Here is a 144,179-nt window from a genome sequence, read left to right as displayed (position 1 = left end):
TTATTAAATTTTCATAAAACATAATCACTACAAAATTTGTAATCAGAAACGCACATACATATTTAAAAGAAATAAAAAACAACAACCTAATCTTATAAATACAGAAACAAAGAAAATAACTATATACAAGAGTGTCCATCAACCTTAGTCATTCCTGTTGTAACATGTCTGTTCAATTCCAGAATGTTTTTTTTTTCAGTTTTGCTTGTCAAGCAGTTCTTTAAATTTTGTCCATACATTGAGGCAAGAGGTAATTTTGTTCATTCTCAGTCTGACTGTAATAATTTCTAGATGAGTTACTTTGGTTGCTAAACTTATAAATTCTTTAAATGAGGGAGTAAATTCATTTTTCCAGTTTTGTGTGATCACTTTTCTGGAGATGGTCAATACAGTCTACAATATCTTATATTTGTTTAACACAAGTGGGAATATGGGGTATTAAAAAGAATTAATGATTTAAATAAAATAAATATATCTCCAAAAATGCCTGTAAAAAGAATTCATATTATTCCAAAAGGAATAAAGACAGTGCAATCATAGAACATGTGTTGCCAATCTGCTTTAAGATCTTTCTTGCATCTCCAACAAAGTTGTTTTTCTTGTACATCATTTCAATTTTATGAGAGATGAAGAAGAACCTATGTAAAAATATTCATGTAAACCAATGCCATCTAAGAGATGAAGTAGTATCTTTATATGATAATAGATTTTTTTGTCTTCTTCATTTCTATTATTGATTTGGGTGAAATAGTTCCAATATGTATCATTACATGTTTTAGTTTTCCTCTTTACCACTTTTGAACAATTTGGACACGACACCATGTCCCAAGGAATTTTGTTGCAATAAAAATATCATACATTCAAACAATTATGGGACATGATCCCTTAACCTTGGTTGCATTGACTTAATTTTCCTTTCTATATATAGCCTGCAAGATTGTATATTTAACTACATATCTTTATCCAAATAATATTTATTCCTAATGCAATTTACTGAGTACAACTTTTTATCTTTCATTAACTGAAATCAATACAACAGGTTCTTCTCTTTAAAAGCAACCGTTATTTCCAAATTTAAAGTAGGAATATTACTTTGAGTATACACTATGGGAAACATAAGGGAAATCTATTCTTTATAAGCCAGATTTCTATATATTAAATTTCTAAAAGTTTTTAATATAGTCAAAATGAAGTAAGAATCACTTGTTTGGTGACTTTTTCCTATTATGTAATGCTTTAATAACCAAAATAAACTGTTATTTAATATAAGATAATTATTAGTATATCTATAACAGAATGCATAACAAGGTTTCCTAAGAATTCTTTCCATCTAGCTGCATAAGTGTTGATCCAAAGATGTATTGTTTTCATAACTGATGATAATAAGTATAATTCTATGTCTGGTAGTCCTATTTCCCCTTCTTCCCAGTCTCTTATATGATGATGTTACGCAATTCTTGACTTATCAGGGAACCAAAGAAATTTCAAAATTAAAGCGTTAAATTCTTTAATGCAGGTTTTCATAGGAGGTAATGTTAATGACTGAATAATAAATAGGATTTTTGGCAAGATTATCTTGATGATAAAGAGTCTTTCTTCCATTGTAAAGACAATTTTATTCCATTTGTCCATTAGAGTCTTTATCTTATTTATACAATCAGTATAATTACCTTTTACTATATCTTTAATATTATCATTTGCAGTTATTCCCAAGTAATTTGTTTTATTTTCTTTAACAATATATTTAAGGAACTTATTTGGGATTTCATTCTTATTTATGTTTATCAGTAAAATTTTTGCTTTGTTATCATTAAATGTTAAACCACATTTTATTTGAAATAGTTCCATTGCTAAAAGAGTTGCAGGTATAGATTTATTATAATCACTCAATGTCAATAAGATGTCATCTGCAAACAACTGAATTTTAGAACTTGAATTCCCTGTTATTTTAATGCATTTTATATCTGTATTTGATCTAATAAAATCAACAAAAAGTTCCATAACTAGGATAAAAAGCAGAGGTGAAATAGGACACTCTTGTTTAGTTCATTTTAATACTTGTATAGAATCAGATGTGAAAGTACCTATTTTGACATATGCAAAGCAATCTATATAGAGAAGACTAAGATGTGCAAACTTAAAAGAAGACTTGTATTATTTTAGAACTAGCAAAAGATATTTCCAGTTGACCAAGTCAAAAGCACTGTTTATATCAAGAATCATTAATGTTAAGTTTTCATTTGTGTTATTTGCATAGTCAATTATTGTAATTATTCTTATAATATTATCATAGGTGTTTCTATTTAAAATAAAACCAGTTTGATCTTCATCAGTCATAGAAGGTAGAATGTGTTTTAGTCTATTAGCATGAATTGCCATGAATAGTTTATAATCTACATTTAGAAGTGAAATGGGTCTGTATGAAGAGCAATGAGTAGGATCCTTTTTGGTTTTTAAATTGGAGAGATAAGTGTATATTTCCAAGAAGGAGAAACTTTAGTTAAGTCCTTAACTATAGAAAAATATGTAATATGTGTAGGGCTTCTTTAGGTAACAGCTTGTAAAGTTCAGATATAATTATATCATTACCTTTTGCTTTATTAAACTTCAACTTAGAAATTTGGGTTGACGTTCAGACATAGAAATCAGTTTATCAACTAATTCATTTGGTCATTTGATAGTCTAGTTTTTTATATTTTTCTAATAAATGTTTTGGTTGCTTTCTCTGGATCTATTATATATTACTTTTATTAATTTAATTGTAATGATCTCTGAATTTCTTTAGAATATTTTCTCTTTCTGTTAATTTTCTTTTCTTTCTATGTGAATAGATTTATTTTATGTGGCTGGATTTACTGAGTAATTTTGTTTTGTAGGTTAGATTGCACATACATTTTGGGTTGATAGAAAAGTTAATTAACTTAAACTTCTTAAGACTGATTTTGATTGTATGATTTAAAATTTCAAAGTATTTGTCATTTAGTTTACTGATCTCTTTTATGTTATTATTCTTATTCTTTTGGTTTTCTAACTTAAACTTACCAAGTTTTCCCTGTATTTCATGTAATTCTTGGTCCCATTGTTTTTTTTTTATTTTATAGCCAATTAGTGATTCTACCAAACAGATATGCTTTTAGAGCGCCCCATATATAGAGTTCTGAAGTATCCACTGCATTGTTAATTTTTATAAAAGAGGAAATTTCTTTATGAAAATAGTCCTTAAAGTCTTGTAAAGCTGTTATATATGCTGGTATTCTTCTTATATTAACATTATTATTAGAGTTCAAAGACAACGAAAAAATGATTGCATAATGATTTGAAAATGGTCAAGTTACAGTCTTAACTTTACCCAGCTTATCTAGAGTTCCTTAGAGATATAAACTCTGTTTATTCTGGCTTGTGTTCTATGACTATGAGAATAATGTGTACAGATGAATTAATTTGGTTCTAATTCAGTAAATGCCATTAACTTTTTTGCAGACAGCTGTATTTTCATTTTACTATTTGTATTAGTATCACTTGGTGATAATATACAGCTAAAGTCTCCTGCCAAAATGCTACTGCCTTTTGCATATTGAACTACTTGCTCTAAATGTTGACCAACTGTCTTGACTCCTATTCCTGGAATCCAGTACACATTAACAAGAATTAATATCTTCTTCTTGTATTTTATAGTAGCAGTACAATACATACCTTTATCATCTTGATATGTTACTATAACTTCAGGCATAAGTAAAGAATTCTTCAATAAAATAACTACTCCCCTTTTTTCTGATTATGTTGTGAACTAGTTAGTATAGTGTAACTCTTAGTATTAAGCCTGTTTATATCGCCTGCTAATAAGTGTGTTTCTGGTAGAAAGATAATGTGACAATTAAGCAGCTTCAGATATCTATTCAAGTCACCTCTCTTGCTTCTATTGTTTAATCCATTAACATTTATAGAAATACAGTCAATAAATGTCATTTGTTCTATTGATCTGAAGCATATACCTATTTCTCATAGATAATGACACTCTATTTATAAAGAACTGCTTAGTAATGCTCATACAAATAGTAAATTCTGAGAATAGATCTAGGAACAAAATCATTACATTTGCGGACACTCATAAAAAGGCAATAAGTAAGGTTGCCATAAAACAATTACTTCTAAAACCCCTCCTACCCCTCATGGAGTCTAACACTACATGCTTGAATAGTCTAACCATCCAAGCAAACCAACTCATTCAATATTCTGACAAAGAGTGAGAAGAAAGGTACACCCCCAAAACACTCTACCACAAATATATATAACTCTAATAACAATTAGCTAAAAGTATATGTCTTTATTAATACAAATAATTACATTTAAAAACAGTTTCATTTTTAGACCTATTTACTAAGAAAAAAAATTCCTAACTGTATATATCAAATAAATTATTAAAGAACAGCATAATCTATGATTTACTATTACAAAGATAAATCCCTAGCATTTCTATTTGTTTGGAATCTTTATGTGTTTTATCAATACTTATATATTTTCCCATAAAAATGCAACTTTAAACATTATATTTATATTCATTTGCATCACGTAATACCTTCGAACAACATACATTTTTTTCTGTTTCAGCTATAAACTTTCTTGCTTCATGTAACATGATATTAACTTTTCTTCTGCTATGCTAGCTTGTAACCAGATCTCCAAGCTTGAACAGTTCTATTCTGTCAGTTTGGGCAGGAATTTCAAGTTATCTCAGGCCTTTTACTTCAAAAGCTTCACATAATCTAATGAAAGAAGAAATCTTGAGCCTGTGAGAAAGGATCTTCAGTTCCAAACTACACTGAAGCTCTTCACAAAAGTACAGTCCTCAAATAACAATAATTTTCATTAGATAACATCGAGCTCTATTTTTCACTCAAGTAGGGAGTTTTAAGGATGTTTAATATACTAATACATCTTTTTAACTAAAGAACGATAAAAGACACTTCTTTAACAACTATATTCACTCCCACCTCACATTTCATTGTGTCTAGCAAAAACAATAGCTTATTATGTAAGACTGTATATTGGCTTTCAAGCAGCCTTAGAATGCAATTATTAGTTTTAACAAAGCTTTCTTTTAAATATTACTCTAGCAAGTGTTTACTTTGGATAATTTCTATTCATTTTATATTAAAGTGATGGTGATGGTATTTTGTATAATACACTGTTTAAGTAACAGATACAAATAAACACTGTTGTTACTTTTCCCATAAGAATCAAGAAAAACAAGAAAGTACTAAGGAAATATGCTGTGTTCAAGCCTATAATAGCAACTATATAAGATAAACAAATCTGAGTTCAACCATGTTTCATGTTGCAGTCTTTTCTATTTTATAAATAACATATGCATTAACTTCTAAACATGTACAGGCAGCCATGGTGGTGTAGCGGTTAGCGTTGCCACCTCACAGCAAAAGGTTCTCTGGTTCGATCCTCGGCTGGGGTGCCTACTGTGCGGAGTCTGCATGTCCTCCCTGTGGTCACATGGATTTCCTCTGGGTGCTCCGGTTTCCTCTCACATTCCCAAAGACATGCTGTAGGTGGATTGGACACTCTAAATCGGCCCTAGATGTGAGTGTGTGCATGTGTGTGCCTCCTGTGGAAGGTTGGGTGCTGGGCTGGCAACTCGACACCGTAACACTCCACTGCCAATCATGAGTGGACAGGTGATCCGCTATGACGACCCCTGACTGGGAAAAGGCTGAAAGAAGAAGATTAACTTCTAAACATGCAATTTCATATAGAAACCTGCAACTTATATATTAATATAAACACTGAATGTTTTTGTTAAAAAATGTATAACTTTTTGTTCCAATGCAAAAAAGATATTGTCAATTAACTGTAAAATAAATCAGTATAATGAAGAAAAAAAAGAGTTAAATTACCTTTCATATGCAATCTACTTGCTTGTAGTCAAGTTTCTATTTATGTTGTAACCGAGTATGTTATGGATTCTTGCTTTATTGTTAAAGGTTTATATATAAACTACAATTGTGCTTGCTTACAAAAAGGAAAAAAAAACAAACATGCTTTAACATCATGTTACTTTCCTTGTAAATAAGGACTGAAGAAAGGAAAAAGGAAAAGTTCTTCATTGTCTCCTTATTTTTTTCTTTTTCTCACTTATCTTGCTTCCATTTGAATCTATATGCCTCTTCAAGAATATATAACTCCAATCTTGTTGTTCAAGAATTGTATTTGTTTGTAGAAATGACAATGCAGTGTCAGGATCTTTGAACAGTTTAACCCCATTTGTAAGGAAAATCTTTAGTCTGTTCGGGAACAATAAATGTACTTTTATTTGCTTCTTTGTAAGTTCTCTAATAAATGGAAGGAATTGTTTTCTTTTTGCCATCACTGTTGTTGATTAGTCATTGTCAAAACATGCAATATTTCCATCATATTTAAGTGGTGAATTAGCCCATGCAGTTTTAAGTGCCAATTCTTTGTCTTGAATTTAAATACACTTCACCACTATAGATCTTTGAAAAGAACCAGGTTTTGCAGCAGGTTTACCTAGGGACCAGTGTGCTCTCTCTCTCTCTCTCTCTCTCTCTCTCTCTCTCTCTCTATCCCAAAAGAGAGAGCTTCAGGGAGATCTAAAGTCGAAGGAAGCCAGGCAGTTAAAAAATAAATCATATTGTTACCTTCAGTACCTATAGGAAGTACAAATATATGAATATTATTCCTCAAAATCTATTTTCAAGGTTACCACTTTAGCTGGCAAGATTTTATTTTGCTGCAATAAAAATCCAATCCAATGTTGTTTTCTCCTTCATTTAGCCTTCCATCCATAATATTAAGGGATTCTTTGATGCCGGAGATCTAATTTTTCTGTACCTGAAGAGCATCATTAATTTGTTCCATTTGTTTTAAACAACATTTTTAAAATCATCATTTTTTTTTCTCCAATCTGTCCATTTTTAATGATAATTCTTGAATATGAGACAAAAGTGACTGAAGATCTTTCTTACATGAAGAATCCTGAAGTGCTGTCTTAGTGTAGGTCATGTTGCTGCCAGATACAGCGAAAAAAATTACTTTTACACAGTTTTTGACTGGAAAGCCATTTGATTTTTGATTTTTTTTTCTTGAAATAATCATTTATAATACCAAGAGTTATCAAAATTCACTAGATTGAACTGTTTAGGGTTATTCAGACAAAAACATTTCCTGTCAGAAATATATCTTTTATAGCAGAGCAGTGAAAAAGTGCTACTATCCTTGTCTCATGCTGGCCATGCCCCTTGACCTGGGGGGGGGCTTATTAAAAGACATTATGTTCTTCTTTGTATATAATGTTTTGGATATATGTCAAGTGACTGACAATAATTGTAGCAAACAAATAAATCAAGAGCCATTTGCCAAAGTTACTTTCAATCACAGTTTTTTTTTTTTTGCAAGGGGCAATCCTGTGCACCCACAATGTGAGGAAACACCACTATAACCCCAAAGCTTATATATACCAACTCTAAGATTACACAACAGTGGAAAAATATGAAAACTCAACTGTCATGAAAGTAGATTCGGCAAATAGCTCTTAATCTATTTACCTTCACTGAAAATACAAGTGACTTAACAGGAACCCAGTGTTTCCTTCAGAGTAGGAACGTGTCAGTATAATACAAAAAAATCTAAAATCTGTCATCTCTAGGAAGAAATCTCTGTAGCTGTCTGTTGACCCTTCACTGAGTTCAGCAACTCTTTGTGCATCGGAGTTCAAAATCTTAGAAAGAATCCGGTGTTACCTTACTAAGAAGATCACTGAAGTTTATGTATTTATTTATCTTTGTTGACCGAGAAAGGCTGACTATAATAGATACCCTTTTTTCAGTGGAGGCCAGGGAGAAAAGCTCCAATATTCACATGCATAGGCAATATACAATATTTTAATTTTCCACATTGTATATAATATTTTCGTCTTGGTTACATATATATATATATATATGCACATATAATTGGGTGTAACAGATGATTAATGCTAACCTTGTATCATGCAATTTGTGACTATAGGAAGAGGAAGAAGAGAACATAGGAGATTACCTGTGCATTTGCATAAGGTTATAGCAGACAGAAATACAAAGAAAAACATGGGGAGACAAAGATTGACATTGGGGTTAAAATTAGTAAGTCATAGTACAGTGAGGGAGAATGAGGATTAAGTAGTAGTAGGCAGTTAAGAAATATAATCAGTTAAATGTTTACAGTAGTAGAAAGAAGGGAAAGTGTAATAATCATACTATGGGGATTTAGTACAAAACAGCTATTGTTTTGTCAGAGAAATTGCAGCTTGTATTTTCTTCAGAATCAGAAATTATCAAAGTGTACAATTAGAGCTATGTCAAGTACCTTGCAGATGCTGTTTTAGCAGACTTTTAAAGCACTTGTTATTTTCTGTAAGCTTTAACTCTAATGGGATGTAGTTCCATGGTTTTGAGACATGGTAAGAATAGAGTGGGTTTCTGGCAGTTTTTGAGTTAGTTCCAGTTAGAAAAGATGTGCTATTAGAGTGTAGTGTTCTGTTGTGGCTGTATGGTACTAATATGCTTTTTAGAGTGGAGCAACTATCTGGTTTGTAGATAATTTTTGTATGCAGTGGTGGTCAAGAGTAGGTTAGCTGATTTGGGACTCCTAGCTAATTTAGCTCCTTTAGGGCTATGCAGTTTTGGGTTTTATTAGATGAATATGATGCAAATTGTGCTATATTATTATAGCATGCATCATGTTTGGGCTTGAGGATATTGTTGAGATTAGGGAAGATAGGTGATTCATACAATAGGGATAGGAGTAGGTATGTTGCTGCTATAGACTTTCTTGTAGATAGCCGTAAGATATTGATTTGCTCTATATAGGGAGCCTAGTTTTTTTGTGTGTATTTTTGAAAGTTTGGAAAATATGTTGGCTGTATTTGAGTTTGTCATTTAGGAGCATTCCAGATAATGTGTCTTCTGTCATGGATTCAGTTTTTGTATTATCAGATGAGACAATATGGAAATTGTGTTTTTGAGTATTAACCTGTTTTATGTTTTTGAGTATTAACCTGCGTGGGTAAAAAAGCATTAGTTTAGTCTTTTGCATTTAGGAGAAGGTCTGCAGTGCCTAGCCAGGATGTGACAGATGAAACAGACTCTTGTGTGATTTCCTGAAGGATTTGTAGTGTTGGGGCAGAGCAGATGAGGGTTGCATCAACTGTACACTGAACTATATATTTTTGTTTTGTTTTGTAGCAGTATGGCATTTGTTTACAAATATATTAAATAGAAGTGGGTCCAGTATTGATCCTTGCAGGACTACAAATGTGATAGAAAAGAAAGAGGAACATTCTTGTTACCATTTTACTGATTGTTGTCTATTTGTGAAATAGCTATGAAACCAGGTGAAAGATGATTTATTTACACATAGGGAGGAGAGAGTTCACTGAGAAGTTTAAAGTAAACTGTGTCAAAGGCCTTTGACAGATCCAAGAAAAGTGCTGATACTTGGTTGTCACTATTTCTATTGTGCTTGATTTGATAAAGCTAATAAGAGCAGCAATTGTGTTATGACTGGAATGGAAACCATATTGGATCATGGGGAGAAGATCATTTTGGGTAAGATATCTAAGGAGCTGGGAGTGGATACATTTTCCTAATATTTTTGATAATATGAGGTAAGAGGTACTCTGCACTGTTAAATGTGGGAAAAGGATGTCAGTAAAGTCTAAATTCTTCTGAGTTTTTGTATATAATTGCTACTCCTCCACTTTGTTTGTTTGCTCTGTCAAGTCTGAAAATGTTATAACCTCAAGGTAGTATTTCATTGTTTTTTTATTGAGGTTTTAGCCAGGTTTCAGTAACTACAGTTATTTCAGGGTTGTAAAATGCGAGGTATGTTTAGAATCCTTGGAGTTTACTTGAAATGTTTTGGAGATTAATATTAAGTAGTATTATGTCAGATTTATTTGTAGCCAGAGGTGTTGATCTTTTGTGGAGGATATTGAAGCTGTTTGTGACACAGTAGGAAGGACTGGATTTGGATGGACATGACTGCTGAGTTTCAGATGAGTGGCTGAGTGATAGAGATGGAAATACAGTTTAGATTTGGATTTGTTTACAAGGAGGTAGTGTAATGTTTTCAAGTTAGTTTTTACATATTTGTAGCAAAAAGAGGTTGTAGGGATTTGGCAGGTGTATTTGTGTTGAAAGGAAAAAAGGGGGTTCTGTTGTGAATGGTGAGTGGGTGTGTGTGTTGCTGAGTGATTTGCTCTTGGAGAGATGCAAGTCTATGGTTAGCCGTGTGTGTAAGTTTGGTGAGGAGTAGTAGAGAGATTATGTGCATTATATCATTGTTGTGTGGTGTATTCTGTGTAGGATTTGTTGGAGGTTTTTTTGAGATACCAGTGAGATGTGAATGACTGATGGATGAAAGTATATGGATGTTATATTTTGTTTTGGTCAGAGAAACATCTAGAAGGTAGTCAAAATCTAATGCTAAATATTTTTATTTTTTGGGTTGTTTTATCAGACTGGTTACAGGGTTGTTGCTTATATGTTTCTATACAGCTTCTTATTTTTAGGGAGAAATAGATTGAAATGCAGTATATGTCTTTATGGTGACAGGGGAGAAAGTTGTAAAGGAAGCTGCTCAACTAAAGACAGGGTAACGTATTACAAGATATAGTAGAAACAGTGGATTTAATGTACTGCTTAGTTGTAAGGTAAGACCAGCTGGGTGTGAGAGAAAACTGGTTCTACTGGCATATCTAATAGCAGTTGGATATAAGCCAGTATTTTCTTGCTCTATTAATGTCCGCTCTTTGTTTAAACTTTTCTAAGAGTGGAATAATTGTGATGGACAAATTTGTCTGAGAGTTAGCTGACAAAGATATTCAGACCCCTATCATTAATGGGAAATGGTTACTTGTGTGTTCAGCAGTTGAATTCCTGGGGGGGGGGCTTTAGATACATGCTATATAAGAGGCACTCTAACCCACCAAAGAACAAACAAAAAAACAGGACTGACCAACTAAAATGACTGAGCGCGTTCATCTTAACATGCATACAAAAACTTCAGCAGAGTAAAGTTCTGCAAAAGTAAATTATAAATAATAAAATCAGTTATATGCATGTTTATAGTTAGAGAGTATCCCAGCCAGCTATTCACAAATGTAAAGTAGGAAGTTTTGAGGCTGCAGAGTGATTGCTTTGCACCCATTCTTAAGATTAAGTTACAGAGTGAGCCAAGTAATGGTGGAAATAGTACTGGGAGAAGCAGGAATGGTGACTCTGAGGTTTCTATGCCTTTTTTTCTGTTCTATTTTATTTATTTATTTATTTATGTACTTTTGTTTCAGGATAGTCCGACTGGGAGGTAACCCATTTTCAACATACCATGAAGTTTAACTGGGACGTGATTTTCTCAGATGAAGTAAAAAGATTACTGGGAACAGCCCATGTTGTTATGTACAGTAAAGGAAGCAATATTAACTCTCTTCTTGAGATAGATGTTGGCAGAAGGAAAGTTATGTTTAAACAGGTTACTATGAGGAAATGTGGGTTTTGCAAGATGTGTATATTTATACATCAAGGACCTTACATTGCAGTTACTGATTCTGAAAGAACTATCCCATGTCCTGGGAGATGTAACTGCAACACTACATGTTGTATACCTTGCTGTGTACATTTCATACATCTATTTTTATGTGGGGAAAATGAACAGGAGGCTAAGAGAAAGAGTTTGTGAACACCTGTACGATATCAGGAAAAAGAAGGCAACAAACTCATTGTTTAGACGTGTTAACGTCCCAATTTTAAGAAATTTGTAATTTTTATTATAGATCATGTAGGGGTTGAAAATGTTAAAGGAGATTTGGAATTACTTTTGGAATACAAAGAATTAACACAGCAGCTGAGGTTGAACTCCTTGGTTGTCCATGGTACTAATGATGCCCTATATTTTGCTTGTCTTTTAAAGAAAAGGGCTCTTACCATGTGATTATGTTAATATTCTTCAAATTCAGTTTTAATCAGGGGTGGCTCATGCTATTGGGCTGCAGGACTGCAGCCCCCCCCCCCAGCTGTAAAACATAACAGAAAAGAAAATTAAAAAGAAAAGAAAAAAAAAGAAAAAATGCGAGTTGTGGAACATTGTGCATGTGCACTCACAGCATTTCCGATATCCAGACTGCTGGTGAACCAGTCTGGAGCATGTGCACAGAATCCAGACTGTCTCACCAGCAGTCTGGATTATAACTGCATAAACTGGAAGGGGCTCAGACTGCAATGTTTACAGGCTGGGTAGCACCCAGCTTGCTTGCTCTCATGGGAAGAACTAGGATGAGTCTCACAGGCTTTTTACAATGGACCTTACTGAATGGATGTTACTGCTCTCAGGTATGGAACTGAACTGGACTGCAAGAGAAGGCTTACTGAATGGATGTTACTGCTCTTAGGTATGGAACTGAGAACTGCAGGAGAAGGCTTATGCATGGATATTACTGCTATCAGGTATGGAACTGAATGAGAAGGGTGTGTGTGTGTGTGTGTCTATGTAAGGAAATATCCCACAGAATGTTCAGTTTAAGAGGCAATTGTAATAAGAGTTTTTCCAAGTAATTACTCTGCTCTTAATATTTGATGAGAAGCCAAAAGTTTCACTGCAGATTTCTGTTATGATTCAGAAGTATTTTTGCAGATTTCAAAGTATTTATTATAATGTGTCTGGATCATGGAATTTGTGAAGTAAATATTACTTCAGTATGTTTTGTGTAATTATTGCATCTGGAGAGTAAACAAGCCATTAATTTTGCTAAACAGAATATCAAAGAGAGCAGAATGAAATGAAATTACATAACAAGTGCAGATATTCATTTCAAAGCTTATGTATTGCTACATAACTTACTCTGCAGCATCTCCACATTCTAAAAATAATGCAAATCAAATGGAAAAGCATAAACTCTGATGAATGTGTTACAAGAAATACGATTATTTTAAAATGAACAAAGAAACAAACAAGGATGGTCTCTGCACTGTCATAGACTTCATATCACAAATAACTGTGCATATTTGTATGTGCGTGGTTTGCTTGCAGGCATGTGTGTGTAATGCCCCAGTTGATTTATACTGGTGGCTATAGAGAGAACTCAGGATACCTGCTGGTGGTGGTTAGAGAATACCTCCGGCTTGAACCCTGTACCCTGGGTGCAGATAACAAGAGCCTGAATTCCCTACCCACCACCATTTGTGAAGTGTTTGCATATTTTTGCCTCATGTTTTGTTCTGTTCTGTTCCTCATAAAATCTGTGGTTTCTAAATTTTTAATTCCTTAACTAGCTGATGGTGCAGTGGTAGCATTGTTGCCTCACAACTAGAGATTCTCTGGTTTGATTCTTGGCTTGGGTGCCTTCTGTGTAGAGTCTGCATGTCCTCCCTGTGTTTGTGTGTGGATTTGCTCTGGTGTCCTCACATGTTGCAAAGACATGTATCTGCAGTACTTCTCCCTGCGCCTCTGCTGAAAATTGGCTTCTGTTCCAAGTCAGACTTTCCTGGTTAACAAATATTAAATAAATAAAATTGACAGGCATTTGAATTTCAGACTTCATATTCTTCATAAAGTACATAGTAACACAAAACCTTTTATTCCAGCAATTTTCTAAGTTTATAAGATGAATATTTGAAATTTGTCCCTATTTTTGGGACTGTATTCCCCCATTATTGGCTCCGTCCAGGTTTTTTGAGCTAAGGTTGAGAGCTATGGTGAGAACTGAATAAACTGAATATGTTTGAGGGCTGTATTCCCCCATTACTGACTTTGTCGAGGTCTTTTGTGCTAAGAGGTTGACAGCTATGGAGAGAACTGAATTCACTAAATGGTAGCCATTTAAGTTTCAGTCTTCCTCTGTTTTATAAAACACCTGATTTGGCATAGTGGTATATTGCTCTGACTGTTTTTCAGAGGGTCCTGGGTTCAAGGCTTAGCAGTAAAATGTATGGTGGTAACACAGCATTTTATATTAGCAAGATTATACAAGCAATGTTTAAAATGTGTCCCTGGTTTTTGGGCTTTTGTTTCCCCCCAATAAATGTTGGCTTTTTCCAGATTTCTTGTGCTGTGAAGTTGAGAGATACAGTTGGCTGTCAAGTAGATTTTACAAGGAGCTGAGAGCTGCAGGGAAAGAGAAGTTTAGTGATGCTTATGCTACCTCTGCTTGTATTGTTAATAGCACAGCAGGTAGTGTACTTGCTTTTGATGCAGAAGGCTGTGGGTTCTACTCCTACAGGGGGTGGATGCTGCCGTACTAAGAATGTCCTCTTTGATGAAGATACAGGCACTTTATTTGTAGATGGAACAATGAAATATAATGTTGTTTGCTAGGAGCAACCTCTTCATTAGTTACAGATCTCTTTAATGTGGAATTATTTAGATGACTTTTACTTCTGCAGAGATTGTGCATAATTACTGATACTGGTGGATTGTAGAAGTTTGAGTAGACTTTTATGATAGAAATGTTCTCAATTGAACAGTTTTGGCATTATTGGTGCATGCATTTTGTTTCATTGTTTACTGGAAAAATGTTCAAAGCAATACATTTAAAATATCCTATAACAACTGTACTGTATTATACAAGTAATAAATTTTAATACCGCAGTGGTGGTGCTGCGGTAGCATTGTCGCCTCACAGTAAGACGCTGTCCGGTTTGATTCTCAGCTAGAGCGTCTTCTGCTTGGAAACATGCGTGAATGGGTGTACCTTCGTTGAAGGTTGTGCATCAGGGCTGGTAACTCAGCACGTAAAAATCAACTACCAATCATTAGCAGACCGGAGTTCTGCTGTGGCAACCCCTAACCGGGAACAGCCGAAAGACACAACAACATATTTTAATACCAATCAGGAAGGTGTATCACACAACACATGTATGTCTTGTGTGCAAGGGACCTATCATTTAAAAACAGCCCAAAGTTAATCTTTACACTAGCCAAATGTATTTTCTTTGAATGTGGATTTCAATGCTGTTTCAATGAATGTGAGTTTCAAGGGCAGAAAAGTTTTAATGCTAAGTCTATTTTCATTGTGAGACTGCATTGCATTGTTTAGCAGATGCCTTAGTGTTTGTGCTGTAAAATGCAAAATAAAACTTTCAAATGAAATCTAAATAATTATAGAAGTAAAGCAGTATGCACATTACAGTGTTTATGGTAAATGGGGTGAAACAGCCAAGTAATGGGACATTGGAATGGCTGCAGGCGGGAGGCTCCATTTGACCATGATTTTGTGAGGGGGGAAGGACGGCAAACTCAAAGACAGCCCCGGCTGAACTATACCTCTCAAATGTCCAGATTTTCACAGAATGAATAGATTTTTGCTTCTTATTTTTGGTTTGTTCCTCATAAAATTTGTGGTTTTCTGGCAAATCATTTAGGAATTAAATCACTAAATAATGATGGACATTGGGTTTCAGACTTCATAACCTTCAGAAAAATGCATGCTAATGCAAGACCTGTTGATTATACAAGAGCAATTTTTAGTACTGTTTTATATGTTCCCCCAATATATTTGGCCTTGTCCAGATTTCCTGCATTAACAGGTTGAGAGGTACATGCAAATTAATTGCTTTATAGAATTAGGCATATCCAAACCTCTCAACTGTCCCTGATTTTGGCTCAGAATGTTGCTCTCTCTCTAATAATCCCTCTGCAAAATGGCAATTTTGGAAGAAAACATGGAGGGTTTACAATTAATAAATAACTGTAATATCAGAGTTATAGATTACTTTTATTTCAAAAATGCATATGAATTTGTTTATTTTGTCAGCTGCTCAAGTTAACAGTACTAATATTAAAGTTTCCCTTCTTTGTTCCCAGCTGTTTTGTGTGGCTATTTTATATTTTTTGCATCACATTTTTGGTCCATTTTTCATAAAATTGTGGTTTTCTGGAAAATTAGTTGCAAATCATTAAAGATTGAAGTTAGAACATAATGACAGACATTTGAGTTTCAGATTTCATACCCTTCAGAAAATTTATACTAATGCAAGACCTACTATTCTATTAGAAAGTTTATAAGAGCAATATTTAAATATTGTCCTTATTTTTGGGCCTTTCCCCACTTCTATGTATGCCTTTGTCCAGATTTCTTGCTCTGAGGTTGAGAGGTATGAGAAATGTGTCAGGGCCATCACAGTCAGCCAGAGATATTTCAAATTGTGACATACTTGTTGCACTCCACTCCCCCGTGTAGTGACTCTGAATGTGTCCAAGCAAGGCAAGGAGCAGTTATGCAGTGTAAGTGTGCAGAGTATCCCCACATCCAAGGTAATCACAAGTACTACAGTGGCTTTTCATCTGTCCTTACTTGATTTTGCAGAATGTTCTGGTTTTCTGTCATATTTTATACTGTTGATTTATGCTCCCTATTACTCAGAAAATGCCTGTTGCTCTGTGTTTAAGTAGCAATGCTTTCATGACCATCAGGTAAGCTTGTCTGAAATTGTAAGATGCAAGTAAGCTTTAATAAGCATATTATTGTTGTTGCCATGTAGAGAATACTTACATAACTAGATAACGTATAAGCCTTGGGTATTGAAATGTATATGACAGTATTTGTAATAAAGAACAGGATTACAGTATTTTAAGAAGCTCATTACCTTTGTTGGAGACTTGCAGTCATCTTTGCAGGCTTTACCCGTAAACTGAACAGAATGCCAATCTATCATGTGTGGTCCATAACCTGTGCAGTAATCCTTTAAGCAATTTATCTTGAGCTTGTTTTTTGTTTGCTGTTCATTTTTTACTTTGATCATGTTTTCCCCATGAAACAAGTAGATAGTTGTTGTCAGGCAGCAGGTCTTTTTTGGATAAGAAACATTTTTACAAGTGAGGGTATCATAGAGATTGTCACTTTCAGCATGTTACGTGGTACCTTTATAAAGCTGAACATAAATTATAATTAGAACTGCAGTACAAGGAGAAGTGGTTTGAGTTGAGTGCTGCTTGTTTTTCTTATACTTGACTTTGACAGGCATTCCAGTAATGTATTTAAAAAGTAATTTATTTTTTCATGCCTCACAACCTTTTTCTTTCCATCTAGATATTAAGTAAGCTGTCATGCAGCCAATGCCTTGAAATCTTTTTTTTCTTCTACACTTCATTTTGTCTTGATTGCACTCATAATGACGGCTTGGCACCCAGGCCAGCATATTTAATTAAAGTTCCAGTTTTTGTGGTTTTGAGCAGAGCTCCTCCCCTTTCTAGTTGTCCACACCCCTTTCCCATTGGCCCCACCCATTCAGCTGTCTCCTGCCACCCCCCCTTTGATCTGAAGTCACCAGCCTCTTTTGGTTTTAAGTATTTATATTTCAATTGCTTCAGCATTTTTTATTCCTGTATACATTTTGTATTTAAATTAGTTTTATGTACTTTTAACTTATACAACGCTAGTTAAATGAAGCCTTATTACTTTAAATTATTGGGTTACATCATCACTCCTTCGATCTGAAGTTTAAGATTGTGATTGGTTGCTCTTATATACTTAAGGACATTTACTTTTGCAGCACTTTACTCTTATGAAGTCTTTGTATGTATGTTAAGATGAAAGCGCTCAGTCATTTTAAAGTTTGGACTTATTAAACATTCAGTTGTCACTTGAGCAGTCCTGGTTTTTACATGCTATATGAGGTTGGATAGTGAGTAATATAGTTTTAAGTAGGTAATACTATTGTGACAGATGATATAGGGTGGATGAATGTGTGGAAATGGTTTTTATATGTAGCTCTGTCTTTAAGCAAATTTGTGATGTCTTTAAAAAGTGGGAGGAGAGCAGTGGGATTAAATGTGTGGCTCGGGGGGGGTGTCTGTGGAACTGAGGCTAGGAAACAGGCCACACCTCCCACTAATGTGGGAGACAATCAGTATGAGCCTTCTCAAACCCAGTGGTTCTGCACGCCCAGCCCAACAAAGGTAAACAAATGACCGGAGGCAGAGTTTTGCTGTGGCAGGTAAAAGGCAGAGACTAAACGTGAAGGCCGACCACTGTAAACTAATGACAGGGCAAACTCCAGAGAATAGGAGCAGTACAACTGCACTGATGTACCACTGGGAGCTCAAGGATACTTCAACATGAAAGCGTCTGACACAGAGGGATATTACATCATTAAAAACACAGATAAGCAATGTATGCCCACTGTGCATGCAGACTTGGCTATGGCAATGTTCTTAATACTGAAGCTGTATGAGAAAAAACAAAAACAGTTTCTTCAGTTACCTAAAGTATTTAGAGCAGTAATGAGGTGGGGTTAACTGCAGATGCCTCTGAATTCTGGTGTGTAACTTTTCTCTTCATGGATGGGACTGTGTCAGACTTTAAAGCAGTTTCACCCCTGTACTTGAATTCTTCCTGTTCTGTAGTATCATGGATGGCACCTATTACAAGAATAGTAAAAGTTTTAACATTTTATTATGCTGGCCTAACAATGAATCCCTGCTCCCAAAATACTGATTCCAGTCCTAACTGTCTAGTGAACAGAGAAAAAGACAAGGAAAGTTAGAAATCTATGTCATATGATGGTCTACAATATTTGGAATTTTACTTCATTTATTGTCATTTCTTCAGGTGGGAATCTAATTAAGTCATTTACAGCTACAGCTTTATCTGCTGTATGTCTGTTTGACCCTCATAGATCCTTCTGGTGTCTTGATATTGATTGCAGTTGTTTTTCTTAACCAAGTGATTATTGTTTAATAAGATCAACATTTGGGAGTACTGGGTGTGAAAAGTAAAATGACACTAGGATTGTTTGAACTGGAATGGAGACATTAACTGCTATCTGTTTCTTGTTATGCATTTTTCATATTAGTGTTTATATTTACATTACTGAGTTTGCAATACGTAACTGAGAGGCATAGAGGAAATGCCATTGTAGGAAACAAAAGAAAAAATAGTAATCCAAATATTCATGTATGATGCACTACACTTGAGATACCACAGGTTGTTTGAAGCCATTATGGAAATATGTATATTTTATGGGTCTGCTTCAGTAGACTGAAATATTACTTGCCTGAAATTCAGATAAACGAGACAAAAAGGCCAAAAGCATGAGAACACCAACATCCTGGAACACCGACTTCCCATTCCAGGTAAATAAACTCTTGTCCATCTTGTTGAACTTTGTCCCTTACCTCCACTGTAGTGTGATCTCAGAGTTGGTATATTTAGTTAGGGGGTGAGAGGGCACAGCCCCCCACATAGTGGGGTGTGGGGGGGCAAATCCCCCACATTGGTTGGGTTGCTTTCCTTTGGTTTCATTGTTTTTTCGGGATGAACAAGTATTTACTCACCTGAAGTGATGAGTCGGTGTTCCGGGACGTCAGTGTTCTCGTGCTGTTGGCATTTTCATCTCGGTTATCTGAATTTCAGGTAAGTAATATTTCGGTATACTGAAGTAGACCCATATTTTATATATACAGTAATATTGCCAAAACCAAGTTATTGCACAGTGTCAGCTGAAAGATTAGATGAAGCTAAAGAAAACTGTCTGGTACTTTTACAGAAACGTGCAGCTTGAGAGAGGGGGAGAGAGATGAATACTATGTCTGTAAGTATGTGAATAGACATATGTTTTTCATATGGATGTCCCAGTTTCTCAAAAATAAACACCCAGAAAGGAATTGTTTGCAGCCATTTGAAAGCTTAAATCTGGCTGAACAAAAGTGATGCTCAAAATGCATCTAGACTCTAAGGTTATCAAGATGTGAAAAGCTGTTTGGGAAAACTTAAAAGAAAAATTATATGTCTGGATATTATGATAAATTACTATATTGATATAAAGAGTTTGAATGTGATAATAATTACCATTGTAAAGAAATGCTTTTGAACAAAACTGCTAAGAAGATATTTATACTTCTTTGACTTATGCTTTTAGTTCATTATTTAGTAAAATGCTCAGGAATCTAAGGACATGTAGATTACTATAGGTGTAACATTTCTGGTACAGGCCAATATTTATACTGATGTTTGAAGAAGTTAGAGTTACAGAAATTCACTATAATGGTAAGCTGTAAACAGGAACCTCAAAACAAAATTTTATTTTTTTCTTTCTGAGCTGATATATATGGTTGCCGCTAGTCATACTTCTCAACCTTGTTGTGTAAGAAATCTGGACAAAGCCAAAAATAATGGGGGGACAAAGGCCCGAAATAGGGCCAGATTTTAAATATTGCTCATATAAACTTAGAAAATTGCAATTGCAGGCTATGCATTAGCATGCATCATCTGAAGTATATGACATCTGAGACTGAAATGTCTGTCATTATTTAGTGACTTTAGCCATCAATGATTTGCCAGAAAACCACAATTTCTTTTGATGAACAACCCAAAAACATGAGTAAATAATTGGGGCATTCTGCAAAAATCTGGTCAGTTGAGAAATGTGCCAGTAGTTAGTGAATTAACACTAGTTAATTAACAATTTGAAAAACGAACTCAACAGTCTAGCTGATAAAGTAAGATTTCAACCTAAAGCACACAGATACAAGGCTGTAGATAACTTCCTTATGAAGTCCAGAGCTTGTGACACAAACATATCGTAACACTATAACATTGTTACAAAGTGTTTATGCAAGCAGTTTCTAACAAAAAGTGTCCATAACACAGAAAGTGTCTTTTCAGACAACATTGATTCATATGGAATAATCTAAGTCAGGCATCATAGCAGAATACTAGGCTAATTTATCAGTGAGCCATTTTAAGCTTAGCCAAGTTCCCTCAAAATAAAATTCAACAGATAATGGATCCAAAGTGTTCTGTGGAGAGTGCATATTCTTAAGCAGGCAAACAATTACATGTTTTAAGAGTATGCAGGACTGCAGATAGGATCATTAAGATCTTAAGAGGACCATCATGTCAACATGAAGAGTCTTAGACATTGGTTTGGTGCAGATAGCAGTTCCCAAGGAAGCAGGGGTGCTGGTGATGATGCATTCTGGAAAACTTGGCATCCAGTGAAACTTTTACCTAAGTCTTCAATGGCCTTATGATTATCAGGCTACCATATGAAACCAATGGCAAGGTTTTTTAAGTTTCTGTGTCCTCAGGTTGTCCCCCTATACATAGTATCTTGCAGTAAGGAAAACAGCCTAGCTAGAATTATCATTCTGTAACCACATACAAACAGCTGTTCTTTCCTAGCACTTGCTAAAAATCTAAGCTACTAAAAAGGCATATGCACACAAAAATAGAGTATTAATTTTTGCAAGGAGGTAGAACCTTCTGTACCCTACATGTGGGAGCTCTGTTTCATTCAAACTTGGCCAGTGACACTGAAGCAAATGTGGGTCTTATTGTATCATTCTGGTGCGTATGCAATAAAACAGCACGGATTCTACAGCACAAAACATTATGTGCCAGCTTAAATGGTAAATATGGATTAAAACCATGCATGGTATTAATCATATATCATCACATGGTAGTCATTTACCACTTCTCTAAGTGTGACCTCAGTCGAGATATATTTTTTGCCCTAAAACAACCACTGTCTTATTTATTTATTCTTTTTACTAAGTTTATCCAACTAGGAAAATCACCTTTTCAGTGGAGTGCTAAGGAGAAAAGCTACTGCAATATATGTAACACTATTATACATGAATAACCATTAAACATAGGAGATGCATTATTAACTGTCTGAACAGATAGACTGAGAAATACAAAACTAGCTAAACTAAGTTAATATAAGTTTACTAGTAAACAAGCACTTCAGAGTATATGTACAGGGTTCCACTAATTTCCATTCAGATTAACTTCCCTGAAGCTTCAGTTGGATGAAATGCACTGATCAATGTTTCACATTGCTGAAACTCACAAAAAATATTTTTACAGGGAGACAAGCCTCTGCACTCTCATGGTGTCTCAGTCATAGAGATAAAGAAAAACGCCCACTCAAAACTGAATTGCTGCTGACAATTAGAAATGGTGCCAATAATATTTTCTTAAGGGAAATACTAATCAAGGAGTCCAAAATCAGAGAGTTGAACTCAGTGAGTTGAAGGCCTGTCCTCTTTATATTTGTCCAGGAGTAGGAAAGCCTATATATAGATACAGATAAAATACAAATCAACCTATATACAGTTCATATATAAATTACTAATAACTAACATCTGGATTTTATTGTAAACTGAAAAAAGAAACTTGCACAAGATATGTAAAGCAAAAGTAAAAACAAAATAATGCAAACTTTATATTACACCACAGACATATTGCAAAGTTTGGCGAAGAAGCTACTTTAATGCATACTTAAATGCATAACTGTTTCAGATTGTTAGAATAAAGACAAGCTTGTTCCATAGCATTCATACATAGTTTAATTAGCATAGAAAGACATACATCTGCATACCTATCTATTTGGCAATATGGACGAGACAGCCAAGATTGGATCATATCACCCACCGATGCTTATGGTAGGTTATTGTGTTGTACAGAGATGGACATTGTGTCTGTAGCTTAGTTTGTGGGAAAATGTTGCCATACTAAGGATAACTAATGTTAAAATTCAAGCCAGTTTAAGCTATGTAATAAAAGCCAATGGTATATTTTTTCCAGAATGGCCTGTATCAAATCAGAAATCCTGCCTTGTTGTAATTGCAGGTCAGTGAGCATGTGTGCTGAATAAAACAGTAAAGGAAGTAAATGCTTTGTTAAACTGGTTTGTCTTGTGCTGAAGGGAAGGAATGATTTGACCTTCTTAAAATAATATAGTTTTTGGTCAAGTCAGGATTCACATGGAGGTCAGACTTGAGCTGGTTATAAATAATTCTGCCTAGCTGTTTGCTTGAGTCTACTATCTAAATTCCTGAACCATTAAAAGAGGAGATAATAAGAGTGTCACTTTAAATGTAACTGAGTAATGGATATCTACAGCATGACATTTGTTAGCAAAGAGTGTAGTCATTGTCATTCTAGAATTAAGGTTCAGTCCCACAACTAACAGCCATGACTGCTAAGAACTGAAGTTGCGTTCTGAATTAACAGTACAATAGTAATGACGGCTGTATCCTCTGTAACTTGCACTAGCTTGGGAGATACAAAGTTGCCATATCATTGACAACCAATGTGAATGAGAGAGGTTTTAACACTGAACTTTCAGTTGAAGAATGCTTAGCATATCTGCAAGCAGAAATGAGAATGTATTTTCAAGTTACTGACTAGTAGCTATTCTTTTATGACCAATAAACAAATTGGAAGCTCTGAGTGACGCAGTATAACTAGACAGATTATTTAATAATGCATTATTGTCAACTATACAAAAGCCTTCACTATGTCTAAAAAGGGTATCCCAACAAGTTTACTGCTGCTTAGCTGAGCAAATATAAAATCAATGACATCTAACAAGGCTGTCTATTTAATGTGCTATTCTGAAGCCATGTTTTGTTTCATGACTAGGTTTATAATGATTTAGTGTTTCAGGAGGTACAGTTCATCCAGTATTTTGGTACAGGAGACGATAAGACAATAAATATGTAGTTGTTTAAGACCACTGCAGCACGGTGAAGCACTAACTTTCTGGAGGGGCATAATCAAAGCCCTTTTCCAGATAGATGGAACAAGACCTCCCACAATAAAATTCCATAATGAAATGGTTGAGCAAAATTGTCGCGTGTAAGCAATAACAGCTCCTGCTAGTTTTAACAACTCTGGAGGAAATGTGTCTGCTGATATTGATCCAGATTTTAATTCAAGACAAAGACTTGTCTAGTAAATAAATTGTGATTGGCGCAGATTGGTCATTCGCTATGAACTGGGATCTTATAGGAATAAAGGTTTACATTTGTTTTAATTTGCTTGGCCAAACCAAGAAAGTGGGAACAAAAGCAGGCAATTTCCTCAATATTAAAGTTAGAGGATGGAGAAAGGACCTCATGATTTCAATAATCAGTTAATATTAGTCACATGACTTCAGTTTCATGTTTTTGAAAAATTTAAACTGGTCTCTACTCAAACTCAGTACTCTTCTAACTGATCTAGGACTTTCTGTAGGCTATCTAGGTGATCTTCATAAGTTTTTCCTGTCACCCGATTATTGCTTGAGAAGTAATGTATATTAGGAATTCCTTGGGGTACATGCTGATTGCCTCTTGTAAAGTGGAAGACACAGTGCTACTCAAAAAATCTGTAAACAGTAGTAAACATACCTCAATGTATGTTAATCGTTACAAATTTCTTATAAGCCTCATCCATTTCCATTTATAAGTATATCCCAGCCAGATGAATTTTGTGACTTACCACACCCATCATGGATGTGAGGGCATATTTGGTTCATGGCAAGGGATATTGTATTGTTCTTAACACAGAGTTAAAGGGGGCTAACAGTGTGTACAAATATTAATACCTCTTGCTTCACCTTTCTTTAGATCTGGCACTATATGTATAGGTCATTCACTCCACTTTGCTTTAGGCAACATTCAGGCAATTTCCAGGTATTGTGGTCCATTTCTCTGTTAGGTCTAACAACATAAGGCACTATCATGGCCTAAAGGAATTTCATATTTAACATTTTGGTTATAGTTCAGGCTTTGTCTTTATATGATTGGTTGTTTTTTTTCCCTTATGAAGACTTTTTCAGTATGTGCCAACAGTCATGAAAACTTTTCATCCAGCAAACTCTCATAGTACTCTTAACTGCTCCTGGAACTTTTTAATAAACTACCAGTTAAGTCTGATTTATTTTTCTATTCTCTACTAAACAATGGTGGACCTCTTAATTTATATACGCATCAGTTTTCAGAAATCTCAAGTAACAAATAAGACAGATCGACTGGTATGTGTGATGCAGAGGATTACGATCAGGTCTCTGGTTATACTAGCTTATGTGTTCAAGACATGAATGCCAAGAAATTTACCTCAAGCCCAAAGCTTGAGAAGTGACACTAGCAGTTAAGGATGCAACGTTAGGTATGATCAGAGACTCAGTCATAATTCTTTGAACTGCATGGGGCTTTATCTGCTTCATGTACTACCAGGTATAGACAAAAAAAGTGCAGGAAGAGGAAGTATTTTATCATGTTTCAAAAACCTTAAAAATCTGATAAAGCACTTAGGCCTGACAGCAGAGAGAAACAAAGTGTCCCTCTGTAGAACTAATAACTTTAAATGCTGTTAGAAGCTTCATTCTGCCACATTTTCTATTTATAAGTATGGAAGAGCAAAGTATCTACCAGCTTTTAAAAGCTCTTTTACGTTCTGCTACCATTCTTTGACTGCCTGCACTGTCCACTGTTAAGCCCTAGCACAAGACTTGATCTTAACACCTCTTAGGTGTCCTTAAGCTTTAGTTAAGCACCCCCTAAGCACTATTAAGATCAGGTGTTGCATTAGTGACATCCTTAACAAGTTTATATTTTTCCTAGTTTCAGTGCTTAATTGTGGAGCTACATGAACTACTGTAATTTCTCATAATCTTGAAAAGAAATTATAGACAAAACAGTTCCCATATCCATTTTCATTTCAAGTAATACAGTGCAGCTCTAATCACAGCATATCATAAAATCTGCTTCCATTTTAACAAACCCATACCACTTTCTGCATATACTATTATCTAGGTGCATATTCATCCATGTTTGCCATATATACTTGCAGACTTTGTAGAGGTCTTTTTGTGAAAAATTCTACAATCTGTTTAAACCAACACATATAAGCTATATGTGACACACAGTGAAATAATATTCCACTAAGAGCTTACTCAAACTCATTCTGTTGCAATTCTAATGTCTTTTTTGCTGATATCTCCATTGATACTGCTATGTATATATATAGAGCTATTGCTACTTTATTGCACAATAAACACATTTAGAAAATATTAAATGATGGATACTTTCCACCACTCCTCAATAGGCTGCAATTTGGAAACCAGTCCTATACTCTCAGAAATAATGATGATATTCAGTTAATAGGGGTCCCATTCTCACTTGGTGAATGTGAAAGAGGTTTCTCAGAAATAGTTCCAACTGTTTGGAACAATCTTCCAGAGAATATTAGGAATATAGACCAACTGCAGATTTTGAAGCAATCACTAAGAGACCATCTATTCATTCACAAGCTGATTCCTAAGCAGTTACCCACTAGCAATACATTAGAATGCAGTTAGCTGTGCACTATACTTATATACAAGTCTGTATTTATAATGAGGTTTACTTTGTGTATATATAAGCATTAAGAATGTATGTTTCTTGCAAATGTTTTTTAATGCTTTACGTATTCACTGTCACACTGGGTATGTATTGTACAGGCAATCTTTGTTACATGCCTTAATGATAGTATTTTTTATATTCCTCAATCCATTTCTTCCTTGTTATTGTCTTTGCCATCATGGCCTGGGTCATGGCCGAAAAGGTTTCCTGGACCACTTCATTTACTTGGTTAACAAAGTGTGTATATATAAATGAATGAATGAATGAATGAATGAATGAATGAATGAATGAATGAATGAATCGTAAGAGGAGACCCAGTGGTCAGGGATTTGGAAATAAATGTGTACAGTAGTCTGGCCTTTGACCATCAGGTGTCTACAGTAGTAAGGAAATCATTCTGTACTGGACAACTTACGAGTAAGGGTATGGCACCTTGGTCCAAGGATGTCATTATTCTGCTATACGTGGGTCTTATCAGACCAATCATTAAGTGCAATGCCCCCTTTAGTATGTACCTGAACAGACATATACACCAAGTGGAGCGTCCACAGAGGATCCTCACAAAAAGAAAACATGTCTTGCGTGGATCACCTCAAAGACCTATCCCTGTACTCAGTCTCCTACAGATTGCTGAGAAGCTATCTACACTTGTCCTACAAAGCATCCTCTAATCCTGATCTGAAGAACCTGTTGCCCATCTGCAAAACAAATGTCATCAGAATGACCTAATCTAAGGACCTAAACTTTGTCTGCAGCATAAACAGGATATGTTGAAGGGACAGGTATGTATCTCAGAGACTACCCCATCTCTGGAACTGGCTTCCCATCCATGTGAAGTTGAGTTGTTCCCTAACTGAATTCAAACACAACTTGGATCAGTGGATGGGGAATCATAAATGTACCCCTGGTCTGGCATGTATGTCTCTAGTAGACAGGGGCAGACTATAAATCCTTGAACACCCATGCCCAAGTCTACATACACCCATACAATAACCCTAGGGAATCAAACCTTGTTGGACAAATTTGGAAGATGCCCTGGGATGATTAGCCAAGTAATCACTTATGAACCAATAAACCCAACAAATAAATTATGCAGTGTCAAGGTTTTTGTCAAAGAGTATTATCTTTTATAGAGTTTCACAATATATATTCTTACAAAAACCTAACTCTTAATATAGCTGTCATCCCTGCTGTAACCTGGCAAAGCTCACTTAGTTTTTGCAGCTTTTCAGTATAGTACAAAATACTTTCATTAGAGCCTTAAAACATTCTACAATTTCCAAAGGGTTCATATTCAAATGCTTCTGCAAAACCTCTGCATTTTTTGGATAATGTTTCAAAAGATTTAGTTCTTGCTACCAAACTGGTCGACATCATTACACTGTGACTCAGATTTGTCATTTGAAATATCATTAGGTGCAGGATGCATTTCAGATAGTGTCCAGTCTTCCATGGTAGCATCAAAAGTGAGCTCACAATGAAATTTCAGGTATGTGGTTTTTCCTGATTAAAATCAATTCAAAATAATGTCTAAATCAATTAATAGCCAAGATGCAAATAAGCATAACTCATAACATTGAAGGAATGCCATCCCTGCTGCAACCTGGCAAAGCTCACTTAGTTTATGCAGCTTTACAGTATACTCCAAAATAATTTAATTAGGGCCTTAACTCGTTATATCTGAGTGATGTCTCCAGGTGCATCAGCAGTTAACTCCTACTGATGCCTCTAGGTGTCAAATATTGTTTGTTCATATCTGTATCAATAATTCCAAAACCGAGCTATATACAAGGTTTTAAAGATTTCATCTTAAAGCTTACACAGTGACAAACTCAACTACATTAATATTTGACTTCTGTCTAGTGCAGATAAATAGATATTAACTGTTGTTTTTATGATATTAATTTATATAAAAGTAATTTTCACATTTTTTTGAATATCTCAACAACCAAGTAACACAGACAGAACTCCTTAGCCTTATGTGAAAGCTATTGGCTAGTCAAATAAAATGTTGCTGACAGTATGTGTGTAACTTGAGTGGTTGCTGAGATATCGTAAGTTGTTTACAAAATATTACAAATGTAATAGTTATTGTGTTTACTGTGACTTATAAGACTTGGCTTAAGACCTAGAAACTAAATAATACTACTACCATAAAAATAGTTTGTGCTGAAGAGTTTGCCCTTTGTACTTCTTTCATAACTCATATGGCTCCAGAGATATGACTATTTGTTTCAAATGTGAAGACATCATTTGGTTCTGTCAAAAGGCTTAGGCTCCGCCCACTGGAAGTTAACAGTGCAAACTTCCTGAGCTCCATTGTGGTGAATGAGTTAAAACATTCTGCAATTTCCAAAGGGTTCATATTCAAATGCTTCTGCAAAACCTTTGCATTTTTGGATAATGTTTCAGAAGATTTAGTTCTTGCTACCAAACTGGTCGACATCATTACACTGTGACTCAGATTTGTCATCAAAACTGAGCTCACAATGAAATATCAGGTATGTGGTTTTTCCTGATTAAAATAAATGCAAAATAATGTCTAAATCAGTTAATAGCCAAGATGCAAATAAGCATAACTCATAACATTGAAAGAATGTAAAAATATATAATTTTACTTACTACACCCCCAATGAAAAGGTTTCATCAAACACTCCTATCTCTAAATATGGTAATTCTGATGATATATAAACTAGGAGTAAAGAGAAAAGTTATTTTACAAATACTCAGTTTGTCTCTTGTCATGAGTCATCTAACCTCAGAGTCAGTACTGACACCAAAAGATCTGCAACTTAAGATGAGCCAGCTAAATAATTAGATGGTAGTAAACAGGTATGACAAAACCATGCACAATACTTCAAGTCTTGACAAAATGTAGATTTAATCAATTCATCCATCAGTCTTTGTGTGCCTATAACTATTCAATTCACAATAAATAAAGCATGTTGTATACAAAGTCAACCCACAAATCAAACCACCAACTACTTAGGTAATCATAATTTAAATGGCTAGTTCTGTAAGGTAGGTGCATCTTAAGACAACTCCAAAGTGAATACAAGGAACAGCACTCAAGATACTGCCATGGTAGTGAAAAATAAATCCCAGACTGCTGGAGTGAAATCTGAATCTGGAAATACCTATCAGCCTTGAGGCATTTAAGAGGAATGTGCAGGATGGGCATTAGAGTATTAGTATGGTACCCAGATCATATATGGCTTTAAACACCACCACAAGAGTTTTAAGAGTGATTTGATACTTAGCAGGGAATCAATGTACAGAATGTAGAATTGAGCTGATACAACTATTATGTTGTCCCTACAAGCAGCCAACCCATTCCAACCAGTCAAATTCAGTTTTAGACATCCTCAGTTGAAGGACAATGAAGTAATCCAGGCAAGAAGTTATCAAAACATGGCAACCAGTGATAGGTCCTTGGAATTAAATGCTTAATATGGGTGATATTCATCAAGTGGTGAAAACATGACTGGACAATGAATGACTCTTGGTTCTAGGCAAAGGCATCCAGATATGGAAAATTTCACAATAAAATGATTAATAGCACAAAGATGTAATGTAGAAAAGACAATTGGTAAAGCAGAAGTTAACGAAATAGAAGTTGAAGTTATGGAGTGCCTACAAAGTGTAGGATTTAATGTAGAAGGTCTAAAACAGACTACATCACAGGATGATGGAGTGAGTCCCCAGAATAAGGAAAAGCAAGAAGATCAGGTGACATGTGAAAAAAATATGGACATGGGAAAGGAAAAGAGATTTAATATGGTGTAATATTTATGCAAAGGCGAAAGCAAAACTAACCAATACAAAAAGAGCAGCACCAAAGATATTTGAAGAAATATATAGGGAAAGGAATCCAGATATGGAAAACTTTATAATACAAAAAATAAGAAGACTAAGAGGAAAAGTAGAAAAAGAGATTAGTAATGGAGAAGTCAAAGAAATAGAAATTGAGGTTATGGAACAGCTGCAAAGAGAAGGATTCAGTGTAGTAAATTGAATACAGAAAGCACCACAACAGGATAGTGCAATGGATATCCAAATTAAGGGGAAACCAGTGAAACAGGAAGCAATTGGTCAGGTTCCATATCAAGATATTTTGGAGCCTTCCACAAGAAACCAGTATAAACATTCATTTGAAGCTAGACAGCAAGGAAAGAACAGGAAACTGGAAACTCTGACGCAGTCAATGCTGAGGACTATTAGGCCAGTGAGTTCCCATATGACAGAACAACAGATGACACGGGATGAAATTGAAGAGAACGTGCCACAGGAAGATGCTATAGAACTTTCTATAGAATGCCCGCAGGAAACAAGGGATGTGTGCCCTCAGTATGGAAGAAAATGAGTTAAGAGAAGAGTTGCTTGATCTAATAGACAAAGACAGATATATCAATATTAATGAGAGAAATAGACTGCAGAGGGTTAATAAAACCCCAAAAGTCAGAAGCTTGATAAGACAAATGAACATAGTAATTAGGACTGTCCATAGAGATCCATGTGATATAACAGAAGTAAGCAGAATATATTACTGTGCTGCTAAATTAATAACTGATAAAGTTCTACCACAGGAACACAGGGTAGTGAGGGAAAAGAGGGGGGCAAAAGCGTATACCATCATGGAAATATCGAATTGAGAAAACTGTAAAGCAGCTAAGACAAGAAGTGTCATTGTTAGAAGATTATAGAAGAGGGAATAGATCAACAAAAATACTAATAAAGGTAGATGTGATAAAAGCAATGCGCAGTATTAGAACAGACCAGGATCTATTATGCACTATTGGAGATAACAAACTAAATATTTCAAAACAGGGGGAAAGACTTAGAAGATACAAATATAAATAATAGGGAAAAGCACAAAATAAGCAATTTATTGATGGCTCAAAAAGTTTTATAGAAAATTGGGAAATAAGGTAAAATGAATTGAAAGACTGCCAAAAAAAGAGGAAGTAGATACATTTTGGAGCAGTATCTATGAAGATCCTGCAGAACATAACAAAGATGCTAAATGGATAGAAGAAGTAAAAGAAAGAATAAGAAGTTTAAAGGTACAGAATATGAAATGGGATGAAATAACAGCCAGAGAGATTGAAACAAAGTTGAGAAAAGCCTCTAACTGGAAAACCCCAGACCCAGATGCAGTACCTAACTTTTGGCTTAAAGTATTAACTTCTTTACACGAGGATTTAGCCATGAGTAAGAACTATTTATATGCACACCTTGAACACATACCGCACTGGTTAATAACAGGAAAACAATGCTCTTACTTAAGAGTGAACCTGAAAGCTACACAAAAAATTATAGACCAATAACTTGTCTTCCAACGACGTATAAATTATGCATGGGAATTGACACTGACAGAGTTTATAGTCATTTAGAAGAAAACTCAATTATGGCAGTAGAACAAAAGGGAAAAGAAAGTCATATGGAACAAAGGATCATTTGTTGTTAAACAAAGTTATAGTGGAGAACTGTAAGAAGGGGAAGAATCTAAGTATGGCATGGATTGACTACAAAAATTTTATAGTATCCCATATTCATGGATAAAAGAATATTTAAAAATGTATATGATATGCCCTACACTGATTGACTACACTACAGTAACCATGAAGCAGTGGCAGATCACTTTGCAATTAAGCCATGATAAAGGACACATTATTATCACAGGGATAAAAATTCAAAGGGGATTTCCAGGGTGACTCTCTGTCACCATTGTTATTCTGCCTTGCCATTAATCCATTAAGCTGTTTACCTAACAGCTTAGGCCATGGCTACAATTTGGCTTCTAGAAAACAACAAAGTCTAATGACTTCTCATCTTCTTTTTTTGTCGAAGATTTAAAACTGTATAGCTCATCAGGTGAGGAACTGAAAGCACAGCTGCAGGTTGTCAAAACTTTTTCAGATGATATTGGAATGTCATTTGGCCTTGATAAATGTGCAAAAGCAACCTTTAAAAAGGAAAACTGCAGCACCAGGAAAATATCAGTTTGGGACAAGAATGTGATATAAAAGAACTTGAGCAAGAGGGAGTGTATAAATACTTGGGAATTGATGAAGGATCAGCAATAAAACATGAACAAATGTGAATAAAGCTCAGTAATGAGTATTTTAAAAGATTTAAATTAATCCTGAAAACAGCATTGACATCTAGGAACAAGATCCAAGCCATAAATCAATTTGCTCTTCCTGTCCTAACTTATAGTTTTGGAGTGATTGACTGGCCCCAAAAAGTGTTGGATAAATTGTATATTAAAAAAAGAAGGATGCTGCATGCTCACCAAATGATTTATAAAAAATCAGTGGATACCAAGATTATATATTCCCTGTTCCAAAGGCGGGATGGGCCTCCTTGAAATTGATTACATGTATAGATCTGCAGTCGTGAGACTCTACACATATCTACTGACCTCACAAGATCCAAATGTAGTGAAAGTTTTGAAACATGAGGAGAATAAATCTAAGATGACATCTCTGCTTAATTTAGCAGAAGCATATCGACGTCAAGCAGGTATGGAAATCAAACCAAAAGTAGATAAAAACCAGGCAGCATCTGAAAGTGCTAAAAACAAAAGAAAGAATATAAGGTGAAAGACCAGATGAGAAGGCAAGAAATGTGGAAAAAACATAAATATAGTTGCAAGTATAGAAAACGTCTGGAAGAGCCTCATGTTGATCAAGAACCAGCGCAGGAATGGTTAAGGAGAGGTGAATTCACATCAAGAAATGAAAGGTTAATATAGGCAGTACAAGACAGTGGGCTACATACACGCTGGTTTACAAAGTCCATTGAACATGTGGGAGAAACAGACATATGTAGGTTTTGTAAAACCAAATTGGAAACAGTCACACACCTTATTGCTGGTTTCAATGTACTAATGGCAGAGAGCCTGTATATTGAAAGGCATAATAATGTGGCAAGACTGTTACCCTGGCGATTGTCCAAATATTATGGTATCGAAGTGGCTGAAAAACACTGGAAACATGAACCACAAAGAATCATAGAAAATGATGAAGTTTATATCACATGGGATCACCCAATACCAACAGTTCAAAAGATAGATGCTAGAAAACCAGATATTGTGGTCCAAGAAAAGAAGACAAAAGTAGCATTGATCATTGAAATTGCCACACCTAGTGACTACAGTGTTTTGCATACAGAGACACAAAGTCATAAAATACCTTGATCTGCAGGCAGAAACAATAGCCATGAGGAAGAAAGATACCCAGACAGTTCCAATAGTAGTAGGAGAAACTGGTCTTATAAAAAAGAATTTACAATCATATTTAGATATGTTACCAATTCATGTAACACCATATGAATTGCAGAAGGAATCATTACTGGGCACATTGCGGGTGCTGCAAAGAGCACTTTTGGCTGATATCAAAGAGTGAAACAATACTTACAGAAGTTATTACACAAATAAATAAGCTTAAATCAAACAAAGCACCGGGTAATGATGGTATTATACCAGAGATATATAAAATCCTTTCTAAAAGTACATATTCATTAATACATAAGGTTTTTATTTTGGCCCAATCTGAGTTAATAACCCCCCCATCTTGGCAATATACATTTATTTCGCCAATTTTGAAACCTAATAAAGATCCAACTAGATGTTCTTCATATCGGCCCATCTCATTACTTAATGTTGATTATAAAATGTTTATGAGTATCTTTGCTGATAGATTGAAGACAATCATTCCTGGCATTATAGATATAGATCAGACAGGCTTCATTGTAAATAGAAATACTTTTGATAATATAAGAAGAACTTTAACATTAATAGATTTTGCAAATAGGAAAAGAAAGATTTAACACTTATTAGTCTTGATATAAGTTCAGCATTTGATTCAGTAAGTTGGGACTATCTGTTTACCTTAATGAAGTGCACAAACTTCTCAGATGCATTTGTAAATCTAATTGAGCATTTATACAAAGGAACGTTGGCTTATATTAAGGTAGGAACATATGTTTCACAAAAATACCCATTCTTAAAGGTACAAAACAAGGATGTCCACTTTCTCCACTATTATTCACTTTAGTAATGGAGCCTTGGGCTAATTTGATCAGAAACAGTACTGACATAGAGGGTTTTGAAATAGATGAAAATACAACATCCAAAATTCAACTTTTTGCAGATGATGTTCTGATTACATCAGCAGGATCTAATTCTTCTATGCAGTCTCTATTTGATAAAATGATGAATTTTAAAAGTATTTCTGGTTTAATATTCAATGAAGAAAAACTAAAATACTACCTATATATACACGAAAAAATATTCTCATTAGTGATTTTACTAAATATGTACCCAATTCAGGTCAGATAACTTATTTAGGTATAATACTATCTAAAGATATTAAATCTATTATATATAATAATTATAATACCTGTTTTCTTAATATACAAAATCTTTTTAATACCTGGAATAATATGTTTTTTACTATGGAGGAGAGACTTACAATTATTAAAATGATAATATTCCCCAAGATTTTATACTTAATACAATCAATAATACTTCCACCTACAAAAATAATTATCAAGAAACTGAATACACTAATGTTAAATTTCCTATGGGCACCTAATAGACCTAGGATTGCATTAAAGAAACATACTAATAGCTAGTCTCAAGAGGGTATTTCATTTCCAGACTTTAATTTATATACTATCTCTTCTATTGTAAAAGTTATTACTTTATTAATAGATCAGTCATATGTCACAAAATGGAAAGATTATTGGGAGCTAATTAGTATGCACTTCATGAAAATCTCCTTAACACATAAAAATATGATTGTAAATAACTCCATGTTATGGTTACTAAAGGAATTTTGTACTTCACCTATTACACCTAAACATATGGTTTGTTACCCATTAAATATTATTATTAGTTATCGTAACTTTATATTCATGCACCCTAAGTATAGGGAATGGAATTTTATTGTATTCCTATAATGTATACTCAGGGTATGCTTTTGTCATCTACTTCTGAAGGAACTCATTTAACTATAGATAATGATCTAAAGTACTGGTATCAGTTGATATCTGATAATAAAGTTAAAAATCTAGATTTCTTAAAACAAGAATTTGATCTAAGAGAAACTTGCTGGTTAGAGGTTCAGACCTTTAGACAACATCTCATTAATAAAATAGATCTAATGTCTATAACAGTTAAAGAATCTATTCCAACACTGATTGATTACTTGATATTAAATTTACAACATAAAGTTTCTGATAAAGGTAAACTTTCATACATACATAAAATTATCAGACAAGAAACTTTTACAGTGTAGATTCATACTGGAATTATTTCACTTCTATTAATGGGGACCCACCAAATCAACTAGATAAACAATATATATTGGAATCTGCTTATAGAACTACGTCTTCCATTGTCTGGAGACTTTATACATGGAAATTTTACATAGATCTTTTATACACCTTTGATGATGAATAAAATAAATAATAAAGATAATTTATGTAAGAGATGTAATGTAGAAATTAATGCTGACTGGGCTCATATGTTTTATGACTGTATAAAATTGAAAGAATACTGGAAGTCAATTAATGAATTTTTGCAGGCTCTTTTACAGATAATTTCATTATTTCTAAATCTCTTATATTATTCAACACACCTGTACCTCAAAGTGTTAAAAGGTTAAGCTTCCCTTGTTATGGTCTATTCTAGCAGTGGCTAGGAAAATAATAACTAGAAATTGGATTTCAGATACACCTCCTTCGTTCAATGAATTTAAAAATGTTATGAATATAGTGTGCCATATGGAAATAAACACAATTAGGACAAGAACAAATAGAAAAACATCTTATTATATTGTATGGGATAATTTACAAAATTTGTTAAAAAAATTTTAATTTCAATAACATGGTATTTTAGTTTAATTAATTGATCTGATTGTAGTGGATGTCTTTGTAAATACTTTAGTTGTTTTGTTGAATATTATAATAATACCTATTTTTAATTACTTGTATAAAATTGTTATGATATTTCTCTTATATGTTAAAACAACAAACCTGTTTAAAAAAAAAAAAGAGTGAAACAATACTAATTTCATGAACTTTAATCGTACTTTGACTTAGGAATAGGGTCCATTCCCGTCATGGTATTAGAAACCCAAAAGACTTGGAGAAATTAAAATCCCTAGAATGTCAGACAGTAACTGATGAGCACTCTGAGACTATATACCTTAGAAACAAACTCTAAAGTGCAAGTAAAATATGATGGACTCGAAATAGAGCACTGTGGAGTCCTGCAGGGAAGAGCATAGACAGAGGATGAGTTAACCCCAGAGACATCTGAGTATGACCTAAGGGATATAATCAAATTAATCAAGAACCTTGCTGAAGACCCCACAGTTGACCTTAAAATGTTACAAAATGATCAGGTGATCAAATAGCTCAAAACATCAATTAGATCAAAGAGGACTATGATACAATGCTATTTGTTTGTTTTGCAGTATTAAAAGACCCTTTTCATCAATGTCCACCCAAATGAAGATTATCTCACTCCTGTGTTGAGTTTGAAATTCAGGATGAAATTAATCCTGAAGTTCATGAGTTTGAACAATAGCACCAATTTACTTATATACCACCTTGTAAATAATCTTTTCCAGCAAATGCAATGTTAGAGATAGGGTTGCAGCTATCCAGAACACCTAGATCCAAGTTAGAATTCCTGAGAGCAGGGTTAATCAAATCCTTCTTTAAAACATTTAGAAATATTCAAGACCTTAGAGGGGATTAGACAATTCTGAAAACTAAAAGGGTCTAAGAACTTCAGGCAAGATATAAGCTTCCCAGAAGGGCTGGAATCCAACCCACCAGTAGTTGGACACAGACTTAGAAAGAACAGGATAAACTCTAAGAAGATAAGGTCATTAAGTTCATCTCAAGTTCATTCTGGCAAGTCTCTGTCAAGGAGAGGTGCATGCCCATGGTTCACTCCCAAAGTTAGCCCCACCAAATTGGGTCTGCTTGTCTGTAAAGACTCAAGAAGCCCAGCTCACAGCTGTATGAATTAAACCCCCTCTTGATGATCATACAGGCTGGACTGCACATCTACTGTGAAATTCATAGCTGGCCAATTACCTACAATGGCAGTCTCCCATGACAAATAAAGTGCTTTATTACAGGCAATCGATGACTGGCATGTCAAACATTACAATTCTAGTGTCAGTTTGTCCTCCAAAAGTTGAGTATACCTCCTCCTGCTCTTCGTTCTTTGTACTGTGCTGCACTTGGACTGGACCTTGGAATCATAGCACTGTTCCCTTATAATAGACAAGAATAGGAGGTGTAGTCAAAGAGTAATTCACTGATCGAGAGCTGCAATGACAAAACGATTGCATCCCATGACCAGAGCACCAAGATCATCTTCAGTGAAGCTCCAGAGGAACTCTTTGAGGACAAAATGCAAAACTGTGCATTAATATTGGCAGGTTGCTGTATTCATCCTGTACCTGACCAAGTGGTGGGCAGATCATCAATTGACTGACTCAACCCCAAGACTTGATGAAAGTACACAAGTTGAAACACCAAGTCCAAGGAATGGTTATGTTAGAGGGTGGCTGAGGTATTAGCCTGAAAAAAATCAAAGTCGCTCACACTGGCTACATCACCCATAAGTCACCAGCTGAAATGAATGAATACAAGTCAAAGGGAAATAAATGAACTCCTGCTAAGAAGGCCTACATACATCTGGATGGATGGTATATGTGAAAGAACCTACAATACATACATGTTCTCATGCCAAATTTAACCAAGTTGATGAATTCATGAGGAATTTGCGTAAGGCCTAGCACAAATTTAAAGCAAATAACTCCTCCCCCAATGTTGTCATATTTTGGGTTATGGATGCCCAAACACCTGGAAGGAACAATGCTACTAGATAAGTTCCAAAGTTGAAATCATTTCAGTTCTCGATCAGAAATGCATGTCCCTATCAAAGGCATTTGTAAGTCCTGTGTGTTCAACTATTTTGAAGCTGAGTCTGTATTCCACCACATGTATTCCTACTTAGTGCTTCAGCTTTCCTGACACACACTAACAAGTTTATAACCACATTTTAATATAGTGCTGTGCAGTAGTTACACTTTTTTATTTGTACCAAAATATACATATAATGCCTATTTTACTTCAAAACATTAATTCCTCTTTTTGTTTATTTAAGCAGCCACAAATAATTTCACATGATTTAACAAGTCTGCACATAAACATTTGTTTTGCTTTTACAAAGTTTGTTAGTTCACAAAAAAATTATTTTGTTTCATTATTCATTCAGTCATAGTCTTAAATGTAATAAATATTAGGCACAATTTCACAAAATGTGATTCACTATAGTTTAATAAATGTAATGCTTTTGTAAGCTACCATGAAATTTTGCATTGTAAATGTAAGTAAAGCATGTCTTTAGCAAAGATGGTCTGTGTTTTTGCCTTATTCCTTTATTTTTTTTTTTTGATAATTTTTTTAGACAAATGCAGACACTATGGGCCAGATTCAGGAAGCCTCCGTGTAAGAGTTATAACTCTTACACGGAGGCTGCAGTTAAACGGTGTGATGTCAGCATGTCATGCATATGCATGGGGTGCATGAGGCATGCTGAATCACACTGTAATTCCTACATGGACCGTGTAAGACAGTAGGGGGCGTGTCCGTTGGCTAAGCCCTGCAAGCGGACACGCCCCCGGAAGTCTATAATGGCTGAAAGTAAACAGCCACGAGAAAGGCCATGGAAATGTGAATAAGCACACTACACAACACATGCCCCCATAGACCAGCAATGTAAAGAGTGAACAGATGTTATAAAATGAAAATAAAAACTGTTTTATTTTTTTTAAACCCCGTAAATGTTTGCTACTGTGTGCGCTGGTGTGCTACTAGCGCAACTGCAGTTAGCAATCAGTGGAAAAGGATATAAGAACTAAATATGCAAAGTAAGCCAAGAAGTAATAACATAGTGGTAGAGTTGTCAGCTTGAGAGCAGGCAGGCAAGGTTCGAGCCCACACAGCAACCTTTTTTTTTTTTTGTAAATACGCACTAAAAAGGCCCCTGACAGTATTGTACAAATGTAAAAGTATTTCCTTTTGTAAAATGGAATGAAATGGAGCATATATTTCCAAGTAATACAATAATAAAAATTGTTAGAAATGTACTGATAGCTAAACTGCAGTGAGACAGAGTGCCCCTAGCTAAGTAGTGTTTCACAAACTGCAAATTGCTTGCCCATAGCTAAGCACTGGTTTAACAGGCTCAAACTGTGTGCAACTAGCTGTGCTTAGTTTAACATGTGTGTTACTAGCCAATTAAGGTGTAACCCAGCGCAAACGAGCGCAGACCTGGTTTTAAGTGCTTAAAAGTGCTTTTGGCATGTTTGATTGACAGGTCCTGAAGTCATTTCTAGACAGTCATAAAAATTAAAATTCAGTGGTCAGATTCGAACCCAGGATACCATGCACTAGAGTCAAGGTACTAAACCACTAAGCCATGACAGCTGTACTTAGAAATGCAGAAATAGCATATATATAGGATGTAATCCAAAATGGAGCATGAGAAAGCAGTTTCTGTGAAGTAGATACAATTCTAAACTGGCCAATCATAGAAATGTGTGGGAAAATCGGCATATATAAGCCCCATAGGCGGGAATACACAGCATAAATGATTGTAGAATAGACCTTCAGGCAGAATGAGTGGAGTAGGGGAGGGACGTTGCTTTCGAGCACAGCGATGGGGCGTTGAGGAGTCCAGATACATGGTCTGGCTCCTAGTTCACCATCATGAGGCCCAACTCATGCAGGGCCAGGTCTCATGGGGAACGTACAGGGCGGAGGCATGGGACCAGTTGGCTCATGATCTTAATAGTGCTACTGGGATTCCATGCACTGGTGAGCAGGTCTGTCACCACCATGCGGACCTGAAGCGACGTAAGCAAGACCAGTTGACCCAATGGATCCAGGAGGCCCGGGATATGCCCAATGCCCCACTACTGAGTAAGTTACATTTTACTTATGTATGTAAGGAATTCAACTAGCTGATACCATGGAGATGTGTATCCCAATATTACTTGTTTTGTATTACAGCTGCAGGTGTCCACTCTATGAATCGACAGGCACATGACCGCAGGCTGGTGCGGCTGCGCCACCATGAAGGTTAGTAACCCCACCTAGTACTTGTAAATAAATATTATAGTGTAGCATGTAGCAGAACACTGCAGTGTATTGATTAAAAGTAATAGAATGTGCAAGCAACAAGTGAAAGTCTGCAGGTATGGCTGCAACAAGTTCATCAGTATGCAAGTGAAACTGGAAATATAAGTGATAGAAATAAATAGTGCTGTAATACAGATGTCCCACCATTAATTAAATGTAGTATAACCTGCAGTAGTCTCAAGAGTACAGCTTCAGAATCTGAGGTAATCACATGTGAGATATATCCCGTTGAAATGCTGAATCATGACAGAAGTGAGGCTGCTGGAATGTGTTGGAATCACCACAGGTCTAATATGTGAACAAAGCCTAGAAGTACCAACCTGAACTGTGAAATTGCAGGATGTGTGAGAGTGACAGAAAGGGTCATGTATCAATGAATAAAGTAGTAATAACTCCTGAATATATAAGCTTCAGTGTGGTTCTACAGAACTAAATGCATGTGGGAATTAAAACTTAACATCCCAAACTGATTTCAGTGTGTCTGACTCTTGAATGTTCAGGTCAAAATCTGTATATGGTGATCACAGTCAGCAATTTGCAGATAGAATGAATGATTGTCTGACATACTAAACATCCATAGTTGTCCCCTGCCCTGTCATCAAAGTGTAGCAGGATGATGTATCTGATCAAATTCAAAATAACTAGGATAGTGATGTATCTGTAACAGGTCTAGCATGACAGTCAAGTAAAAATCATTTGGAAACTATCACCCACAAGTTAATTGTGTTTCTATTACAAATGTATATCAATGTATAATTTATGAATGTGTCATCATTTTCTTTCTCCACCCCACCCTATAATTGCAAATTAAAAAACTCACTAAATATTGGTATGTGAACATTTCATTAACCATGGACATTTGTCCTGTTTCAAAAATATATGCATGTCTGTTGTTGCATGTGCCCTGTTCATACCTGCAAACCTGCAAACCTGATGGCCTGTTGCCATTAATCAACCCTGCATGATGTTTGATTGTGTATTTCCGTTCAAATAATGCATGTGATATTGATATGCCCGTTGTTCAATGGTGTTAATATCTGGGTGTTTGTTTAATGGGAATACCAATGCATGCTGTTACAACTAATTTGAATGGAATAATATGCCACTAACCCAAACTAACATAACATACTCACAAACCTAGAACGCTTGGGAAGGCAGGTCCCAGCGGACCCACCTCTCCCACCTCAGCTGGCAACTGCACCTGGCACTAGTGCCCAGGTTGGACCCTCCTCCTGTGGCCCTGTGCCACCTTCGGGTGGAAGCGCTGCAGGGGATGGGGCCCATCCCCCCTCTGCAAGCGTGGCTGGAGGAGCACGTCCACTCACCCTTCAAGGTGTCCAGTCTGTGGTGCGAAGGGAGATCCAAGACTCTGTTCTTGGGCCCCTACGCCAGCTTGAGGCCCGGGTGGCACAGCTTACGGGCATGCCCGTTGTCCCGCCTGCACAGCCCCCAGCACAGCCCCATCCTGGGCTGTGAAGGAACAGTGGCAACTGCCTATGGGTGGGAATGTCAGTTCCATTGTTGCCATCTGTGGGCTCATGTGCCCTGGATATCCCAACTTCCGTCCCCGTCAATTGTGTAACCCCCCACATGTGTCATACACCGCCCCTGTATGCGTCTTGTCTGTCTTGTCTGTTAACCTACCCAACCTACCTCCCCAGCTATACCGACTACCTCACCTGACATACCACTCTCACCTGATAAAAAAAAAAAAAAAAAAAAGGGCACTCTGTACCCACAAAAAAATTACGACCCATACATAGCTGTCCATGTTGCACACATGTCCGCTGGACATTGAAACTGTTAATTACAATTGGCTGTACAACAGGTATTAATGTTGTCCTGACACCTCTCTCAGGGGTGGAAGGTTCCAAATGCCACACCAAATTGCATACAAATGCACAGCTGTTGCTGAGAAAGACATGGGCAGCTATGGGCCTCACCTACATCCTTCCTGCAAATTCCAAGCTTGTTTCCCTACTGTCTTACCCTCTTTGTGACCCCTTTTTCACCACTTTCCTGTCACCCCTTTTTCTTTTCTTTCAAAGAAAATAGTGCGGGTGTGCGCCGGTGTTAGCGGAGCTCACCGCCAGTGTGCATGCGTGAGCTCCGCGCAAACGAGCGCAGACCTGGTTATAAATGCTTAAAAGTGCCTTTGGCACTTTTGATTGACAGGTCCTGTACTCATTTCAAAAGAAAAATAAATACCCACTGTCAGTCTCGATCCCAGGACCTTGGCAACATTAGTCTGTATAACCTGCCACTAAGCCATGACTCTCATACAAGAGCATAGTGCTAAAATATATATAACATGTAATAGTAGGAATCAATATAAAGGCAATATAGGATGTGTACTACCCAAAGCATGTCAGGTAGATGTTTAATGCCTGAATTACTGGATTCCCATACTAGTTTAGTGTTCACGGAAACAGCCCTGCTAATTGTTAGCTTGTACATAATAATGTAAGGTAATGTACATATATGAAAGTATTATATGTGCACATATATATATATATATATATATATATATATATATATATATAGATAGATAGATATATTAATACATATGAAATATAGTGGCAGGTGTCAGTATTCACACACACTCACTACAGGAAACAGTGAAAATAAATGCAGCAACCACAATCTACAACACAGCCTGACTCCTGTGAGACTTAATAACCCTTTTAACTGCGTAAAGGTGCCTTCAGCACTTTGACTGACAGGTCCTATACTCAGTTTGAAAGAAAAATAAATTCCTACTGTCAGTCTCGAACCCAGGACCCTGGCAAGGCTAGTCCGTATGACCTACCACAAAGCCATGACTCTCATACAAGAACATAGTGGTAAAATAAATATAACATGTAATAGTAGGAATCAATATAAAGGCAATATAGAATGTGTACTACCCAAAGCATGTCAGGTAGATTTTTAATGCCTGAATTACTGGATTCCCATACTAGTTTAGTGTACACGGAAACAGCCCTGCTAATTGTCAGCTTGTACATAATAATGTAAGGTAATGTGCATATATGAAGGTATGTATATGTACACATACACACATATATATATATATATATATATATATATATATATATATTAATACATATGAAATATAGTGGTAGGTGTCAGTATTCATACACACTCACTACAGGAAACAGTGAAGATAAATGCAGCAACCAGAATCTGCAACACAGCCTGACTCCTGTGAGACCTACTAACCCCTTTAACTGCTTAAAGGTGCCTCCAGCACTTTGATTGATAGGCCCTGTACTCAATTTGAAAGCAAAATATAAGCATACTAGTAGGCCCTACCACAAGACCATTGTAACACTAGTCTGTATGACCAACCAGTAAGCCATGACTCTCATACAGGAATATAGTGCTAAAATAAGTAGAACATGTAATAGTAGGAATGAAGATAAAGGCAATATAGGATGTGTACTACCCAAAGCATGTCAGGCAGACTTTTACTGTCCCAATTACTGGATTCCCATACTAGTTTAGTGTTAACAGAAAAAGCCCTGCTAATTGTTAGCTTGTAACCAATAATGTCAGCTAATGTACATATATGAAAGTATGTATATGTACACACATACACATATATATATATATATATATATATATATATATATATATATATATATATATATATATATACCAATACATATGAAATATAGTTGTAGGTGTCAGTATGCATACACACTCACTACAGGGAACAGGTGAGAGAAATGCAGCAACCTGAATTTACAACACAGCATGAAGCATGAGAGACGTACTAACCTTCACACTCACAGAAAACTGTCGACAGCATACCAGCATGGTCCACGACCTTACAATCTGAAAGGGCAATGCCTATCTCACATACCCTTTTATAGCACTGTCCTGAAATCACAGTGAGACATGCAATCAGTACACAACTGGCTGCATGCAATTAGCAAATGCTGCCTTACAATCAGTGCAGAGACCATCACATGGACCTATGCAGATACCTACAAAAGCATGCAGTACTCACACTCCACACATGCAATACATTCATTGCACAAAACCGACAGAGAAAGAGAGAGAGAGACAGAGATAGAAAAAAAAAAGAAATAAAGACAGCCAGCAACAAAATCAGCAGCAGCAGCAGCAAACAGCAGGTAGCACCACTGACACAGCAACAGCTGACACAAACACAGGAAATGCAAAGTAGCAGGTTAATACTGTGTTTACTGTGAAACCTCCAAATGTATCATAGTTCACTATCTATAGGTATGTCCATGAGATAGGTTGTGTGTACATAGTCCTGATATATATACATATGTAATATTGCTGTACATGTCGTCCATACTTAAAACTTCCATAGCTTACAACACAAGGCCAGTTATGCATATGATGCAGTAGTTCCCAGGGCCAGTAGAGGTTCCTCCTCATTGGTGTGGGACCACTGTGTATGTATGGCACTGTTCAGGTACATATCCTGTAGTATGGCCAGGGTTTAATATCAGTCTGTAATGTGGTGCTATGTCCTCTAGAGGTGAACGTATCACACATCCAGGGATACCATTTTGTAACAGTGATGCTGTGTGTTCTGCAATGTTGAGGGTGGCCCTCACCTGGACATGTGAGATGATAGGGAGGTTACAGTCATCTGTGATAACTAATTCCACTTGTGTAGGAGAATGGGGGGATACCTGCACCTAAACTGTCTGCAACAATGTTGCCAATATCTGTGCATTTGGTGAATGTGAAGCATCTTACCACTGCTGACCACAGATGCCTTGCCTTCATGTGAATCTGCCCTGTGCTGCAGTAGCCTCCTGCTATTGTTATACAATGTGCCTGTATCTGTAGTCCACTGGACAGGATAAATAAGTGGTGTGCATACGGTCTGGGTTAGATATGTGTGTGCACACTACATGCACTATGTGGGATGTCTGTGGTAAGCTTTTGCAAAGGGGCCAGCAGTGTGTGTTTTGGCTTCCACTGGCCCAGTGGGCTGCATGGATAGCATCACAGTCCTAACTAGTGAATAACTGTGTAATTACATGCATACATAGCAAGGTAGTGTACTGTGCTTGTGGTGTTGTTGGGATATGTATATCCAGGCTGAGTAATGTGTGTCCACATCACAGGGTTGGATGGCAACACACATACAGTATGTAGGGATGAACACCCAGAGTGTTTCAGATATGTTGCCTGTGCAGAAATATTTGGCCATTACCTGTGCATCCCCCACAACACACACACATGCTACATATGGCATTAGTACTATAGCAGTACACATAGGTTCATAGGTTCATACTAGGCTATTTGCCCTAGGGCATTGATAAGCCTAGTAGAATGTGTTTGTCTTTTGCCACCCAATTCAAATTTATGCTGCTATGCCCTTTTCCGAGGTTAGTATACTGTGCGTCTGTCTAACAGTGACATAGAAGTGATACCCGTGGTACAGCTATGATCTCCATCCACTCATCCAGATTCCTATGGAAGAGAGTCAATGAGGCACTCTGCCTAACCTGTACTGTGAGTTCATTACAGAGTGAAGGTAGCCTCTGGGTTAGGAATATGTCCCTCCAGCATGTCCTATTTATGTCAGTGCTAAGGTTCAGGTCTCCTGAGCGTGTGGCTGTATGGGAGTTTCATTTCCTGAGGGGCAGCATGTCCATTACTTCTGGGTTGGACATGGCTGTATATGGCAGGCACAGATTGCCTCTGAACAGGCAGTATGCCACTGAGTCCAGCTGGATTTTCTTTAATTGGGCAGCATATGGCATCTGTTTGAGCCCTTTGATCCTCTTGATGAGGTACTGTTGGGGTTTTTCCAGTTGCTGTAAGTGTCTGGTTAGGTACATCCCAAAAGGGGCATTATACTCAATTATAGGCCTGATGATGGATGAGTAAAGAGGCACAATGACCTCCCCTGCCGTACATGTGAATCCCTTCATGATTAGCTGGGCTATATAACATGTCTTTCAATCCACTTTGGCCACGTGGTTGACAAATGACAGATTGCTATCAAGATTGTTCCCCAGGTCCCCAATTACGTCTTCTGTACTCAATGGCCTAACACCTATGTGGTACTTTGCCACCAATGTGGAGGTGTGGGAATCTTCGATGAATATTGATACTCCCCCTCCTTTTGTTGTTTGGTCCAAGTGTTGGGGCCGACAAGAATGGTAACAGGTATAACTTGGTAGTGCTGGTGTGCTCCTGGGAAACCTGAAACAGGTTTCTGTTACTGCACAGATATCGATGTCCATAATGCTATGTAGAGTTTTGACTGCGTGTATCTTGAGGTCTAGACCTCTGGTGTTGAGTAGCATTACTCTTAGTTCCTCATCCTTTGTGATATGTATGGATGTGGGTTTGCCTTATGAGCCTTGCCTAATAAAGGCACTATGGGTGTAGCAAGAGCCTCTGCCAAAATCCAAAGGCCCAGGGGTGACAAGTGCAAGCTGTCCCTAGCAAAGCATTGTGGCTTGTACAGCATATCATCCCAAGATAACAGGCATTGGCTCACCTGTGAATGACACCAGTACTTCAGTCAATTGTTGAAAGTGATCATCTTGCCTTGATATTGTGGCATCATTCTTGGTGAGGGTAAGATGCTACTCAAGGTCAGGGTCATACTGTCTTGGGCTACATGCTCAGAGAGCTCCTTTCTGTCTCATGTCATGTAGTCCAGGGAGGTATGTGTCAGGTCATTCACACCAGCATGGACAATGTGTGAGTCATACTTGCCTTGGAGTTACTTGAGTGTTTGTGTTATGTGGCGGGTCGTAGTGGCCGACAGGCTGCACACTGTGACCCTCTCCTCGTTAAGCCTGGTGAACGTGATGTCAGTGTGCCTGATGATAGAGGCACCTATTACAAGTGTATGAGGTGTGTTGTTTACTGTTAAGGGCTGTGAGTGTTCAGCACATTGGCTTTGTGAGATATGTGTTGCACGTGTTTGTTTTTGTGGCAGTGGTTGCTTGGGTGTCTGCTTTGGAGGTCTCTGCTGCTTAGGCAGATCTTTATTCTGAGCCTCTGAGTATGTTTTTGTGTGATTATGTGTTTGCTTTGCTGTCGTGGTAGGTCTATGTGAGACTGGAATTGTAGTGAGTGTGGTTTCCTTCTCCACCTGACTGGTTATGGCAGTATTGAGTAGAGAGGGCCTATCCTCCAGTTTGGTATATGGTTGCATCACTCACATGTGTTTGAATTTGTTGTTAGGAGGAGGGGGTTGTCTGTGTACATGCGGCTGTTATAACATTGCCTCTGGATTACCACACTCACCAGCTGGACTGGAGAGGAGATTGACAACTGACCTTTGGACATGCTAGAATACTATTGTGAATTCCGTAATAATTGAAAACAAGGTCCAGTGGGGAGTGAGGGTGTACTGATATCACTTACTACTGCTGACTGATATAATAGCTTCAGTGAGCAAGTGCCAGGTAACATAAGTGCAATGTGTTACAATTAAGTAACGACAAGCAGTCACTTGCTGTCAAGTGTAACAAAGAAATACGTACAGTAAGCAATGCAGATATCAGTAGTGATTCACAGAAGTGCTGAGAAGCTGTGTATTATGTGGAAGTAGCGTACCAGTGATATAACAAGCTAACAAATAACAAGCATATACACAAAGCTAGATTCAGGAGGCTTGGATGTAGTGTATGCTACAGCAAACAAGGTGTACCAATGTCAGTAAGATACAGTTCAAATATGCAGGCACTATAAACCTGAAACCAGAAGTTCCCAGCTATGAATGGCAGAGTACAGCCTATTCTCACACAAGAGTGCAGACCACAAACCTTGTTAATGTTAAATAACTGGCCTGAAGCCCAACTGCTTATACCAGAACTAATGCACTTGGACACTGGGCTCTCAATCAGCAGTTCCCAACTTAGAAGGATGAAAGCTATGTGTCCTGCCACCACAGTGCTTGCCACACACCTCCCTAATGTAAAACAACTGGCCTGAAGGCCAAGTGCTTAATCCAACAGACTTAGAATGATAGCTACACTTTAATCAAGTTACAACCAAGCAGTAATAAGTACAATTTAATACTCCCTGTATAGAATGTGTACCATATATTGCTGACATACTCTGCTGATAACTTGTTTGTGTTCCTTTCCAGGGGAATATGGCTCCAAAAAGGAACCCTGCCTACTCTGCTGCAGAGGATGAAGTCATCCACCAGAGCCTGATGCATGACTATGACATCCTGTTTTCACGCACCGCCCAGAATCAGCAGGAGAGGTCTGCACTGTGGCAAAACCTTGTCAGCAGGATAAATGATGTAGGCAAGCATGATAGGACATATGAGCAGGTGAGACATCACTGCAGTGATTTGATTAGAAATGTCCACCAGCTTGCTGCAGATATCCACAGGCAACAGGTTGCCACAGGTGGGAGGTGGCCACACATCCCCCCTCACCAGACAGGAGGGGCTACTGCTAAGTGTTGTGGATCCAGCCCCAGAACAACAACAGCATCAGACGTGCATCATGATGGAGGTTGGATCTACACAGCAGCAAGACACCGAGCGTGCAGCTAAGATGCCATATTTATTTATATTTTGTTATTTATTTTGCATTTGTTGACCAGGCTAGTCTAGCTGGATATATGTCCATTTTCAGTAGAGGCCCGGGGAGAAAAGCTCCACACATAACATAATAAAGGCAGACAGACAAGTTGTTAATAAAGACATACAAAATAATAGAAATATAAATCAACTTTTTAATAAAATCAACATACATTTAAGGAACTCAAACAGTTTAAACTCATACACAATGTTCTGTCGGTTTCAAAGCAATTTTACCTAAAACATAAAGGTTATGCAATAAGGCAAAAGCCATATAGGTAACAGTTAAAGCTCAGAAGGGTAGAGAAGTAGAAGGAGTATGAAAGATAAAATAATAGGGAAGAGGCAGGAGTCAGGAAGAGAAGAGAGGAAAAGAAGGAAGACAGTCAAGAGGAGGTGGGAGAGATGGGAGAAGTAAGTCAGAGCATAGAAGGACAGCAAGGGAAAAGACACTGGGTAGAAGCTAGTTTTTATGCACAATGAGGGGTTAAAGGTAAAGAGAGGGTGGGGAGAGGAAAGTTAGCCTGGAGTACTACAAGAACAAAGCCAGTGGTTTTGGAAGTACAGTTTGATTTGTTGTTTGAAGAGAGGTAAGGGTGAGATTAGAGTTAACTCCTTGTATGTACATATGACTGTTCTGTACACTGTTACTTTATGCATGCATAAGGTGTGCACGTGGTATGTATCTGTCAGCATGATATGTAATTGTGCATGTGTGATACTGACATTATGAGCAGCTGATGTGTATAAGGGAACTAGTGTACTACTGTACTGTATCATATGCAAAACAAATGGCACACTTGTGCCCACTGACATTACTGTCTTCATATTTCCAGGTCCCTCCCATCTAGCAATGAGGCAGGCCATACATGCTGGTGAGTGTGTTTAACATTACCTGAAAAACAATCTATAATACTAGTAAGAGTAGTGTAACTCAGTACTGATGTGTGTGTGTACTGTGGGGTGTGCATGTGTGCAAGTGTGCCTGTGCCCATGTGTGCATGTGTGTGTGTGTCCATGAGTGCATGTGTCCATTTCTGAATGTGTGCATTAGTATTGAAGTGCATCACTGTCAAATATGTGTTGAGACTGTAATCTGTGTTCCCTGTTTTCCTCCCGTAGGTTCTGGTGCTGCTCTGGTGACCTGCAGCAGGGAACCTGAATCTTGTGCCCCAGGAACTGATGATGATGAAATGTATATAATGGTGCAGGAAGGTGTGTCTGGGTCCACCATTGGTCAGCCAATTGACAGTACACAGCTGTCAACCCCTTCAATGCACACAGTCATCCTGCAGTTACATCCTTTGTCACCATTGTCCCTAGGTGATGGACAGTATGCATTGGGCATAGATCAGGGTAATGTGGTACTTGTGGTACATGCATCCCCACAAAGCAGCCATGAGCAGGGTCCTCCAATGGTACCATGCAGACAGTCGCCCATGGGTTCTCGTGGGGGCATCCGTGGCCGTACTGCCTCTGGCTGACGTGCCCAAGGAGGTATGTCAACCTCCACTATGTTTCGGACTGTTATGCAGGCACAGGCGCGTATGGAAAGGTACACCAGACAGGGTCTGAGGGAGCTGAGAGCATGTCGCACAGCCATGACAGACGGCATGCGTGACATTGCGAATGCTATTCGTAACTTCACAGATGTTGTTGACAGACGTTGTGGGGACATACAACAGCTGCTCCACAACCAGATGTCCATGGGCCAGGGCGATGGTGTGCGTTTACGACATCGACTTGGCCGTATGCCGGCAACAGCACCAGCTGGCAGGGGCCGCGGACGACAACAGGCCCACTCACGCACCTCAAGTGCCAGCCCCAGCCCCAGCAATGCTGGGTCTGTGCTGTCATCATGACGCCCCAGGAGACTACGTGCACATGGCTCTGGACAGTCCCAACAGGGAACTGTGTCCAGTCAACACACCCCCGCTTCCGATGACAGTACCCAGTCTGGGTTAGTACCGGATATGGTCCATAGCACCCCTGCCAGGCACAGGTACCGTGTCCGTGCCCACAGACACTGATCTGGATGACCTGACAGGTGCAGTCTGTGGCTGTCCACAAAACCCTGTACATGGCAGCCATTATGTGGGACTGTGTGCGTGCTTACACACATGCAGAAATGTAACACCTAGGGCAAACACATACACACACACACACACTGCACCAAAACTGGTCCACCCTGTACTGCTGTCCTTCACAAACACACATACACACACATGTCAATTGGTGGTACCAGTGGCTGGCTTGGGCATACCTAACCCACATCCTGTGCATATGATGACACTGTGCCACCTCCTGCATACTACAACATCAGTGCAGGAAAAGGTAAACACGTTGCTGATGCACAGGGTGACTACATAGATGTGTATAAGTAGTAACATGTTGGTAACTGTTCACTGTTCCACTATGATTGTGTGTATATCCCAGCATTCCTGCTGCAGTAACTGTATGAATGTCCTGAATTGTTATCTGCACCCATACTACTTACCAAAGTGTACCAGCTGCACACCATCACATGCTACCATTGACTATGGGAATGTGCATCATGTGCTGTTATGTAGATTCAGCTATATGTATCTGTTCTGTCACACATGCATTTACACACACCCTGCTACCCCCACACATGCACACGCTCACCTGTCATTCCCATTATATATTACCCTACATGAGTAGCTGTCGATACATGACAGGTACACATTTGAAAAGTGCACTATGTGGATTACTACCGATTTCCTCCTCTCTACCTGTACTCACAGGGTGCAGGCAACCTCATTAGTTTAAAAGTGCAATGTGCATCAGGTACTGTGGTACCCTGATTGCCACATCAAACATGTTTTCCATACGGAAATGCACACACAGAAACATCCCACATCCACACACTTGCCACATTCAGGCTTCAAAACACTATCTAGGTATATCCTGGTACATGTGCATGTTACAGTAGCATGTAGCACTGTACTGAGTACTGCCAGTTGTCTGTTGTCATGTTGTTTGAATAGGGTAAAAGGATTGTTCATTTATCCTACTTCGTTTTGTGGACATTACTGGAAGAAGTGTTACCTTACATGCGTTATTGGTACCAACACCTTCTCTTTTGTTGTTTTGTTTGTACAGGGTGCTGTCAACATCACTGTTTGTTAAGGGAAATGTGCACCCTCCAGTGCATAGCCCCATTTGGCAAAGGCCATATCCCACCCCCAGCATTGTGCACACACACTAACACACGTACTTTCCATTTGCAAGATTCAAACTCCTACCTAACTGTATTATGACACTAGAGACAGACACATTAGCAGAGTGTGCTATTTGCATTTGTGGGAGAAATCCTTTCTAATGCTGTACTTAGAGGGTGCTGACATCATCTGTGTTTAGGAAGAGGGATGTGCACCCTGTAGTGTGTTCTCCCAGTTGGCAAAAGGCACTTTTCCCTCACAGCATTATGCACACACACAAACCCCATTTATACTAACACACATACATTCCCTTTGCAGGATTCAAACCCCTACCTAACTATGTTATGACACTGGAGAAAGACGCATTAGCAGAGTGCGCTATACAAATTACTGGAGAGTTTTAATTCAGGTAATATAGTTATAGAGTGCTGACATCATCAGTGTTTCAAAAGGGGAATCTGCATCCTGTAGTGTACTGTCACAGTTGCTAATAGGGGCATTTCCCACACACACATCGATGTGTTTGAGGTATGCATATGTGGGGGATCCAGTACTCCAGTGTGATTAGTATATGGTTCTATTGCAACAATGAGGGATATACTTCAAGTGGTGAGCATTTTGTACTCATGTTTGTGATGATCAGGTCTAGTATATTTGCCCCTCTTGTGGGAATGTTGACTACCTGTTCCATAGCTAAAGAGTTTCTGAACTATGGGAACCCTAGAGCTTGGGTATTGTGGCTTGAGTAATGTTCACAGTCTATGTTTGGGTAGTTGACGTCACCCAGTGTGATGGTGTTTGCAGAGAAATCTATACTCTCCTGTGTCATCATGAAGGCTGTGTGGGATTTCTGAGTTTGAGAGGGTGCTGTAAGAGCTCCTCTGTGTCTCTTTCCATGTGGTCCAGGGAGGTACGTCTCAGGTTGTTCACACCAGCATGGACAATGACTGCCTCATACTTGTACTTGCTGTGGAGTGACATGAGTGCTTGTGTTATGTGGCACATTCTATCACCCGACAGGTAGCTAAATGTGACCCTCACCTTGCTCAGTCTGGAGACAGTCAACAGCTCATGTCAAGCATGTTCACACTCCTCATAAATGATGTGGAAACCTTCAAAGCCCCCAGGCCTGTTGAAAATATGGACCAGACTGCAGATACCTGTATAAAGGCATTCTATGGACACATTCAGGAATGCATGGATCATGCAATCCCAAATGAAAGCAAGACCCAATCCTCCAAAGGCAGACATCCTGTGTGCTGGACACCAGCCACAAACAAACTATACAATAGAAGGATGAAGCTACTACATGATACAACAAACTCCCAAAATGTGAAGGCATCACTGATGAGTATTAGAAGACAACTACAGGCACTCATAAGATTGTCTAAGGCCATCTTTGAGAGAAGATTCCACAAGACACTGAGGATAATCACAAGGCTTTCTGTAGTTATGTTAGGAACCTGGGTGGTAATACCCAGATATGCTCAGAGGTAGTCCAAGATGTCACACGAAATACCAAACACACAGACATTGCCATCATCCTAGTGGACAGGTTCACTGCTACCTTCTCCCCCCCTCCACACCAAAAGGGCAAATATTTCTCCCAGCAGAGTGCTGCCCCCCCTGACATCTCAGATGCTCAGGTAAGAGCTGCCCTCTCCAAAGCAATAAACACTGCATCAATGGGACCAGACAGTGTCCCAGGCTGTGTCCTACATGAACCCCAAGAAGAGCTACACCCAGACATAACACTACTGTTCAATCCCAGCCTTACTACACGATATGTGGCCAAAGAGTGGCGTACAGCAACAGTGGTCCCTCTACATTCAGGTGGTGCCTTAATGGATCCTGGACACTATTCGCCCCATACGTCTGAATAGCTTGGTCTGCAAAGCTATGGCAAGGATCATCATGAACCTCATAAATATAGATATTGGGGACCTACAGACATGTCACCATACACAGTTTGGCTTTGTTAATGGCAGATCCTGCCTTCCAAACCTGTTTGATTTCTTTGAAACAGTCACCAAGGCCACTGTCAAGGGGAAGGTGGTCTACACAGCCTACCTGGACCTTGCATAAGCCTTTGATACAATACCCCACTTGTGCATTCTAGGGAAGCTCACCAGTGTACATATTAACCTCTATGTCACTACAGATATTGCACAGTGGCTCAAGGGCAGAACACACATGGTTAGAATTGCTGGAGCCATGTCAGCCTCAAAACCAGTTACAAGTGGTGTCCCACAAGGCTCAGCCCTGGGATCTGTCATGTTCAGTATATATTTATCAGAGGTACAGGCCAACATGGAAGTACTGTGGCTGAGCAAGTCGCAGATGACTGCAAACCGGACGCCATAATCAACTCTCCAGCTAACACACGCATCCTCCAAAAGGGCCTGTTGGAAACACATGACTTGTGCCACAGCCATGGCCTCAAGCTGAATGCCAAAAAGTGTATAGTCATCCCCTTTGTCAAAAACAAAGTGACCACAAAGTACCACATATGTGTTAATCCATTAAGTGCAGATGAAGGAATTATGGACCTTGGGGTACACAGGTTGATAGCATTCTCTCATTTGACAACAACATGGCCAAAGTGGTTAGGAAAACATTTTATATGGGCCACATCATCATGAAGGGATTCACATGTAGATCAGGGGAGGACATTGTGCCTCTTTACTCATCCCTCATCATGCCCATAATTGACTACAATGCCCCTGTCGGCATGCACCTTACCAGACACCTGCAGCAACTGTAAAGACCACATACGTACCTCAACAAGAGGATCAAAGGGCTCAAACAGATGCCACATACTGACTGGTTAAAGAAACAGCAGCTCTACTCAGTGGCATACTGCCTCTTCATAGGCAATCTGTGCCTGACATATAAAGCCATGTCAAACCCTGGCTTAATGGCCATGCTGCACCTCAAAATATTCAGATCCCATCAGGCTACACGCTGGAAAGACTTGAACCTCAGGAGTGATATACATAGGACATGCTGGAGGGACACATTCATAACTCAGAGGCCCCCTTCATTCTGGAATATTATCCCAATAGAGGATAGGCAGAGTCACTCAGTGACTATCTTCCAGAGGGATATTAATGACTGGATGTGACATTGTAGGTTTACCCTGGGTATCACTTATGTGTCACTGTTAGACAGAGGCACAGTATACTAACATTGGAAAAGGGCATAGCAAGATAGATTTACAATGCATGGTGAAAGCCACACACATTCTGGCTAGGTATATAAATGCCCTAGGGCATATATCCTTGTATGAACCTATGGACCTATGTATCTTGTTCACCATTGGCCCTATGTGCTGTTAATCACCAATGCAATCTCAATACTATGGTAGCATGTGCAAAGGTCAGTTGTCAGTCACCTCTATGGTACAGTTGTGGAATATGTGAGTCATGTAGTAATGTCACAGCTGCCACATGTACACAGTCAACCCTATCCCCTACCCATGGATGTACAACACATGTATGAGATGGAAACACATGGCCAAACTGTGGACTAAGCACTCTGAACCCAGTACTGGCATAACCTGTCAGGTGGCATGAAATACTACAGTGACTGCAATACCAGTCTGATGTGGACCTACACTGACAGCAATACAAGCACGTAAACACACTGGGCCATTTGTGGAGCCTAAGGATAGCATCCTGCCTGAGTGGCAGACACCTCTGCAGCTGGCACACAGGCATACGTTAGGCCTGAACACAGCATGCATAACACATAGCACACAAATCCTGTGTGCCAAACAAGCACAGTCTGTACTACAACACTACTGCTGCGGTTGTGTTAGGTACTTTTATTGTCCAGTACAGTGAGGTCATGCTCACTAGGCTGGACAAGGTGAAGGTCACAGTGATATGCTTATGGGGCACTATGGTCCACCGCATAACACAAGCATACAGGTCAGTCAGATGCATGGACACGTATGACTCAGTCATTGTCCATGCCACTACAGCTGATGTGTGATGTCCCTCACTGGGATACATGATAGGGAACATGGAAGGGCTCACTGAGTAAGTGACACAGGCTGGTAGAACCCTGACCTTGGTTGGCATCAGACCCTCACCAGGAATGCTGACATATTACTGAATGCTAATGAATTACTGTAGCTACAACACCCTAGCTGAACGGTTCTTAGCATGCGGTCACTGCATTGCTATGGAACAATGTCTTACCACTCCCACAACAGGTGAAAACATGCAGCACCTGTTCATCAACAACATGTAGACTATATGCCCCAGACCAGGTGTGTATCCCTCACTACTAGGTTGATAGCATCTACATCTCACACTGTATATACACATCCCACATGCAGCACCTGCGCAGAAGACCACAGTCATAATGTTACCCTGTGCAAATACCATGTATTCACATGTGGCAGGCATCACACATGGTAACTATTGAAGGTCACAGGTACATATGTGTATTTGGCACACACATACGTCATGTGTGCATTGCAGTGTTTAGAAAGGGGAATGAGCATCCTGTGGTGTGTTTTCACAGTTGCCAAAAGGGATGTTCTTTTCATACACACTTGCCGGATTCAAACCCCTACCTAACTATGTTATGATACTAGAGACAGACGCATTAGCAGAGCACGCTATTTGCATTACTGGGAGATTTCTTTTCTCCTGATATACTTATAGGGTGCTGACATCATCAGTGTTTAGAAAGGGGAATGAGCATCCTGTGGTGTGTTTTCACAGTTGCCAAAAAGGATGTTCTTTTCATACACACTTACCCCCCTTCACACACACTTGCTAGATTCAAACCCCTACCTAATTATGTTATGACACTAGAGATGAATGCATTAGCAGAGCACGCTATTTGGATTGCTGGGGGAATCCCTTTCGCCTGATAAACTTATAGGGTGCTGACATCATCAGTGTTTAGAAAGGGGAATGAGCATCCTGTGGTGTGTTTTCACAGTTGCCAAAAGGGATGTTTCTTTCATACACACTTAACCCCCTTCACACACAATTGCCACTTGTTGGATTCAACCCCCTACCTAACTATGTTATGACACTAGAGACGGACGCATTAGCAGAGCACGCTATTCGGATTATTGGGAGATTTATTTTCTCCTGATATACTTATAGGGTGCTGACATCATCAGTGTTTAGAAATGGGAATGAGCATCCTCTGGTGTGTTTTCACAGTTGCTAAGTGGAACATTTGGACTAAGTGTATGAGCATGCCCAGTTCAGCCTTCCCATGGCATGTTGTGTGAAACATGTCTCATTTATCAAAGTGTGTGAGCATGCCCAGTGTGAGCTTTCCATATGTTGAACTCTGCAGCCCATCACATTTGTGGATGAGTGTGTCCTTCAGCAAATATCTCCAGTTTATGGTTGTGTGTTCTGTGCCATGTTGTGTAGTTACTGTCCAAATGCTTTTTGTGTGAACACAACAGGGATTATACTGTGCCTGCAGGTTTTGCATGGGATACTTTGCATACAATTGTCAACATTCGTTCATACTGACCTAACACTGTAGTACTGTATAGTGTGGTGGATCAGTACTTTCACTGTGGTGGACAGTATTCTGGGCTTTAGTCCTATCACTGCTTTACATTTCCATAGTGTGCACAACAGCCTGGTTAGGGTCCAGTTGTGCACATCTGCACAAAGGCGGTGCCTCTACGGACCCTGGTAATTACCACCCCATAAGCTTAACAAGTCTAGTCTGCAAAGCTATGGAGAGGATCATAATGGAGCTCATAAACAAAGATATAGGGGACATGCAGACATTGGACCCATCCCAGTTTGGCTTGGTCAAGGGCAGATCATGCCTTTTGAACTTGGTCGACTTCTTCAAAACAGTCACTAAGGCCATTGATGAGGGAAGGGCAGTCCATACAGCCTACCTTCACCTTGCAAAGGCTTTCGACACAATACCCCACTCGGGTATTGTAGAAAAACCTACCAACCTAAATGTAAACCCATATGTCACAAGATGGGTTGCAAACTGGCTTAAGGACAGGACCCACAGGGTTAGAGTTGCTGGCTATATGTCAGACTCCAAGCTGGTCACAAGTGGTGTCCCACAGGGCTCAGTCCTTGGCCCCCTATTGTTCGTCATCTACTTCTCAGAAGTACAGGCCAACATGGGAGGACTTTGGCTGACAAAGTTTGCAGATGACTGCAAACTGGGCACCATAGTGGACAGTGCATCAGACACGGATATCCTTCAGAAGGGACTCACGGAAACTGATAGCTGGTGCCAGAGCCATGGCCTGACGTTAAATGCCAAAACATGTATAGTCATACCCTTCGGGAAAAGCAAGGTAACCCCAAGCTACCATATAGATGGCAATCCTCTAAGCACAGAGGAGGTTATCATGGACCTGGGGACCCAGGTTGACAGTGGCCTTTCTTCTGACACTCACGTTGCTAACGTGGCTAGAAAGACCTTCTACATTGCCCACCTGATCATGAAGGGATTCACATCCAGATCTAGTGAGGTCATTGTTCCCCTGTACTCTTCACTTATCAGACCAATGATCAAGTACAATGCCCCATTCTGGATGTATCTCACCCGACATCTGCAGCAATTGGAGAGACCCCAAAAGTCCCCCACCAAAAGGATAAAGGGACTCCAACATCTGTCATATGCTGCCAGATTGAAGACACTCCAGCTCTATTCAGTCACATACCGTCTGCTCAGAGGTGACATGTGCCTGACATGCAAGGCCATGTCCAACCAGGAAGTAATGGACATGCTCCACCTCAAAACCACCAAATCCACCAGAACCACTAGGGCAAGTGACTTAAACCTTAGCAGGGATATAAGTAGGACATATTGGAGGGATAGATTTATCACTCAGAGACTCCCTATGCTGTGGAATACAATCCCGGTCCATGTGAGGCAGAGCACCTCGCTGGCTCTGTTCAAGGGAAATCTTGACCTGTGGATGGGAGATCATAGGTTTACCCCGGGGATCGTCTCTGTGTCACTGCTGGACAGAGGCACGACAAACTAATGGGCACAGTATTGTTTCCATATAAGGGGTGGCGTACGCCACAAAACTCTGGGCTAGGCTTATAACTGCCTTAGGGCAGATAGCCTAGTATAAACCTATGAACCTATGAACCTATCTGACCATGTTGCATTATGTTCAGATATGAACTACTTACAACAGCCTCATCCAACATCAGTAGTGTATTCCACAACATAGGTGTACATTGGCAAACACTACCGATGTGCTGTAGGCCATTTCTAATGCTAGTCAGAGAGTGTGTTTGTCCTTCGACACATTGTAAGTGTAGTTTGCCATGACATATGTCTTGTTTAGTATATTGTGCCTCTGTCTACCTGTGACATAACATTGATACCCAGGGTAAACCTACCATCTCCCATCCACTCATTAAGATTCCTGTTGAGGAGAATCAACGAGTGACTCTATGGATAACCTGTACTGGTAGTTTACTCATGCGTGGGGGTGGCTCCTCTGTTATGGATAATGCAGTACAGCTTGTCCTATGTATGTCAGTGCTGGGGTTCAGGTCCCTCATGTGCATAGCTCACTGCCATTCAGATTGTACAAGGTGCAGCATGTTCATTGATTCCAGCTTGGACATGGCTTTCTACATCAGGCACAGCTTGCGTCTGGATGGTCAGCATGGCAGTGTGTGGAGTTGCACTCTGTTTAATCAGGCAACACATTACATGTGTTCAAGCTCTTTGATACTCCTGGTGAGGTACTGTTGTGGACTTTACAGTTGATGGAGGTGTCTGCTGAGGTACACCCCACAGGGGCTGTTGTGGTCATTTGTAATGCTGATGAAGGATAACTGCAGAACCACAATGACCTCCCCTTATCTAGATGTCATAACCTTCATGATTAGGTTGGTATATGGATTGTTTCTGTTAACACTACAGCCACATGTTTGTCCAATGCAGGATATCTATCACCTTGTGTACCCAGGTCTGTCATTACATGTTAAGTATGTAATGGGTTAACACCTATGTGGTAATTGGTGGTCACTTACTGTATATCCACAGAGGTTGACTATACAGTTTTCTCCATTTAAAATGCTGACATGGCTATGGCACCGGTTGTCTGTTTCTATGTGGCCCTTTTGTGGGATGCTTGTGTCAGCTGGAGTGTCAGATATGTTAGGTGGTTTGTAGTCCTCTGCAAACATGTTCAGGCACAGTCCTTACATGTTGGCCTGTACCTATGGGGCATATATACCAGACGGGGAAGGTCCCAGGACCAAACTTTGTGGGATACCTGTTATATGTGGTTTGTAGTCTGACATGGCTGCAGCATGTCTGACCATGTCAGTTCTGTCATTGGTCTGGTTTGCAACCCCTCTAGTGACATTGGGGTGTATATATAAGCTGGTGAGCATATCTATATTGAACACGTAGGGTATTGTATGCAAGGCTTTGCAAGGTCCAGCTACACTGTGTGGACCACATTGCCCTCATCAGTGACCTCAATCACTGTTTCAACTGAGTCACACATGTTTAGGGGCGGGGTCTGCACTTCATAAACCCACACTGGGTAGGGTCGGGTGTCCATAGATCCCCATTATCGTTATGTCTGCGGTACATGCTGATCCTTTCCATAGCTGTGCAGACCAAGCTGCTCAGGATTCTGTGGTGGTTGTTTTAGTATCCATTCAGGCGACACCTTTCTTGAGAACAACCACTGTTGCTGTACACTGCTCTTTGGGTACATATCCTGTGGTAAGGCTGACATAATGTCAGGGAGGCAGCAGTCTGCTGGGAAAGATATTTGGCATTATGAGGGGGTTGCACTGCACCTGTCAGGATGTATGTTGGCAATACGTGTGTGTGTTTGGTATGTTATTTGTAATATTTGTGTGATCCAGAGCATATCCAGGAATTCACAACACGCTTACTACCATCAGTTGCAGCAGCCTTGGGGTTATCCTTAGTGTCCTGTACAATTTGTGTCATAATAGGTTCATAGGTTCATACTAGGCTATCCACCCTAGGGCATTTGTAAGCCTAGCCACAGTGCGTGTGGCTTTTGCCACCTGCTATGTGAATATTATGGCCATTTATGATTTACTTAGCTGTGCCTCTGTCTGGACATGACACAGTAAAGTCCCCAGTGTACATCTACAATTATCCATCCATTTTGCTAACTTCCTGTTGAAGAGTGTCAGTGAGGGCTCTGCCTAACATGTAGTGGTATTCTGTTCCAGGGTGTGGAGAGACTCAGGGTTAGGTATCTGTCCCTCCAGCACATCCTATTTGATTATGTGTTAAGGTTGACATCTCTGACTCACACAGCTCCGATGGCTTTGAGTTTTCTGGGGTGGAGCATGTCCATTACTTCTGTGTTGGACATGGACTTGTACAACAGACATACAATGCCTCTGTGTAGGCAGTATGTGACTGCATTCAGCTGTGGTGTCTACAGCCAGGCAGCATATGAGATATATTTGAGACCTTTTCTGACTCTTGCTGAGGTACCTTTGAGGTCTTTCTAACTGCTGCAGGTGCCAGGTAATGTACATCCCAAATGAGGCATTGTATTACAATATGGTCTGATAGGGGAACAGTATAGGGGCACAATGACCTTTGTTGACGTAGATGTGAATCCTTTCATGATACAGTGTCCAATATAGACACTCTTCCTAGACAAATTGGTGATGTGACTGTCACATAACAGGTGACTGTCCACTTGTGTCACTAGGTCCCTGATTACTCCTTCCACACATAATGGTTTACCACCTATGTGGTAATTTGTGTGTACCTTGTTTTGTATTTGGTGGTACATTCATACTGTCCACTGTCTTCAGGACAGTGGGGTGGGGTTCCTGTGTATGAGAGTGTGGTCTGTAGCATGCTACAGACTGTACAGCAGTCTTGCCTACAGTTAGTTGCACATGGGTGGACTGCAATGACATAAGCATTGTCAGTTAACTGGACGTATGGCTGTCTGTGCTGAATATGGATACTCACCCTCCTTTTATGTTTTGTTACAGGTTTTGTGGCCATAACACATGATATGTGGTATTACCTGGTAGTGCTGGTGTGCTGTCACGAGGCTTGCAGCAGGTTTCTATCACTGGACAGACATCAATGTTCTCCATACTGGGGAGGGCCTCAGGAGCATGCATATTGAGGTTTACACATCTGCCATTGATCAGCATTACCCTTCTGTTTCTTTCCAGTTTTGTTTTCTATGGTGGTGGGTTGGTCTTTTCGGCCTTGCCTATGGAAGGATCTCTGTAGGTTGCAAAAGCCTTAGGCAATATCCAGACGCTCATGGGTAACAGGTGCAAGCCATCCCTGGGACAGCAGCATGTCTCACTATGGAGTCACCTATTACAACTGTATCAGGCATGTTGTTTCTCCTTCTGTCCTGTGACTGTTTGGCACACCAGCTTTGTGTACTATGTGTTACATGTGCTATGTCTGGAGGTTATTTTATTGGGTGTCTGCTTTGGAGGCTTGTGTTGGTGTTGTGTGTTTGTAATTAGAGCCTCTGGGAATGTTTTTGTGTTTATGTGTTTGGTTTACAGTCGTTGTAGGTCTATGTGGGACTGGGTTTGTGGTGTATGTGGTTACCTTGTCCTCCTGACTAGTTTTGACAGTACTGATTTGGGGGTGCTCAGGCTCCGGTTTGGCTACCTGGTTACGTCTATCACATACATTTGTATTTATTGGGGTGAGTTGTTGTTGTGTGTGTACTTGGGACAGGTGTCACATTGCCACTGGATTCACAGATTCTACTTGTTTTGCCTGGCCTTAGTGGATTGTATGTGTGGACACATTTTATTGCCATACTACTGATCACTGATTACTTCACTTTTCATGTTTGATCTGTCATGTGGTAGCTTCCTCATTCTCTTCAATGGTTTAGTCATTGCTGGAGTCCAGCATGACAGATGCCTGGGTGTATGGCATTGTGTCTTGTTGTTTGTGATTGCAGACTCCAAGCACTCTTGGCTGTGTTCATGGTATGCCTGTATAACATGTTCTGCAGTGTGTCCCATATTCTGGACCTGCACAGGGCTTTTCATGGATTCCACATTGGATTGTAGGGGTGCAAGCTATGCTTTATACATGTGTTTCACTGTGGTAATCTGGCCAGGGACTGGGGTCGGGATGTGTAACTACAGTGTGATTACTCTATGGTCTGGTCTTACCAGTGAGGGATACACTTCTCATCTTGACATCAAGTACACATATTTCTGATTATCACATCCAGTATGCTTACCCCTCTTGTGGAAGTGTTACATTTTGCATGTCCATTTTGTTTGATGGATTCTGGGAAATTGTCTACACTTGTGTCAGTGCTACTATAATACAAAGAGTATAGTGACATACACCTCAAAAGCTGACTTCACACTTCTTCGGACTGAGATGGTATCCGTTAAGCCCACTGGGCCAGTGGAAACCACAACACACAATGGTGACTCCTTCACAGACACGTTCTACGGACTTCTCCGAGATAGCATGGACCATGCAATCACAAATAAAAACAAGACCCTCTCCACCAAGGGAAAGTGGCCTGTCTGGTGGACCCCAGCCATAAACAAACTGTATAACAGATGAAGGATACTAATGCAAGACAGAGCTACATCTCCTAAAGGGAAGGCAGCTGTGATCAGCACTAGTAAAAAGCTACATTCTCTCATAAAGACATCCAAGGTCAACTTTGTGACATAAATCACCAAAGACAATAAAGATAACCACACTGCCTTCTTCAGTTATGTCAGAAACCTGGGTGGGAACCCTTAGATATGCTCTGAGTTGGTACACAACATATATTTCAGTGACCTGACAGATATTGGCAACATTCTGGCAGACAGGTTCAGTGCAATTTTCCCCCTCCCTCACCCCCAAAAGAAGATAGTTATCACAGCTGAATGTAACCTCACTGTCATCTCAGATGTCCATGTGAGAGCCGCACTCAGCAAAGACAAGAACACAGCATCAATGGGACCTGATGGTATCCCCAGTTGCGTGCTATGTGAACTCCAGAAGGAGCTAAACCCGTATATACAAATGCTATTTAACCTTAGCCTTACTACAGGATATGTACCTGAACACTGGCGTACAGCAACAGTGGTCCCACTCCACAAAGGAGATGCCTCCACAGACCCTGGGAACTACCACCACACAAGCTTAACCAGCCTTGTCTGCAAAGCTATGGAAAGAGTCATTATAGAGCTCTTAAACAGAGACATTGGTGACCTACAGACCCTTGATCCCACCCAGTTCAGCTTTGTACAGGGCAGATCCTGCCTTTTGCACCTAGTTGACTATTTTGAAACTGTCAGTAGGGCCATTGATGAGGGCTACGCGGTCCACACAGCCTACCTGCACTTGGCTAAGGCCTTTGACACAATACCCCACTCAGGCATCATAGACAAGCTCAACAGCTGAAATATAAAATCATATGTCACAGGATAGTTTGCAAAATGGCTAAGAAACAGAACCCATAAAGCCGACATTGCAGGTGCCTTGTCAGATTCAAAGCCAGTCACAAGTGGTGTCCCACAAGGATCTGCCCTGGGACCCCTGTTATTTGGCATTTACTTTTCAGATATGAAAGCAAATATAGGAGGGTTGTGGCTGACAAAGTTTGCAGATGACTGCAACCTAGGCACCATAGTGAATACTTCAGCCGGCACACACATCCTACAGAATGCCATCACAAAGACAGATAGCTGGTGCCGGAATCATGGCCTGAAACTGAATGCAACTGATGTGTAGTCATCCCCTTTGGGAGGAACAAAGTACCCACAAATCAATACATAGACAGCAACCCACTGAGCACAGAAAACAAATCAGACACCTGGGGACACATGTAGATAGTGACATCTCGTTTGACACCCATGTTGCCAAAGTGGTTATAAAGACTTTCTATCTTGCCCACCTTATCATGAAGGGTTTTCCATCCAGATCAAAGGAGGTCATTGTACCACTATACTTCTTCCTTATCAGGCCCATGATTGAATACAAAGCCCCATTTGGTATGTACCTCACCCAGCACTTGCAACAGCTGGAGAGACCCCAAAAGTACCTTACCAAGAAGATCAGGGGTCTACAACACATGTCATATGCTTCCAGACTAAAGGAAATCCAGCTTTATTCAGTGGCATACCGCATACTTACAAGTGACCTATGTCCGACATACAAGACCATGTCCAATCAGGATTTGGTGAACATGCTCCACTGCAAGCAATCCAAATCCACCAGAACCATGGGAGCTGAAGATTTGAACCTCAGCACATACATGTAAAGGACATGCTGGAGGGACAGAGTCATAACTCAGAGGCTTCTCACACTCTAGCAGAGTATCCCAGTTCATGTTAGACAGAGTCCCTCACTGACTCTCTTCAAGAGAAATCTGGACAACTGGATGTGAGATTGTAGGTTTACCCCAGGGGTCCTCCCTGTGTCACTACTAGACAGAGGCACAGTCAAGTTATTCAATTACGTAAGGGGGTCATAATGTGTCACTACTAAGTGAGAGGCACAATATTCGGAATCTATTCTGTACACTTATTACCACTATAAGGGGTGGCAATAGCCACATCACTATGGCTAGGCTTATAAATGCACTAGGGCAGATAGCCTAGTAGTAAACTATGAAACTATGAAACTATGGTGTATGTGTAGGTATTGTCAGTCAAGCAATGTAATGTGGTTTGGGGGGCTTGATATCATCCTGTATTCCAACAGTTTTTTGTCTATTCCTTCTAGCATGTCAAGGGATCAGTTGCTAGTGTCCTCTCCTGCTCAGCTGGTGAACCTGGGAATATTGAGGCAATGTTACAATTGCCCCATGTACACAGACAACCCTCTCCTTCTCCCACAAAACACATATACATGCAAGAGATGCAACTATATAGCCAAACTGGAGGCTGAGCTCTCTCAACATAGGACTGGCAAGACCAGAGAGGAGGAGAAGGTAACCACATACACCACAAACCCAGTCTCACATAGCACTATCACAACTTCAAATCATACACATAAACACACAAAGACATACTTGGAGGCTGTGATCAGAAATCTACCATAACAGCAGAGGCCACCAAAGCAGACACCCAAACAACTGCCTCCACAGGGCACAGCACATGCAACACATAGACCACAGAGTCAGTGTGCCAAACATTCACAGCCCTTAAGGCCAAACACAATGCCAGACACACTCGTCATAGGTGACTCCATAGTCAGACACACTGACGTCCCGCTCACCAGATTGAGTAAGGAGAAGGTCACAGTAAGCTGCCTATCGGGCGCTGGAATCCACCACATAATGCAAGCACTCAGGTCACTCAACTGCAAGTACAAGTATGACTCAGTCATTGTCCATGCTGGTGTGAACGACCTGAGATGTACCTCCCTGGACTACATGAAAAGAGACATAGAGGAGCTCTCTGATTATGTAGCCCAGGCAGGTATGACCCTGACCTTGAGCAGTATCCTACCTTCACCAAGAATGATGCCACAATACAGAGACAAGATGATCAGCTGTAATAATTGGCTTAAACTATGGTGTCATTCAAAGGGGATCCAATGTCTGTCTGCCTGGGATGACATGCTGGACAAGCCACGCTGATTCACAAGGGACGGCTTGCACCTGTCACCCCTGGGCTTCTGGATTTTGGCTAAGGCTCTTGCCACCCCCATTGTGCCTTTTTTAGGCAAGGCTCAGATTCTAAACCTACCACCCTAGAACACAAAAAAGGAAATAAACTAAGGGTAATGCTGCTCAATGCCAGACGTCTCAACCTCAAGATGCACGCACTCAAAGCCCTTCTCAGTATGGAGAACATCGATGTCTGTGCTGTGACTGAAACCTGGTTCAAGGCTCCTGACAGCACCCCGGCACTATCAGGTGTTACCTCATATCATGCGTTCCAGCCCCAAAATCCGGACAACACCAAGAAAGGAGGGTGGGCGTCCATATTCATCAAGGACACCCTCACCTCAAGGTTGGTGGCAACACACAATGCATCCGAGACCATCCAGGTGCAATTAACCATAGGCAAGACTGCTCTGCAGTTTGTGGCATGTTACAGGCCACCCTCTCAAACTCAGGAACCTCACACAGCTTTCCTGAAAACACTGGAGGGGATAAATGTATCTCCAAACACCATCATACTGGGTGATTTCAACTATCCAAATATAGACTGGGATCACTACTCAAGCCCCAACACTCTAGCCCAAAGGTTCCTAGAGTTCATAAACTCAAATGCCATGGAACAACTAGTCACCATCCCCACAAGAGGAGAAAACACACTAGATCACATCATCACAAACATGGGGTCACAATGTTCAACACCAGAAGTATACCCATCATTGGTGAGATCAGATCATAAACTAATCTCACTGGAAGTCCACATCCCGCCCCCACCCAAGATAAAAAAGACCACAGTGAAGAACTTCTCAAAAGCCGACTTCACACTGCTAAAGACTGGTGTGGTCTCTTTCAAGGCCCCCAAGCCAGCGGAAACCATTACCCAAGCCACTGAATCACTTACAAATGCCTTCTACCAGCACCTCCAGGACTGCATGGATCAGGCAATCCCAAACAAAACAAAGACTCTTTGTACCAAAGGCAAGCGTCCAGTCTGGTGGACCCCAGCCATAAACAAGCTCTACAACAGAAGGAAGGAGCTACTACAAGATAGAGCAAATTCCATAGAAGGGAAGACACCCCTGCTCATTATAAGTAAAAAACTGAGATCGCCCATAAAATCATCCAAGGCAAATTTTGAGAGAAAACTCGCTAAGGACTCAAAAGACAATCATAAGGCCTTTTTTAGCTATGTTAGAAACCTGGGAGGAGACTCCCAGATATGCTCAGAATTAGTTCGAAATGATGTAAAAATCACTGAACCTACAGAAATTGCCAACATACTTGCTGACAGGTTCAGTGCAGATTCCCCCCCCCCAAAGGGAGAGATATCTATGCCAGAGGATTGTAGCCCCCCAAACATCTCAAATGCTCAGGTGAGAACTGCTCTATCCAAGGCGAGAAACACAGCATCCATGGGACCAGATGGTGTCCCCGGTTGTGTGCTCCATGAACTCAATGAGGAATTAAACCCACAGTTAGGGCAGCTGTTTAATCTTAGCCTCACCTCAGGATATGTACCCAAGGAGTGGCGTACGGCAACGGTGGTCCCACTTCACAAAGGAGGTGCCTCCACCAACCCCAGAAACTACCGTCCCATCAGCTTGACAAGCCTGGTCTGCAAAGCTATGGAGAGGATCATAATGGAACTCATAAATGAAGACATAGGGGACTTGCAGACTTTGGATCCAACCCAGTTTGGCTTTGTCAAGGGCAGATCATGCCTTTTAAACTTGGTTGACTTTTTCGAAACAGTCACCAAGGCCATTGATGAGGGCAAGGCAGTCCACACAGCCTACCTTGACCTGGCAAAGGCTTTCGATACAATACCCCACTCAGGTATCATTGACAAACTCACCAGCTTAAATGTAAACCCATACGTCACAAGATGGGTTGCAAACTGGCTGACAGAACCCACAGGGTCAGAGTTGCTGGCGCCATGTCACACTCCAAGCCTGTCACAAGTGGTGTCCCACAGGGCTTAGTCCTGGGCCCACTTTTGTTCGGCATCTACTTTTCAGAAGTACAAGCAAACACAGGAGGATTATGGCTGACAAAGTTTGCAGATGACTGCTAACTGGGAACCATAGTTGAAAACCCATCTGACACAGACATCCTTCAGAAGGGTCTCATAGAAATGGATAACTGGTGCCAGAGCCATGGCCTAAAGTTAAACGCTAAACAATGCATAGTCATACCCTTTGGGAAAAACAAGGTTACCCCTAGTTCCCATATAGGTGGCAATCCTCTAAGCAAAGAAGAGGTTATCAGGGATCTGGGCACCCAGGTTGACAGTAACCTTTCGTTTGACACTCACTTTGCCAAAGTAGTTAGGAAGACCTTCTACATTGCCCACCTGATCATGCAGGGATTCACATCTAGATCAAGGGAGGTCATTGTTCCCCTGTACTCATCACTCATCAGACCAATGATTGAGTACAATGCCCCATTCGGAATGTATCTGACCCGACACCTGCAGCAATTGGAAAGGCCCCAAACATTCCTCACCAGAAGGATAAAGGGTCTCAAAAATATGTCTTATGCTGCCCGACTCCAGCTCTATTCAGTCGCTTCCCATCTGCTCAGAGGTGGCCTGTGCCTGCATACAAGGCCATGTCCAACCCGGAATTAATGAACATGCTTCACCTCAAAACCTTTAAATCCATCATAACTACAAGGACAAGAGACTTAAACCTCAACACGGCTATTAATAGGGCGTGCTGGAGGGACAGATTCATCACCCAGAGACTCCCTATGCTGTGGAACAACATCCTGGTACATGTGAGGCTGAGCACCTCGCTGGCTTTGTTCAAGAGGAATCTTGACCAATGGATGGGAGATCGCAGGTATACCCCAGGGATAACCTCAGTGTCACTGCTTGACAGAGGCACAGCAAAATAATGGGCATATTATCCTTCAAACTGAAGGGGTGGCGGAAGCCACAAAACTCTGGGCTAGGCTTATAAATGCCCTAGGGCAGATAGCCTAGTATGAACCTATGAACCTATGAACATAGGCCTGGTGCAGTTCCTGCTATTAGGACAGTGGTCTGCAGCAAGCTATATAGTAGTAGGCAGTTTTAGCAATTGGTATTTGACCATGGCTAATCCATGTTGCTTCTTGTTGTGGTACCAACATGGGGGTGTGGTTATCCATGACATTTATTGCTAGTCACCCTCGTTTTGTAACTTGTTACATGTTTTTGCACATGTACATTACTATGAGGTGTGACCTGGTAGTGTTAGGGTGCTGATGTGGGCTTTGACCCAGTTTTCTATTACAGCACTGATATCTACATTCTCTATACTGTGTGCGTTTACACTGCATGCATCTTGCTGTTTATACTTCTGGCATTGGGTAGCATTACATCTAGGTTCCTATCCCTTGTGGTACCTATGAAGGTGGGTTTGTGTTTTTGTGGTTTATGATTGGTGAGGGTGGATGTTAGTCAGGGTCCTCAGGTGTGCATATGGTACATGGTGTTACATTACTTAACACATGGCATTCATGCCTCAGGTGGTGCTGCAGGGCTGCCTCTGTCGGATGCACATACTACACTCCCTGTACATGTTTGGAAGCAGGTTGTGTCATGTTAGGCATCCCTGTTACTATATGAGTGAGTCAGAGTGGGTATCAGTCCCAGTGTTCCTACTGACCAAGTGTATGTGCTATCGTTGCCTCTTTGCCAAGGCCAGGGCATACTGGGCACGCCTCCTTCTGCCTACTGGGGCAAGGTCAGGTTGTTCCTCCTCCGAGTCACCCTCTGCCTGTGGTGGCCTTGGCAATGGTGGGGTATGTTTGGCCCAGCCCTATGCTGGTCCTGCTGCAGCTGTTTCCGCAGGATCATATTATGTAGCATAGCACATATCATGATCATTTGGGTACATGTAGTTGGTGTGTACTGCAAGGCTCCACCAGATGTGTCCAGACACCGGAACCGTGACTTGAGCAGCCCAAACACACGCTCTATGACATTACGTGTTTGTGCATGTGCCTCATTATGGCGTTCCTGTTCAGGTGTGTGTGCATTTCTGATGGGTGTCATCAGCCACGGCTCAAGTCCATAACCTGCATCCTCCACTAGGTGTCCGTGTGGGAAGTCCCCACTGGCAAATGATTGGTACAGCTGTGTCAGATGCCAGATGTGGGAATCGTGGTAGCTCCCAGGGCAGCCAGCACACACATTCATTATTATGCCCTGGGCATCACACACGACCTGGCAGTTGATGGAGGGGAATCCTTTGCGGTTAATGTAGGCTCTACCCCGCTCACCAGCTGGTGCTTTGATGCGTATGTGCGTGTAGTCTATTGCAACCAGTACCTCAGGGTATCCCGCTATTTGCTGGAAGAGACGCATATTGCTGGCCAATACCTCACGGGCATTGGGGAAATATACATGATCACCGACATGTGCTGACATGGCATCCAGGAACTGGTGCAGTACCCTGGAGGCTGATGCCTGTGATATCCCCATCATATCACCAGTTGGTCTCTGGAAGGTACCTGTTGCTAGTATTCTTAGGCCAACACATACCTTGGTTTCCACTGTGATGGGTTCCCCTCTGTTGGTTCTGTGTGTGAGGCGTGGCCTGCACAGCTCAACAATTTGCTGCAGAAGGTCTCTGTCCACTCTGTAGCGCTCTACTATCTCCAGCTCATGTAACCCATGGTAGGTGACCCTGGGCCTGTATACTCTTCTCCTTCTCCTCACTCTGGGTTGTCTGTCAGCATCTGCATTGTCACCACCCTCAGCAATTCGCCTATGCCTGATTATAACAGCTATGGCAGCCCCTAGCATTTCTGTTCTGAGTTCAGCTTTTTTCAGTTTTCAATTCTGATAGCTTACTTTCTTGCAGTATCTCTTGTGAGAAACAGCCTGCACTGCTGTTTGCAGTGTTTTAAGTGCTGGGTTGGTCTTCTAGTCTGCCTGTGTAATTGCCTGCTTCCAATTGTTTCCACCAATTAACTCCAGCAGTATCCTCTGGCAGCTTCCCTGTATTCTGGTTGTTTCCTTTTTCCTCTCTGTTTCCTCAGGGGGAGCAATGTGCTCACCAGTTAAGCACACTCACAGTTACTTAAACACGCGCACACATCCTTACACGGTGTTAAACACGCGCACACATCCTTACACGGTGTGAACTTGGTTGATTCATGGTAAAACGCGTGCACACAGCCTTACACACGTGCACGCCCGCGCAAACCATTGTAAGCGGTTTGCAACACGCTCCACATGTTGAACCTGCCTTACACTCGTGCACACGCATGCACGTATATCAAGAAAGTTTGAGTGTAGGGATAGTGTGCACCCTCTATTTCTTGACTTTCCTAGTGTTCTGTTGGGACACACCTCTCTCCCTGATGTCTGTCTGTCATCTGTCACCTTACATTGCCCTCCAATCTGATACATTTATTTCTATCATTCCCCGTGATGTCACCTACCTCTTACTCTGTTCCTCCCCTTCTGTAACTCTTACACTACTCAGAAAGTGCTCATTACCTATGTGGCAGTGTGATTCAGTATTGTAACCCTCATTTACATAGGATTGCCTAGTAATGCTTAGTTACATGTCTTACACGGAGCTGCGTCACTTGACAACCACTACACGGAGGCCATATTGTTTTGGTCTGCTAGTCCCTCCATTGTCATTCCATGTAATACATAAATCCCACAATTGTGGGCTTATAAGCTTCGGTTTTCAGTTTTAGGCAGTGCACCTCGTTTGCGCGGGTGTGCGCTGCAGTTAAACATCAAAATCCCATGTAAAAAAAAAAGTTATTTAAAATACTTTTGCAACACTTTTTATTGCCAATGGCCACATATTTGGCCATTGGCATGCTAAATGAAACATATGCACCCTTTATTTGGAGCTGACATAGCTCCGTTGTCGATTTTGCAGAAATGTACTCAGTTGTCAGCTGAGTACATTTCTGCAGCTAACACGTCCATTACACGGACTGGTTTAGGCTTCTTGGATCGCTCAAATACCTCATTTGCATATCTTTGAGCTGCAAATGAGGTATTGAGCATTTCCACGCCCAGTCCATGTAAGAGACGTGTTAGCTGTCTCTTACACGGAGGTTTGGGCTGTTCCTGGATTGGGAGGCTTACACGGAGGCTTACACTACTCTTAAACTCCGTGTAAGCCTTCCTGAATCCTGCCCTATGTCTTTGCCAGCACTGACCTAGCTTGCTTTATAGTTGGTAACCTTACTCTTTCTTAACCTCTGCTATTTTCCAATCAGTATAAATCCCCTCTACCTGAAGCGTTCCTGAGCATACATATATGCGCATATGTGCATATATGTGTGTGTGTGTGTGTGTGTGTGTGTGTGTGTGTGTGTGTGTGTGTGTGTGTGTGTGTGTATGTGTAGTAACATCTTGCCTGTGGAAAAAGGGAATATGGCTTTAAATATGTGTTGTGTTTTTAAGTTCTCACAACACTTAGCCAGGTAACTGACTGTATTACATTGAATAATAGCAAACTAATTACCTGTTTAGTAATGTTTCAAATGCAATAGCCTGGAAGACAGGAAGAAGTTCTTTCCTTCAATGAAAGGATAATTGTAAGGTAGAACAAGGACTCTGTCTGAAGATTGATGGTTCCTGAAATTGGTTAGTCTAGTTGGGGCATATTGTGGACGTGACCTGAAGGAAGTTCAGGCTAAAAATTGTAAGGAGCTAGGAGGAAACCATAGCTAAAGTCACTTTATTATAGTGCCAGGTTTTTGGATGGACTCTGTAGGAGTAAGTCATTGTAAAGTACAGCTGGTGATTTTGCCTCTATGGAACAAGAACTTTGAATATAACATACATTAAAAAGTAGATATGCCATCCGAGAATAAGTATGCAAATCCAGACTGACTTGTTACAGTTTCATCTGTTAAATAAAACTGCATTATTTTATATTTCTGGCTCCAATGTGATTTTAAAATTTGACACTGGTGGTGCATGAGGAGTTTGGCCAAGAACTAACCTAGTTACCCTTCTGCTGCCAAGTATGTGGACTGCTTGAGCTAAATATTCCTGTAGCAGCACAGTGGCACAGAGGATAGCGTTGTTACCTCACAGCAACAGGTTCCCAGGTTTGATTTTTGTTTGAGTTGCCTTCTGTTTGGAATCCGCATGTCCTCCCTGTATTTGTGTGGGTTTTCTCCCACATTCCAAAGACATGCTGTACGTAGATTGGACACTCTAACTTGGCCATAGGTGTGTGTGCATGTGCAAGTATGTATTGTAGAAGAAGCACTGTGGCAAGGCTAGATAGGATAGACATATTGCTACCGTTACCCAGTGTTTGCTTACTGATCTGAAGAGTTTGTTTTCCTACTGTATTTTGGTTTTCTTCCACAACCATGAAGGAATTACTGAAAGCGACAGAAGACTGTAAGGCTTTTGACTAATCAAAAACATGTGCAACTGCAACAAGAACTAATATCATTGGCTAAAATGATTGCTACCCCCAGAACTACACCTGCTGTAATGAAAGTGAGCAAAGATGATGAAACAAAATCCTGTTTAGAAAAACCTGGACAAGTCAGAAGAGACAAAAACATTTTTCTCCCAGTTGACAGGAAGAATTAAAAATATATATGGGCATGGAGGACACTGATTACTTTGAATATAAAATATATGAAAAAAATTAAAAGACATTACTAGTCAGGGCTGGAGTAACTTGTAACTTTCTCACTGAGCTGATCGAAGGAAAAACACTGAGGAAACTCGGAGCTATAATATATAACATTAAATATCCTGTTTTTTGTTTATTTTGTTCTTTATTTCTTTGTTATTTATAGCACTTTGTGTACTGTGTATTTTTCTAGCTAGTTTCACTGTGTGTGAGGTATTAACTGGAAATTGTCCACTTTTATTAAGCATCTGTTGGGTTGTTTGTTTCTGATAACTTGTTGCAGTTAAACTCTTTTTTCTAGAGGCTCCTATAGCTGTTTAAAACTTTCATTTAAAGGCCACTGCTGCTTTTCAGCTGTGAGAAACATTTCTGCAGTTTGTTCTAAGTAGTGGGGATATTTGTAGCATTTCCATATTCAGGCTTGTATTTGGGCCTAGTGTTTGTGGAGGCTGTGTGTCTCAGCACATATTCAGGGACATCTTGGTTTAGCCAAAGCCATCAGGCATTTCAGTGAGAGAGAATTGTTTGAGGTCATTGGCTGACTGAGGTCACCTGGACTACAGCTTAGACTAAGCACCTCATTGGTTCTTTTTTCTTTTGAGATTTCTTTCTTAAAAGCTGTCTCAGGTTTCAACTTTCTGTTACCTAAGAAGTTCAGTTGTGAGTGTTCTGCCATTTCTCACTGAGCTGATCGAAGGAAAAACACTGAGGAAACTCAGAGCTATAATATATAACATTAAGTATCCTGTTTTTTGTTTATTCTGTTCTTTATTTCTTTGTTATTTATAGCACTTTGTGTACTGTGTATTTTTCTAGCTAGTTTCACTGTGTGTGAGGTATTAACTGGAAATTGTCCACTTTTATTAAGCATCTGTTGGGTTGTTTGTTTCTGATAACTTGTTGCAGTTAAACTCTTTTTTCTAGAGGCTCCTTTAGCTGTTTAAAACGTTCATTTAAAGGCTCACTGCTGCTTTTCAGCTATGAGAACCATTTCTGCAGTTTGTTTCCCACCCTCCCTCTCTGTTGGTATAGTGTTTTTATAGTTGGTGGCTTTGCAGTTGCCCGCCCCTAGTGTAAATTTGATCTGGGACCCTCTTCCCAGTCTAGTGTCATTACCTCATTCTACCCAGTACAGGGAGAACATTTGAGAAGGCCAATCAGCTTAGTTTCTGCTACTCCTTTCTCTCTTTCCTTTCTCTCTTTCCACTTAAAAAAAAACATTATCTGCTTTTACTGTATTTGTGTTTCTTCCTACTTTATTGTGCTTTTGTGTCATCTTAAAAGTACTCAATTGTATTTATTACTGCTTGGTGTAACTCATTCTAAGCCTTTTAGTTTAAGCACTTGGGCTTCAGACCAGTTGTTTTACATTAAGAAGGTTTGTGGTCTGCACTGTAGTGGCAGAACAGGTAGCTTACATCCTTCTAAGTTGGGATCTGCTGATTGAGGGCTCAGTGTCTGTTATTCTAAAAGTGTTTTAATTCTGGTTTAAGCACTTGGGCTTCAGGCCAGTTATTTTACATTAAGAGGGTTCGTGGTCTGCACTCTTGTGGGAGGAGAGGCTGGACCCTTCTGAGCTGGGAATTTCTGGTTAAAGGCTTATAGTGCCTGCATATTTGAACTGCTTCTTACTGAAATTGGTAACCCTTGTTTGCTGTAGCATAGACTAGATCCAGGCCTGCTGAATCTAGCTTTGTTTGTATAACTTGAGCACTAATCCAGGCAGTCTTTAAAGTATTCAATTGTATTTATTACTGCTTGGTAGTAACTTGATTAAAGTGTAGCTATCATTCTAAGTCTTTTGGATTAAGCACTTGGGCTTCAGACCAGTTGTTTTACATTAGGAAGGTTTGTGGCTTGCACTGTGGTGGCAGGACAGGTAGCTTACATCCTTCTAAGTTGGGAACTGCCGATTGAGGGCTCAGTGTCTGTTATTCTAAAAGTGTATTAGTTCTGGTTTAAGCACTTGGGCTTCAGGCCAGTTATTTTACATTAAGAAGGTTTGTGGTCTGCACTCTTGTGGGAGGAGAGGCTGGACTCTGCCCTTTTGAGCTAGGAATTTCTGGTTAAAGGCTTATAGTGCCTGCATATTTGAACTGTTTCTTACTGAAATTGGTACACCTTGTTTGCTGTAGCATAGACTAGATCCAGGCCTGCTGAATCTAGCTTTGTTTGTATGCTTGTTGTTTGTTTGCTTATTTCCCTAAAATGCTAATTCCACCTAAAACGCGGCTTTTCAGCACTTCTGTGGATCCCTGGTGATATCTGCATTGCTTACTGTACTTATTTCCTTGTTTCACTTGAAAGAAAGTTACTGTTTGTCATTTTTGCATTTACGTTACCTGTAACACATTGCATTTAAATTACATGGCACTTGCTCACTAAGTCAGCACTAAAAAATTAAAAGCACTACACCCTCACAAACTCCCCTTGAGTACCATGTTCCCCATTGGCCTTTATTTCAATTATAAAGGAATTCCCAATACTATTCTAGCATGTCCAAAGGTCAGTTGTCAATCTCCTCTCTGGTCCAGCTGGTGAATCTGGGAATCTTGAGGCAATGTTACAACTGCCTCATGTTCACAGACAACCCTCTCCTCCTCCCAACAAATTCCAACACATATGAGAGATGCAATCATATAGCCAAACTGGAGGCTAAGCTCTCTCAACTCAGTACTGGCATAACCAGTCAGGAGGAGAAGGAAACCACACTCACTACAATTCCAGTCTCACATAGACCTACCACGACAGCAAACCAAACACATAAACACACAAAAACATACTCGGAGGCTCTAAATAAAAATCTGCCTAAGCAGCAGAGACCTCCAAAGCAGACACCCAAGCAACCGCTACCCCAAAACAAAACACGTGCAACACATAGCTGACAAAGCCAGTGTGCCGAACAGTCACAGCCCTTAAGGCTAAACAACACACCTGATACACTTGTAAAAGGTGACTCTATTGTCAGGCACACTGACGTCCTGTTCACCAGACTGAACAAGGAGAAGGTCACGGTGAGCTGCCTGTCGGGCGCTAGGATCCGCCACATAACACAAGCACTCAGGTCACTTCAATGCAAGTACAAATATGACTCAGTCATTGTCCATGCTGGTGTGAATGACCTGAGATGTACCTCCCTGGACTACATGAAAAGAGACATAGAGGAGCTCTCTGAGCTTGTAGCCCAGGCCGGTATGACCTTGACCTTGAGTAGCATCTTACCCTCACCAAGAATGATGCCACAATATGAAGACAAGATGATCAATTTCAACAATTGGCTTAAGTATTGGTGTCATTCAAAGGGGATCCAATGCCTGTCAGCCTGGAATGACATGCTCAACAAGCCACGATGCTTTGCTAGGGACAGCTTGCACCTGTCACCCCTGGGCTTTCGGATATTGGCAAAGGCTTTTGCTACCCCCATAGTGCCTTTTTTAGGCAAGGCTCAAAAGACAAACCCACCTCCATAGGTATCACAAGGGATAAGAAACTAAGAGTAATGCTACTCAACCCCAGGAGTCTAAACCTCAAGATGCACGCACTCAAAACTCTCCTTAGCATGGAGAACATCGATATCTGTGCAGTAGCAGAAACCTGGTTCAAGGCTCCCGAGAGCACCCCAGCACTACCAGGTTATACCTCATACCATGCTTTTCAGCCCCAAAACTTGGACCGAACCACAAAAGGAGGGGGAGTATCAATATTCGTCAAAGATACCCACACCTCCAGGTTGATGGCACAGCACGAAGCATCAGAGAATATCCATGTGCAACTAACAGTGGGTAAAACTGCCTTCCAGTTTATAGCCTGCTACAGACCACCCTCCCAAACCCAGGAACCCCACTCGGCCTTCCTCAGAACACTGGAAAATATGAAGGTCTCTCCAAACACCATTATATTGGGCGACTTCAACTACCCAAACATAGACTGGGAGCATTACTCTAGCTCCAACACCCTAGCCCAAAGGTTCCTAGAATTTATAAACTCAAACGCTATGGAACAACTTGTTACCACTCCCATACATACTGGACCTGATCATCACCAACATGGGGACTCTATGCTCCAGACCAGAAGTGTACCCTCACTGGTAAGATCAGACCATAAACTAATCTCACTGGATATTCACATCCCGACCCCACCCCCTGCCCAGAAAACCACAGTGAAAAACTTCTCTAAAGCAAATTTCACACTCCTCAAAACTGAGGTGGAATCCTTCAAAGCCCCCGGGCCTGTGGAAAATACGGCCCAGACCACAGAATCCTTTATAAACGCATTCTATGAACACCTTCAGGAATGCATGGATCATGCAATCCCAAATAAAACCAAGACCCAATCCTCCAAAGGCAGATGTCCTGTCTGGTGGACCCCAGCCATAAACAAACCATACAATAGAAGGAAGAAGCTACTACATGATAGAACAAAATCCCAAAAAGGGAAGGCATCTCTGATCAGTATTAGCAAAAAACTACGGGCACTCATAAAATCATCTAAGGCCAGCTTCGAGAGAAAAATTGCACAGGACACTAAGGATAATCACAAGGCTTTCTTTAGTTGTGTTAGGAACCTGGGTGGGAATTCCCAGATATGCTCAGAATTAGTCCAAAATGACAAAAAATACACCGAACCCACAGACATTGCCAACATCTTAGCTGACAGGTTCAGCGCACACCTCTCCCCCCCTCCCCACCAAAAGGGCAAATATCTATCCCAGCAGAGTGCTGCCCCCCTGACATCTCAGATGCTCAGGTAAGAGCCCCCTTCTCCAAAGCAAAAAACACAGCATCAATGGGACCAGACAGTGTCCCGGGCTGCATCCTACATGAACTCCAAGAAGAGCTAAACCCAAACATAAACCTACTGTTCAATCTCAGCTTTACTACAAGATATGTACCCAAAGAGTGGCGGACAGCAACAGTGGTCCCTCTCCACAAAGGTGGTGCCTCAATGGATCCTGGAAACTATCGCCCCATAAGCCTGACTAGCTTGGTCTGCAAAGCTATGGAAAGGATCATCATGGACCTCATAAATAAAGATATTGGGGACCTAAAGACACTGGATCCTACCCAGTTCGGCTTTGTTAAGGGCAGATCCTGCCTCTTAAACCTGGTTGATTTCTTTGAAACAGTCACCAAGGCCATTGACGAGGGGAAGGTGGTCCACACAGCCTACCTGGACCTCGCAAAAGCCTTCGATACAATACCCCACTCAGGCATTATAGATAAGCTCACCAGCTTAAATATAAACCCCTATGTCACTAGATGGGTTGCAAACTGGCTCAAGGACAAAACCCACATGGTTAGAATTACTGGAGCCATGTCAGACTCTAAACCAGTTACAAGTGGCATCCCACAAGGCTCAGTCCTGGGACCTCTCTTGTTCGGTATATATTTCTCGGAGGTACAGGCCAACAGGGAAAGACTGTGGCTGACCAAGTTCACAGATGACTGCAAACTGGGCACCATAATCGACTCTCCAGCCGGCACATGCATCCTCCAAAAGGGCCTCATAGAAACAGACAACTGGTGCCAGAGCCATGGCCTCAAGCTAAACGCCAAAAAGTGTATAATCATCCCCTTTGGCAAAAACAAAGTGCCCACAAATTACCACATAGGTGGTAATCCATTAAGTACAGAAGAAGTAATTAGGGACCTGGGGACCCAAGTTGATAGCAATCTCTCATTTGACAACCACGTGGCCAAAGTGGTTAGAAAAACATTTTATATAGCCCACCTAATCATGAAGGGATTCACATCAACATCAGGGGAGGTCATCGTGCCTCTTTACTCATCCCTCATCAGGCCCATAATTGAGTACAATGCCCCTTTTGGGATGTACCTTACCAGACACCTGCAGCAACTGGAAAGACCCCAAAAGTACCTCACCAAGAGGATCAAAGGGCTCAAACAGATGCCATATGCTGCCCGGTTAAAGAAACTCCAGCTCTACTCAGTGGCATACCGCCTGTTCAGAGGCGATCTGTGCCTGACGTATAAAGCCATGTCCAACCTGGAATTAATGGACATGCTGCACCTCAGAAAATCCAAATCCTATCAAGCTACTCGCTCGAGAGACTTGAACCTCAGCACTGAAATAAATAGGACATGCTGGAGGGACAGATTCATAACCTAGAGGCTCTCTTCACTCTGGAATAAAATCCCAGTCCAGGTTAGGCAGAGTCCCTCACTGACTCTCTTCAAGAGGAATCTTGATGAGTGGATGGGAGATCGTAGGTTTACCCTGGGTATCACTTCTGTGTCACTGTTAGACAGAGGCACAGTATACTAACCTCGAAAAAGGGCATAGCAAAATTAATTTAAAATGGGTGGCGAAAGCCAAACACACTCTGGCTAGGCTTATAAATGCCCTAGGGCAGATAGCCTAGTATGAACCTATGAACCTATGTAAGCTATACATTTCCACAGCTGGACTTTTAAAGTTTGCAAATCAGTAATAGTTTAGATGTCTAAACATAGTGTGGATAAACCCTGACAACAATAAAATGAAAATGCTAGAAGTTCTAGCTGTGAATTACATACAGAAAGACATACAGGAAGTTTTACCTAACTTCTCACTAAAGTATTAACATCTTTACACAAAGATTTAGCTGAGTAAGAACTATTTATACACATGCTCTGAACCGATGCCAACTTGGTTAACAACAGGAACAATGATACTTCTCCTTAAGAGTGAACCTGCAAGCTATCCAAAAAGATATAGATCAATAACTTGCCTTCCAGTGATGTATAAACTCTATATACTGGAGTTGATGCTAACAGAGTTTATAGTAACTTAAAAGAAAACTCAGTTATAGCATTAGAACAAAAGGCTAACAAAAGAAAGCCTAATGGAACAAAGTCATAACGGAGAATTGTAAAAGGGGATGAGTCTAAGTGTGGCATGGATAGATTACAAAACATTTGACAGCATCCCACATTCATGGATAAAGGAGTATTTACAGAGTTCCTCTCTAACCCAATTCAAGTGCAACTTGGACAATTGGATGGGAAACTGGAAATTCATCCCTGGTTTGACACCTATATCTCTAATGGACAGAGGTAACCTATAAATGATTCATCTCCCAGACCTATGCTTACACTTATCAAGGGTATCAGAACTTGTCAGAGATTTGGTATGCATGGCTAGGCTTAAAAAGGCCCTTGTGGTCGTTAGCCTAGTAAACACATATGAACCTATCTATAAGATGCACCCAGCATTGATGAATTACATTATAGTGACCATGAAACAGTGGCAAACCACTTTGCAACTAATCCATGATAAAGGATAAATCATTATCCCAGGGATAAAAATTCAAAGCAGGATATTCTAGGGTGATTCTTTGTCACCAGTGCTCTTTTGTCTTGCCTTTATCATGGTCATGGTTACAATCTGGCTCCCAAAAAACAATAAAATGTAAAGACTTCTCATCTTCTTTTTGTGGATGACTTAAAACTGTATAGTTCATCAGATGAGCAGATGAACGCACAACTGGAAGTGGTCAAAACTTTCTCAGATTATAGAAGAATGTCATTTGGTCTTGATAAATGTGCAAAATCAAAATTTAAAGCAGGAAAGATGCAGCACCAAGAAAGTATTAGTTTGAGACAGATATGTGATATAAAGGAACCTGAGCAAGAGGGAGTGCATAAATATTTGGGAACTGATGAAGGATTGACAATAAAACATGAACAAATTGAAGCAAAACTCAGTAAGAAATTTTTTCAGACTAAAATTAATACTGAAAACAGCCTTGACATTTAGGAACAAAGTTCAAGCTTTAAATTAATTTGCTCATCCTATTCTAACTTTCAGTTTTGGGATGATTGACTGGCCCCAAAATGTATTGGATCATTTGGTCAGGAAAACAAGAAAAATGCTTTACACTTATCAAATGATATATAAAAATCAGTGTATGCCAGGATTATATATATCCTTCGGTCTGAAGGAGGTATAGGCCTCCCTGAAATTGATTACACGTATAAATCTGAAATCATAGGACTGCATACATATCTGCTGATCTCACCTTATCCAAACATAGTGAAAGTTTTGAAACATGAAGAGAGCAAATCTAAGATGACTTCCCTACTTAATTTTGCAGAAGCATACCAATGTGAAGTAGGAATGGAAACCAAGCCAGAAGTAGACAAAAATCAGGCAGGAATTTAACATGCCAGAATACAAAATAAAAAGAATTTAAAGTGAAGGATGAGATGAGAAGACAAGAAATGTGGAAAAGGTATAAATATAGTTGTAAGTACAGAAAAATCCTGGACCAACCTCATGTCAATCAGGATCTGACACAAGAATGGTTAAGGCGAGAGGAATTTAAACCAAAAGATAAAAGGTTAATATTAGCGGCCCAGGACAGTGGATTACATACACGTTGGTATACAAAGCCCATTGAACATGAAGGAAAACAGACAAATGCAAGTTCTATAAAACAGAACTGGAAAAAGTCACACATCTTGTTGCTGGATGTGATACACTAATGGCAGAGGGCCTGTATGCTGAAAGGCATAATAATGTAGCAAGACTGTTTCACTGGAAATTGTGCAAATATTATAATACTCGAAGTAGCTGAGAAGCACTGGAAATATAAGCTATAAAGCATTATAGAGAATGATGAAGTTTATATCATGTGGGATTGCCCATTACCAACAGTTCAAAAAATAGATGTGAAAAAAACAGGTATAGTTGTCCATGAAAAGAAGACAAAAGTAGCATTGATCAGTGAAATTGCTATAGCCAGTGATTACAGTGTCTTACGTATATAGGCACAGTCATAAAATACCAGGATTTGGAGACAGAAATAGGGGCAATATGGAAGAAGGAAACCCAGATCAATGAGTCTCATAAAAAAGAATTTACATTCTCATTTAGATAGGCTACCGATACACGTAATGTATGAATTGCAGAATGAGTCAATTCTGGGCGCATTGTGGGGCTGTGAAGACCACTTTTGGCTAACATCAAACACTGAAACAATATTAATTTCACAAACTTTAATCACACTTAGGAATGGGGTCCATTCCCATTATCACATTAGAAACCCAAAAGACTTGGAGAAATGTGACTAGAAGTTGCAGTGCCAGTTTCTTTGGGAGATTGAGCTATGCGAGCGACCTCATGGCAGGATAGTGAAGAAAGTGACCCTGAATTAGCACACCTACAAATCAGCCAGGCAATCCTTAAAAAAGTGAAATGGTAAGATAAAACTTTAAGGAGAGCAAGACAAGAATACAAGTAAGGTTATAGGAGAGGGCAGTGAGAAAGATGTTCCTATTATTTGTTACCGTTATTTCATTAAAAACGGATCTCTTTCATAGAGTGAGAAAAGATATGGAGGAAATTCTGCATGCATTAGTACCATAGCCATACAGGACACAAGTAATGAACTAGGATGGACAAAACTAAGTAAGAGTGGTAGCTAGAGTTTATTGACCAAGTACAATAAAAATAAATAAAGCATTTTGCCCCCCTGCCCTCATTTAAAGAGTCCACTGTTTCCAGTGTATATTATACAAGTGTCATTTCAATGAATTGCTATGACACTGTAGGCCCACTAGTAAAATCTAGCAATGGTGTAGAAAATACCAGTAATAATGAAATATGTTACAAAATTTCCAGTAAACTGGTACTGCTTTCCTCTAAAGTGAAGATTCCTAAGGAGATACTTTCTGACCACGGTATGTTCTTTATGACAAGGGTATTCCATTAGTTGTGCCAGTCCTTTAAGGATAGATAATTAAGAATGTAAGTGTACCATCTGCAGACCGATGGTTTACCAAAATGTTTCATAAAACACTGAAATCCATGTTAAGAAAAGTAATTGATGCAGAAAGTGAGAACTGAGACAATTGTTACCCGGGTCTATATTATATTCTCAAAAGCCAACAATATCGAAGCTGATATTGTCGACACGAGAATAGCGAAAGCACACAACATTGAACGTGTAAACGGAAATCTCCGTAAGGGGAGATTTCCATTTACTGCAATGTAGTGCAGTCTCAGAGTTGGTATATTTAAGTAGCGGGGGATGTGGGGGGTGCAGTGGGGCTTGCCCCCTGCTTAAACCCGTTAGGGTACTTTTTTCTTTTTTTTTGTTGTTTTTACAAGTTCGATGTTTGAAGTCATCAACCATATGGTGTCGACCATATGGTGTTCAATGTTTTCAACTGTCGATCTTATATTATAGACCCTTGTTACCTTCCTTACTGCTCATTATAAAACTGGTGCCAGAGGACTTACCCCATTTTTAACTCTTCTATGGCATGTATCCCAGGGGTTTGCTTGATACTGCTAAAGAGACACGGGAAGAAGAGAAAACACAATTTAAAAGGGTGATAGAACATTATATTAGTTTTCAGAAAAGACTAAATCTGGTTATTCTCATAGTAAAGGAGCACATGCAGAAAGTCCAAAAGATGCAATAACTCTATAATATGAAGCCCGACATACAGAATTTAATCCAGAGGATCAGGTATTAGTAAAAGTACCCTCCATGGAAGATATATTTCTGCCTAAGTGGCAAGGTCTCCCCAACCATCCGACCCTCTCAGTCTACTGAGTCATTCATTTCTTATACAAAAGGGTGAGATCCAGATGAGAGGAAATGTCAAAGAGGCAGCCATCAACATTAGTTGGGTTTAATATTAAGAGCCCTAACCCTACTGCCCATGTCCATTAACACTCTCAGGGTTTGGTATGCAATAGACATCAATGAGGGCATGTGACCTTCTACTGTTAGTGACATAACCCCTGAAAATAGCTCTGACCCCCCTTAAAGCCAGTATTCCCATGGCATCACCATCCTCATCTGGGGAGTCAGCCACTGAACCGCGCACTATGGGCTTGTACTCCCACATCTTCCTCACAAGGAAAGATAGGCTGGCAATGCCATGTCACTCCTCTTGTCCCTCCACACCATCTTCAACAGGCACCCTTGAGGTGACTGAAATTCTAAATGCAGTAAACTACAAAGTTAGACAATCAGAAGGAGAAAGACAGAGCAAATCTATTACATTATTGTAATAAAGTTATGGAAAACGTTCTTTGGCCAACTTACAAGCTGAAATTCAAGGAGGAGAGTCCAGACAATCTCTACATGAAGTACAGCCAGAGAAATTCTTGTCAAAAGTAGGAAATAATAATAATCCTTTTAAGAAATAAAGGAGAATTGTCAGAAATACCTGGGAGAACTAAACTGACAGAACATATAACATAAAGAAAACAGTCAGAGTAAAGGTTAGACTGAGATTTTACAGAGAACTAGAGATGAAGAAAAAATTTAAAAACAAATTAAAAAATGCTCACATTAGGAGCAATAGAAGAAACCCAGCGTAAATAGAGCAGCCCAACAGTTTATCCCCCCCACATACACACATGTAACACACAGGGATGTAAAGGCTTAATTAATATACAAGCATATTATAGATTAGCCACATCTACACATTTAACTTGTATGCAATTAAATAAATGAAAGTCTTTTCTGCTAGGAAAGGTTCAGCAGACTACCATTCTGGTCATTACATAGAAGGGTATGCAACAGCAGTTATGAATAATACTATTAATTAAACTGTGCTTTTATCTTGGCAGTCTCCTGCAGTAGGAATACCATGCCACTTCAACCGCAGATGTTATTTCCACTGCAGCTCTTTCCCAATCACTTTTCTAATCTAATCAGGACTAATATAATACACATTCATAGCAATCACCAGAACTGGAGAGACTGGATGAGTCACTCAGTGTTAACAACTGTGAGTCACCATTATGCATGATGTAATGCAGGGCTCTTTTAAACCGTGAGTATGTACGTGGTAAATTCTGAACATATTCTTAGCTCTGCTGGGCTGAGTACTATGTGTTCTTCAAGGCTGTTCCAAATCACCTCCTTAAGCACATCCAGCAACATTTTCACTTATTATAGGTAGTTAACATTTAAATAAAGTCTAGAGTATCATATGTGTTCTCATCTTTAGCTTTAGACAGAGTCATCCCAAATGTATCATTCCTAAGGTGCCTTTCAAATCACACACAAGATATTTCACTGCTTTTGGGTATCCAGTATTTATAGTAAATCACAGACTTTGATGGCAAATGTGGGCAACTTCTTATGTCCTGCCTGCCTCTGTTCTCTCATCTCTCAAATTATAATTGTCTTTTTCTAATCAATCTTTTTGTAGCCTGTTAACACTTAAATTACCCTGTGTATATTTTTAACCTTTCACTGCATTTAGCCATAATAGTTTTGATGGGTCCTTTTTAAATATATATATATATATATATATATATATATATATATATATATATATATATATATATATATATATGTATATGTTTCTTCACCATTTAATTAACAATTGCTTCCAAGATTCATTGCAGTTTAGTAGCTAGACACTGTATCATAACTATCTTTTTCCCCATCTTTTTTTCCTGTAGTATCTTATGCATATTTTCCTACACCTTTATAATACCTTTGTGGTATCTAAAAGTATCTTGGCATATCTCATGACATTTTTTTCTCAAAATATTAAAGAGAGTTTCTTTTATTTAATTATTTAATATTTCATTCATCTGTTAAATGACCAAGCCTCTTAGGCACAGACTTCCTTCCAGGGCTGAACTGGGAGTTCTGGCCGGTAAAGTGATGTGTTCATAGCCATTCATTATGTAGGCAGAAACTGACAGAAACAGATTCAGAACCACAGGACCATGATTGTTGCATACCTCTCAAATGCTACGATTTAGGCATAGAGCTAAGATTTTAGCCCTCAAATTTAGCCTTACTTCTCCTAGATTTACTGATGGCCATATACCATATTAAATAAATAAATAAACTAAGCCTATACAAAGAGTCCTTATCACTACCTATGCAGAATCTATTATATAAAGCCATTTTATTGTGGAAAATAAGAAGGTGTTCCTGTTTCTAACCCTCTGTTATAATTTTTAAAGACCAGTGCTATGATTTTAACTATTTGAGAGGTATGGATTATAAGCGGCTCACAGCTTTAACTCTATGTGCTAAGCTGCTAGAGATCCTGTACTTACTCATAAAAACATATACCAGGATGGAAGGTAAGGACCACCATATGTACTGTCTGCCTATATTCCCAACTAAGGATTAACAGACAGGACCTAGATATCACATAATGTACTGCTTACTGCTTTCTGCCTCACATTTATTAATTAGTTGTCTGGCTTGACTCCCAGCTAAGGTATCTTATTTGATGATTTTGTACATCTTCCTGTTGTCCACCTTTTTTTCCTGGGAGCTCTGCAAGTGACATTTTCCATATATGTGTGTGCAATGTGCAAATGAGCATTTGTGCAGTTCCTGAGATGGAACTGGTTCTGTGATTTATGCCTGTCACTTGCCGAAATAGGTTCCACCTATAATACCACTCTATAGAATACATTGAGTAATTGGAGACTGTAGGTGTCTAGCTACATTTCCCTCTACTACTACTGTAGAAAGTACCTGGTCTAAATCAGAAATGACTGACTCTACCCACGGCTAGGGACAGCAGCTGCTCCCCACCCCCATCCGCTGTAAATACGTTCCCCAGTTAAACTTTTTCTTTTTAATTATCAGTAAACCAAGATAAAGCTCTAGGCAAAAAAAGGTAACCCAGTAAATACACTGGAATTGCCCTCTTGTAAAATAGAGCCAAAAAGGTACTTAAATTGCCACTTTTTGTCTGCTTCAAACTAAGTAGCTACCCATTAAGGACACAGCAGAAATCAGGTCTATAGATTGTTTTTCTCTACTAGATTCTAATAGCTCCTAACAATTTGGCTATTTAGGCATTACCCTGCAATCTTTAGCCTGGGGGGTTCTAGCCTGCTCCGTTCACTATGCTCACTTCACTCCCCTCCCTGCTCTCGATTACCACCCACCCCCAGTACCTCTACATTTATTCTTAGCCTTAACCCCACCCCTAATGACCACCAATTAGGTTAGACCACTAGTCACCCCCTCCCCTACATCCAACACAATCATGCTACTACCTAACATAATAACAATCCTAACCTGCGTAGTTCTAGCTCACATTACATCCTACTAAGGCTCCACAGTCACATGCCCCAACAACTTCCACTGTACTTTCTCAACAGCCTCCCTCAAACATTTGCACTATAACTACACAACCCCTGTCACCAAAAACATCCTCCCAATACACACACTCCATTACCAAACACCCAACACACTCAGAAATAAAATATCCCTAAGATACCATAAGCAATTTACTATGTATATAAAACATATCCTAAACACCCTCTATAAACTAGCCCTCACTGGAGACATCCATCCAAACCCTGGTCCTCCCAAATCCAACCCAACCACAAATCCTAGTCCAAGCAACACCCCCCCCCTCACAACTCAACCCCTAGCCAACAAAAAAACAACAGACCTACTTATAATGTCCCTAAACATCAGAAGCATATGCAATAAAATCCAAGAACTACATGCCAGCCTAAGCATATATTCCCCAGATATTCTCTTCCTAACTGAAACCTGGCTCCAACCTCACATCAGAAGTGAGGAAATACTTCCACCTGAATACAACATCCTTCACATAGACAGATTGTCCAAAAAAGGAGGTGGTGTAGCATTGATATTTAAACACCACCTCAATGTTCAACTCCTGAACCCATCTGCCCCTCACCACAACAATGAAGAAATCCTTTATGGCAATCTCAAATTAAACCCAAACAAAACAATCAATATCACAGGATGCTATTCCCACCAGGGCAAAATATCACACCCCTAGAAAATCTCTTGAGCTGGGAAACTCTATCTCTACCCCAGGAAACCATCATTCTTGGCGACTTTAACATCAACTGGCTATCCTGTAATAACAATCTCCCAACCATTCACCTTACTCTCTATGGGTTCATTCAACTCATCCAATCCCCTACCTGAATCAACAAAAACCCTAACAATCATGCCTTACTTCACTGGATCCTAGTCAACAAAGCCCCTCACTCTTGCGTATCAGGCTGCTTACCTGGCAGTCTTAGTGACCACTCCCCCACTTTCCTAATTCGGCACCACACAAACAGTCTCAAGCCCATTATCCACAGGCAAATAAGGAACAAGTCCAACTTCAACCCCAACTCCTTCATCTCCTCCCTGCAAAAAATTAACTGGTCACCAATAAAATACCTCAACCTAGATAAGGCTGTCCACTTCCTCAACAGTACCTTCCTTTCCATCCTAAACACCCATGCTCCTGTAATAAATTCCAAAGTCAGATACAGGCTTGCCCCATGGTTACAAAAGACCTCCAGTACCCTAATGAAATTCAGAGATAAGGCCTGGGAGCACTGGCAACTAACAAAAAACAACTCGGATAGGCAATCATTCATTGAACTGTGCAATAAAGTCAAAAAGCAAATAAAATTAGACAAATCCCCTTACTATAAATCCACCCTAATCTCTATCAGCTACAACCCTAAGCAATGCTGGTCCACTATTAACACTATCCTCCACCCAAGGAAGGTTCATACCCCCCCCCCCCCAGCCATCCATTTCCTCCTCCTCCAGCAGTATTGCTGAATCCTTCAACAAACACTTTACTGAAACTATAACATCTCTAAACAAACAACACTTCCCTACAACAGCACCCCAACTCCTAACCCTAAACCCCCCACTCCTCTTTTCTTCTTCACCTCAGTATCTACCTCCAACATAAAAAGACTATTGTCAAAACTTAAACCCACCAAACTCGCAGCTAACAACCTCTCCTCTGAATACTTGAAAATTGCAGCTGATACACTAGCCTACCCAATTTCAATTCTAATCAACAGTTCCATAACAGAAGGCTATGTTCCCTCAATATGGAAAATATCCCACATCATTCCCCTCCACAAAGGCAGCCCCAGCACCAACCTCTCCAATTACAGCTCCATTGCTATCCTGTCCCCTCTCTCTAAGATACTTGAAAAATGTATCAACACCCAGGTCTCCAATCACCTCCTAGATAATAATCTCCTCTCCAAAACCCAACATGGTTTCAGGCCATATCACAGCACTACCTCCACTCTGCTCTCCTTTACCAACACTATATTTCATCACAAAAACAATGGCCTCTTCTCTACTGCTATATTTCTAGATCTCTCAAAGGCCTTTGACATGGCATCTCATGAGCTACTACTCCTCTCTACTCTCCCCAACCTCTCCTTCTCACAATCAGCTTGCAACTGGTTCCACAGCTATCTACATGGACACCAGCAATCAGTAATCTGGGATGATAACCTATCACCTTGCCTCCCAGTTACTCTCGGAGTTCCCCATGGGTCTATGCTTGGCCCTCTGCTATTCTCACTTTTCACTAACAACCTACATACTGCCACCACACAAGCATCTCTTATACAGTACACAGATCACTCTACTCTCATCTGCTCTACCCCCACTCTGCCAGAACTACAACAAATCACACAGGAATCATTATCTTCTGTAGAAAGCTGGCTATCCAATGCTCAGCTCTTACACAACCAAAGTAAGACAAAACATCTCCTGTTCCAACCTTCCAAAGCCACCCATAACAGCCCCCACTTCAACATTCTTGCCAAAGACAATACAATCATCTCTCCGTCAGAACACACAAAATTACTCGGTGTGGAAATAGACAACAAACTTAGATTTGACACCCACATATCTCTCACAATAAAAAAATTTCACAAGAAACTTGGTGCATTATATCAAAGCCGCCAATTCCTAACCAAGGTGGCTAGAATCTCCATAGCCAATTCCCAGTTAATCTCCACCATACTCAATGCATCCCCCATACTTACCAACCTTAGAGAGACAGACCTACACAAGCTGTATGCTTGTTACAACAAAATTGCTAAATTTGCCACTGGAACTTCCTACCGCAGCCATCATTGTATCTCCCTTAAAGAACTAAACTGGCTAGAACTCCCACAACTCCTTCAATTTAATCAACTCACTCTTACTCATAAACTTATTAACCCCCCCCATAACATCCCTTCCCTTCAAACCCTTCTCCAACCCTATCACTCTACTAGGCCCCTAAGATCAAGCAACAAATATCAACTCACTGTTATCAAACCCAAAAACTCAGCAGGAGAAGTCATATATTCATGTACCATATCTAAACTTTGGAACAATCTTCCACCCTCTATAACTACTCTACTTTCTAGCAGCCTTTTCAAGACTGCGCTCAAATTCCACTTAAATTTGCACTGGCTTTGTCCTTGTTCTAATCCAGACTAACACCCCCACCCTTACCCCCCCCCCCACCTAGACTCTTAACCCACCTATACTACCACCACTACTAACCACAGTCAGAATTAGCTAGTTGTCTTTACATACTTTAAAATCTTGTCTGACAACTTTGTTACTAATATTGTAAATGACAAGAAACTATCTTAACTTGCAACATTTACTGTACATACTGTTGATAATCAATATCTTGTTATTGCATTAAAGCCAACAACTTGTAATGTTGTTTACTATTGCTGCAACTTTGTATCTCTATTTATCATGTAGATGATGTGGAGCTTTTCTCCCCGGGCATCTGCTGAAAAAGGACTTGCGTCCAGTCGGAATTTCCCGGTAAACAAATGTAAATAAATAAATAAATAAATAAAATTACAAAGAACAATTTTGGCAGACAACTTGTCCCAATGAGAATCAATAATATTTCTGATTGCATTGAAATTATACCTATAATGCACCATAAACCTATGACTAAAATGTTGCTGTACATTTCTATATTGATATGTCAAAAAAAATTAAGTTGAGTTCTAACAGAAATAGCAGGCATAACTTGCTGTGAAAAAAAACAATCCCCGGGATTCATGAAGCTTGCGCCAGGCGCAGGCGTAGCGTAGGTGGTATAATGCCAAACATGGCCGCCGAGCGATTCAGGTACGATCCAATTCCATGTGCACTACCGGCGTATGCCAGATCTGCGCAGCCCTCGGCTTAGGTATGCTAATCACCCCATGCGCAGTGCCGCACAATGCAAATGAAGGTGCATAGTGATTCATGAAGTGGTTCAGGCATAGCGTAAGCCCACAGAAATGTAAACCAAAAAACACGGTTTACATTTTTCCAAACAGAACATTGGAGCTATGAAAGCGGACCAGAATCATGTATTACAAAGTTAACATATGCCAATGGCTAAATATACAGCCAATGGCATAAGAAAAGATGCACAACGCCTAAAAAAACATTTAATGTCAAGTCCACAGTAACGTAAAGTACAACCGCAGGGCATGTGTGCGCAAACGGGAATACAAAGAAAATATATACAAATGTCATAAAATCGCAATGTAATACAAATCATGATTTCACCATAATACTCAATGGTATGCATGGTACACTACAACCAAGCTGCAAGGGTTGCTAAGGATCTGTGACAGTGTTCGGCGCAGTAACTAGGAATTAGTAGTCAATGCCATGCAAATGAGGCAGGCAACAGTGAATCGCAAACGTCCCACCGGACTAAGGATGTACCATATGGCACAGCGCTACAACACTGAGGAGTGGCTTAGAGGTATACATGACATCAACAATGGGGTGTGCCACCATAGCTGTAAGCACATTGGAGCAATGCAAATCCGGCCTGGCCGTTACAAAGCAAAGCCGCAGGACAGGGGTGGGGAGGGAGGTATAGCATTGTTTAGCTGAGAGCACATATGGTGCACGAAAGCGCATGTGTACGGGGAGGAAAACGTGCCTGAAACCCGGTAAGTGGACGCACGCGCCGCACACCATAGCTCAAACAGGAAGGTCAGGGGAAGAAAATAAGGAAATGCCACAGTAGGGTAATTGGAGTACAACTGAGCAATTAACACCTATTAACTCACAGCGGGCAATCGACGGCAGCTGACAAGTCTGCTCACAGAAACCTGCAAAACAGGATAGGGAGGTGTCGGATTGCAAAGAAAAGAGAACTGTCATAGCAGAGCAAAGCAAACCTGCAGTAGACCAGCCATAGAACACATTACGCAAGATAAGCCAGGTGTAGGAAAGTACAAATGAAAGCAGGCTGCTGGATGCATGCCAGAAAATGGGAGATGAAACGTGAAGAAATGTAAAGGGAAGGGCAAGAGGTAATCCACGGCAGCCAAATGTAATTAGGTTCATAAGTTCATAGGCTGGTACCGAAGGCATATATTAGCCCAGCCACATTATGCGGTATTCACCGCCCCTTTAGTAGTTCCCTAGACCCTTGTACTAGCAGCTAGTACCCTTGGCCCCTATCTAGTAGTGCTGTTGGTGTGATCCCCAGTGTGAACGTTCTGTTACCCATCCACTCATCAAGGTTCCTCTTGAAGAGTGATAGTGAGGGGCTCTGTCTTATGTAGATCAGAACCCTGTTCCATAGTAAGGGAAGTCTCTGCGAAGGGAATCTATCCCTCCAGCATGTTCTATTCATTGTTGTGTTGAGGTTTATATCCATAGAGCATGTAGCTCGAGTAGATTTGGTTTTGCTAAGATGGAGCATGTTCAACAATTCTGGGTTGGACATGGCTCCGTACATTAGACAGAGATCACCTCTGAGAAAGCGGTATGCAACAGAGAACAGTCGTAGATTTTTCAATCGTGCTGCATAGGGCAACTGTTTGAGGCCAGTAATTCTCTTGGTTAGGTACCTCTGATTCAACACCAAAGGCACCACAATAGTAGTTCCTGTCATAAAACACATAAGATACCCTGTAGCTACGATCATGCATACACACCCTATGACATCATCGGTGTTCACAGCACAATAGTATAAAGCATGAAAGCACCCCACACACACCTGTGTATTCCCAAACACTGCACTATAGGTGTAAACATGCAGGGAACTTTTACAATGTACATGTTGGGAGCTGCCATAGCTGTGCTTCATCACCATGTGTTAGAGACTGACGGTGTTGTGGAGGATGATGCTGACAACCACCGCAGGCCCCGGAGGAGGAGAAGAGTGTTCAGACCAAGGGTAACCTACCAGGGGCTACATGATCTGGAGACAGTAGAGCATTACAGGGTGGACAGGGACATCTTACAGCAAATAGTTGAGCTGTGCCAGCCACGCCTGAGATCCAGAAACAACAGAGGGGAACCCATCCCAGTGGACACAAAGGTATGTGTAAGCTTGCGAATACTAGCCACAGGTACCTTTCAAAGGTCAACTGGAGATATAATGGGGATCTCACAGGCATCAGCATCCAGGGTACTACACCAGTTTCTGGATACCATTTTACCACATGCCAATGAGCATATATACTTCCCCCGAACTCAGGAGGAGTTGGCCAGCAATATGCATCTCTTCCACCATGTGGCACACTACCCGGAGGTACTGGGTGCGATAGACTGCATGCATATACATATCAAGTCACCACCCGGTGAGCATGGTAGGCACTACATAAACCGAAAGGAATACCACTCCATCAACTGCCAGGTCATGTGCAATGCCCAGGGCATTATCATGGATGTGTGTGCTGGCAGCCTTGGAAGCTACCATGACTCCCACATCTGGCATGCCTCACAGCTGTATCAGGTATTTGTCAGGGGGGATATCCCACATGGCCACCTTGTGGGGGATGCTGGCTATGCACTGGAGCCGTGGATGATGTCTCCCATCAGAAATGCACACACACCCATGCAAAAATGCCATAATGAGGCACACGCACAAACCAAAATCATCACAGAGTGTATGTTCGGGATGCTGAAATCATGGTTCCGTTGCTTGGACATATCTGGTGGAGCCTTGCAGTACTCTCCAGGCACGTGGGCCCACATCTTCATAGTATGTGCCATGTTACATAACATGATCCTGCGGAAACAGCTGCAGCAGGGACAAAATGGTGAAAGCCCTCATAGCCCACCACAATTGCCAAGACCATCACAGGCACACAGGGATTCAGACCACGAACACCCTGTGCCAGCCCCATTAGGCAGACGGAGGCGTGCCCAATATGCCTATGCCTTGGCAAAGAGGGAACATATAGCACATACTCTGACAGTGTAGGCCCCTACGGACTGACACACCTCTCCACCTGCACACAAAGTAAAATGGATGGCACACACACACGACCACCTGTAAATTGTAATGTATAGGTAGCCTATGTGAATCCTACATAGGCAGCCCTCAACCATTGTACACACAACAGCTATTAGAACAAGGAATGTCAACACCTGAACAGTACACGCACCTATCAGCATATGTTGGTACTGTGTGTATAGGTTCCTAGGTACATCGGTAGGTACACGCCCGATTGTCAGAGGCCATTCATCAATCAAGGCAAACAGTGTCTGCTGTCACCACCACATCGAGTAACTAACTGCCGCTCAGTGGAGCAGAGCCAATTTTATTTATTTATTTTATTTATTTTACATTTGTTGACCGGGCTAGTCCAACTGGATATATTTCCATTTTCAGCAGAGGCCCGGGGAGAAAAGCTCCACATTTAAACAAAAGGAAATACATTTTAAGCATAAATATCATAATACACATTATTACCTATTTCTAAACAAGAATAGTAAGAGTATGAGCAGGGAAAGAGAAATGAAAGAAAGTTATCAAAAGAAAGAAAAGGAAGTTGACTTTCTAGGGAATAAGTAACATCATGATGAACATACTAACATGTTTTCATACCAGGAAGAGAGAGTAAAGATCAAGGAAAGAGAAGCAGCAAAAGTGAGAGAGCAAAAATAAGGAGACAAATACTTGTTTGAAAGAGATTTGTAGCCATAAGGAGGAAAGATGAAGAGGAGGAGTTTAAAGAGGTAGAGAAAGAAAGGTGAAGAGAGGAAGCAGGATGGAGAGTAAAGTATGGAGAGAAAGATGGATTAGATGAAGCAAATAACTTTAGTCAGGATTAGAGCAGGGATACATCCAGTGGCTTTTAAGGTAAATTCTGAGTTTTGTTTAAACAGAACAGTAGATGCAATGGAAGTAAGTTCAGTAGGCAGTTGATTCCAGTGTTTTCCAATAGTATTAGAGAAAGGGAGTCACCTGCTAGGTTATTGGATTTGGTTAAGGTAACTAGCAGCTTACTTGATGAGCGGAGGGAATTCAGATTAGAGTAGGGGTTATGAGGTTGGAGAGTATAGGTGTGTTGTGAGGTTGGTAGAATGCTCTTTGGACAAATGTCAGTTGGGAATGAAGCAACATGTTTGACAGTTCAAGCCAGTTAAGTTGCTGCAGATTCAGACAGTGGTGAGCTCTGAAGGGTTTACCAGTGACAAATTTAGCTATATTATTGTAATGCGATAATTTTGAGATTATTTTTCTTAAGGTTAGTATAGATTGGTGAGGCATAGAGAAGAGTAGAGATAAGATGAGAGTGGGCAAGAGTAGCTTTGGCTTGGGAGGTTAAGAAAGTTTTAATTCTATAGAGAGAGCCGAGTTTCCTGTTTACAGATTTAATGTTATTATTGATATGACAATCAAAGGTAAGGTTGTTGTCAATCGTGACACCTAGCAGTTTGGTATTGGGGTCAGGTGATATAATGGTTCCATTGTTAGATAGGATAGTAAAGTCTAATGTAGGGGATCTGGTAGTGGGCTTAAAGAGTAGGAGTTTGGTTTTTTTAGCATTTAGGAGTAGGCAGCGTTTTGAGAACCAAGTTTCCACTTTAGAAAACAGCTTGAGTATTACTTTGAAGTTCAGAGATGGATTTAGCAGAGCAAATTAATGTGGAATCATCAGCATATTGTATACAAGTAGCCTGGGGGATAGCTGTAAGTCATTTATAAAGAGTGAGAAAAGAAGTGGTCCAAGAATAGAGCCTTGGGGGACACCAAGTGAAATTGGGAGAAGGGATGAGAGTTTATTATCCCAGGCTTGTTTCCTGTTTGTGAGATGGGAACAAAACCAGTGGACAGCCTTAGATTCTAAGGAGAGAGATTCAAGAATTTTTAAGAGAATAGAGTGGTTGACCATATCAAAGGCTTTAGATAGGTCAATGAAGAGAGCTGAGGACAGGGAGTTATTATTTTGATTCTTGTTAATAAGGTCTGTAAAGGTGAGGAGAGCGGTGGTTGTGCTATGAAAAGGCCTAAAGCCATGTTGACAGGGAGTGAGAATGTTGTTTTTTATTAGGTGGTCCATTAACTGATAATGGACACATTTTTCCATGATTTTTGCTAGTGGGGACAAGAGAGCTATGGGCCTATAATTAGAGTATTCATAGGAGTTACCTCCTTTGTGTAAGGGTATGATGTGAGAGATTTTCCAGATGTCAGGTATGGTTTCTTCATTTATAGTTCTATTAATGAGAATAGATATGGGATAGGCAATTTCAGAGGCTGCTTTTTGAAGGAATTCAGATGGGAGTTGGTCAGCAGAGGGGGTGCATGGTTTGAGTTTGTGAATACATTTTTGTATGATGGCAGTGGAGATGGGTTGTAGCCTAAAGGTTGGTAGTTTGGAGGAGGCGGGGTCGGGGATACTAGTGTTGTCACTAGAGAGGTGCGAGGCCAATTGCGGGATCCATGTGTGTAATCACTGCAACCCACATACTCTGCATGGATTCCCTGGTGTGTTAATGAGGGGCTCCATATAATGTAATCATGGATGTAGTGGCAAAGCATGGGGTGCACCCATGACAGGTATCTGTCACCCCAGCATGCTCCACCTACGGTTGTGTGAAGGTGTAGCACATTATAGTGTGTGGCTCACTGTGACAAGAGCACATCCATTAAACATCACTTGGCCATACCATTAATAGGTCTCATCCATATGTAAACTAACTGAGTTACCCATTTGATCGCAGTATGGAGTAACAGCCATAGTACAGTCCACATACAAAACGCCATAACACGTGTAAAAATCCCAGATGCCCAAGTGATAAATGCAGTGACTGTCGTGTATGTTCCCGGTCCCACGTCCTGCAAGGGATGTAACGTAATCCCAAAGGCACGAATAATGCATGTTGGATGCAGGTCATCAGATCATGTTTAGCACATGTTAGCGGGAATATGCATTGCCCAGTGTTGGTAAGCGTCGTTTAAATATGACTATACGGATATGCGTGAAACAGGGCTAAGCTTTTCTGAATATCGCGCAGATCACTGTCAATGATGTCCAGAGCAGGTGAAACCAGCATTATTCACCCCTGTACTAATAGTGTCTGCTCTGAAGGGTAAAATGACCACTGCCAGGAGTAGAACATGCAATCATAGGTTCATAGGTTCATAGGTTCATACTAGGCTATCTGCCCGAGGGCATTTACAAGCCTAGCCCATCGTTTTGTGGCTTACGCCACCCCTTTAGTATGGGGAACTATACCCATTATTTTGCTGTGCCTCTGTCGAGCAGTGACACTGAGGTAATCCCTGGGGTATATCTGCGATCTCCCATCCATTGGTCAAGATTTCTCTTGAACAAGGCCAGCGAGGTGCTCTGCCTCACATGTACCGGGATTTTGTTCCACAGCATAGGGAGTCTTTGGGTGATGAATCTATCCCTCCAGCACGTCCTATTAATAGCCGTGTCAAGGTTTAAGTCTCCCGCCCTTGTGGCTCTGATGGATCTAGATTTTTGAGGTGAAGCATATTCATCAAATCTGGGTTTGACATGGCCTTGTATGTTAGGCAAGGTCACCTCTGAGCAAGCTGGCGACTGAATAGAGCTGGAGTTCTTTCAGTCGGGCAGCATAGGACAGATTTTTGAGACCCTTCATCCTTTTGGTGAGGAACTTTGTGGCCTCTCCAGCTGCTGCAAGTGTCGGGTCAGATACATTCCGAATGGGGCATTGTACTCAATCATTGGTCTGATGAGTGATGAGTAAAGGGAGACTATGACCTCCCTTGATCTAGATGAGAATCCCTTCATAATAAGGTGGGCAATGTAGAAGGTCTTCCTAACTACTTTAGCTACATGGGTGTCGAATGACAGACTACTATCAACCTGGGTCCCCAGGTCCCTGATAACTTCTTCTGTGCTCAGTGGATTGCCACCTATTTGGTAGCTAGGGTAACCTTGTTTTTCCCGAAGGGTATGACTATGCATTTTTTGGCATTTAACTTTAGGCCGTGGCTCTGGCACCAGTTATCCGTTTCTGTGAGACCCTTCTGAAGGATTTCTGTGTCAGATGTGTTTCTACTATGGCGCCCAGTTTGCAGTCATCTGCAAACTTTGTCAGCCATAACCCTCCTGTGTTTGCTTGTACTTGAAAGTAGATGCCAAACAAGAGTGGCCCAGGACTGAGCCCTGTGGGACACCACTTGTGACAGGCTTTGAGTCTGACATGGCGCCAGCAACTCTGACCCTGTGGGTTCTGTCACTCCAGCCAGTTTGCAACCCATCTTGTGATGTATGGGTTGACATTTAAGCTGATGAGTTTTTCAGTGATACCCGAGTGGGGTATTGTATCGAAGGCCTTAGCCAGATCGAGGTAGGCTGTATGGACTGCCTTTCCCTCATCAATGGCTTTGGTGACTGTTTCGAAAAAGTCAACCAAGTTTAAAAGGCATGATCTGCCTTTGACAAAGCCAAACTGGGTTGGATCCAAAGTCTGCAAATTCCCTATGTCTTTATTTATGAGGTCCATTATGATCCTCTCCATGGCTTTGCAGATAAGGCTTGTCAAGCTAATGGGCGGTAATTTCCAGGGTCGGTGGAGGCACCTTTGTGAAGTGGTACCACAGTTGCAGTGCGCCACTCCTGGGTAATGCGTATCCAGAGGTAAGACTTTGATTAAACAGCTGTCCTAGCTGTGGGTTTAATTCCTCATTGAGTTCATGGAGCACACAGCCGGGGACACCATCAGGTCCCATGGATGCTGTGTTTTTGCTTTGGAGAGCAGTTCTCACTTGGGCGCTGGAGATGTTTGGGGGGCTGCAATCGTTTGGTATAGATATCTCTCCTTTTGGGGGGAGGGCGGGGAGAAGTTTGCACTGAACCTGTCAGCCAGTATGTTGGCAATGTCTGTAGGATCAGTAATCTTCACATCATTTTGAACTAGCTCTGAGCATATCTGGGAGTTTCCTCCCAGGTTTCTAACATAGCTAAAGAAGGCCTTATGATTGTCTTTTGAGTCTTTAGCTATTTTTCTCTCAAAATTTGCTTTGGATGATTTTATGAGAGCTCTTAGTTTTTTACTTATAGTGATCAAGGGTGTCTTACCTTTTAAGGATTTTGCTCTATCTTGTAGTAGCTTCCTCCTTTGTTGTAGAGTTTGTTTATGGCTGGGGTCCACCAGACTGGACGCTTGCCTTTGGTACAAAGAGTCTTTGTTTTGCTTGGGATTGCCTTATCCATGCAATCCTGTAGGTGCTGGTAGAAGGCATTTGTAAGTGATTCAGCGGCTTGAGTACTGTTTTCCGCCAGCCTGGGGCCTTAAAGGAGATCACACTAGTCTTTAGAAGTGTGAAGTCGGCTTCGAAGTTCTTTACTGTGGTCTTTTTTATTTCAGGTGGGGGTGGGATGAGGACCTCCAGCGAGATTAGTTTGTGATCTGATCTCACCAGTGAGGGGTATACTTCGTGTTGAACATTGTGCTGCCATGTTCGTGATGATGAGATCAAGTATGTTATCTCCTCTTGTGGGGATGGTGACTAGTTGCTCCATGGCATTTGAGTTTATGAATTCCAGGAACTTTTGGGCTAGGGTGTTTGGGCTTGAGTAGTGTTCCCAGTCTATATTAGGGTAATTGAAGTCACCTAGTATGATGGTGTTTGGTGATACATTTATCCCCTCTAGTGTTTTCAGGAAGGCCATGTGGGGTTCCTGAGTTTGTGAGGGTGGCCTGTAACATGCTACAATTTGCAGAGCAGTCTTGCCTATGGTTAATTGCACCTGGATGGTCTCCGCTGCATCGTCGTTGCCACCAGTCTTGAGGTGTGGGTGTCCTTGATGAATATGGATACCCCCTCCTTTCTTGGTATTGTCCGGATTTTGGGGCGGGCATGGTATGAGGTAAAACCTGATAGTGCTGGGGTGCTCTCAGGAGCCTTGAACCAGGTTTCTGTCACAGCACAGACATCAATGTTCTCCATACTGAGAAGGGCCTCGAGTGCGTGCATTTTGAGATTTAGACTTCTGGCATTGAGCAGCATTACCCTTATTTTCTTTCCTTTTTTGTGTTCTAGGGTGGTAGGTTTAGAATTTGAGCCTTGCCTAAAAAAGGCACTATGGGGGTGGCAAGAGCCTTTGCCAATATCCGGAATCCCAGGGGTGACAGGTGCAAGCCGTCCCTTGTGAAGCAGCGTGGCTTGTCCAGCATGTCATCCCAAGCAGACAGACACTGGATCCCCTTTGAATGACACCAGAAGTTAAGCCAATTGTTAAAGCTGATCATCTTATCTCTGTATTGTGGCATCATTCTTGGTGAAGGTAGGATACTGCTCAAGGTCAGGGTCATACCTGCCTGGGCTACATAATCAGAGAGCTCCTCAATGTCTCTTTACATGTAGTCCAAGGAGGTACGCGTCTCAGGTCGTTTACACCAGCGTGGACAATGACTGAGTCATATTTGTACCTGCTGTTGAGAGACCTGAGTGCTTGCGTTATGGCGGATTCTAGCCCGACAGGCAGCTTACTGTGACCTTCTCCTTACTCAGTCTGGTGAGCGGACGGCGTCAGTGTGTCTGACTATGGAGTCACCAATGACTAGTGTGTCTGGCATTGTGTTTGGCCTTAAGGGCTGTGACTGTTTGACACTCTGACTGTGAGGTCTATGTGTTGCAGGTGTTGTGTTCTGAGGTGGTGGTTGTTTGGGTGTCTGCTTTGGTGGCCTCTGCTGTTTTGGTAGATTTTTGATCAGAGCCTCAGTATGTCTTTGTGTGTTTATGTGTATGATTTGAGGTTGTGATGGTACTATGTGAGACTGGGTCTATAGTGTGTGTGGTAACCTTCTCCTCCTGACTGGTCTTGCCAGTCCTATGTTGAGAGAGCTCAGCCTCCAGTTTGGCCGTATAGTTGCATTTCTCACATGTATTTGTGTTTTGTGGGAGGAGGAGAGGGTTGTCTGTGTACATGAGGCAATTGTAACATTGACTCAATATTCCCAGGTTCACCAGTTGAGCAGGAGAGGACACTAGCAACTGATCCTCGACATGCTAGAAGGACTAGACAAAAATACTTTGAAAGAGATTCCGGGGCGTGGGTGACCGAGAAATGGGGGTTTGGCGTAGGTACTGTGTTCAACTGTATTTGTGATTTCCGTAGTCTGTGTATGTACACAATCACCTAACACTAAGCTACCCAAGATGTTCCAACGGCAGGTGTGTAATGTGACAGGTTCAAACACAAATGTGCAGAGTCCAGGTAACAGTATACACCGACATGTACACAATGAAAGGTGTATTCTGCCTGCCACTCTCTCTGTTTTTTATATATATATATATATATATATATATATATATATATATATATATATATATATATATATACATAATAGAGATAGAAAGGGTGATAGAGAGATATATGTTGATATATACGGATTCACCTATATCTGCAAATATGTAGATAGGTCAATGACATGTACACAACCATGGAGGTACAAATAAATAGGATACTGCCAACTATGGAATGTGTCACATACCGACACTCATAATCACGAGGCTGACAGACCGAAAGAACACAGTACCAGAGCACTAGAACCACGTGTAATATTATCATGATATTAAGGGACATTTAGTTATCACTGCCGGTGTTGCGGTCCACGTAGGTACTGTGTTCAACTGTATTTGTGATTTCCGTAGTCTGTGTATGTGTCTGTTGAGGGTGCCGTGTGTGTTTCCATGGGACTGTAATGTGTGTGTGTGTGTGTGTGTGTGTGTGTGTGTGTGTGTGTTTGCACCATGTGTCTGTTAGTGCTAACTCGGAGGTAGATCATTACGGCAGGTGTGGTTATAGCTGGCTGTAGGCATACGGTTACCACCTGTCCCACTTTAAGAGGGACAGCCTCTCCCTGGGTAGTTGTGTCCTGACAAAAATATTAAAAGGGCAAATGTCTGAGATTGTAGGATATAATTATGTCCCATATATTATGTAATAGTTAAATTAAATAGTTATGCCTGTATCTAAAGAACGTAAATGTTACATGAAACATGATAAGTAGCTAAAGTGCTACAAGAATAAGTATGTATTCAGGATAAAAGTATGTGCTATCCTGTGTACTGACCATGGGTATGTGTCGGCCTGTAAACACTAATGTGTGTCCTGCAAATGTCCCACTATGGCCATTTGAAAAGGTGGCAACCCATGCCAAAGAGATTCAGTCACCAACACAACTGCAATGAGTGCAAATATCTGTGACAGAAATACACAGGACAGCTGTCATTTAGTAACATTCCTTTACATATCGCTGTATTTCCGGAGGTATGGAAGTATCAACCTCACCTGCATACTATATAGAAACCAATTAACAATGGCCCAGTGTATAAGCCCGTAATAACCACCGTTTCAGTCTACTAACTGATAGGTCTTCAATTAGGGAAGGAGCCCACACACATCTATGGAATAAGTAGAAATGCAGTCCCCACAAACCTGTATATGCTATGTACACCCACCTACATCTCCCACACATGAAACAATAGCAATACAGACTGTAATAACATCACAAACATCCACTCACTCAATTACATCTGCAGAAGCGTTAACATACCTTGTGAGAAACACATTTGTAAAGGCGCCATGTGAAATCATAGCTGTTGTATAATGGAACAGACGGCGATGTTACAGGTTTTGTTTGCAATAGTCCCTTATCAGACGGTTGAGATGACAGGTACACTCACATGTAGAACCACATACTCTAGCCATCACACACAATCCACGGGGGACATGAATCTAAAATACCCGTGTCTCTACAAATAGCAGGTGCAATTCCACACAACAAAACACATACAGGCTGTCTGCCCGACGGTAGGTCACAAGGGCAATGCCCAAGTGGAGAATTCAATTATACCCCACTGTTGCCTGCGTAATTGGTGAATGGAGTAGCTACACAGCTGATGTGCATGTAATAATTTACTCAGGAACACCAACTGGCGGCAGGAAACCACATGTTACAGGTATCGACGTATATAAGGATGACTTGCCAGACATTCAAACTGTATGCTCATACCATAGAACCGTTTAAACAGTAAAGGTGTAAGAGAGATATATACGAAAGTTCGGAACGCTAACAAGGTATGTAGAACACACAGTATGTTAGTGTATGTATAGCCTGTTTTGTATTAATTAAAAGTGTCCGCAATGCATAAAGTGGGAAAAGGTATTATGTAGTGATGTCTTGCTAAGCATAGTAACGCTTGTAGAAATTGTGTGTCCTGCTGTGGGCCACAAGGTAAACATCACAGACACCACAAGGGATACTACATGAGGGCTTTAAACAGAACAATTCCACACCACCCACCGTCAGTGGTAGGGTATGTCCAACAAGTACGTGCCATAGCAGGGGATAGTATATGTTGATATAACTGTCACAGTAGGCATGTGTATGGGCATATAATGACAATAACATGCTTAAGGTGGTCCTGCTGTGCAAGTATGCTTTGCATTATGGGATAATATGTAAAATATGTGTAATTGCATGATTTTTGCTAGTGGGGACAAAGAGAGCTATGGGCCTATAATTAGAGTATTCATAGGAGTTACCTCCTTTGTGTAAGGGTATGATGTGAGAGATTTTCCAGATGTCAGGTATGGTTTCTTCATTTATAGTTCTATTAATGAGAATAGATATGGGATAGGCAATTTCAGAGGCTGCTTTTGAAGGAATTCAGATGGGAGTTGGTCAGCAGAGGGGTGCATGGTTTGAGTTTGTGAATACATTTTGTATGATGGCAGTGGAGATGGGTTGTAGCCTAATAGGTTGGTAGTTTGGAGGCAGGGTCGGGATACTGGTGTTGTCACTAGAGAGTGCGAGCCAATTGCAGGATCCATGTGTGTAATCACTGCTCCACACCCTGCATGACCCCTAATTGTGGTGTGTTAATGAGGGCTCCATATAATGTAATCATGGATGTAGTGGCAAGGCATGGGGTGCACCCATGACAGGTATCTGTCACTTTAGCATGCTCCACCTACGGTTGTGTGTGAAGGTGTAGCACATTATAGTGTGTGGCTCACTGTGACAAGAGCACATCCATTAAACATCACTTGGCCATACCATTAATAGGTCTCATCCATATGTAAACTAACTGAGTTACCCATTTGATCGCAGTATGGAGTAACAGCCATAGTACAGTCCACATACAAAATGCCATAACACGTGTAAAAATCCCAGATGCCCAAGTGATAAATGCAGTGACTGTCGTGTATGTTCCCGGTCCCACGTCCTGCAAGGGATGTAACGTAATCCCAAAGGCACGAATAATGCATGTTGGATGCAGGTCATCAGATCATGTTTAGCACATGTTAGCGGGAATATGCATTGCCCAGTGTTGGTAAGCGTGTAAATATGACTATACGGATATCGTGAAACAGGGCTAAGCTTTTCTGAATATCGCAGATCACTGTCAATGATGTCCAGAGCAGGTGAAACCAGCATTATTCACCCCCTTACTAATAGTGTCTGCTCTGAAGGGTAAAATGACCACTGCCAGGAGTAGAACATGCAATCATAGGTTCATAGGTTCATAGGTTCATACTAGGCTATCTGCCCGAGGGCATTTACAAGCCTAGCCCATCGTTTTGTGGCTTACGCCACCCCTTTAGTATGGGGAACTATACCCATTATTTTGCTGTGCCTCTGTCGAGCAGTGACACTGAGGTAATCCCTGGGGTATATCTGCGATCTCCCATCCATTGGTCAAGATTTCTCTTGAACAAGGCCAGCAGGTGCTCTGCCTCACATGTACCGGGATTTTGTTCCACAGCATAGGAGTCTTTGGGTGATGAATCTATCCTCCAGCACGTCCTATTAATAGCCGTGTCAAGGTTTAAGTCTCCGCCCTTGTGGCTCTGATGGATCTAGATTTTTGAGGTGAAGCATATTCATCAAATCTGGGTTTGACATGGCCTTGTATGTTAGGCAAGGTCACCTCTGAGCAAGCGACTGAACAGAGCTGGAGTTCTTTCAGTCGGGCAGCATAGGACAGATTTTTGAGACCCTTCATCCTTTTGGTGAGGAACTTTTGTGGCCTCTCCAGCTGCTGCAAGTGTCGGGTCAGATACATTCCGAATGGGGCATTGTACTCAATCATTGGTCTGATGGGTAAAGGGAGACTATGACCTCCCTTGATCTAGATGAGAATCCTTCATAATAAGGTGGGCAATGTAGAAGGTCTTCCTAACTACTTTAGCTACATGGGTGTCGAATGACAGACTACTATCAACCTGGGTCCCCAGGTCCCTGATAACTTCTTCTGTGCTCAGTGGATTGCCACCTATTTGGTAGCTAGGGGTAACCTTGTTTTTCCCGAAGGGTATGACTATGCATTTTTGGCATTTAACTTTAGGCCGTGGCTCTGGCACCAGTTATCCGTTTCTGTGAGACCCTTCTGAAGGATTTCTGTGTCAGATGTGTTTTCTACTATGGCGCCCAGTTTGCAGTCATCTGCAAACTTTGTCAGCCATAACCCTCCTGTGTTTGCTTGTACTTCGAAAAGTAGATGCCAAACAAGAGTGGGCCCAGGACTGAGCCTGTGGGACACCACTTGTGACAGGCTTTGAGTCTGACATGGCGCCAGCAACTCTGACCCTGTGGGTTCTGTCACTCAGCCAGTTTGCAACCCATCTTGTGATGTATGGGTTGACATTTAAGCTGATGAGTTTTTCAGTGATACCCGAGTGGGGTATTGTATCGAAGGCCTTAGCCAGATCGAGGTAGGCTGTATGGACTGCCTTTCCCTCATCAATGGCTTTGGTGACTGTTTCAAAAAGTCAACCAAGTTTAAAAGGCATGATCTGCCTTTGACAAAGCCAAACTGGGTTGGATCCAAAGTCTGCAAATTCCCTATGTCTTTATTTATGAGGTCCATTATGATCCTCTCCATGGCTTTGCAGATAAGGCTTGTCAAGCTAATGGGCGGTAATTTCCAGGGTCGGTGGAGGCACCGCCTTTGTGAAGTGGTACCACAGTTGCAGTGCGCCACTCCCTGGTGCACGTATCCAGAGGTAAGACTTTGATTAAACAGCTGTCCTAGCTGTGGGTTTAATTCCTCATTGAGTTCATGGAGCACACAGCCGGGGACACCATCAGGTCCCATGGATGCTGTGTTTTTGCTTTGGAGAGAGCAGTTCTCACTTGGGCGCTGGAGATGTTTGGGGGCTGCAATCATTTGGTTTAGATATCTCTCCTTTTGGGGCGCACGCGGGGAGAAGTTTGCACTGAACCTGTCAGCCAGCATGTTGGCAATGTCTGTAGGATCAGTAATCTTCACATCATTTTGAACTAGCTCTGAGCATATCTGGGAGTTTCCTCCCAGGTTTCTAACATAGCTAAAGAAGGCCTTATGATTGTCTTTTGAGTCTTTAGCTATTTTTCTCTCAAAATTTGCTTTGGATGATTTTATGAGAGCTCTTAGTTTTTTACTTATAGTGATCAAGGGTGTCTTACCTTTTAAGGATTTTGCTCTATCTTGTAGTAGCTTCCTCCTTTTGTTGTAGAGTTTGTTTATGGCTGGGGTCCACCAGACTGGCCGCTTGCCTTTGGTACAAAGGGTCTTTCTTGTTTTGCTTTGGGATTGCCTTATCCATGCAATCCTGTAGGTGCTGGTAGAAGGCATTTGTAAGTGATTCAGCGGCTTGAGTACTGTTTTCCGCCAGCTCGGGGCCTTAAAGGAGATCACACTAGTCTTTAGAAGTGTGAAGTCGGCCGAGAAGTTCTTTACTGTGGTCTTTTTATTTCAGGTGGGGTGGGATGAGGACCTCCAGCGAGATTAGTTGTGATCTGATCTCCCCAGTGAGGGGTATACTTCCGGTGTTGAACATTGTGCTGCCATGTTCGTGATGATGAGATCAAGTATGTTATCTCCTCTTGTGGGGATGGTGACTAGTTGCTCCATGGCATTTGAGTTTATGAATTCCAGGAACTTTTGGGCTAGGGTGTTTGGGCTTGAGTAGTGTTCCCAGTCTATATTAGGGTAATTGAAGTCACCTAGTATGATGGTGTTTGGTGATACATTTATCCCTCTAGTGTTTTCAGGAAGGCCATGTGGGGTTCCTGAGTTTGTGAGGGTGGCCTGTAACATGCTACAATTTGCAGAGCAGTCTTGCCTATGGTTAATTGCACCTGGATGGTCTCGATGCATCGTGCGTTGCCACTCAGTCTTGAGGTGTGGGTGTCCTTGATGAATATGGATACCCTCCTTTCTTGGTATTGTCCGGATTTTGGGGCCGGGCATGGTATGAGGTAAAACCTGATAGTGCTGGGTGCTCTCAGGAGCCTTGAACCAGGTTTCTGTCACAGCACAGACATCGATGTTCTCCATACTGAGAAGGGCCTCGAGTGCGTGCATTTTGAGATTTAGACTTCTGGCATTGAGCAGCATTACCCTTATTTTCTTTCCTTTTTTGTGTTCTAGGGTGGTAGGTTTAGAATTTGAGCCTTGCCTAAAAAAGGCACTATGGGGTGGCAAGAGCCTTTGCCAATATCCGGAATCCCAGGGGTGACAGGTGCAAGCCGTCCCTTGTGAAGCAGCGTGGCTTGTCCAGCATGTCATCCCAAGCAGACAGACACTGGATCCCCTTTGAATGACACCAGAAGTTAAGCCAATTGTTAAAGCTGATCATCTTATCTCTGTATTGTGGCATCATTCTTGGTGAAGGTAGGATACTGCTCAAGGTCAGGGTCATACCTGCCTGGGCTACATAATCAGAGAGCTCCTCAATGTCTCTTTTCATGTAGTCCAAGGAGGTACGTCTCAGGTCGTTTACACCAGCGTGGACAATGACTGAGTCATATTTGTACCTGCTGTTGAGAGACCTGAGTGCTTATGCTATGTGGCGGATTCTAGCGCCCGACAGGCAGCTTACTGTGACCTTCTCCTTACTCAGTCTGGTGAGCGGGACGTCAGTGTGTCTGACTATGGAGTCACCAATGACTAGTGTGTCTGGCATTGTGTTTGGCCTTAAGGGCTGTGACTGTTTGACACTCTGACTGTGAGGTCTATGTGTTGCAGGTGTTGTGTTCTGAGGTAGTGGTTGTTTGGGTGTCTGCTTTGGTGGCCTCTGCTGTTTTGGTAGAATTTTGATCAGAGCCCGAGTATGTCTTTGTGTGTTTATGTGTATGATTTGAGGTTGTGATGGTACTATGTGAGACTGGGTCTATAGTGTGTGTGGTAACCTTCTCCTCCTGACTGGTCTTGCCAGTCCTATGTTGAGAGAGCTCAGCCTCCAGTTTGGCCGTATAGTTGCATTTCTCACATGTATTTGTGTTTTGTGGGAGGAGGAGAGGGTTGTCTGTGTACATGAGGCAATTGTAACATTGACTCAATATTCCCAGGTTCACCAGTTGAGCAGGAGAGGACACTAGCAACTGATCCCTCGACATGCTAGAAGGACTAGACAAAAATACTTTGAAAGAGATTCCGGGGGACGTGGGTGACCGAGAAATGGGGGTTTGGCGTAGGTACTGTGTTCAACTGTATTTGTGATTTCCGTAGTCTGTGTATGTACACAATCACCTAACACTAAGCTACCCAAGATGTTCCAACGGCAGGTGTGTAATGTGACAGGTTCAAACACAAATGTGCAGAGTCCAGGTAACAGTATACACCGACATGTACACAATGAAAGGTGTATTCTGCCTGCCACTCTCTCTGTTTTTTATATATATATATATATATATATATATATATATATATATATATATATATATATATATATATACATAATAGAGATAGAAAGGGTGATAGAGAGATATATGTTGATATATACGGATTCACCTATATCTGCAAATATGTAGATAGGTCAATGACATGTACACAACCATGGAGGTACAAATAAATAGGATACTGCCAACTATGGAATGTGTCACATACCGACACTCATAATCACGAGGCTGACAGACCGAAAGAACACAGTACCAGAGCACTAGAACCACGTGTAATATTATCATGATATTAAGGGACATTTAGTTATCACTGCCGGTGTTGCGGTCCACGTAGGTACTGTGTTCAACTGTATTTGTGATTTCCGTAGTCTGTGTATGTGTCTGTTGAGTGTGCCGTGTGTGTTTCCATGGGACTGTAATGTGTGTGTGTGTGTGTGTGTGTGTGTGTGTGTGTGTGTGTTTGCACCATGTGTCTGTTAGTGCTAACTCGGAGGTAGATCATTACGGCAGGTGTGGTTATAGCTGGCTGTAGGCATACGGTTACCACCTGTCCCACTTTAAGAGGGACAGCCTCTCCCTGGGTAGTTGTGTCCTGACAAAAAATATTAAAAAGGGCAAATGTCTGAGATTGTAGGATATAATTATGTCCCATATATTATGTAATAGTTAAATTAAATAGTTATGCCTGTATCTAAAGAACGTAAATGTTACATGAAACATGATAAGTAGCTAAAGTGCTACAAGAATAAGTATGTATTCAGGATAAAAGTATGTGCTATCCTGTGTACTGACCATGGGTATGTGTCGGCCTGTAAACACTAATGTGTGTCCTGCAAATGTCCCACTATGGCCATTTGAAAAGGTGGCAACCCATGCCAAAGAGATTCAGTCACCAACACAACTGCAATGAGTGCAAATATCTGTGACAGAAATACACAGGACAGCTGTCATTTAGTAACATTCCTTTACATATCGCTGTATTTCCAGAGGTATGGAAGTATCAACCTCACCTGCATACTATATAGAAACCAATTAACAATGGCCCAGTGTATAAGCCCGTAATAACCACCGTTTCAGTCTACTAACTGATAGGTCTTCAATTAGGGAAGGAGCCCACACACATCTATGGAATAAGTAGAAATGCAGTCCCCACAAACCTGTATATGCTATGTACACCCACCTACATCTCCCACACATGAAACAATAGCAATACAGACTGTAATAACATCACAAACATCCACTCACTCAATTACATCTGCAGAAGCGTTAACATACCTTGTGAGAAACACATTTGTAAAGGCGCCATGTGAAATCATAGCTGTTGTATAATGGAACAGACGGCGATGTTACAGGTTTTGTTTGCAATAGTCCCTTATCAGACGGTTGAGATGACAGGTACACTCACATGTAGAACCACATACTCTAGCCATCACACACAATCCACGGGGGACATGAATCTAAAATACCCGTGTCTCTACAAATAGCAGGTGCAATTCCACACAACAAAACACATACAGGCTGTCTGCCCGACGGTAGGTCACAAGGGCAATGCCCAAGTGGAGAATTCAATTATACCCCACTGTTGCCTGCGTAATTGGTGAATGGAGTAGCTACACAGCTGATGTGCATGTAATAATTTACTCAGGAACACCAACTGGCGGCAGGAAACCACATGTTACAGGTATCGACGTATATAAGGATGACTTGCCAGACATTCAAACTGTATGCTCATACCATAGAACCGTTTAAACAGTAAAGGTGTAAGAGAGATATATACGAAAGTTCGGAACGCTAACAAGGTATGTAGAACACACAGTATGTTAGTGTATGTATAGCCTGTTTTGTATTAATTAAAAGTGTCCGCAATGCATAAAGTGGGAAAAGGTATTATGTAGTGATGTCTTGCTAAGCATAGTAACGCTTGTAGAAATTGTGTGTCCTGCTGTGGGCCACAAGGTAAACATCACAGACACCACAAGGGATACTACATGAGGGCTTTAAACAGAACAATTCCACACCACCCACCGTCAGTGGTAGGGTATGTCCAACAAGTACGTGCCATAGCAGGGGATAGTATATGTTGATATAACTGTCACAGTAGGCATGTGTATGGGCATATAATGACAATAACATGCTTAAGGTGGTCCTGCTGTGCAAGTATGCTTTGCATTATGGGATAATATGTAAAATATGTGTAATGTACAGTATTGTAGGTAGATATGTCAGATATTCTACACAGCATAACAGTTATATCATGCAAACAAAAGGTATCTTCTATTTGCATGTACAATACACAATAAAAGGATGCATATGGCTTGTAGTCACGGGACACTGTAACAGCATAATAGCTAATCGAAATGGAAGAGCTACTCAATTAACCATGCACAAAGGACATGTAATAGCTTCACAGGTTCATAGTGAGGTACTATGCTGTCTGGCAAGTCTATGTGTAAGCCCAACTACAGTGTTTACACTGGCGGCACCTCTCTAGGGTAGTGTCCTGTCTGTGAACAGCAAAGCCATGTGTTACCTGCACCTCTGCACAGTATAGCCACTGCAGTGATCCCTGGCATACATGTGCATCTCCCATCCACCAAGTGAGGTATCTCATAAACAGTGCTACTGAGTGTCCCTGCGTGATGTACATAGGAATCATGTTCCAAAGCATGGTGAGTGTCTGGTTTGGGAATGTAACCCTCAAGAACATCCCACTCATTGTTGCGTTTGTGCACATATCCATGAGCATGTTGCTCTCAGTGGCTTTTGCTTATGTCGCTTATGTGGAGTATATCCATGAATATTGTTGTGGACATGGGCCTTGTATGTTCAGCAGAGGTCACCCCTGAGTATGCAGTATGCAAATGTGTACAGTCGTGGTGTCCGTAGTTCTGCCGCATACGTCAACCTTCAGAGCTCAATAATCCTCATGGTGTGTTAATGTTGTGGTATGTAAAGCCATTGCTGTTCTGTAAGGTACACCCTAAATGGGGTGTTGTACCCTTGAATGTGTGTATACGTCAAGAGTTTAGAGGTACAATGGGTGCCTTTGTTCCAGCTACAAACCCAGTACAGATAAGGGTGGCCACATAGAAGGATATCCACGCCACATTGGCAATATGGTTATCAAAGGAATGGGTGCTACATACGTGTGTACTAAGATCCCGTATAATGTCACATGTATGTAGGGGACTACCACCTATGTGATAGTCAGTGGTTGATTGGTGTAATCCAAAGGGGATGTTCATGCACCATGTGTCATGCAGCTTGAGGCCATGTTATCGACATCAGGTATCCGTCACAGTGACACCCTTATGGACGGAGTCTGTATCAGCTGGTGGATCAATCATGGCGCCTTGTATGCAGTTGTCTGGAAACCTAGTCAGGGAAAGTCCCTCTGTGCTAGCCTGTACCTCATGGAAGCATATACCAAACATGAGGGGCCCTATGACTGAGGACTGTGGTATGCCAAGTGTAACTGAAATACAGTAGGTACTATGGTATGCTACCCTCATTGTGTGGGTCCTGTCCGTGAGCCACTTTGCATAACATCCTGAGACATAGGGGTCGATGTGCAGGTGGATGTGTATGTTGTCAATACCAGAATGGAGAACGGTGCTGAAAGCCAATGAGAGGACAATGTAGCTGTGTGGACCCCCTTACCGTCATCAACTACCCTGGTAACTGTATCAAAGGAGTCCACCAGGTGTAGGAGCCATGGTCTGGCCCTAACAAGTCCAACCTGGGTGGCATCAAAGGTCTGGAGCCCACCAATGTCTCTGTGAATGACTTCCATGATGATGTGCCCCATAGCCTTGCAGAACAGTCCAGTCAGGAGTATAGGGCAATAGTCCCTCTGGTTCATTGTGGCGCCACCTGTGTGGAGTGTGATAACTGTTGCTGTGCACCATTCAGGGGCCACAATGTCTGATACAAGGCTATTAGTGAATCTGGTGGCCAAGTGGGGAGACATGTCGTTCTGAGGTTTGTGTAAATCACAGCCTGGGATGTTGGACGGTCACATGGACTCTGTGTTCCAGGCCTTAGAGAGTGCAGATTGGAACTGTGTAGTTGTGACCGCAGGGACCCCGCAATGTTCCTGCATGGATTATGGCCCTGTAGGGAGTGAGAGGGTGTAAAGTTAGCATTGAACCCATCCGCCAGGATGTTGCCAACATCACTCGGTTCTGTAATGTTCCTGAGTAACCATCGTATGTCAGAGCAGATGTGGGTATTGCCATTGACAACTGACATACCTCCATAATGCTCTGTAGTACACCCTGGAATGTGTCAAAGTAATGTTTACGTAGCTAGGTTTGGAGGATGTGATAAGGGATCCCGGAGCCCTACTGAGGCTGACCAATGAGCTACCCCACCCATGAGATTGTACTCCACTTTGCAACAGCCTCCACCTTTTGTTGTACATTATGTCCATGGAACTGGACCCCCAGAGTGGTGTCCGTTATCAGGTGGGTACCATCACGGCTCTGTTTGGAATAGCATAATCCATGCAGTCGTGTAAGTGCTAATGAAGTGCACTGGGGTATGTTTCAGCATTTGTATGTGCATTGTCCATCTGCACGGGTGTCATGACATTTACTACTGCTGTCATAAGACGTCTGTAGTAGGCATTGTACTAATCTTGTACTGTGTATGCCGTGAAGGGTGTGGTGCCGGGATGTGGATAACAAGGGTGATTAGCATATGTTCGGAAACTACCAACGAGGGGATAACCACAGCTGTGGAACACCAGTGACATGTTGGTAATGTCCATGTCTAGGATATTGTTGGTCTTGGTGGTGGTGTGTATGGGTTGATCCAGCCGGGCGGAGGTTATGAATCCTGGACAGTGTTGGCCTAATGTGTCGGTACATGAGTAGCTATCCCAGTTAAGTGTGGGGTAGTGTCAGTCGCACATCAGTAGTACCTGTCTGAACCCTACTGTCCAGTATACCAAGAAATGAGGGCCAGTAACCGTGGGGTATGTTTTTTAATCCATATCATGTTACAATGTGTATAGCAGTTCTGGCCACAGTTAGTTGCATGTGGATCACCTCTGATGCATTGTGCTAAGTAACCAGCCAGGAGGTGTGTACAACATAGTGAGATATGGACACACCTCAGCCGTGGGTGTTCCGGTCCAGGTTACATGATTGAAAGGTGTGGTCTGCGTATAACCTGTCAGTGCATGTGTGCTCTGCAGAGCCTAGAGGCAGGTCCCAGTCACTGCAGAGATATTGAAGTGGTCCATTATAAGGAGTGCCTTGCCTGCGTGCGTCAGAGATGATGTCAAGCACTGAGTCACATGACATGTTATTGGAAACTGTGCAAGACAGGAAATATAGGAGCAGCAAGAGCCTTACATGTTATCTGTACTCCCAGGGCTGACAGGTGCAGGTCATCTGTGTCAAGGCATCGTGTTTTGTTGACCATGTCATTCAAAGTGGACAGATACTGGATGCCTGTGGAATGACAGAAGCATAGGCAACTGTTGAAGTGAAACAGTCAGTTGTTGTACAGTGGTATCTAGTCTGGATGAATGCAGAATGCTCCCCAGGGCTTGGCCGATACCTTCTGGGCTACAAGACCGGAGAGCTATTGCATGTCCCTGCACATGTAGTCTGGGAAGTTACATCTCAGGGCAGTCACACTAACATGGAAAACGACAGTCAAATTGTACCTGGTGAGGTGTGGCATGGGTGCATAGGTTATGTTGCAGAAATAGTTACCCGACAGCTAGATGTAAGTGACTATCGCCTTGTGTAGCCTGCTGAGTGGGACATCAGTGTGACTGCCTACAGAGTCACCTATGACTGGTGTGTTGGGTATGTTATAACACCCTATTCTCTGTATTTGATGGGCACACATGAGTCTGTGGGCTATAAGTAATTGTTGTTGTGTTTGGTGATGGGGGCTGCCTCTGGTGCCTACACAGAGTATGGAGAGGTTAAGGTCGTACTCGTACTATGTGTGGCCTGTGGTGGTGGAGATCTTGTGAGACTATGTGATGAGTGGGGTGTGTTGCAAATGTTACACATCCCCACATGAATGTCAGGTTCAGTCTGGGTTGGTGAGAGCATTACCCCCAGCATGGCTACATATGTGCATCTCCCACAGGCTGTAGTGTCATATGTTGGGAGGTGAGCATTGACTGTGTACATGAGGCAATTGCTCTATTGCCACATGTTCACCATATTCATCATATAGACAGGCAATAGCACTGGTACGTGACAGTTGGACATGCCTGTATATTCAACCATGTCTCACAAGATATGTGAGTTACGTGTATACAACAGCTGTTGTACTGTAAGCAAGCTGGAAATGTAAGGACAGACAGTGTACTTGTAAGAAATGAGTTGGAATGGGTGCTATAGTAATTAGTAGCTCATGAAGTGCTCACAAGTTCTGAACAAGTGCTGAGCATGAATATGCAATACAGATAGGGTGTTGGATAATATCAACCCACTGCAACCCACAAGTGGAGATGACAGTCATAATTGGAGGCACTGCACTATTACCCTGCTGAGTATGGTCTGCAAGTCTATGAACCTTTATCAACGTAGATGTTAGCAGTACAGAAGTAGATGACAGTACGGATGATTTCACACTGCATAGCATACCTGTGACAGGTCATAGGACATCATCACCCATACCGTGTTCCAGCTACACTGAGTATACTAGATGTGCCTTCGAATGTCACAGGAGTGTTCTACCAGTGGCCTTTTGACAGAATCAACACTACAAAAGGTGTCATAGTGACATGTGCATATCATACCAGTGGCACCTACAGTAAAACAGGGTTAATGTTTTGTACTCCCCCCTCATTGTAGCCCATACCACACAGACAAATGGGAGACATCTGTTTATGTAAGGATGTGAATGGCCATGACCTAGGAGCAATAGCTGTCTCAGTGTTGTGGACAACATACAGAATGGGCTTTGTGGGTGAGGTGTGTGACATATGTGCACAATCTGACAGCTGATAATAGCATTGTCACCGCTAGGTGAATAACCCTCTACCCATTAACTACCACCTAGGCAGAGGTCAACATTATGGACACTGTGTAAGGGATGGTGCTGTGCAGTTCACCTCCCTGAGTTGGTGACATCTCCAGGCCTATTAGATAGTCATACGAGGCACCCATCTCATGACAGGGTGCCATCCATGAGCATGGAGATCATTGGACAGGCATACTCAGCACTCGGGTGACCAATATCGGATCACATATCACCTTTAAGGAGTATTGGCCATGTGTGGATGGGCGATACCAGCCTTCACAATCCTCACCTCCACTATGCAGCATGCTGGCTACCTTGCATAAAGACATGTGCTACACTGTGATGTTGGACATGCTACACGTACATATCCTGATCTGAAAGACATACATCATGGACAGCCACCATCCTACTACAAGGATTGCCACATGCTGGACAGATCCCTGTGCCATACATGTTACATACTCCTGCCATACCATGAAAACCTGTCCATCAAAGCTGCACATGTCATCTCTGTCATACATGGTGTGATGACCGCATGGTAGATGTATTATTAACTGTCTGGATCAGTAATGTGGCACTGATGCACCTCGCGGTGGCAAAATGGCTGTCGGATACAGCTAGGAAATCTTGCCCGTACATGCTATAGTTGATAACCATCCCTGCGAATGACGTCCGGCTAGCCATTGTCCCATGTCTATCACATGTGCAACACAGGCGATCCGTGGCAGGATGTTGAACTGCTGTACAGTGCCATGTAGATGTATATGGCAAAACACATGCATGTAAAGGTTCCGTGCATATGTGTGCATTGTCACTGCTCATGTCCATTAAGGCAGTGTATGTGTTGATATGTGACATATACACAGCATCAAGGTCAACAGCATCACTGTGGACACATCCAGGCATGTGCTGATAGGTAAGAACACCAGTACAGGCAAACAGACATGCCCACATCAAGACAGCATTCACATGGAGTATGAACAATGTAAAGAGGTGACACACATATATGGTGATGATATCCAATGCATAATGGGTGTTACATGTGTGTGACACAAACATGTCAGTCGTGTCAGTGTCATGATGATTTGCAAAGATAACTGTGCAGATGTACTAGATTTAATACAAATGTATGTGCAGCTGTATCTCTGTACATCTCTGTGATACTGTGACCTGTCACTATCATTATGTCTTTCAGATAATGCCTCGTTCACACCTGCCAGCGTACAGTCACCAGGAGGATTATGTCCTCACCCCGTACCTCCATGAGAACCATGAGGTGTTGTTCAGCCATGTGCCACAGCATGCCCAGCAGCGTGATGACATGTGGCAGGACCTTCGCAGGAGGGTTAATGATGTGGGTGGCCATAACCGCACCTACCAGCAGGTGCGCAGACACTGCATGGACTTGATATGACATGCGAAACAGCGTGCCACTGCAATCACCAGGGAACAAGGTGGAACAGGTGGTGGGCCACCAACCCAGCCCCCACTCACACACACCGAGGAGCTACTGGCCAGCCTGGGGACACCCTCAGAACAGCATCCACAAACACTAGCTGCCATCGTGGAGGTGGGTGTCTCCCAACCAATGAGCCTGGAGTTGCCTGATAAGTCACTACTGCACATATGACTATTATATCCCATTTAGTTGCATGTGTCACTGTACAATATGTAATGTAACATCATATGCAAGGTATGTTTACACACATGCTGCATACTACAGTATGCTACCCTGTGTATGCACACATGTGCATACTATATGCTATTGTACAGGCAAATGTGTTAACATGCACAGTGCACCCTGTGGCTGTCATACAGTCATGGATAATGTTCAAACTGCTGTGTCATCCATATACAGGTACCTCTGGCATGCCGCACAGACATCAGTCCATTGCAGGTGAGACTGTCATCAGTATCAGGCATGTTAATGCATATATCTATTCGCCATGTGGCCAGTTAACACATGTACACATGATGTATGGTCCAGTCACAATATACAGGTCGCATCTCCCAGCATTCACACTGGCTACCCATGTGCAATATATACAAATGAAATGAAACACCGACATGAAACCACAGTATCTGTCATTGCTACATGTGTGGACAGCTGTGCATACAACGGTGGAGGTGTTGTTCAATGTAGGCATATGTACTATACATTGGAACAACACATGTGTGGTATGCAAACAGTACCACACAGTGAGCTGGGATATGGGCAGCCCACAGGAGTCACCATTGTGTTATATGCCCCTGCAATGGGTGCACACATTGTGATGTGCCATCTGACATGTCCCAGACATGTAGTGTTCTGGCTGCAATATTGTCACACTATCCCATAATACATACCCCACATACCAAACATACAACCCGTTGTCTGCATAGCCCTGTGGACGGTGACATATCTGACATCTATGGGTGTATGTCATATGGGACTACACAGACATGTGAGATAGACAGCCATCACAAACATTTGGCCAACACATGTTCACACATGGCCATGGAGGATGGCCAGAGACATGTAGCCACACAGTAGATGTGATGTGTATACACCCTGTTGCACATTGTCCACACATGGTCCAACTATAGCCTTAGTTGACTGATTATACAGTTGATGTGGTACACTGGACATCCTAAAAGCCTGTGCACAGCTAGTGGAGGTGTCACGTAAGTTGACCATATAAGATGTGTTGAACATCACGACTGTGTCATAGCATGACAGTAGTCACCTGTACAGCTTCCACAGACATTGACACCACATCAGGCCACAGATACCGTACATTTCCCTTGCTGCTGTAGGACATCACCGTCAGCCGTGCACCTCGTGTGTGTGGTACATCAATGTCATGTGGGACATGGTGTATTGACAAGTCTGCCATGTGTGGACATGGTTGCCAGGCAGCTAAGACTCTGTAGTAGTTGTGCAGGGGTGTCATCCGTAGGTCTTCCAGTGACCTGTCACATGACACAGCATGGTTTGGTGTGTATACACCTCAGCAACGTGGGTCACAATCCACAGTTATGTCATGTGTATGCACGCAGTTATGGCTATGCAATGTGTGCATATTACACACTGTATAGCAATATAGACACCTCATGATGCCATGCAATGGCACAGTGTCTGTACTTCACACTGTATAGCAATGTAGATGCCTCACACTACCCTTCCATGCTCATGCACATTTGCTAAACGTGCATTCTATCTGTAGGGCATACAGACAACACTGCAATGTGATACCCATTACAGCACTGTACATGTGTCAGGACACCATTGTGTCAGACATGTATGCATGTCAATGCACACATCAGCAGATTACATGTCAAGGTCACTTCAGCCATGTGTACTGTTAACCTGTGCTGGTCCACATGGTGTATCACAGGGATGCATGCTTACTACCATGATTGTGTGAACTGCATGGCTACTGATATGACACCTGCTTGCTGTTGTGTGCAACCCAGGGAGGTATGCTAACTACCACTATTAATGTCTGAGCTGCATGCCATCTGCTGTATCACATGCATGCTGCATGCCGTCTGTCAAATCACATGCATGGTGTGTGTGTGTGTGTGTGTGTGTGTGTGTGTGTGTGTGTGTGTGTGTGTGTGTGTGTGTGTGTGTGTCTGTGTGTGTGTGTGTGTGTGTGTGTGTGTCTATTGTAATGTAGAGTCTTTCTTTGCATTCACAGGTGATGTAGGTGCGTTACCCTCCTGCGGTCCGTCTGATGTTAGTGTCCCCACAGATACTAGCAGTGATGAACATATGCATGAGGTACAGGCAGGGTTGTCAGGGGCTGAATCTGTGCCAATGGTTGCCATCCCAGCTATGTCCCCTCTTCCCTGCACACAGTTCTCATGCCAACACATACCCCATCACCAGTGGCCATAGAGGAAGGACAGTCAGTGTGTGTTAGCTTGGAACAGGAACATGTGGTGGCTACAGAAGGTGTGTCTCCACACCATGGTGTCAGTGTAATGACTGCAGATGTGCCACACAGGCATGTGGCCAGTGCTGCTCATAGGAGGACCTCTGGCAGACATGCACCTGCAGGACAGAGCGCAGCAGCTGGTGTCACCAGACGCATGTTCCAGACTGTAATGGCAGCACAGGCACATGCTGAACGGCAGAACAGAGAAGGGCAGAGGCTTCAGAGGGCTGCTATCCGTACTCTAAATGACAACATCCAGGCATTGGCAAATGCTCAACAGCAGATTGCTGATGTTCTGGACAGGCAATTGGGTGACATGGTCAGAATCCTTGACCGTGGCATGGAAATCCACGAGTGTTAGCTGTCTATGCTGGAACATCTGGTAGGAGTGAGGAGTAGGCCACGTGGACGTAGGCCAGCTACACCACCTAGTGCAGGTCAACGTGAACAAGCCACCTCACACGCCTGCTCCCATAGTGCCGGTAGCAGTAGCAGTGCAGCTGGTGCTGCGCTGTCCACATCAGGACTCAGCAGGCCACGTGGACAGGGCCCTGGACATTCCCAGTGAGGACACGGTTCCAGTGGACATGTGTCATCGGACAGTAGCCAATCTGTACCTCTGCCTGGTAGTGCCTGTGCAATCCCTGGCAGGCACAGGTCACGTGGCCATGGCCAGACACAGTGAGCTGTACATCCTGGTCTGTACAATCTGGAGCTGTCAATAATACCCCTGTGTAGGCCTGGCAAAAGGCAGAACTGTGTGCACTCATACACGCACACAGCAAAAACATCTGTAGGGCACCGCAACACCCACATGCATAATGACCACACATGTCCAATCAGATCACCGGCCCTTACCCACACACATGATGTCATCCACTGGTGCAGCCTATGCCCCTGGCAAACATTATCACCCTGTGCATATGATGATGCCTGTGCCGCATCCCTGTCATCCACACCATCGGTGCAGGGACATGCTCAAATGGTCTGATGCACAGGGTGAACAGAATAGTGAGAGAAGTGTATATTGCATTAGTTGTGTACTGTTGACACGCACCAGACATACCATGTAGTACAGGTTTATAATGCATTGTTATATGTTCACAGTATGTGTCTTGGTAACAACAGTAACAGCATGTTGGTAATGATGCCCTGGTTCCCTCCTTATGGTCTACTTGCATGTGCCAACAAGTAGCAGTGTTTGCAGTTTCCCATGTGTAAATGTGGAGTACTCACAGGCATGTATGGCAATACCAGCATGCTATACGTAGCCTCAACCTGACTGTTAGAAAGGCTACCATACCACAGATGTCCACACATCTACTGATCCAGAAGCATGTGGGCTGTTTAATAGGCTACAGTGGCTAGAGACGTGACATCCATACCAGGTCACATCACAGGTATGTTGACATGGTGCGGGGGGTTTACACAGCGGTCTGGCCGATGATAACATTAGAGGCCACTTGATAGCATGAGGCCTCACTGTGTAGCAGTAATACCCTATCACATTACAGGATAAGAACACACACAGACATACACAGAAACACACAGTAACATGCCCACACTCACGGGGTCAACAACACTATAACGCACACTCAATAGTGTTGAGGTGAGGACCCCTGCCTATGTGGTAATCACCCTCACAGTACTGTGCACCCACACGATGCGACACAGAGAATGAACATGTACAGGTAGCCAGTAAGGCTGAGACCGATGGCATCAACAGGGTAGTAGACTGCATCACCATGAGGGGTTAGGGATCCTGTCTGTTCTGTATGGTAGCATACACCCTCACTCCATGCACCAGACAGCCATACATACACACACACACACACACACACACACACACACACACACACACACACACACACACACACACACACACACACACACACACTGTGGAGTCCACAAATGTCATTCACATATGGATAGCTGACATGTGTGTGATACACACACCACCACTGCCTACGTCATGCTTTCCACACTGCAGTATGTAGAGATCTCTACAACAGTGTACAGGGTGTGTAACAATTGGGATGTATTCCCCACCATATGTGGCATATATGGTCACACAAGCAAACACACATGGCAGTACTGTGAATGATACACCTGCTATATGATACGTCTGACAGACATGCAGCAGTATTGGCCACATTATGTGTACGAATGCTACCTTCGGCAATTGTGCTGCTATATGCACACGGGAGGATGTAAGTGTTACAGGTGTCAAGTGACTTACAGTCAGTAACACCCGACCGCTGTGTAGGTTTTATGTCTTCACCGTCAAGTAGCAGTAACATAACGTACTGTTTACACATGTAATGGTAGGATGGCTTGTGACACACCTGTGAGCCATCCCCAGCAAACATCCATCTGCAAAGGTGGATCACCACTTTATGTACACACATCTATCCATACCTGATGTACATCCTACTGTACTGTCAGTATTTCACCATATACAGGTGTCAATGATGGGGCTGCAGTGCAACTGCATGTTGTAGTTAGGCACAGATGAATTACATACATCAGCTACTGCACATGCATGGTAGCTGCATGCACACCACTACATGTACATGTGTGTTGGTCCTACATGCCTGTCATGTAGTCATGTTTGTATGCATTGCAATTGGTGGACATGTGTGATGACATACATAACACATGGACTGTTGTATGATATGATGGGTGTCATGGGTAACTAGTACAGAGGGAATGTTTCCTCAGTCAACATTGCTACCTCATGTACTGTTAGCATTCAACAGCCATGGACCTACCTTCCATGTGCATGCGTGTGATTGCTGTAGCCACTTGTCTGCATGGAGGACAGCAAAAGCTATGCTATGTACATATGTGTTTTGTGTGTGTGTGTGTGTGTGTGTGTGTGTGTGTGTGTGTGTGTGTGTGTGTGTGTGTGTGTGTGGTCCATGCACATATCCACTGTGATTACATGTATGTCATATCCAAACATGTGTGTTCTTTGGTTTAGAGTGACAGCCATCTGTCACAGCTGTGTAAGACCCAGGGCCCCTGTTATGTGTAGAGCTGACCTGGTTATGTACAGTGGTATCATTGCATTGCATAACACATGATGGAACCCTGTCAGTACATGTGTAGTCTGCACAGTTGCTATAGACCTATGTACAGTCCACTGGTCATGAGTCACACAGTGTTGTGGTAATGTATGGATGTGTGTTGCTGGTCCAAGGACATGGTGATTTCTGAGGGCTACATAGTAGAATGCGGCGTTTACCTCTGTGATCTGCAACTGAGACATCTGTGATGGCTCTTGAGTTTGTACTGGTCAGTACATGTGAGTGGCCTTCATGTACATGGGGACAGTAACACTGTACTGTGCCCTTCCGTGTTTAGAATCCATGTGCATGCAAGACAGACCTTTGCTACTGCTAAGTGTGTGAGCATGCCCAGTACGCCATTGTGTAGATGGACACACACTACATTCCAAACTGTGCCCTTCCATGTTTAGAATCCGTGTGCATGCAAGACAGCCCTTTGCTACTGCTAAGTGTGTGAGCATGCCCAGTACGCCATTGTGTAGATGGACACACAGTACATTCCAAACTGTGCCCTTCCATGTTTAGAATCCATGTGCATGCAAGATAGCCCTTCACTTCTACTAAGTGTGTGAGCATGCCCAGTATGCCGTTGTGTAGATGGACACACAGTACATTCCAAACGGACGTGTGATACTAAGTGTGTGAGCATGCCCAGTGACACCTTGTGTCAGTGATGTACCTCTGTGTATGGGCATGGCCATTGACATCCTGTATAGCGATGGTGGTCATCCAGGCAACAGATGTCCATACCCCACGTCAGGATGGATGCCTACATTGAACACACTGGTTGACTGTCTTGAAGGGTGTACTATCTGTGGCGCATCTCGTATCTATGTAGTGTTGTAATAGTGCTCTGTAGATATGCAGATGTCCCGCTCACACCACTGCCGTGTGTTTGTCTACGTCTACCTTGGGACAGTAATATGCTTTTAGACTGCTCACTCTCTGTACATTCCCTATCGGCATCTTTGCCATTGCGGATAATGTCATCCACCTAGAAGTATGCCTCTGGGAGTGCTGTGTTCCAGTAATTTTGGTAGTGCATTCTGTAACTGCGTAATGCTGTAGTGTGATAAGGTAGTTAGGTGTATGTTTGACTCCCAGCCCTGCCAAGTGTGTGCCTGTGTGTGTGTTTTCAGCTGCCTGGGGACAGAGTAATGCTTTTAGATGGCTCACTCCACATACATTCCCTATCAGTGTCTTTGCTTTTGCGGATGATGTCATCCACCTAGAAGTATGCCTCTGGGAGTGCTGTGTATAAATAATCTCGATAGCACGTTCTGTAACTGTGTAATGCTGTAGTGTAATAAGGTAGTTAGGTGTATGTTCGACTCCCAGCCCTGCCAAGTGTGTGTGTGTTTCCAGCTGCCTGAGGACAAAGTAATGCTTTTAGACAGCTCACTCCACATACATTCCCTATCGGTGTCTTTGCCTTTGCGGATGATGCCATCCACCTAGATGTATGCCTCTGGGAGTGCTGTGTACCAGTAATCTTGATAGCGCATTCTGTAACTGCGTAATGCTGTAGTGTGATAATGTAGTTAGGTGTATGTTCAACTCCCAGCCCTGCAAATTGTGTGTGTGTGTGTGTGTGTGTGTGTGTGTGTGTGTGTGTGTGTGTGTGTGTTTCCGGTTACATGGGGACAGAGTAATGCTTTTAGACATCTCACACCACATACATTCCCTATCGGCGTCTTTGCCTTTGTGGATGATGTCATCCACCTAGAAATATGCCTCTGGGAGTGCTGTGTACCAGTAATCTCGATAGCGCGTTCTGTAACTGCGTGATGCTGTAGTGTGATAAGGTAGTTAAGTGTATGTTCGACTCCCAGCCCTGCCAAGTGTGTGTGTGTGTGTGTGTGTGTGTGTGTGTGTTTTTCCAGTTGGCTGGGGACAGAGTAATGCTTTTAGACTGCTCACTCCCCATACATTCCCTATCAGCGTCTTTGCCTTTGCGGATGATGTCATCCATCTAGATGTATGCCTGTGGGAGTGCGGTGTTGTTGGAACTCGGTAGCATGTTCTGTTACTGCATAATGCCCTAGTGTGGTAGACTAGACAGGTGGGTGCTTGATTCCAAGGCATGGCAGGTGTGTGTGTTTGGCAGTTATACCGTATGTGTTGGCATCTGTGGGTGGCTAGCTGCTGGATGTGTTCAGTGTGTTTTGTTGCTGACCTATATAGTGTCCACAGCCCGCATATCCTGCCAAGACACTGGGTCGTCAACACATACATTCGCCAATAGGTCTGGTGAGTAACTGTCAGCAGCCCTACTCTTACCCTTGATATGGTCTGACCAGTGTGATGCAACATAACACACGTGCCTTGATAGTAACAACACTACATGATGCAGGTGGCACATGTTGTTTCCTTTTCATTCCTGTCTAATGCATTGCTGTCATGTGGTCCGCTGTTGTGATATAAATGCCATATCTACATATGTGTGTACATGTATATGTATATATATATATATATATATATATATATATATATATATATATATATCCATGTATATATGTATACAAATAATATATATGATATATGTAGATGTAGAGGTGGACATAGATGTGAACATATATGTCTGGGGACGTCAGCACTATTGAATGTTTGTGCCGGATGATCTGTACGTGATAACCTGGGATCTATGTATATCTGCCATGGCGTGGTGGTAATGCACATCGTTTGTAGTGTGCAGGGCCATGGGCTGTAGTCATGTAGACACCAGTTATTTTGTTGCTGGGAAGACCATGGGACATCGAATATGGTGATAGTAAGGCACCTGTTGCCAGTTGTGTATGGATCTGAGTGACACTGAGCAGTGGTTATTAATTTGGAGATTTGGTATGGGTCATATAACCATTCATTAGAAGACTATACTATGCAGATGAGGTTGACTATAGTGTATCACATTTATCACCAGGGTGTGCTGCTGGTCCCTGGAGTGTATGTGTGTAGTCAGCTGGGTGCAGGTCTCGAATATAGTTGACCGCATGAGAGGGGGGTCAGGCATACTGTATGTACATTGCAGAACTGTGCCTCGGGAGTGCTCCTGACTTAGCACACCTAAGCTAGGGGTGTGTCTATACCTGCCTGGTGACATTGGGAGGGATGACAGCAGTGGTGGGGTAGTCAGGGTGTACAGGCTGCACAAACAGCTGTTGATCAGTGCAATCAGCAGATGACATGGCCAGCCCGCACATGAACAGTACGTTAATGCGAGCAAGCAGCATACACACAGGTTTTGTCCGCACTCTACACCACCGGTGTATACCTGCAGGGACATTTCATGACACAGTCCAAACAAATGACAAGAGATGCAGCAGGCAACATATACCAACATGTGCAGGAGGCTGGGGCAGTGAGGATGTGTATGCTGCTGAACAACCCTTACTGGGGTGACATAAGACTTTATAGACCGAGGGTGACTTACCAGGGGATACATGGGCTGAGGATGTTGGAGCACTATGGGGTGGACAGAGACCTCCTACAGCAGCTTGTTGATCTGTGCTTGCCACACCTGACACATCAAACAGGTCGAGGGAAACACATCACAGTGGATACCATGGTATGTGTTGGCCTAGGTGTACTAGCCACAGGTACCTCACACAGCACAACTGGGGATATCAAGGGTATCTCATAGGCATCTGCATCCAGAGTATTGCACCAGTTCACAGACACCATGTCAACACATGCTAGTGAGCACGTACATGTCCTCAACACACGTGATTAGTAGACCAGCAATATGCATCTGTTCAACCACATGGATGACTACACTAGGGTACTGGGTGCTATAGCCTGCACACACATACACATCGTAGCACCACCCGGTGAGTGGGGTAGGGCCTACAGTCACTGCAGGGGTATACCCTCCAACAACTAGGCCATATGCGATGGCCAGGGCATGAGATTGAATGTGTGTGCTGTCTGCCCTGGAAGCTATGATGTGTCCGATGTATGGCTTCTGACACAGCTGTAGCACACCAATGCCAATATGGACATCCCCTACAGTCTCCTAGTGGGGGATGCTGGGTAAACACTGGTGTCATGGCTGATGACACCCATCAGCAATGCACACACACCTGAACACTCACACCATACTGAGGCGGATGCATAGGCAAGACATATATTTGTGCATGTGTTTGGGATGCTCAGTTCACAGTTCTGGTATCTGGACACATCCGTTGGAGCTCTGCAGTATTCACAAGCTACATGCATACAAGTTGTTATGGTATTTGCTATTCTACACAATCTTATCCTGCAGTAACAGTTGCAGCAGGAACAGCATGGGGCAGGGCCACACAGCCCAACACCACTGCCAAGGCCTGTACAGGCACAGTGTGACTTGGTGAAGTAACTACCTGAGCAGGCCTGTCCAGTATGACCTGCCCTTGGCAAAGAGGCAACACAAGGCATATGCACTGACACAGTAGGTACCCATGGATTTCCCCTCTCTGACCCACACACAGTACAATGGATGCCAAACATGACAGTACCTGTGCTCGGCCATGTATAGGAGGTGCACTGTGTGCATCCGACATAGGCAGTACTCCAGCACCGTCCTCAAGTCCGGAACACACCCAGGGTATGTCTATTGACCTAACAAGTGGCAGTTGTATTAGAATGTGTAGTTACCCATTGCTATGGTATGTATGTGAGCATACAAGTGACTGTGGTGGCCAAATGTTAGGGCAGCAGACAGTACACATCCATAGTGGCACCATGACCTCTGTAGCACATATGGGGGTCACAATGGTAGCCTGTAGTACACAGGGTGTCCTAACCCAGTGCAGATTACGGGCTGACCATCATGTGTGTCCGTACAGCCCACACATGTTCCATGCAGCTGGACAGATGTGGACCAATACAGACAAATGATATACAATGGCCTATGGATATGCCCAATGAATGACCCCAACCCCCTAAGACACACACACAGACGACAGCAGGCCAGGCAGTTTGATGTAGGTTGTGTAAGTTAGGATGTCCAACACCACTGTGCTGGTAATTAAAGCTGGGAACTGGCGTACCCTGGTATCCCTCCAACCAGCAATTTAGGTAGGTCCACACACTGACATGGAGTACTTGGCATCAGTGGCATAACTACGTTAGAAGCGCCCTGAGGCAAACTTTTCCTAGGCATCCCAACACCCCCCCCCCGGGAACCCAAGCCATCGAGATGACCGAAGCCAAAGAAATCACATATAGTCACGTTCGCTTGACCTATGACAGTGGCATAAAACACTGAAATCTGGAGACGTGCTATTTCAGCAAAAAGTAAAAAAAAAAACAATTATAAAACACACAATTATAAATCCACATTAAAAAAATCTGTAACTAGAGGCTGCTGCTAGCAAACAACTTTATATGTCATTGTTTCATCTACAAATAAAGTAACTGTTGCCCTTGAAGAATAAATTGCCTTTGTTGCATGCATTAAAACATAAGCTAGTAATACCGCAATAGGGAATGGATAGCAAACTGATAACAGGTTCATAGTTACTAGGTATCTTTGCCAAAAAGGACTGCAGCATCCACCCCCCTTTACAACACAGTACAGTATCAGCAATGCATCTACCTACTGTGGGAGTAGAACCCAGAGCCTTCAGCATCAAATATAGCCCCCAAACATTCAGTGAATTCAGTTCTCACCACAGCTTTCAACCTCTTAGCAAAAAACACCAGGACAAAGCCAGTAATGGGGGAATATAGCCCCCAAACATATTCAGTGAATTCAGTTCTTACCATAGCTCTCAACCTTAGCAGAAAACCTGGATGAAGCCAATAACAGGGGGAATACAGTCCCAAAGACAGGGCTACATTTCAAATATCCATCTTATACACTTAGAAAATTGCTTTTGTGTCACCATGCACTTTCTAAAGAATATGAAGTCTGATATTCAAATGAGTGTAATTTTATTTTAACATTTGTTAACCAGGAAAGTCTGACTTGGAACAAAAGCTAATTTTTAGCAGAGGCTCAGGGAGAAACACTCCAGAGTCCAGACACACACACACACCTCTCACTCTGAACTAAATCCCACACACACACCACTCACTCTGAACTAAATGCCACACACACACACCTCTCACTCTGAAATCCCACACACACACCTCTCACTCTGAAATCCCACACACACACCTCTCACTCTGAAATCCCACACACACACACTAGTATAGTTAATAGAAGTGCATCTCATAAGCATGTTATTTCAATATTTTAGTAGCCGTAAACCACAAGCTTCACTAATGAAGTCATATATAAAATAAATGCACTGCGTAACGGTTTGTCATAATGGTTAAGGTTGTCCCTTCAAACACAAGTAAAAAAATTCTGACTTATTTTAACTTTCATCTGTTTTTTTATCTAAACGAGTTCTCTAATCAGTTATTTGTCTTGTAAGTGTATATTGTCAAGACTGTTCAACTTCTCATCAAGGATGAAAAAACACCGACTTGTGGACTTTGTTGAGACATGGAAAAAACATGCTGATGAAGTCCAGAAGCCAGTAAATATGCTTTTTTTGAGCAGGCTGGGACAGAAACAACTGTTGAGATTAGATCTATTTCTCTAAATTAAATCACTGCAGAAATTAAACAGTTCCATTTTGGCTGGAAAAAGAAACTGGATGGGTCTCATTTTAATGCACTTTTCACTAATCTTCCAGAAAGTGGACAAGAAGGTCTGTTTCATATATTGAGGGAGCTTACTTCTCAGATTTCCTAGAAAAGCCTATGTTGGTGTCCTGGAAAGGATGCTCCATCTGGTAGCTAAGAAGGAGCATTCTAAATTCTGTCTTATGCTTAGCATACATTAACTTGATAATCCCCTCCAACCCACCTAAATAGGTCAGTGTACTTCTTTCCCCATATTGATCTCTCTGTCTGTCAGTTCTGTTAACCAGTCCTGTACCTGGAGCCACAAATGTGACTATTAAATAATTACACAGGCTGAAGCTACTCAGTGGAGAAGATCTAGTGCTTGCCAATCCCTAGTCACATAACTTTATAAAGTTAATGTCCAGTAGGCACCAGTAACCTTATAGTTTTCTAACATGATTTATATGCATCTTTGAATTAAGTAGAAAGGATTCTCACTGCATCTGAAATAGCAGTATAGGTTCTGCATTTCTAGTTGTGGCTCAAGCATTCAGTATGTAGTAGGCGGACTGTAGCAGACATTTGTAGCAAGCAGCTTAATGCAGTTTTAATTAGAAAAGCCATTTTGTCTGAAAAAAAAAAGTGAAGCCTTTTTGTTTGTTATGGTTCTGGAAAGCACGCCCCACCCTCCTTTAGTACAGGGTGTCATATCGGCCCATTCAGCCTAAAGTCAGCCCTCTGTGGTACAATTCTAATACTGAGATTCTTCAGTTCTCTGTCATTACTGAGATGAAATTATGTCCCATTACCCAAGCTTTTGGGACATTGTCTGTAATCTTTGAACAAAGAGTGTTAGAACTGTGCAATCCATCTAAAATGAAACTTGGAGGAGTAAGGAGTGTTTCACGCTACTTGATATGGCTTTTTAAGTACTGTAAATGTGATACGTAGACAAAATTCAGAATACCTTTATTTTTATTCTGTTTGCTGGTCCCCTTAACATGAACATTGCGCTTTGTGATACAATTATTTCTTGGACAGGGCCCATGCCATTTTTTTTCTAACAATTGGGTGCATGTATACCACACTCGGCACTCGCCACATGCCAACACACACACCAACCTCTCACACTGAACTAACACAGTCACTCACACACACAAATAAATCCCCCCCACACACACACACACACACACACCTCTCACTCTGAAATCCCACACACACACACCTCTCACTCACTCTGAAATAAATTATAATTAAAAATCCCACACACACACCTCTCACTCTGAAATCCCACACACACACACACACACCTCTCACTCTGAAATCCCATCTTCCACACATTGCTCACTGTTAAATCCCATCTTCCATCCTGTCTGTCCATCCATCCGTCCGTCCGTTTTTCAGTTCCCGGACCCGCTCACAAGTTACTTGAGTTGAGTAGTACTCGACTTAACGACCAAACCGCTTGCTCGCATGTAGTCTTCAACCGTCCATTTTGGTTCCCGCTCGCAAACTTGATGTGCTGCACAGTCACTGTGCGCGATGATGTCAGCACGCCCGCGGCCCCTGACTACACTTCTTAAAGACGAAAAAAAAAAATTATTTTTTTTAATGAAATGCCCTGCCCAAAGTGCCCCCTGCTGCTTGGCACCCTGAGGCAATTGCCTCACTTCGCCTCTGGTAGTTACGCCACTGCTTGGCATACAAATACAGTAGCGGCAGATGTGTACAACTGTCGGCTGTGTCCCCCCGTCAAACCTACACATGTGAGAGTCATGTGCGCCACCCATGGTACTGTGTAGGACTGTGGTTGTGGTTGGATGTTCCCCCACTCTATGCAGACATGTAGCAACTGTCAATGCCACATGACCATTAGCTACCCTGCAGACACAGCATGACATCTGTCTGTGTAGAACAGAGGGGTCAGCAACACAGTACTAACTATCTGGACATGTGACACATGCAATACAGTTGACCATACTTGGCATGCTCACACACATGACGGTATGACGGCAATGTCGGTCGACAATATGTGTAACAGTCATACTGGGCATGCTCACACACTGAAACACAGGACGGCCAGGCATGCATACACCAGTGGTCCGGACATATCTGCCAGTACATTGCTATACTGTTGGATGTCTGTGCTGTTTGGTGTGTGTGTGGTCTATTGTCTGTACATATGCCATGGTCTATTGTTAATTCACATGAGCTATGTGCGCAGGATACTTCTACCATCACATGTATAGGGCGGTTCTTTGTTTGCGGACAGGCCGATGCCTTTGGATACAGACTAGGTAAAGCACATTCCTGCAGGTGGGAGCAGTTGTGCATGGGTTTGCACAGTGTTAAGCACTGCTGACCTCTGGTCACAGCACCTTATACACGCTTAGACTCCACATTTCTTTGACAGGGCACTACTGGCATACTGGTAGGCAAACACGCTTATAGCTGCTCGCTCACCGACATTTCCGCTTACATTTGTCACTCACGCTGGGTGTGTGCGATCCCTTGTGATGCGTATTACATCGGACTACATGACTACAGTATCTGGTATGTGTAACCATTTTGCGACGGCAGGCGTTCAACTGTGCGGACTCGGCGGCCTGTCCAGTGACGTAATCATATTATATGCGTGTTCCTCATACGATCTGCTCCCATCTGCCTGATACATGGGAACCGATACTCTGCAATGCTGACATGTGACTTGAGTTTGTTAACGCAGCTGTCCGCCGAGTCATGCTACCGCATACCTACTGCACACTGTCCACTTTTCAGATTGCATGACGGGAGACTGTAGGAGTGACACCTTTCCCACTTTGCATGGGACAGTCCCTCATCACGCATATCTCATGTGACAATACCAGAACTCTCCACCAATCGGGGACACATTTCTACAGAATCAGGGACAGGTCAAGAAAAATCAGGGACACTTTTACAAAAATAGTGCTATTAACTTGAAACATTGACAGAATCAGAGCATATGACTTAATACACATATTCTGAAGTAACAGTTGTTTATAACTCTTACTTATTGTCATTAGTCAGTAAGTGTAATTCACCACCTTTCCTTCAACAGCCACTAATTTTAGGAGGGATTAAGAGGGACAGAGATAAACTTTCAGTCAAACTCAGGGATGTACCTGACATTCAGGGACAGTTGAGTGGTATGGACAATACTCTAGCCATTGCAACTGTCCTGATTAGGGGACATTCTCATGTTGTACGTGTCTGTACTGGTTGCTTGTTACAGGTCTTGTATACCTGACATGTCGATATGTCATATGTAGTAGCATAAGCAACTTTACTGCTGCTAGACTACGCTTTGATTTGTCCTGATATGTATATTTCTGTACTATGCATGACTGTAGGTATGTTCTGCCCTGGTACATGTGACATTTCTACAGAGCAGGTTCCACTTTGGCCATTCAATATGGTGGCAGTCCTATAGACCCTATATGTAGAGCTATCACATGTGTCAAGGCAACACATACCCACAGCCAGTAGTAAACAGACGACTTCCACAGTTTGCATACGTTAAGGTTATTCATGTAGCATTTTAATTGATAATACTGTTTCCTATTACATGTAGCTGTTACTGATACAACAAATTGATGTCTGACACCACTACACACACTATATAGCCTCCATTCCCTAACTCACAGGCCATGTGTCATAACTGTCATTTTGCAGGACACAACTGCCCAGACAGGTGTGTCCCTCGCAGATGTACGGGTGTTGAACCTCTTCTATTATGCTATCATCTACCTAAGGTGGTCATCAAATTATACACTTTCCGTCAGTAGCAGAATTCACATACCAATGGGTGTGAATGAATACTGTATCAGGAACAATGCATAACTCCCTGTGGGACACATTTAGACGATTGGTTCTATTAACCAGACACATTCCCAGTCACAGAGCATATGTATTCATTCACGTTTGTCGAGGTACATGCTGTTTATGACTCATACATGTTATCATCTGTCATTACCTGTATTCCGCCACCTGTTCACCTAATATCACTAGTTCTGGAAGTGTTTAGTTGGTCTTTGTTACATTCTGATACATAACTATGGACGTCCATGCTAATTGGGTACACGGCACTGATTTGGTCTCTATGTATTCCCCCGATGGTTTACAGACTATCCTGTAGATGTGCTCTTCAGGTTTGGGAGGTGTAGGCATATGCTATGCCCACATAGGAATATTAATGACTTCCACTGGGCGGGCCTACTACATCTCTGCCAACCAGCACCTGCACACTTAAGCCCATTAATGTATACCCATGGTCCAGCTACTTGGCACCCCTCTACAGCAGTCATGACAAATACTTACTGCGAGTGCAGCTGGGGTATGAGCACACCCCTACACATTGCCCACTCTCCCCGTCTCGGGACACATGTTGTACGTTTTGTCAACCCATGTATTATCACACTTGCACAACCTACTGTTCCATGTACACCTACATCCTGCTTGTATTGATGTCAGCAGATGCACACATACCCAGAATTTTTAGGGTCCCGCAAGGGACACTGTTATCCATGTTTAAAGTGTAGACCTTGCAGAACTCTCCCACTGGTACTTTCCTACCGGTGTTTTGGACAGCGGCAGTGTATTGATCTGTATTGCCTGTCTGTATGTCTGTCCGGCCTAGCTGGGTGATGTGGGGGGTACAACGTTTATTTATTGGACCTCCCAGTCACATATGCCCGGGCTGTAAATATGTTACCCCTGATTGCTGTGAAGTAACCTATTTATGTACATGTGTATATCTACACTGACATATATATTTTGTTTTGTGTGTATGTGTATATATCACTACCTGTTGTTTGTGTATATATATCTATTTATATATATATATATATCCGTAGTATATCCTTGTGTGTGTGTATATATATCCGTATGAATATATATGTGTATGTAAATTAATATAGATATATGTATATATAAGTTTTTATCTATATATACATCTGTGTGTCCATTAACCTATACATTTCTCGGACATGGACACTTACACATGCGTATTGGGTTTTATCTCTGCTTCAACAGCATACTATTGCCTTAGTCATTATGACACCGACACTTCACTCTGGTGAACTTGTGCTCAGTATATTGCACATTATACAGCGGACAGATGTCGCATGTTTTTCATGTCTGGGGTGCCGCTGCTAACTGGGATGTGATACAGTGTCATTCGACCTATTACTCGTATGCGTAGCCTATTATTCCTGCTACTGTGTTTGTTTCTGTGCACATTCATATTATTACTGTTGATAGGATGTGTGTTTGTGTTACTGTGACTGTACGTCAACATATTGTTGTCTTCATGTAGTTGTGTCTTTCTGCTTTTCCTGGTTTGGGGTTGTCACAGCAGAACTCCGTTCCACTCATGGGTGGCGTATAGGTTTTACGTGCCGGGCTGCCAGCCCTGACGCACAACGTCCAACAATGATATGCCCATTCATGCATGTCTCCACGCAAATGACGCGCTATCTGGGAATTGCACCTACGTACTAGCTGACCTCCACGGGCCGCTCCATTGCACCCGGCGCAACATACCCTAGCAATCCTGTGTCCATAATCGCATATCCATAGTTTCTCCTGCACATCCGTGTTGAGTTTCCACACATAACAGCCATTATACACCTGATATCACAGCCATGACACACCTTTACACATTGCCCTCTCATGAGCATTGGGGCCCTACAAACATTTTGTACCACCTCGTGTATTCACAGGCTCACCATCCATTCATATTTGCACATACGTGCCTTTCCTGGTGTTATGGATTACGAACGATTTGCGGGTTACATGTGTAGGTGGTTGCAACATGTACTACATTCCGTCTGTTTACAATGTTGACATAGCACTTCAGCAATGTTATGGCCACTGGTATAACCCTGCCTCTGGTGTGAAGAGCGGTGCTCTACTCACACTTGTGCAGCTTTATGTGACATACGCTGCGAGCACTTCATAATTCCTTACTTGCTCTGGATTCCCTTCACAACCCTTATGTTTGCTTTCATCTTTCGGCGTTCCTTACATATATATATATATATATATATATATATATATATATGTATGTATGTATATATATATATATATCTGTATATAGATATATATACATATATATATATATATATATATATATGTGTATATATATATATATATGTCTATATGTAGACATATATGTAGATATATAATTGCATATTTCTGTTATGTCTGTGGATATTTATCTATACACACATCTATCTATCTATATATATAAAAGTTACAGCTGTACAAGACAACATACATTTGCTATGCTAATAGCCGCATACACCCGTGCAGGCACACTTGCATCTACTTATTCTGATTTACATATGTTTACAGGCACTTCTTTGGGATTACATGTGCCTTATTCCTTATGAAAGTACCACTTTGATGGAATCCGGTTAAGGGACCCATGCGAACGCGGTCACCTTTACATGTATAAATGTTGGCTTTTCAGCACAGAGGCATTCATTACACAATTAATATGTGCTATAGTCGTACTTGAACCAGGAATGCCTTTACGTTGGGCAGATGCTGTAACCACTACACTATTGGTGTTCTGGCTCATTTATATGTATACCCATGGTTCATAGCTACTCTGACATACGCCTCACCGCTTCCCTTACACAGCAGGCATCCATTCTCCTGCTGGGTAAACCGCAGTACTACAATTAGGACATTCCCTGTTTCCTACTGCTCTGGACCCGTGCTGCAAGTCTACTCACTCCAAGGATATTCAGAACTTGTACGCTTATAGTCCTCGCACATACGCGTGTTTATTAGGGTGTTCATGTGCTGGTCTGGGTTTAGGCTGACTGGTGACTAGAACTGCCCTGGTGCTGTTCAAAGATCAGATGTAGCACATGGACAGAGTTAGTCCAGATTTTAACATTTTACCTGTGTTCACAGACACAGGTGTTTGGGCACCTCTGACCACATTATTGGGTCGGCGCTGCATAATTTAGGGCAGGGAGTGGTTCCACTACATAATGCAGGCTGAGGGGTGGTTTTCACGTGTTCCCCTTCCCATTTGACTATTTCATTCATTTATAGATACAATGAATATTATTCTGGACATCTGTTATAAATTCATTACAGGTATGCAATAGTCTTGTCAACAGATATGACAGTTGGTTGGTGTACTTATGTGCATGGCCTCTGTGATACTCGGGGACTTGTTTCTACAGTGACAGAGACAAGGCTATGACAGCTCAGGGACAATCACGGTCACTTCTGCCATATTAGTACTATTTACTTGGAACATGTTGACAGATTCGTAATACTACTAATTTTCTGCAGTTAAATGCGTCTATTACTCTTCATTGTTGTAAGTAGTCATTCTCATTCAACACCTTTCCCCCAAAGGTCCCTGGCTTTGTGAGTGGTTAAGAGGCTGGCCAGTTATTGTGTGAATGCTCTGACCATTGGTAGCATTGACAGTGTCATATGTACAGGTTGGGATGTATTCTGGGGGCTAGGGTTGCCACCTTTTCAAATGGCCAAGTTGGGACATTTTCGGAACACACATTAGATTTTACAAGCCGACACATACCCACGGTCAGTACAAAGGATAGATCTTTACTTATTTGCCTACATAAAAGCCTATTGTTGTAGCGGTTTAGTTGCTTATTCTGTTTCTTGTAACATTTAGGTATTTTAGATACTGAAATAATTATTTTCTGCAACTATTACATAACATATGGGACATAATTATGTCCTACACTCCCAGGACATCTGCCATTTGTAATGTATTTTGTCAGAACACAACTGTCCAAAGAGGGACTGTCCCTCGCAAAGCAGGACAGATGGTAACCCTACTGCGGACACCAGATTGTTTGGGTCAACACATAGCCATGGTCAGTGCAGGTTTAGAACATTCATTTGTTTCCTAGCTGTGAGCCTTATACCTTTGGCACTTTTGTTGTTTGTTTGTTTCTTCTACGAATTACGTTTATTCTATCCTGATGTGACCGCTTTAGGCAACTGTTACATGCAGTATGGTACATAGTTATTTCCTACAATCACAGGACATTTGGCATTGTATCATTGTTGTTGGTCAGGTCACACCTTTAATACACATCAATTGTCCCTCACACAGTGGATCAGGGGGTATCCTGTTTACATCAGTGCCTTCATCACCCTTATACCATGTGCCACTATGCGAATGTGTGCAATATATTCTCTCGCTTATTCATGTCAGGACACGTGCGTCACGGGCAGGTGTTTGATCCTGGGTAGTAGGTTCTGCATGACCATCTAAGGCTGGACAGTCTCGTGCACCACTACTGCACATTCCAACTTGTGTCCAGATATCTACAGGACTGGACTTCATGTCTTCATACCCATTCTAATGTTTACACAGGTTACTTATCCCATGAGGGATATCCCAAAAATTGAACAAGACCAAAACAAGACAAATACCGAACATTCTTCTGGCGTTATGAAAATGTGCTGACGGTTTTACATGCAAGGGATACATAGTTTGCAATCCTGAAACTGCCTAGGGTGACACTACCTACTACATATGCGTAGTGGTCACTATGTGTAGATGTGGTTGCACCAAACCAGTGGGCCAAGTATGGCTAGATTTGGTGGATGTTCAGGTATGGGAGCGGGTTGTGTGCTGTGGAGGGGATGCTGGGTAGTCCATTATGCATCCAGGTGTGTTGCATTTGATATGGCCAGTTCCATCAGGACCAATCTGTGGGTATGTGCCGGTGACATGTCTATACATTTGAATCGCACATTTTAATATTCATAAGTTTGTGGGATTGTGTTCTACAGTATGGCCTGTCTGGTTGTATTGCAGATGTGTATACATGTTTTTGTGTTTCTTTCTCCTTCACCCAGTGCTCCCTCATACACCTCCGGTTCACCTATTCTGCATACGACACAGTGTCGCCTTGGAGGATTATACCATTACCCATCCCCCCCACACACATATTCCTGACACTCCATCCATCACTGCTTTGGTTGATGGCCCATGACACGGTCAAGGTAACACATTGCATACCCTACATATGTCAGGTATCTGTATGGTTGTGTGGACTACCCTGCCATGTTTGACTTTCCACATGCTATACCTCACGCACATAGGTACATGCCCATACTTAACTTTCATGACATGGTTGGTATACCCGGGTAATACCCGTTCAACTGTGACACATCCTGACAAGTTCGGCTTGTACCGCTGATGTGCGGATTTTGGCCGACTGTTCTAATCATTGGTAGGATGCCAGCTTTTTCTATGTCCAGGATGGGATATATTCCGGACACATATCCGAATGTACTGGACAACACGTACCCACAGTCAACGGTATGGATAATACTGTTCCTTTCAGCCTACATGTTGCCTTATTGTTGTAGCAGTTTATATGCTCCTTCTGTTTCGTTTACATGCTTATTCTATTTCCTGTCACATTTGGTATGTGAAATACGGACATACCTATTGTATGTGACTATTACATGCGTTGTGGGATATAATTCGGTCATACGGTCACTAGATATGTACATTTATCGTGTTTTTTGTTATGGACACATCTGCCCAGCTGTGTACCCTCCCTCACATTATGGGTCAGCTGGTGACCCTGACCATTGGGCTGGACGTACCTATTGGCGGCTCGCTAACATATGATGCGTTTCACTTCCACTTGGTATAACTATCTACACTGCTTTGGACTATGGGCACACGGTTTTCGATGTCATTTGTTTGTGGGATAGGGACCCGCTATTCCCTACCGTGCATTTGTGTTTGCTTCATTTTGTGTTTGCAGGAACTGTCTTGCATGCTTTGCATACGTTTCAGTATCCACGGACACTGACAGATGTGATTACTATTGATTGAAAATTGTTATATGCAAGCATTTTAGGTTGCACGTCGACAGCTGACATTTCCATGCCTCCGTGCGGCACTTTGACACGCCCTATGCACTCGCGCTCCTTTCCTATGCATGTGGCTGTGGAGGCAGCGTGCCTTCATTAATATGCATTTGGCGCTACTGGGCCATCTTCACGCCGCACAGTCGGCACAAGCCTAACGCCGGCCTTGTGCCGAGCTTCATGAATCCTGGGGTATGTGTTAAGTCAGAAGCCATAGCGTCATAGTCAGACCCAAGGCTGCATATCCTTCTCACATGAATAAACTGAGATTTAGGAATACCTTTAAATAAATGTTTAGGATGGCAACTGCTGTAATGTAGTAGAGCATTTATACTAAATGGTTTTCAGTATAAACTAGAGATAAATGTATCATCCAAAGTTCTGGTAACATTAACATCTTAAAACTGATGTTAAACAATTGGCAGTTGCCAGTAAATTTAATACCAAAATCATTAAACTTGAAATATTCAACAGGTTCATTAAAAATAGATTGTGGGCACATCCAGATGACCCAACAACCATCAAGGTAGTATCTCTATACATATATATCTGATTCAGAAAAATATTATTGTTGTTTTTGTTTAAAATATCTCATGAAAATATTGTCATTTAAAGTTGTGAATGATGTACTTGTGGCAGTAACACTACATTATAAAAAACACAAATCACTATAATAGAAAATACTTTGTTAAAACCAACTCAGTTAACTGAATTAAAAAGCCATTGAATTCAAATGAATACAAATCAGCTTGATAGAGCCAATATCTACAGGCAGACAAACCACCATCATAAAGGATAGAGGTTGTGATGACATGAGGTATTACCAGCTACGCCAGGAGAAGTAGGGCAGTGGATGTGTAACATATGCCAGCATAGGTAGCTGGAGTTTTGTAAAGAATTTTATGTCATTTGTGTATCAAACTGATTTGTACAGGTGCTTGTGTTGAAAATGTATTTATAAAGCCGCTTGTGTTAAAAATGTACCAACAGTGGGTTCTGCTGGACAGAAAAAAAATACACCTGCATGTCAGACTGTATTGCAACTGTTGAAATGAATATATTGTAACAGAGGATACTGGAAGAGAAGAGGTTAATCTCAGTTCAGCTAACTTTGAAAAATAGTCAGAAGTTAAATTACCTGGTTTAGGCCATAAAGATTGTATCTTACAGTTCTGATTGCAGCCAGAGACAAAGTGTCTGTGAAAACCAGGACTAAGAATCCTACTGTATTGTTCTTAGGGTTGAACTAATTGCCATCCCTGAAGGGTGGAAATTTATGAAATGGTTTTATAGCTTTCAAACGCTATAACACAGCTTAGCAAAGCTTTATGTCTGTGTATGGTAACACATATGTGCTAGATTCTGGTACAGTTTCGAGTAAAGGGGGTAGTGTGGGAACCAGAAATCAAGTGACCAGATGTATGTGATGTCATTCTGTAATCCAGCACTGAAATGATGTTTAGTACTAGATGAAATAAAAGTCTCAGGGCAGTCTGTTTGTGAAACCTGACAAAGAAGGAGCACTCATCCACGTCATTTTGCCTTGCTCTAGTAAGTGAACTAGGGGACAGCAATTCTTTAGATTAGTCAGTAAAATATAGTGAGATTAGTTAAGTATTGTTGTTCTGTATCTACATAAACCTTTCCATCTGTGTTATTTTTAATATTTCCTGTGATTAAACTCTGGTGTTTATTGTTAATAGATATTTCATATTTTCATGTTCTTTTATTATTTATTATTAAATATATTTAAACTTTTCATTGTGGCTAGACTTTTACATGATCATAGGATCATAGGAGATTACTAGGCTATCAACCTGGAGGTCATTTTAAGCCTAGCTGTTTCAACAAAATGTAATACCGTAGAGGTGCTAGTCAATACCCAAGATTGCATTTAGTGATAACTGCCCATGTCCAGGATGACTGTGGGCACTATCTTCTGTAAGAACTTATGGTGCCCCATCCACTCATCCAGGTATTAGAGAATATTTTAACCTTTGAGGGTACTTATATTTATTTGGTGACACTGTGGCTACTCCTGAAACCCTTGCTGCATTGGTCAAACACTACCATTTGTATTAATATTAATTTTACTCAGTATAATTGTGTACCCTTTTAAGAGCTTTAGACTAGCTGGCTTTGGAGTGTTCTAGTGGCAGTATCTACCTTATAGTCTGGGCAGAGGGGGCATAGATGGTAAATCTGTGTCAGACTTTTCCAGGTGTGTGCGTGTGTGTGTGTGTGTGTGTGTGTGTGTGTGTGTGTGTGTGTGTGTGTGTGTGTGTGTGTGAAAATCAAATTTCAAAGAATGTGTGTGTCAGCTGCTTGGAGCAGGGACACAGAGCACTGGTTTCACAGAGAGGATGGTGGAGGACTTGGCTTAGAACACTCAGCTGAGGACTCAGCTCTACAGCTGTGGTCAGTGTGGAGTCTAAAACCCAGCCTTCAGGATGGGAGTGTGCTGCCTGTGTGCTCTTATGGGAAATTGTGCTTAGTTCAGAGTGTTGCTTCTGGAAATACTGTGTGTATCCATTTTTGTTCCAAGTGAATGTCCCTTACTGGTGTCTGTGGTGAGGATTGAGGCTCCTTGACCACTGGTCCAGAGCAGGGACATCACAGAGGTATACAGTAAATTGACATCCAGAGTACAGAATGACCAAAGCTCATCTACCTGAACACCATCCTAAAGTACAAACTTCAAAGGTAAAACAGTAATGTAAAGCTATTTAGTATAGTGATTGCTGGTAAATGTTGGAGAGAATCAATTTGGGGGACTATTCAGAAATATTTAGTGCACTGCCAAACCCTGTTTCTAAAAGGATTACTTAGTGCACTACAAAGGATCAATTCAAAGACAGATATAATACCAGACTGATATGAAGCCTCCAGAAAGTACTGCTGCAACAGTCTGCTGATAATGACACATGGAAATGCTGTGGTCTGAGTATGTGGCTAATGTAAAATTGCCATTCTACCACAGAGCTGTACACTGGGATCAAAATAGCAACATAGAGTGATTCAGAGACAAGCTGTACCTCACTATTTAAGGTCAGAGCAGTGTGGACTAAATGAGTTATTTTACAGTGTATACCCATTGCTGCCTGTGGTAGTGACAGGGCAGTTAGCACCATACCAGGTGTGTGTGTGTGTGTGTGTGTGTGTGTGTGTGTGTGTGTGTGTGTGTGTGTGTGTGTGTGTGTCTGTCTGCAGGTGCTTATGCAACATTCCTTGCTCGAGTTGATAAGGAGAGCACTATTGCATTTGTTCAAAATTCAGAAACATGCAAATGAGTCACTAGTGACCTTTTCCTCTGTGTGGCTTTTGCATGTCTCTGAATCATTAGTAACATCAAAGTGTCTAAGGAATTAGAAAACTAGCTCTCAGCAGATGTCCACCACCATGTCATCACCATCCTCACACATAGCATAGGGTCACCAGGCAGCAGACCTAAAAAACATCTAATACCTCAAATTCTATGAGTAAAAACAATGATATCTTAGTAATTGGTGACTCTGTTGTCGGGCACACACTCAACACTCACAAGACTGGACAAAGACATGATTACAGTGTTTCTGGAGTTAGAACCCATGACATAAGTGTTCT

Source organism: Protopterus annectens, chromosome 6.part0 (assembly GCF_019279795.1).
Source record: "Protopterus annectens isolate FY-2018-M chromosome 6.part0, PAN1.0, whole genome shotgun sequence".
Taxonomy (NCBI): Eukaryota; Metazoa; Chordata; order Ceratodontiformes; family Protopteridae; genus Protopterus; species Protopterus annectens.
The sequence above is the reverse complement of the archived record's forward strand: the minus strand, read 5'-3'. Positions refer to the sequence as shown.